The sequence below is a fragment of the Protopterus annectens genome, chromosome 17.part0, assembly GCF_019279795.1.
Source record: "Protopterus annectens isolate FY-2018-M chromosome 17.part0, PAN1.0, whole genome shotgun sequence".
Lineage (NCBI taxonomy): Eukaryota > Metazoa > Chordata > Ceratodontiformes > Protopteridae > Protopterus > Protopterus annectens.
Genome location: NC_056751.1, coordinates 121,335,813 through 121,479,991, shown reverse-complemented (window position 1 = coordinate 121,479,991; position 144,179 = coordinate 121,335,813). Strand labels below are relative to the sequence as shown.

Here is a 144,179-nt window from a genome sequence, read left to right as displayed (position 1 = left end):
TTGTCATACTGGATAGATGCAGGTGAAGGATTCAACATTATGGTAAATACATAACTGACTTATCTGATTCATGTCATCCATCTGATCAAACTGATGGAGCAGAATCTCCATTTACATCACAACAGGAGACCTTTCAGAATAATAGCTCTGAAGTAAGCACTAGATGGTAAGATGGCATCTAATTTGCAATGTTTAACAAAGGATCTGCCATGCAGACCATGCTGCTGCTGCACAAATCTCATCAACTGAAGAATTTCTAAAGAAGGCTGTTGAAGTAGCAACAGACCTTGTGGAATGAAAAAGAAGTTATGTACTCACCATAACTTTCCATCTGTGCGGTCCATTTTCATTCTTCCTCAACATATGGGTTTGGATCCAATCCTTGGATCAGACTTGGCCGCTGTTTCACAGCTCATGGATACTACAAGCCCTCAAGCTCCTCCCTTACCCACAATGAAGCAGTCCCCCTCATTCTCCAGATTTTGTTTGCATCTTCTTATGTATGAAGGAATACATTTACAGCTTTAAGATGGAAAGCCACTATCTGGAGCTCAAATAGAAGGAAATTTGGTTCCTCTAATGTTCGGTTCCTCTAATGTTCTCCCGTCCTTCCAGAAGTCCTCAAGAAGAAAGGGCAGGAGGTTGGAGGGAAGGGAGTTGAGGAAGAAAGAAAATGGACAACAAAGATTGAACATTATGGTGAGTACATAACTTCTTTATCTGATGTTGTCAGTTTTCATTCATTCCTCAACATATGGGACAGAGTCGCCAACTACTTGAATCCTGGGTGGACTAGAGTACTGTAGTGCTGAAGGCCGCTCCTCCCCTCGAGACCAGATCCAATGTGTAATGGGTAATAATGGTATGAGGACTGATCCAAGTCGCAGCCAAACAAATAATGTCCAAATAAGTCCTGGATAGAAAAACTGATGAAGTTGCCATGGACCTGGTTGAATGGGCTCTTAATGACTTTGGCAATACCAGATCACACTTTTTACAAACAAAATACAATCTGTCACTCATTTTGATAAAGTTACTTTCAAAACTGGTTGACCCAATCTAGTTTCTGAGAAGGACACAAATAATTGATCTGATTTTATAAATTTCTCTGATCTGTGAAGATAAAAATGTAATTGTCTGAACATCTAATAAGTACAAAACGTATTCACCTTTGTTTGCAAAATTTGGAAAAATACAGGAAGGTTACTAGTTTGATTAATGTTAGATCCTGATACCACTTTGTGAAGGAAGGATTGGTTCTTCAAGGCACCCTATCATTGTGAAAAAATTAAACAAGGAGGCTTAGAGGATAAAGATTGAAGCTCTGAAATTCTAGTAGATGTTATAGCTGCCAAAAATAGTTTTTCAAGTCAAATATTTCAAATCATATTATACAGCCGGTTCAAATTTTCTGAGTTAAGCCCTGTAACATCAAGTTCAGATCCCAAGGTGGAATAGGGTCCTTTAAGGGTGGTTTGAGTAGAAAGACTTATTTTATGAAAGCTTTACAAAGACGTGAAGGCACCAGAGTAGAATTATCAATTCCTATATGAAAACTGGAAATGGCAGTCAAATGAACCTTGACTGTAGAGGGACTAGCCCCTTCATTAAAGACAGAAACCAGGAATTCAAGAACTTTATATATAGCTGCTGAAAAAGGGCCCATGTTTTGCTGTTGTGCCCAAAGTGCAAATCTTTTCCATTTGCTCTTGTACATCTTCCTAATGGAAGGTTTGTGGGAAGATAAAAGAATGTGGCATAATGGAGAAGAGAGCCTAGGTTGTCTGACTATCAACAGAATTGGAATAACCATGCAGTCAGTTTTAGGCCCAAAATGTCTGGGTGAGTCATGTCTGTTAGGTGAGAGAGTAGGTCAGGAACTGGATCCAGAATCCAAAGTGGGTAGACTAGATGAGGCCAAAGAAAGGGGAACCAAATCTGTAAAGGCCAATAAGGAGCAATGAGGATGACTTTGCTCTTCAATCAGGATGCTTTTTGAAAAATTTGGGGATTAAGGGGGTTGGGGATAAGCATAGAGGAGACCTAGGGGCCAACTGTAAAGGAGAGCATCTCTCGGTGACTCCCCCAGTAGAGGGATTAGGGCAAAGAACCTGCTGCACTTGTTAATCAGGGGAAAATGCAAATAGGTTGTAGCATGGCCGTCCCCACTGGTGGAATATCATTTCTGTCACTTTTGTGTTGAGAGACCACCCATGAGGTAATAAAATGGACATGCTCAACTTGTCTATCACGCTGGATTTCCCTGGTATGCATTGCTATCAAAAATCGATTTGAAGATATCGCCCATTGCCACACTCTCATAGCTTCTCAACACAAAGGGTAAGATCTGATTCCACCTTGTTTGCTGATGTACCATACTACAGACATGTCCGTTTGGATAGCAATAGTCCCAGAAGGGAGAGAGTCTGGAAATGCATGCAACACCAGGAATACTGCTCTCATTTCCAGCACACTGATATGCAGGTTGGCCTCTTCGGGGGACCACATGCCTTACAACAGTCTTTCCCAAGATATGCCCACTCACCCAATCTTTGAAGCGAACATGGTCACTATGGTCTTGGGCTGAGGGAGGATGAATGGATGACCCTGTGATTATTTGACCTGAACAAATCCACCACCACAGGTATTTTTTGCAGACTTGAATTATGCTGATTTTGGTGGACATAGGTTGATGTAAAATGAACCACCAGGTTGCCAACATCTACTGAAAAATCCTCATATGGTATCTTGCAAGAGGAAGGAGTACAGTTGCTGTGGGCATTGATCCCAGGGTCTGTAATATCTTTTGGGCTCGCAATACTGTGTTCCTTAGAATTCTTCTGACTTAGGAATGAATTGTTTGAATCCTTGGTAATGGGAGTGATGCTGTCATAGAAGTTGTGTTGAAAATGGCCCCTATGAATTCTAATATATGAGACAGCTGAAGTTGAGATTTGTTTGGTTGATTGTGATGCCTATGTTGGAACAAATATGGAGCACATAGTTTTGAGCTGCTATCAGCAGATGGCTGTTCGAGGTGATTGGGAGCCAGTCATCTAGATAACAAATACTCAGAATCACTGCAGTCTGAAGTAAGCTGCTACTACTGCCATGCATTTGGTGAAAACCTTGGGGGTTTTGGTGAGACCAAAGGGTAGTACTCTGGACTGGTAATGACTGGCCCCCAGGCAGAAGTATAGATATCTCCTGGACCATCTGTTCATCTTTATATGATAGTACGCCTCCTGAAAATCTATTGAGCACATCCAGTCATCCCTGTGCATGAAAGGCAAAATGGACTGAACCGTGACCATCCAAAACTTGGTACACTGAACTGACTTGTTCAGAATGCAGAGATCCAAAATTGGTCTCCAGTCCCGTTTTCTTTGGCACTAAAAAAAGCTTTAGTAAGTTCTGGATGCTCTCTGGTCTGGGGGAACCTCTTGAATGACTTTATAACAGTTTTTGAATTTCCAAAGTTGCGGCTTTCCTCTGACTAGGTGGAATGTTGGGCATTTTGTTTTGTAGCAGTGGCGGTAGGGAAAAGGGAATTATATAGCCTTTGGAAATAATCCTCTGCACCCAAGTATATTTTATTATATCTAGCTAGGCTCTCTGGTGCAGGATTATCTATCCCCGACTGCCTCCATAGGAGGGCAATCAGGCCTCCTTTCAGGAGTGCTGATAGGGTCTCTCTGAGAAAGAATGTCTAGATCTCTGGTTTTGCAGGCCTCCTCTGCCACGTGGGCAGCATCTACCATTTCAGTTCCCCCCTGCCCCTGGGGGAACTATCCACGTGGATGGAAAGGACCCTGGGATTTCCTGAACCACATCTTTCAACCACCTCTTTGATTTCTGGAAAAGTTTCTTTGAGAGGTCAAAAAAAAGTACTCCCACAGCAGACAAGATCTTACCATTTTCTCGCACCTGGAAAGTGTGTCCTTCACTTTAGTACCGAACAATGAGCTTCCTTCAAAGGGAACACTGACAAAGGATGACTTGAAGTTTATGCAAAGTCATACAGCTTCATCCAGGCATGCCTCCTGATGGAAATGCCTGAACTCACCACTCTTAAGAATTCTCCAGATGCATGTGAAATAAGCCTCATACAGGAATTTTGAGAAGGACTGAAGGGTCGCTAACTGTGTAATAACAGAAGACTCTGCTTCGGCAGTACTAGTCCCAGAGAGGAATTTTGAAAGTTCCTTGATCAAATCCCCCTGCAATCTGGTAAAATGCTCCAAGTAATTCAGGAACCTAAGAGCAACAGTCGCTGATGCATGCACTTGCTTCCCAAACCTATCCATCGCCCTAGATTCCCTGTTAGGAGGATGAACAGAAGAACTCTGTTCAGAAAGTTCCTTCTTGTTGGCTGCTGCCACAATCACAGCATCCACTGGTACTCCTTTGTTCCAAAATTCCCTTCCTTTGGGTGGTGCCAGGATCCTATCTCGACTCTATGGGTCAGCTGTACAGAAACTGGTTCCCTCCATGCCTGCTGAGAGATCAAATCAATAAGCTCATCAGTGGGCAGAGTCATCTAGAAAGTAGATGGGTCAAATGCCTCCAGGAATACAGATTCCTGTTGAGTAGGGTTGGCAGTAGACCATTCACCCCTCTGTTTCAGGATCTATAGAATGTCTTCAAATAAGATGTCAGGTGGTGATCTTGGGGACCATTCTCCCTCATCAAAAATCTGTATCTTCTGTGACGGACTCCTGAGGGAAGTCAAAGTGCCCTGTGGGGCCACCTGGAGACTTTGGGTTGGCTGTATCTGAAGAGGAGAATGCTGAGGGTCATGACACAAAGACATCTGAGAAACAGAAGAACATCTGAGGGGGAGGAGCCATCTGATATCTAGAAGAGAACACACTTTCTACCACCTCAAAGGCAGACTGTCCCAGGGAGAAGGAAATCATTCGTGCCAAGAAGGCATGCTTTTGGACTGATGGTTTCTTCTGATCCAAAGTCACGACATCTAAGGCAGGAGTCACAGCCAAGCTATCAATTGCTGAGGCTTGGAGGGGCAGTGATGGGTCCGACAACTCTGGGAGTCTACTCTAACCCTTGAGATCTGACAATGAAGCTTTGGGTCAGAGAGCCATATGGCTCCAAAATGGTTACAGTTGGCAAGCTCAGAGAAGACACTGGATCCAAAGAAAGAAGCATCTTCAGATCAGAAACAGATGGCTCCAGGAGTCTCAGATCCAAGGGCTTTGAAACCAAAAGACTGATCGGAGAAGGAGCCAAAATTGGTGGGGTTGTATGAATAGAGGTCTCCAGACCCAGTGGGGTAGGAGTCGGGAAACTTCCTCATCATTCTGTCCACATCTGCTTCAGTGAGACTTCCGGATGAACTGGAAGAGGCAATGGACGGAGACCTGCATCTTTTCAGGAAGGGCAATGGGAGAAGAGAGGGAACTGGATCTATGGAGGACACATGCTTTGCTCTTGGTAGACATCTGGATTCTGAATGCATCAGATCTGAAAAGATGGATCTGGTGTTTGAAGTCATTGGATCTGAGGGTTTTTATGTTGGGTCTGAAGTTTTTTTGAGTCTTCTTATGAGGCTCCAGTGTTGGATCCAAAGAAAACTGAGAAGATCCAAAGAAAACTGAGAAGAGCTAAGATGCTCTGAGGCTCCGATGTTGGATCCGAAGAAGATTGAGAAGAGCCAAGATGCTCCAAAGACCTCTTTCTTGCCTCCTTTTTCTCATGACTGGAGGACTGACCTGCAGTTAGTGGCTCTCCAAAGTCTGACAGAAGAGGGCCTTTGAGGATCAATTTATTCTTTCTGTAATCTGAAATCTCCTGTAATCACAACTACGCAGGCAAATGCTGCACTCTCTAAAGCCAAAAACACAGCATCCATGGGACCGGACAATATCCCAGGCTGCGTTTTACACGAACTTCAGAATGAACTGACTCCCCACTTAAGCACCATGTTCAATAATAGCCTTGCATCAGGCTTTGTGCCCACTGAATGGTGCACAGCAACAGTTATCCCACTCCACAAAGGGGGAGCCACCACTGATCCTGGGAACTATCGACCTATTAGCCTGACGAGCCTGGTCTGCAAAGCCATGGAACGTATCATCATGGAACTCATAAACAAAGACATTGGTAACCTCCAAACGTTGGATCTCACCCAGTTCGGGTTTGTGAAAGGCAGATCATGCCTCCTGAACCTGATCGACTTCTTTGAGGCAGTCACCAAAGCCGTAGATGACAGTAAGGTGGTTCAAACAGCCTATCTTGACCTCGCCAAGGCTTTCGACACCATCCCCCATTCTGGAATTATACCTAAACTCACTAAACTAGGTATAAATCCATATGTCACAAGCTGGGTTGCCAACTGGCTCAGTGACAGAACCCACACTATAAAAGTTGCAGACTCTAAATCTGACCTCAAAGCAGTGACAAGTGGAGTACCACAGGGTTCCATCCTGGGACCTCTCCTGTTTGTTATCTACTTCTCTGAAGTACAGGCTAACACAGAAGGCCTCTGGCTAAAGAAGTTTGCAGATGACTGCAAACTAGAAGCCATAGTCAAGTCCCCAAATGATGTGGACATCCTACAGACGGGCCTCAGAGACAGATGCCTGGTGTCAGAGCCATGGCCTCAAGCTGAATGCCAAAAAGTGTAGTGTCATCTCCTTTGGTAAAAACTCTGTACCCATGAACTACCACATAGGCAGCAATCTACTTAACACCGAATGTGTGATGGGACCCAGGTGGACAGTAGTTTCTCCTTTGATAGTCACATCGCCACAGTAGTCAGGAAGTCCTTCTAAATGGCATACCTCATCATAAAAGGGTTCTCATCCAAGAAAAAAAAAAGTCATTGTAACCCTCTACTCGACACTCATTAGACCCATTATAGAGTACAATGCCACTTTTGGAATGTACCTCACAAGACATCTGCAGCAGCTGGAAAGGCCACAGAAGTACCTCACAAAGGGGATTACTGGCCTCAAACAAAATGCCCTACACTGACCGCCTCAAAAAACTCCAGCTGTACTCTGTAGCATATCGCCTACTCCGAGGTGATCTCTGCCTAACATATAAAGCTATGTCAAACCCAGAGCTGTTGGACATGCTACACCTAAAGAAATCCCAATCCCTCTGAGCTACACGCTCTAGTGACCTAAACCTTGTCACCACAATAAACAGGACATGCTGGAGGGATGGATTCCTGTCCCAGAGACTTCCCATACTCTGCTTGACATAGATGGGTAGCCTGTTCCAAAATTCTTCATTAGCACTCCAAGAAAAATCTTGAGGAGTGGATGGGAAATAGGAAATACACCCCGGGGATCACTTCTGTGTCTCTGCTCGACAGTGGCACAGGAAAATAACTTTCTTGGGTGGCATAAGCCAGGGAACCTTGTTGGCTAGGCTTACGTAGGCCCTTGGGCCGATAGGTTCATAGGTAGGTACTAGGCTATGTCTATAAAAGCCCTTGGATTAAAGTATTTGCATATGGAGCATGAAGCTTGTAAATGCTCTGGTCCCAAGCAATAAACACAATGACAATGACTATCAGAGTCATACAAGAGAATCTTATGTCCTCAATTGCTGCATTTTTTTAACTCTTGATGATTTATCTGCCATGAGAATACCCAAGTACAGTACTACATAAAAAAGATAAAATTAAAAATTAAGCAGAGAGAAGCAGTACTACCGATTATAAAAATTTTTAACTGTATTTTTTTTTTGTAATCGAATCAGACAAAAAATACAATACAAATACCAGCAACGGTATTTGGAATATACTGAAAAATGGTAAGAGAAAAAAAGAGAAGTTACCAATTATGGTAATAAGATATACTCATAACGTGTAAAAAAAGGCACTTACAAAAAAACACCAAAAAATTATCGTAGAAGAGAAAGAGGTAAAATATCGATAAACGGTGGGCAGAAAAAAGTTGTACAATTACCAGCGATGGTAATTAAGAAAGTACAACGGTAAAGGGGGAAAACTACACAACAGAAAAAAAGAAAATGAATAACAACGTATTCAGACAATAAACACACTCGAGGGCTGTACACCTCATCTGTTCATAATGGTGGCAAGAGAGATCTGGGGAATGAGGGTGACTGCTGCATTGTGGGCAAGCGAGGAGCTCGAGAGCTTGCAGTATTCGCAAGCTGTGAGACAGCAGCAGAGTCGGGTCTGAGGATCAGATTCAAAACCATATGTTGAGGAATAAATGAAAATTGACATCAGATCTTCTGGTATGCACAATAGGCAATGTTTATCCTGTAACTGTATGAAATGCAATTAGAAAGCAAACTAGAAAGGGTGACCTTAGACACTTTTGATCCAATGCTATTAACTGCAAAGAAAACAGAACTGAGTGACTTTCCTGAAGGATTTTGTGCTGTGCAGATGGAATCTAAGTTGCCCACATATATTCAGGGTATGCTAAGATATTTTCAACTTTATTTGAATGAATCAGAAATAAAAGAATCAGCTAATTTATGTTTGCATCAGAAGCCACCTTGGGAAGAAAGGAGGGGTAAATACATAGAGACACTCTGTCCTTGTAAAAAAGTAAGGAACAAAAGAAGATGACCTCTAACTACAACGCCTTTCTTGGAGAAGTAATAGTAACCAAGAACAATGTTTTCCCAAAGAAAAACTTCAAGGCTGCAGGGGTGTTTGTTCAAACGTGACTTAAACACTTCCAGAATGAAACTAAGATCACATGGAGGCACTGGTTCTCTAACAGGAGGTCCAGAGCAGGAAGACTCCCTTGAGAAAGGCTTTGCAAAGTTTATCAGAAGCCCAAGGAATATTTTTTTTAGCCCACATTAAATTTTGAAATAGTTGTCAATTGCACCTTTAACTGTAGAAAAGACAGGAAACCATAACATATCTGGGAAAAGATCCAATGTTTTGGGACGATGGCCAAATTATAAAGCGGACCCACCTACTAGTTAATTCCTTCTGGGATCTTCATAGAACTCCTACAATATTATTGGCTAAAGTTGGGTTATTTGCCATTGCTGGCAGTTAATCTAAAGTTGTGCAGAACAGGATGAGGTTTCTCAGACTGGTGGGGCAGTAGATCCCGTCTGGGATGCAAGATCAAGGGGGTGGTCTTTGCCTGGGCTAGCAGAGGGGAATGAAGATTACAGTGATGTTACATCTGATTGCTTTCTTCAGAAACTTGGGGAATAGGGGCAAATGGGGATAAGCATAAAGCATCCTGGGAGGCCCTTGCTTGAGCAGCACATCTCTCAGGGACTGCCTTTTTAAGACGTGGGGAATCATGGCAAAAAATTTACTTCACTTGGTGTTGGCTGGGAAAACAAATAGAATGACTGCAGCAAGGTTGGCCCTGGTGGCTGAAAATTTGTTGTGCCACAGTTGGGTTGAGAGATCACTCAAAGCATTAGGATGGACCTGCTAAGTCTGTCGGCAAGGCAACACGTCTTCCTGGGAATCTGCTTTGCAATTAGAAAGCAATATGAAGCAATCACTTAATGCCACACCCTCACAGCTTCTCAGTGTAAGTGTTAAGACCCACTACGCCTTTACTTGTTGATAGGCCAAATGACTGCAATGTTGCCCAGTTTTTTAGAAATTATCCCTGGAATCTTGTAGCTCCTGCAACATGAGGAAGATTACTTGTACTTCCAATACACTGATGTGAAGACTAGCCTCCCGAAAACGCAGCAATCATTGGACCATCATCCTCCTGCAATGCCCCACCAGTCCCAAGGAGGAGGTGTCCATGGACACTACTGATGCACATAGCTGAAGAACAATGGGCCTTCCTGAATGAATGCAGGAAGAAGTTAGCCACCATCATAACTGCTCCTTGCAAAGGTTGGTTATGATAATGGAGAGCTGAAAACGGTCGAGGTTGAGTCTTCAGAAGCCACTGCAGAATCCTTGTATAAAAAATGAGTGAACTGCATCATAAGAATAGACAATGCCATCAGTCCCACAACTCTGAGAAATACTGCAGGTATAGGATGATCACAATGGAGAATTTGGATGGAGTCCCTTAACATTTTAATTCTGTCTTGATGTATGGAGCGTATGGAGGTCACTGTATCTAGCTGGCATCCAAAAAACTGAACAGTCTGCATCAGTTGACGAACCAGTTTCTCGTGGTTTATAGAAGTACCCAAGAAAAGACAGAGCTGGAGCAAGTAGTCTCTGGCTTTGAACAAAGGTTCCTTTGTTGAGGCAGCTAGAAGCCAGTCATCTACATATGGAAATGTTTGGATCCCTTGTAGCCAAAGGGTGTATTACTGGCCATGGTAAACACTTGGGGGATTGTGGTGAGACTGAAGGCAGAGTCCAGAACTGGAGGTGACTTGTTCCCACGCAAAAGTGAAGGAATCTCTAGAATGCTTTGGTTAATTTATGTGGAGATTGATAGAGGACATCCAACTGTTTTGCCTGGAAACAAGAGAAAATTGACAGCACTGACCATCCTGACTTGGGTCTTCCTTAGGTAATCATTAGGATGACTGAAGTCCAGAATGGGCCTGATGTCCATGTTTTTCTTTCAAACCAAAAAAGAATCAAGAGCAAAATCCCAACCTTGTCCGACCTGGTGGGACCTACTGGATGGCTCTTCTGAATCAAAGAGCATTCAGTTGGTGGGGTGGTACACCTGGAGGCAGATGTCTTAATTGGGGGGTACTGGGAAAAGGAAATTGTACAACCACTAGATATTATCCTTACGGATTCATCCTGTGTGATGGCCATCCATGCAGGACAGTAGAGGGATAAATGACCCGCCTGACTAACTCCACAGAGCAGAAATTGGGCAGCACTTCAGGACAGAGGGGTTGCCTATCAGAAAGTGTCCCATGATATCCCTGGTTCTACAGATCCCTTGGCTTCTAAGCATGTGTTAATTTAAGGGGTCATTCTCTGCATTCAAAGGTTGATGCTAGTCTTTCCTAAACCACAGAGATTTGGGACCCATTTGGTTCCTGTTGTACAATCTTTGCTGAGTCTCAAATTTAACTCCCACTGTAAAAAGCACTTTCCCCATCTTCACACTTCTGCATCTTCTCTTTCATGGAAAAACCAAACAAAGATGATCAGCCATTGAAAGCATCAGCAAAATATATCTTAAAGTTGTTCAGAAAGTCACAAAGGTACAGCCAAGGCTTGATGCCTTATTATAATTCATGTTCCAACAGCACGTGCCTCTCATTTTGCAGCATTATACATGAGCCACATGAACAGGTTAGCAGTATTACAGACAGTTTTCTGGGAGTCATAAGTACTTGCTGCGTTAACTCTCTCTGGAAGCGATTCATACAACAGGCATAACTTACAGCCCTAAGCACGAATGTCCTTGAAGCACACTGTGGCTTCCCTATTATTTCTATGACCATGAACTCCTTATTGGGCAGATGACCAATAGATGTGCTCTCTGTCAGCTCTTTTTTAGTAGCTGCTGCCACAATAATAAAAAATTGACAATGGGACTCTTGACCCAATGCTGCCATTGGGGGATGGGCATAAGAATTCTACCTGGATTGCAAGGTACAGATTCGCATGCGTACAAGCTCCAGTTAGGACTTCCTGACAGCCAAATTAATTAGGCTGTCCATAGGAAGAACCACCAAATATGTAGAGGGGGATGAGCTGTATGCCTCAAAAAGAGCCTCCCTATTCTGAAAGGTTGGGTCAGTGGGCCAAGATCACCTCTGCTGTACCAATTCAAGGATCTTGCCAAAAGTGGTATTTTCTGGTGGGAATTGTGAGGAACCCTGTTGATCTTCCAAGTTGTGTGCCCAAAGTGACACATTCTGAAGGAGAGTCAATGTCTCTCTCTGTCTTTTATATGTCCTCTTCCTTGATGTGTCGGGGGGGGGTGATAAGCTACCTTCAGAGGACACATTCTGCATGCGAGTGATGTTTTTAAGGCAAGTCCCTCAGCTTTGCCCCATAAATGCATCACAGGGCTGAGACAGAGAAAAGAATTAATCACCGGTGGAGCCAACTTCAAAGAAATCTTGGTTTACACTTGCAGTGGAGATGAAATGATCAGCCCCATGACGTGGAAAACTGTACCAACCTCAGTTTGACTAGAGCAACCTGCCTCAGTAGCTGAATCCACCCTTAACTAAGGAAAAGTAGGTAGTGTTGAGGGCAGCATTCCCAAAACTGAGAAGATGGAAGGCTTTGAGGAGGGGATTAGCACAGATGACTCAAAGGCCAATGTCTCAGTTAGACAAGGGAGCCTTGCAAGACAACTCTGAAAATGGCACCAAAGACATGGCATTGGGGCGATAGTCCCAGAGACAAATTAGGCTCCAAAGAGTCTCAGGGACAAATGTTTCAGATAAAATCCCTCAGGTGACCAAGCTAGAAAAGCTGGTTGGTACCAATGGACCATACTTCAAGTTCAGAATTAGCTCAGAGATCACTGGAGCGGAGACATATTACTGGCGAAGGAGCTAAGATGGGAGATGCTGGTCCAGCCCTATATAACTTTACAGACTAAGTGGATGGGAGAATCCTCATCTCTTAAGTCTTCAGGAATGTCTACAACATATGATCAAAATCTGCTTCAGAAGTACTTCTGTAAGACCTGTAGGATCTAAAGGAAGAGGCAGAAGGAGGTCAAGAGGGTAATGCATGACAGCTCCCTCGGCAATGAAGTCCTACTTAAAAATCTCACAGCTGATTTATCTGGGATAACAATTGGCACCAACATTCAACAATACATGACAAAGTGAAGTGAGTGCATATCTTGCATCATAATGACTCAAAGTACATCAGAAACTGTTTCTGCATTGCCCCTCTGTATCACTATGTAGAGGATTTGGCCCCCAACACCACCTCTACTTGAATTCAACAACTCAAATACTGTACAGAGTTCAGAGTGACAGCATTGCACATATTCTTTCTTTCTCACAGTTTTTTTTTTTAATCTCAGAGTTACACCCTGTCATTTTATTGTTCATGTTAAAATCATTTAGATTAATTTATTGTTATACTGCTTCAGTTAGACAGTGAAGTCAGACTTTAGTCAAACATGGTTTTAGGAATATACTTTTGAGCAAACAGCCCTCAGCCAAATAAAGTAAAGTAGATATGAACATTTCAATGATGTATACCAAGAGGAAATTTCAAATGCTTGCATAGGTAGGGGAAACATGGGGAGTTTGGGGCTCACTCCACTTACCTCTAATACAGAACATGGTGCGAGGGTCACGGAGATATGGCACAATCCAATAATTGGCACTCAACATTTTAAGAAAAGTCATCTGCGAGGCAAAAAGAATTAACTCAAGTGTGCCACCTACTGCAGGAGCACCTAAAATAAATATCTGCTATGCAGGCTCTTGAGAAGCACTGTTTGGCTGTCACATTACATTACTAGTTCAACACAGTATCATATTCAGATAATTTCTAATTTATAACTAGATATTTAAACCAACTACATTAGAAGAGAACTGTTCTCTAAAACAACAGTACACAAACACATGAGAAGATTAAAACATATATCTTATATACTTTAAAGAAAATACTCAGCACAACATTAAACACAGAAAACCACAGGTAATTACTTAAGTTTTTACTTCAAAAAGCTCCTGCTGTATTTCAACGTGGATCTTTTTTCAAATAAAAAAGTTAAATGTTTTGAGCAAAAAGTTTAGAGACTTGCATTCTCAGCAAGAAAGAGACAGAATTTAAATATAATGGAACAAAGTGTAACCTACAGAATATTATTGCTCTGATGAAGGCCAAAGTAACCACACCATTTAATTTTCTAAAAAAGTTAACAAATCTGAACAAAAATGCTGCCCAAAGAAGAGCAAGACAAGCAGTTCATAAGTCAACACAGGACTAATCAATGAAATATTGCCAACACATGTTCAAATATAAGAGAGTTTGGTTTGGATAACACTGTCAGAAACCTACAAATCTGAGGGCTATCAGAAGTAAACTAAATATCAGTCATGCCTCTCATCCTCTAAGCACAAGAAATCTGGACAAAAGTAATGGAGGGACAAAGGCCCAAAAATGGAGCCAAGTTTTAGGTATTGCTCTTATCAGAAAGTTGTTAGAATAAAAGGTTTTGTGTTACCATGCATTTAAAGTCTGAAACTCAAATATCTGACATTATTTAGAAACTTCAGTACTCACTGATTTGCCAGAAAACCACACAGCTTATGAAGAACACACCAAAAATATGAGGGAAAAATATGGAGATTCTGCAAAAATCTGGAGAGTTGAGAGGTAGGACACTAGTTCATATTCAGTTACTAAGTTATGCATTTATATGTATCAGTCAAATGCTGTTTCTCCCTCTGACTTTTAGCAAATGCAGTCTCTCTCTCTCTCTATATATATATATATATATATATATATATATATATATATATATATATATATATATATAAAATTAGACTGCTGTAACAGTAATATTATGACCCTTTGTCTGATAGGTAAGTATTCTAAGGGCAAAAAATAACAAACCATCTGAGAAAGACCTAACATATTGGTGCAGGAGGCTGATGCACTGATACAACAAATGCTACTTTAAACACAAGGGATACCAGCAAAACTGTGGTTAGCTTTGATATACATAGACTAAAATGACTGCATTTACAATGCAACAAATGTTCAATCTGAAGATTAACTGCTGCCTGTGTTTAGACGTGACCCAGAAGAACATTTAGGGACTGTAAGATGGACTATGTATTCCAAAGCAGCATAACTAACCTTAGAACCCAAATACAAAGTTGGTCAGTGCAGAAGGCACCTATTTCACAAGCAGAAATATAAACACTTACTTACACACACACACTATAGCTATATAAAGCCCTCATGAAAATGCACATGAGCACACAAGTCCAAACAGAACACTATGTAAATCGTGTACAACAAAGGTCTAAAGGTCTGAAAGCTAAACAAAGATCTAAGCATACAGGGTTGTTCCAACAAAATGACAAAAAAAAAAGGGGGGGGGAGTGTGAAGTTGTTTAAGATATGACAGTAGTAAAGAATAATAAAATCCCAGTGCGACTACCACGGCTTAAAAACAAAATTTAATAAGAAACTAATAAGGTAAGCCCTTTTGCCTCTTCTTCAGACCAAAAAACATGTAAAGTCAAAATACAAACCACAGGACTTTAAATCACAAAGTAAAACCAATCAAATGCTTGCAAAAACATCATATGTAACACACCCACTATCTTAACAGGTGATAGAAATCATTCACAAAAACATTCATAAGAACTAGGCTGATAAAAAAAGACTGTGCTATATCAAGGGGCTTCAAAGGCAATGAAGGAAGAGAATAAGAAGGGGTCTTTGGCGATGGGTGATCACCTCCCAAGGAAGGATAGGCACTAGGGGGGCGGGATACCTCTGGCCAGAAACACAATCCACAAGACGCAACACACTGTGTTCAGAAAGGCTTCTAGTGGACCTCACGGACACAGCTGAGGGAGAAACAGGTCTATCCACAGAAGAGACGAGCTCGGTGCCCACCTCACCAGTCTGCACTAAGAACGGTGCCGAGAGAGACTGGACTATGGGTGTCTGCACCGAGGAAATCATTGGTGCCGAGGTCACGGTCTGCATTGACAAAAAGATCGGTGCTGAAGTGGTTGCCGGTACCGAAGCTGGAACCAAATAAATTGGTGTCAATAACTGAGGCGTCGGTTCTGGATAAGATGTCGGAGACGATGTGGTTAGAGTCTGCGCCAACTGAACAGTCGGTGCCGATGTAGCAGTCTGAACTGAGGAGCCCCTCGGTACCGATACAGTAAAGGCTACAGAGACAGAGCCGAAATCACAGATTGGGCCGAAGGCCTTAGTGCCGAAGGTCTAGACACCAAAAGCGCTGGGACCGACAGAGTGAGCTCCGAAGCAGAAAGCTTAGCCTTCTTGGGTCTTGGTTGGCGGGAGTCCCCAGCCGGGGATGAAGGCAGAGACTTGGCCTTTGTAGGATCATCCGATTTTTTCTTATGGGCTCTAGGAGGGGTTGAGGCCTCCGACCCAGAAATAACCTCTGAAGAGAGAGATTTAAGAAGTCCCTTCAGTAACAACTTACTTTTCCTCTCAAAGTTCTGTTGGAAAAGTTCTTACAATTACCACAGGGTGGGTCAACAGATAAGTGAGACACACCCAAGCAATAGACACACAGAGAGTGTGCATCTGATGTAGGTAATTTGTGTCCACAATCTGAACACCTTTTAAATCCCGGACTACCTTTATCTGCCATGATAGAAAAGGAGAAAGAAGAAAGGGTACCAGCAATGGTACGAAAGAATACCCGAAGGTAATGAAGAAAGGAAGGGTTTACCAATGATGGTAAAGGAGAAAATACCTTGCGGCAAAAACTGCAGAGTAAAGACAAGGAAACTCAAGGAAATATAGTTGCTAAATGCGATAAGGTAAGAGAAAACAAATTAGAAACTTTTCTGACAGAACAAGTTATATTAGACTAGTCTGACAACAAATACCTATACTTAGCTCAAGAGAAGTAGCTTGACACGACTGAATGGCGATGCGGCAAATGAAATCTGAGGTAACAGGGAGAGGGGAATTCTAGGTAAGAGTTTAGCTTGAGAGTTTGTAGCCGAAGCGAGCTTGGAAGATGGCCGGCTCGGTTCCTAGGTCGGAACCGATACCCATATGTAAGGAATGAACGAGGATTAACAATATCAGATCTAAGCTTTAAATCAGACAAGAGTTGTGACAGTTCTTAAATCATCATGGTGGAGTCATTCTGTGCTTCTGCAGAGGACACACAGTGACATATGGTCAATGTTGTGAAAAAGGCCAAATCTTCACACTGTCATGTGCAATACCCAGGGATTCAAGGACAGTTTTATTTACTTTAAGCTCAGCAAATAGCTGTTTAAGAAAATAAATCTTTAAATTACGCATTTTATTTCCTCTCTGTGTGCTGCAGCTACGCAACAGAAATAAGTGCTGCTGTCCATAGTTTATAGTTGCTTTAATTCAATTATACAACCACACAATACCACACATTACTAATACATAACATAGAAAAAACACTAGACACTTCCTCACCAAGCAGATGTATCATCTCTTATGTGTTCATTAAGCTACACATATAGGCAGTAAGGCATGTGTTTAACTGCAACAAAATCATGTAGAAGATATACAACAACTACAACATTACGTTCACTCAGGGATGAACTAACAGCAGACATACAAAAGAAGAAGACAGATTATACATATGCAAGTCAAAACCATTTATATTCTATGATTCTGAGTGGACTGCTACAGTTGATGTTCTATGAAGCCTAGTCTAATCAAGTATACATGGTTTCCCTTAAATGCATTCGTTTATCCAAAAACATCATAATAAAATGTCTGCCACCATAACTGGTAATCAGAAACATTTAATGTGTTTATATATCTGAAAAGGCAGAAGTGAAAATATACCAGGAATTAATGTACAAAACATAGAACTTACAGGGGAAACAAAGGCTTGCAGGTTAAACAGTGATCCAGTTTTAAGAAAAAAAAAATAAACATTTTTTTTCCAAGCCAGTAAAATTAACTGTAGTTCCTTACTGAAACTTTATCATAAATCCATTTATTTTAATAGATATATAAATGTTTATTTTGTTTGTGTATTTTGCTTATGATTTACTCTCAGCCAACTGGTATATAATGTAAATGATTTATTATTTTTTTATTGAAATTTATATGGTTATATTCAATTTACAAAATGTTTTATTTATACTGTTACATTCTATTTCAATTTAAATAAATTAAAAATGAATAGAAAAAATTAACTGTTGTCATCATCATGACATGAATTTGTCATCCAGTCTCATTAAACAGGAAGTCAGCTAGCACTATCAGAATAAAGTGGCAATGGCTTAACTGAAAAGACCAAGCTAAAGCCTAAAGCAATGGTAGAGAGTGGGACAAACAGTCCTAATCTGCTGTTGTGGCTTTCATGGTGTTAATCTGCTGTCAAAATCATGACATTCTATGAAATGATGCAAAAATCACACTACAAAATGTAAAACTGATTCAGCACAGCTCCAGTGGCCACAACACAGAACACAGCTGCAAAAGATGATTACAAATAATGTTACTGGCTTGAAATACAATTTTTACTACTTAAGTATCCCTACATAAAAAATGAACACCAAGAAAATGTTTAATTGAAACAAGAGTTTTATCAATGTATACATAATGTCATTCACCTTGGACTAATATAAAGCTGTAAAACAGTACTTTGTTTTTTAACACAAGTGTTCACAAGCACAAGGAATCACAACAGTATAGGCAACATAGATATTATGACAGTTTTAAGTATTTAGTTAGACTGAAAATGAGTACTATAAACATTACAAAAGATGTTACTAATTTGAAAATTAGCTTACTATAAACATTTATAAAATATGTTTTCAGTTTTAGCTACTAATGATTGTCAACGCAAACAAAACTCAAGAAAGGTACACTTCAGTACTTTTTAAAACTTGCAACACAAATAAACTAACAGTTACACCAACACCACAAATAGGTTTTAGTTATTTGGCAACTAAATCCCACAAAATCCTGTCCATAATTTGAAGTGTCCCATATTCCGGTTATGCACAGAAGTTGTAGCATGCCAACCGCATTATAAGTTACTAAGTTTAAAATGGAAGCGTGACTCTTGAGTGTAACACACACACAGTCAGCAGTACCCAAGTAGGAGTCTTACAGTGAAGGACCAGGTAAAGTAGTTGTAAAGGCTGTCCACACTTAACTCTAATAAATTCTGTTTCAATATGTCCTTCAACATTCATGTTGAGCTTCTCTGTTCAAGAGTATCTTAATTTGCAAGTTTGTGTCAGAGAAAGTCAAAGCACCTTTAGTTCGGGGGTAATGGTTCACATTGTACAATACTTTTTTTTATTTAGTTAGTTTTTACTTGAGCATATTTACTAGAATATAAGGCATATTCTTTGCAGGGTTGGAACAGCAAGAAACTAAATAAAAAATATATACAGGTCTCAGAAATACTAACTCTCACTTCAAACTTAAAACACTGTCAATGCCTACAAATGCAACATTGTTTCAGTGTTCTAGTTAAAAAGGGACCAATACCGTACCACGGTTGCGTAGAGCAGACTGCAAAACAAAAATGGAATTCACAACTGTAGTAAAAATTCTGCAAAACTGTGGAAATTCAATCATACTTTACTTATTCTGAAAAAGTCTACAGATCACATGGAATGCTGTGGAATTACTCCCATGTGAAAAATCATGACTGCAACTGCCTGATTAAAGTAGTAAGATACATCAGTATGCAAGTAGTAACAAAACATAAATCTACAAACATTTCTAGAGTTGGGACTACAAAGGAACAGTGTTACTGTTACCAGAAGGAATCCAATTCCTGACTAAAAATAAAATTTACTTGTTTTAATGGAAATAGCAGCTGCTGACAGCATAACTTTTACTTACTAATCAGGTAAGAAGTGATTCAGACTGCAAACTTTTAGTTATGTACTCACCATAACTTCAGATGTTTGGGATCCATCTCGCCTACATTCCTAATGATGGGTTCGATCCATGCCAAAAAGTCTCTTATTGGCTGAGCTTACTATATCCCAGGATGCACCACTACCAGTCCCCAGATCTAGTTTGTCCGCATACATGCACACATGCACGCCCTGCTTATATAACCAGATGAAACAAGATAAAACAGTAGAACTCAAAACCGTTCAATCTCTTCTGATCTCCAAGGCAGGGGAAGGAGAGATGGATCCCAAACATCTGAAGTTATGGTGAGTACATAACTAAAAGATGTTATGTGATCCTATCACATTCTGAATGATGGGACAGCGTCCCTAGCACCTGAATCCTGGGTGGCTCACTGGAAAACACTCCTGAGTACCGTGGTACCAAAAGATGCTCGCCCTTTAGATGCCACATCTAACTTGTAGTGGGAAATGGAAGAGTGCGGGTGGGAGCAAGTAGCCGCAGCACAGATTTCGATATAGCGAGCTTGGAATGAAAGGCTATAGAAGTAGCCATAGCTCTGGTAGAATGAGCTTTGATAGATGTTGTAAGTTGCTTATTCAAGAAGAATAGGCCTGAGTTATGCAATCTCTGATCCATTTTGAGATAGTAGCTTTTGTGATGGTTTGGCCCAATTTATTATCTGAGAAGGACACAAACAACTGGTCTGACTGTTGCTGAGTCCTGTCTAAATAGAAGCGTAATTGCCTGTGAACATCCAATTTATGGAGAGTGTATTCTGCTTCATTGGAGAATTTTGGAAAGAAAACTGGTAGCTCTAGAGATTGTTGAAGACAGAAACTAGAACAGACCTTTGGGACAAAGGATGGATTAGTCCTAAGTGATACTCTATCCTTGTGGAAAATCAAGTACGGTGGTTTAATAGACAGGGCTTGAAGCTCTGAAACTCTTCTTGCAGAAGTAATAGCCACTAAGAATGCCAAGACAGATATTTTAACTCGCATGTAGCAGCCGGTTCGAAAGGGGAAGATGTTCACCAAATCAAGATCCGGATGAAAAACTGGTGGTCTTAATAGACTCGCACCTTTAATGAACGTTTTGCATAGTCTGCTGCTCATCAAAGGAGGATCCGTGGATTCGTGGAATTTAGAGATAGCCGCTAGTTGGACTTTAATAGTTGAGACAGAAGATCCCTGATTAAACAGGGATGTTAAGAATTTCAAAACCTCTGGGACAGGAGCAGTGATAGGGTCTAAGCCCTTGAGTTGAGCCCAGATAGCAAACCTCTTCCACTTACTGAGGTACAATTTGTTAGTGGTGGGTTTAAGATAAAATGTGAACAACTTCCGGGTCTAGTGTGTGCCTTCTAACTAAGGTCGGAAGTGGAGGAGCCAAGCTGTCAATTTCAAAGATTGAAGGGACTGATGCCAATGTCCCGACTGATGGATCAGCAAGTCCGAATCAGGTCTAAGGTCCACGGATCGTCCACTGCATGCTTCTTCAGGTAAGGAAACCATATCTGACGAGGCCAGTATGGGGCAATCAGAATCATTAAAGACCCCAGTTGAGAAGCTTTTGAATAACTTTGGGAAGAAGTGGAATTGGAGGAAAGGCATAAAGTAGCCCTGTTGGCCAAGGTTGTGCTAGAGCATCCATGGCTGGTACTTCCTGATGTGGGATCAAGGAGAAGAACCTTTGGCACTTGGCGTTTTGTGGAGTTGCACCCCATCTCTTGAAAACCTGGGCTGCTACTGTGCGGTTTAGAGACCATTCGTGAGGAGAGAGAATTGTCCTGCTTAATTTGTCCGCCAATACATTTGACTTTCCGGGATGTGGGTCGCTACCAAGAAGCGGTTGGTAGCTACAGCCCATTCCCAAACTCTCATGGCCTCTCTGCAAATCTGGTCCCTCCTTGTTTGTTCAGATACCAGACCACCGACATGTTGTCTGTGTGGATGGCGATGATGCCCTGAGGAAGAAACTTGTGTAAGGCCTGTAGGGATAGAAGTACAGCCCTCATCTCCAACACGTTGATGTGGAGAAGAGCAGCCAGGAGCCCTGAACTAGCCTGCCCAGACAATGCCCACCCGACCCTATGTGGCAGGCATCTGTCGACATGGTAACCACTGGAGGGAGAACAAAGGGTTTTCCTTGATCCAAGTTGGATGTCTGAAGCCACCAGCGAAGGTCCCTTTTGCATATTTCCGTAATCATGATGTGATGATTGAGGGGAAGATCCTGAAAGGACCATTGAGTTGACAAGAGCCACTGAAGAATCCTCATGTGTAATCTTGCTAGAGGAACTAAAAGAACCGTGGCAGACATTGAGCCTAAAACCTGTAGAACCATCCTGGCTGGGGCTTTGGATCTCGAGATCAGAGCTTGAACTTGGCCCTGTAAAGTTCGGATCCTTTCGGCAGGAAGAAAGACGCATCAATCTTGAGTCGATCTCTGCTCCTATAAACTTTATGCGTTGAGAGGGCAGCAAGACAGACTTTGACCAATTGAATGTAATCCCCAGGGAAACACCCAGGAGATGGTGGCTTTGAGGTTGTCCATTAGTAGATGCCTGGTGGTGGCAGTCAGGAGCCAGTCGTCGAGATAGGGAAACACTTGGAATCCAAGACTTCTCAGGTGAGCCGTCACTACTGCCAAACACTTGGTGAACACCCTGGGGGCTGTGGTGAGACCAAAGGGTTGGTAATGACTGACTCCCAGGCTGAAGCGCAGATACCTTCTGGACGCCTGATGTATCGGTATGTGATAATAGGCGTCCTTGAGGTCTATGGAGCACATCCAAACATCCTTCTCCAATAATGGGAGAATGGATTGTAACGTGACCATTCGGAATTTGGATTTCGTGACGGATTGGTTCAGTTTGCTGAGATCCAATATTGGCCTCAGGTCCCCTGTCTTTTTTGGCACTAAAAGAACCTGGAGTAATTTCCTGATCCGATCTGGTCTGTGGGGACCGTTGGATGACTCCTTTTTCTAGCAGCTTTAAAGCTTCTGCGGCTGCTATTTCCCTTTGACTGGGTGGTGGGTCCGGGATTCTCTTGGACGGTGGGGGTGAGTATGTGAATGGGATGGTGTAACCTCCGGCAATGATCGCACCCATCTGTCCTGAGTGATTGACTCCCAGGCTTTTAGGTGCTTGGCAACGACACCCGACTGGCTCCGAGCAGCACAGCCGGGCAATCCCTCATGACGTGTGGGAGGCTGAAGAGCCACGAAAGGACTCGCGGTCTCCAGAATTGCGGGCGCTTCTGGGACGGCGTCTCCCTGAAAAATTTCCCGTCCTCTGCCTCTGGACGGGAATCTTCCTGCTGTTGGGAGAAAGAACCACATTTTCCCTCCTTTAGCCTTGGGGTAAGGCCGAAGGGAGTGGAATAACGGGCACCTACGGCAGATAAAGTTTTTCCCTCTTGCTCACAGCGGGTAAGGGTGTCTTTCACCTTGGGTCCAAACAATGAGGACCCATCAAAGAAGGAAGACTTGAAGGCCTCCGAACTGACACAAGCGGAGCCAGGCTTGTCACACGAGAGCCACGCCTGTGCGGAAATGAGCCTCATGGACGAGTTAGAAATTGGGATAGCCAACTGAGAGCTAACCGACTGGGCTAGCTGCTCAGGTAGGTTACCGAGAGGAATCTGACAACTCCTTGACCAGATCCCTCTGAAGCCTGGTAAAATGTGCCAAATAATTCAGAGACCTTAAGGTAAAGGCCGCTGAAGTCAGGTGTCCATACTCTCGACTCCTTATTAGGAGGATGAGCCTCTGCCACGCCCTGTTGTGTAGCAGATGCCACCACCATGGCATCTACAGCCACGCCTTTAGTAAGGAACTCCTTCGGGGGCAGACAAAAATTTATTTGGACGAGAAGGGACTGGTTCCACGGTATCTGGATGGACAAACTAAATCCAGAAGCAGACACCCAGGAGGCGGAGGGCTGAGCTCCAAAGGCCTTGAGGAGCACTGACAGAGGGGTTTGGATATCCTGTTTGAGGATCTCTAAGATGTCTGCAAATGAGACATCATCCGAGGGGACCCCTCTGCATCATCCATATCAGTGTCTGATGTAATAGACTCGGGGAGTCCACGTGCTTCCTCTTGCACGATCTCTTCCTTGGGGTTCCTCTGAAGACAACCCGAAGAACCCTCAGGAGGAGGGAACCCCACTGGGGTAACCTCAGGCCTCGGGGCTCCGCTGGCTACGGACAGGGGAACTGCCAAAGACCCAGTCTCCACGCCCAGGGAAGGTGCCGGTAAAGCCGGAGAGATGGCAAGAGGACTTGGCCAAGGCACTCCTCATGGCCCTGAAAGCCGGACCCCAGAATCCTGGGAGAGTCCGATAGCCGACGGAAGTCCCGCAGCTGAAGCACCGAGGGGAGGCTGCATAGGTCCCAAACATCACCCCGGGTCCAGCGGAGCCGACCCTGAGATCTCCACCGGCTCCAACAGCACCTGCTCCACGGAGCGAAGCAGTCGGAGGAGGAATGGCAATGGGTGGGCCAAGGTCATCGGCTGCCAACTGGGTCGGAACGAAACAAATTTTGGAAGACTGGGGACTGGAACAGTCTTTGGAGCACCCTGTCTATATCAGAATCCGACATTCTCAAGACCGAGAGGAAACAGAACGTCCATCGGCCCCAAAGGGCTAGGGATGAGTATCGGAATACTCACACCAGATTCCATCGGTGCAGGAGGAAGTGTCTGAGCGACCCTTGTCGGCTCCGAGCAGCGGAGCGCCAGAGGAGTCGATACTGGAGGCATCGAGGCTGACCTCGGCAAGTCTTTGGAAGGAGAGGCCTGCCTAGGTCTCTTGGCAGTCGGATCCGACGGACTGGTCGGAACGAAGCCCTTTTCTTTGGCGGAGCAGGAGAGGATGCCAAGGCTTCTTCAAAGGAAGGTTTAATTAACCCCTTAAGAATCAATTTATTTTTCCTCTCCTGGAGGACCCTTGAGGAAAAAGCGTGACATACGCTGCATGACTCCTGCAAGTGCTTTGCCCTAGACAATATACACAGAGCGAATGATCGTCTGTGATAGACATTTTGAAACCACATTTGAACATTTTAAAGCCAAGGCCTAGGAGTTTGAGACATGATGTTAAACAATTCTAGTAACTTTGACAGGAAAATAAACAACTATCAATTTACTGATGATAAATTTAAGCTCACAGTTATAGCTTAACGCAAACACTTCCTGAAAATGACAGGGAACTCTAAACAATTAAGATTTACTTGAGACCCTGTAAAGTTTTAACAGGTTGACAGTCCGGGAAGGCCCTGATGGAGGGGAAAACAAACTCAACCCAATCACACACAAAAATTTCACAATCCAAACGCATACAAAAGAGATAAGCCGTTAAAACAGCTTTTGTGACCAAAAAACAGCAAAAACTGACAGAAAAGTTAGTTAATAAAAACTACTCAGCCCAGCCAGCTCGAGACCACGTCTTCGCAGGGAAGCGGCAAACGAGATCTGGGGGACTGGTAGTGGTGCATCCTGGGATATAGTAAGCTCAGCCAATAAGAGACTTCGCTCTTTGGCATAAGCGTGTCAGTGGGGCGAGGGATCGGCTCCGAACCCATCATTCAGAATGTAGGCGAGATAGGATCACATAACATCCTTTTTTAATCATAATGTGGGCCACAAGGGCAAGGGAAATGCAACATAAAGGGCTAGTTTAGGTAACCAATTAGCATATTTTTAGAAGGTGGGAGGAATTGGCAGTACTGCAAACTCTACAGACAATAATTGAAGGTTATGACTGACTCTCATAGCCTACAGCTGTGAAATAGAGATAGTAACTACAGAGTCACCAATCTTCTCATGACTTTCAGATAACATAAAAATGGACAGCTACTGGGTACCATCTATAGGCTACTGTAAACAGAGCTATAAATAATGTGCCCTTCCTATCAGCCTCTGTTAAGCTTATCAGTTAAATGGTACTGACTTTAACAAATATGTAAAATAAAGTGCATTTTACATCAGGCTTGGTCCAGAGACTATTTCTGCTACTCACTTAGCTACTCCTCAGCAAAACGAGCAAAATCCTATTTAGTTTTCAACTGCAAGCTCAAGCTTCCAGGAACACACAAACATTTGTGTATGAAACGGACAGTCAGACTTTCCAGTTACAAAATTAAACAGGTTTGCTGCTCACTTTTTACACAGAAAAAAACATGAATTAATGAGTTTGGAGAGAAGAAAAGGGAACATAACTAATGATAATAAATGCTGCCACTCCGCCAAAAAGAGTGCTCATCATGCTGACACATACAGATTTATTCTTAAAGACCCAATTCCAAAACCGTAGCAGAAACTGCCAGCTCAAAACTTAAAAGCATGCTGCTTGTGGCTACCACAGCCTTAAAAATAAACACTCTTACTTTAACCTTTGTGCAACAAAATACAGCTTCTCAGTGAAAGCTGTGTGTTGATTCAATACAATACATTTCAAAATCACCAGAACTATCAATGTTGCCAGTGTGGTTTAAATACACTGTATAGTAGAACACATGGTTATGCTTTCTGCATTAATTACCCTAATTAAAAATTGTTCAGATTACTGTAGCTGCTCATTTGCCTGCAGTCTACAATGCCTGTCGTCTTGGCATATATTTTTATATACATGTCACCTGCCACACTTAGCCTCTTTCCACAAACCTATATGAACTTCTGGACACCTGCAAATTTGTTTTGTACATCAGGGAGGCTTGGAAAAACATGGCAAATGTTCACTGTCGGATGTAGTAGTATTGCCAACACTCAAAGCAAGACAGCTTCTTATTACAATAATAAAGTACTACAATGAAACCACCATCCTGTAATCTGCTAACACACTCAAAACAAAGCCTGACATTTGGTTTAAAAAAGTTAGCCATCCTAACAAATGACATACATGGCTTGGTCCTGGGATACAAGGCATTCAGTCATAAGGCCAATAAATCCAAAGCAATCAATGCATTTCTCCCCAGTTTTGTCCAAAGATTCCAGTAATTTAAGTGTAATTGCTACAGGTAAACACATTTTTATATTTACCTTCACAAGACTTGTAGGGGGTCAGAAACAACATATATGTGACAAAACTTTGAACCATTTTGTGCATGTCTAGTTCATTAAATTTAGTAAGCAAATATGACTATATCTTAAAGATGCTCCTGAGTTCCAAAAACTAAAAAAAATATATTTTAAAGGTCAAAGGCACAGAAAATCACTGTGGTTAATACAAAGGCAGTTACTACCACTACTTTTGTGCATAAGGAATACAGAAGGACCTTCCCTCAAAATAATTTTGGGTTTGTTACTCACACTGTGTCACTTTAGCTTTTCAAAAGCAAATTAACATGTAAGAAACATTAATGACAGTTACACCCGCAAGACTATACAAATAGTACTGTGGAAACATCTCAAATGTATACAAGTAACATACTTTATTTGCCCACTCATTTTAAAATATCAGAGTTCCTAACAGATGTATAAAGACCAGAAACAGTGCATTTCATGTTTGCATACATTTTGAGAGACTACGGCACTCTACCCTGACAAAAAGTCAGGCTTACTACACATTTTACCATATTGCACAAGATCATGGTACAAAGGCTGTTACTCAAAAAAAAAAAAAAAAAAAATTCTGTAAAATGAGTTTTAACAACAGTCACCACTCAAACCTGGGAGTTACAAAAAGTCTAATTTTGACAGTTTGCATTTAAACAGAGGGCGTCTTTGGATGGTGCGTGGGAGGGCACAGCCTTCCTCACTGTTTACGTGACTACCACAAGACTGACGCAACACTGGGTTAACAAAAGTTATACACTTACTGTAATGACAGACCCGAGGTAGCAGCAGTTAACCCAGCCACACACCTAAAATCTTCCCAGGCTACCTTAGCTCCTCCCCTTACCCACAAAGTTGGGGATCTTAGGATTTCTACTAGTTCCCATAAGTTCAAGCATAAATAAAATGAACCTTGCTCCACTCCTAAACTGCCCCTACCAAATGAGGGCTCTTGTCAAGCCGACAATCTGAGGACCCATTTCCAGATCTGTTAGTCTCCATGAGTTAAAGCATAAATTAAATTAAACTTGCTGTACTCCGAAACTGCCTACTAAAGGATGGCACTTGTCAAGCTTGAGGCAAAAGGAGGTTGATATGGTGATACAGATGAAACTACTAAGGATGATCTATCTTTACGGAAATTATGCAACTTTAATGTCTTGATGTTGGGAGTTCTACCTCTATCACCAGTATAGCAGAGTCCAAGCCTGACCCCTTGGGTGGCCTTCATGAAAGAATGCCCTAAATAATGGCCCTCTAGAATGACCTTGACCTAGAGATCACATCCAGCTTGTGGTGTATTGCAAAAATAATCAGCGATGCCCATGTAGAAAATGCACAAATGTCCTCCACTAAAGTATTTTTAAAGAACGCTTTCAAAAGTGGCACTGCCTTAGAGTGACCAACTGTGAATTCAGGTAAAGGCTTGACATATTTCTAATAAAACATTATGTACTGGGAAAGCTAAAATGACCTAGACACTTCAGAACCAAATGTTTTTATTAGAAAATGAAATAAAATGCTGTAAATCTCTCATGATGGATTTTGCTCTATTCAAAGAAAATTGTCAATGGACATCCATGCAATTAAGCAGAGTTAGTGTTAAGTATGAAACAATACTGGGAGATCATTCAAATGAAATTAGTTTCCATGCTACTTCTTGCATAAAGGAAGGATCCATTCTCATAGACACTTTGTTTTTGGTTAAAAGCAACATAAGGGGATTGGCACACAAAGCTTGAAGCTCAAAATTCTTCTGGCAGAGGTATTAATAAATAAGAATAATATTCTCCATTAAAGACCATTTATCTCCTAAAAGCAGTTAGGCTTGAAAACAGGCAAGATAAGCTCCTCCAATGTTTCAAGGATGGAACACAGACTTAATGGGTGGTATGCCAGAAAAACAGGAAGCTGCCCTTAAAGAACATTTTCCGATTATAAGAGATGCTAACAAGAAAGAATCAGCACATTTGAGGAAAAAATGGACCTCAACAAAAGAGATGCAAAGTCCTGAATCAAAATCTTTGCGAAATACTCCAAAACACTTGGAAAATAAACCATAAAGGGGTATAGAGCCCTAGCTGTGGTCCACATGGAAAAACAAGTCAATTTGCTTTAATACTTCCTCCTAGTGGCAAGTCTCTGAGCAGAAGTAAAAATATGGAACACCATGGCCAAGGGCATGAAGTTTCTCTGGTAACCACAGGAAACAGAGAAACAAAGCAGTTAATCTGAGGGAATAAAGGTCTGGGTAAGACTTGCAAGATGGAAGAGACAGGAGATTGCTGGATGGCTTCAGACAGAAAGGCCTGTCCAGGAGGAGAGGCCAAAGAGGGGGAAACTCACTTACTGGGGCCACAAAGAGGATATTAGAATCATTTTGGCTTTTGCCAGAAATTTAAGAATAAGGGTAAATAGGGGGAGGCATAAATAAGTCATGAATGTCATTTCTGGATGACTTCCATCTCTGTGGCATCCTCTTGAAGGAGGAATAGTGTAAGAGAAGCTGTTGTACTTGAAGTTGGTTGGGTACACAAAAAGGTCACAGCAAGGCTTCCCCCAACAACAGGATAGAGTCTGTCATACTGCCTGAAAGACCACTTGTAGGGCATTAGCAGACAGCGACTGATCCAATTTACTAGAGAACAGGCTTGTGCCAGAATGTGACAGGCAACGAGAAGGTGACTGGAAACAAAGACCCGGTCCCATGCTTTCATGGCCTTTCAACAAAGAAGGGGGGGTAATTTATTACAGTCTCATTTATACAAGGAATGAGAAGAGCCTTTGGATGTGGGTGACAATGTGACACATGAGGATGAAGGTCAGGAAAACCTGCAAGGAAGGATGTCTCTCACACCCAGAATGCTGATCTACAGATTGGTCAAGTGGATCAAACATATGTCCTGGACTGTCTTCCCCAAATAATGCCCCCAACCCAAAAGCAGAGGCATCTGTATTCATGGTCACCATAGGAACAGGAGCTTGGAAGTGTCTGCTCAAAGAGAGGTTGGACTCATGAGTCTACCGTGAAGGGTGCCCTCTGCACTTCCTGGACTTTTGATCAGAGTCTTAAGATCTCTTAAAATAGAGAAATATGACTACTACCTATTGGTGATATGTTGGACTGAATGGCTCAAGGTGCTCCACCCAGAGGGACAAGCAGACAAACATAACGGAACTTACTATATATGTATAAATGTATTAGAGTCAGGAAAGATGCTGGCCATGAGTAGCACATTGCCTTCACCAAGAATAACACCTAGCTACCAATACAGGATAAGTGGAACTATCTCAGTAGTTGGTGTCACTCTAAGGGGATCCAGTATGTGTAGCCCTAGGTAGAGATAAGATAAGACTTCCTTGTATTGCCAGAATAGCTTACATCTCTCTTACCAGGCTTCTGCATACCAGCTATATCATGCAGGCCCAGCAGTGCCTTTTTAGGTGAAGTCTCCCTTGCTGGGCATTACAACATAGCAAGCTCAAACTGGGATAATATCATGGTAGCACTACTCAATACTATGAGTCTACACAGGAAGATGCCAGAACCTGAGGCTCACCTGCAACTTGAGCACATTCACATTTGTGCAGTTACTAAGGCATGGTTGCAGTTGAATGAGAGCATTCCCTCTATAATTAGGTTGAGTACCTAACATGAATTGAGGCCCTTAGGTAATTGTAACGGAGTATCTGTCTTAACCATCATTATCCAACATTAAAATTACCACAACCCTAACTTGGATCTCCTAGAGAGTCCAAATCACCCTTAAATTCAGCTACTACTTTGCTGCTAGCTATAAAGACCATGAAAATTACCTGAACTCCACTGAGGAGTTGAACATCAAATCAAGTACATTCTTGCTAGGGGATTCCAATTAATCAAGCATTAAATGGCATACAAACTTCTAAAAATGGATATACAGGTTTTCCAGACTCTTATTTTACCAATATGCTGGAGCAAACTGTAAAACAACCCACCAGAGGTTACCGACTTAGATCCTCCATTTCCTCACCCCTGTTTAAATCTCATCACAAATCAGTCATCTTCTTTGAGAGGCCTAGCAGTACACCCCCAACAAATGAGACTGTCTTTAGGGACTTCTGAAGGAGAATTCTACTTCAGCTTATGGAAGACCTCAGCAAAATTCTCAACAATCCCCCACAAATGGACTCAACTAAGATGGCGGATGTACTTTTATTTTAGACTTTTACCAGCACCCAAACAACCTCACAGAAAAGTCAGTAGCTGCATCCCCTAAATATAATAGTGACTTCTGGAATAAACCTCTCCCTTGTAGAATTACTGCAGTAATAGACTAACAAAAGAAGGAAAATAATGAAAAGGTGCAAGAAATTCCCATCACCCTACCTCAAGAGTTCAGTGAGGCATACAAGCAAGGAACACAAGAGCCCTATTTGAAAATGTAAAGCAAAGTATGACCTTAAGATCATGACAGCTACCAAAGGAAGCTACAAATCCTTCTTCAGTTATATCAGGAAATTAGAGAATAAAATCCAAAACTGCAAAGAACTCATCCATAACATTACACTTTCCAATTCCAAGGATATAGTCAACATACTGGCAGACAAATTTAGTGCAACTTTACCCTACCTATCCAAACTGTTGTGACCACTAACCCTGATAATTCTGTTTCTCCTCAAACCACTTTAAAACAAACAGCAGATTCCCTGTCAAAGGCTAAAAACAATACTTCCATGAGACCAACAAACATACCAGACTGCATTCTCATTGGTGCCAAGTATGCACTATCTGAGCATCTACTTAAACTCTGTATGTAGGCTGAGGTTGGGTAATTTGTTGCTGATGCCTGCAGAACTGCTACTGTGACTTTCATACACAGGGACAGCTCATCTGCGGGTTTGGGTAATTACAGTTCCATCCGCCTCACCAACCATATATACAACAGCATGGAAGTTGTCATAGCAGAACTCATTTATGCAGCCACAATTGAATAAGACCTCAACCAGTTCAGTTTTGTGAAATATACGTCCGGTCTCCTGAACCTTGTAAGCTTTAAAGGTTACAGAAGCTGTGGAGAGTGGCTGCTCAGTGCATGCTGCTTATCTTGGCCTGCCAATGCATCTGACACTACTCCCCATACTATTAGCACTGTAAAATTAGACAAAAAATATAATCTATGTTATTTGCTGGACTGCAAATTGCTAACAGATCCCTCTTTGTGAAAGTTGCTGATACAGTGTCTAAATTTAAAATTGTGACTAGTGAGGTACCATAGGGATCAGTCTGGGTCCTCTCCTCTTTGGCATTTATATTTGCAAACATCCAAGCCAATATCTCAGAAGTGTAATGGTCTAGTGGATTCCGTAGCTCATAGTCTGTTGTCCATAGCTCACATATCCTTTGGAACACCAGCTTGCTGATTACTGCAAGCCAAGCACCATTACCACTCATCCACTAATACTACGTTTGGAATATGCATAAACCTGGTGTACTAAAAACCGTCTCAAACTAAATGCAAAAATGCAGTATGGCATTCAGCGAAGAAAAAAAATAAATAAAAGGCACATTTTAAGTTATAAATGGCACAGGCATGGTCATAACAGACCTAGTATTTATGTGGATAACTCTCATTCTATTACCATGTTTCGACAGGGTCTGAGGGAACCCTTTCTGACAGAGGTAAATTCCATAGGAATAACCTAAAGATCCAAAAAACTCAACCTATATCTCTACTCTTCCCTTAACTTACCCATCACTGAATCCATTGCCCTGTTTGGTATGTACAAATCTATATTTTTCACTTGAAAGGTTACAAAGATTTCTAAACAAGAAAATAAAAGGTCTTAAAATTTTCAATTATCCCAGTAGAGCAGCGCAACACTCCTTATACTCTGCAGTCTACTGAATGCACTGAGGTGACCTATGTTTTGCTTTTCTAGCCATGAAAGACCTAGTCCTATATGACCTCAGACTTCTTCACAAAAACCAATGGCTCTACAAACACCTGCACTGGGGACTTAAATCTACACCAACAAATAAACAATGCTCTCTGAAAGGACAGCTTTCTAACTCGTTCTTTACAGCTAGTTTGGGTGATTGGATGCAGATATCAATTTACACCAGGCTTATTATGCATGTCCTTCAGTTTTAGAGGTGAGCACTTTTAAGTGTTTGAAACAGAACTTTTAAGTGCATCAATTTAAAGATGTGTCTAGCTAAGCATCTTATGGTCATTGTGATTGCTTGCCAAGTACTGTTCCCATGATCCAAAAGATATGGGTTACAGAATTACAGACTACGAACTATGGGCTCCATGAGACTCAAGTCATCCAAGATTGAAAGCTACAGTAAATTACTTTTGGATTAACTTAACTGTGGACTGGATGGACTTTGTCCATCAAAAGAAAGGATTGGCAAGCTGGAGTAACCACAGTGCAGCCTATAAGGGTGACCTACTTCATGGGTGTCATCTGGGACTCTGCAGTATTTACAGTTATTCTCAACCACTGTGAAAACCTGAGAAGCAAATCCTTGGGAGGCAATCAGACTGGTCACAATGGGACTGCTGGAAGCCAGTGGCCTAGGTAATGTAAAACCTACGACCCTGCAGGCTGAGCACCCAGACTGGCACTGCTGACATACTTTTGGTGAAATCCATAAGGCTCTGGAGAAAGCATAGCCCCTATCTGGAAGTGCAAGAGCTTCTGGCACCCCCTGGCAATCTATGGACAAGTCTGCATCTTACAGGTCCAAACAACTCATCCAGTCTCCTTCAGATGAGGGAGGGACAAGAATGCACTGCTTCATACAAATGCAAAAGGGCTCTTTGGAAATGTATTGATTTAGGCTTCTGTATTGATTTAGGCTTCTTATGTGAAGAACAGGCCAGTGTTCTGCATTTTTTTCTGGTATGAATAAGGGCCCTTTTTGGTCTAATGCAACTTTTTGGACAGCTCTTAAGCTCTAGGCATCTAGTTTGGCCACAGCTTTGTGACAGTATGGGACATCTATGAAAGGATGCATCTTGGAGACAGTCATGAAGGGAATAGAATAGTGTCTGGATACTGTGTTCCAGACCTGACTTTCACAAGTGATGGCATTCAATGTGGATTTACTGTGTACAAAGGGAAGCAGCCAAGCAGGGGTTTTGGAAGTAGACTGCTATTGTCCTGAAGGAGAACCACGACTACCCCCACTACTTTGCCAAAAAAAAAATTATTCTGGGAGTGCAGCCATTCTGTAAATTACCGCAAACCCTATGGCCCTCACCAGAACTCTGCATATTATTTTGCTGGTAGTGCTGAAACCACAGCTGACATGAGCTCTGCACAGTCTGATCAAATGGATGCTGAGGAGCCTGGAAATTCAGTCAAAGCTTGGAGAAAGTATGACCCTTGCTATCATATTTCTCTAACTTGGCTTTTTTCATTTTATCAGCTGGAGGAACTGCCCAAGGAGACAACCAAGGTGGATGAGAAGGTCTGAACAAGAATGTGCTTGGACTCGTAAAGGATGTGTGGTGACCATTTCACCTTGACTCTGCTGAGTTCCAGTATTTATCCAAAACTGCTTGATACTCGCAACAGAAAGAGAATCAACCTACTTGTCACTGTCTATGTCTGGAGTGGGGCACTTATTGGAAGAGTCCCCAGCAATCAAGCAGATATGTTGATGTCGACCCTTAATGTCATAAAACAATCTGTGGACAGGTTGTGGTCACTGGCCTCAACACTGACAGTCCAAATGCTGAACCTAGGAATACTCTGACCATAAAGGGGTGGGGTGGAAAATAGTCCTAGGAGATCTACCGTGATGTCGAGATGCACTGGCCTAAAACAGTCAAGGGCAGGAACTCTGCTGTCCACAGTAATGTCAACAACACAGGAGCTGAAGTTGAGGATATTGATTCAGTCCATCTACACGGATGTCAATGACAATAGGCAACAAATGGCACTGATCCAACTGAGACTCAAAATTACCCCAGCAAGGAAGCATCAGGACTACAGTTAGAAAAGTCAGGCAGTGAACTTGCCATCAAGCCCCTAATATTAGAGACATAATACCTGAACCACATCTGCTGCACTCAGAAGAATGCCTGCCACATCATCTTATAGCTCAAATGGACCGACACAGACCTATGGGATATGGTCCACTTGATACAGAGAAAGAAAAGGAAAAGGAACGTTTCTCCTAACAGGGATACAACAAGCTTAAGTTTATAAGCAGCAGTTCCAGAAGCACAACATCTTTAATAACAATAGGTTTGGGCACAGCAGATACAAGTTATAAGAACCAGACACAGTACCCTTATCAATTGCTAACTACTTCAATTGTTCTGGGGAAAGAGATGTGGCGGTAAAAGGGGAAGCTCTGGACAGAAAGTGAAAGGCAGGAGTTGAACTGACCTTCACCAATTGTAGCTCATTTTTCTCTCTTTCTTAAGCTAAATAGCTTAAAGGTAGACAAATTTCACATTCCTCTACGAAAAAAAAGTAGGCTCTCCATGACATTCCGTACATTTGGCGCGTTTATACTGAGGAAGGATTTCGGCCCCAAATTTACACTTTTTAAAAAACTGAGAATCTTGTTTTTTTCACCACACTGACAAGGAAAAGTACAACAGAGAAACTAACAAAACGGTGACATAGGCCTGGGTGGGTGAGGTTGGGGGTGCTAAATTACATAAGCTCACCAGTTGAAAAACAGAGAGCAAACTGACCCAAATTCAATGGCAGAAAAGTCACAGCGTAAAACCTGGCCAAAATCAAGGAAAACAACAAGCACTAAAACTAACAAATAGTACGCTGGGGCTGTTTCACAGTATGACATACTTTAACTCATGGCTAAAAAGAGATCTGGAGATGGGCTCTTAGTTTCTTAGTGCTTTGGATAAAGGGGAAGAGCGAAGGTGGTCTAAGAAAGTTTTAGGTGCCAGGCTAAGCCCTTCTGGTTTTAATTCTCCTGGTGACACTAAGGAAGAGCCAGTGCATTCAGCCATAAATTATCAAACATTCCCTACTTGTTATAAAATGCCAGCTATGAGAAAGGACAGCTAATGAAACCTACGCAAAACTGAACATCAGGCTCCAACAAAGCATAACATACAGAGCTGATGAAAACATAAAAATAACGTATTTTAGGCTGTGCTATTTATAGAGTAAAATATTTCAAATCTTTTACCCAGTCTTGCATATGTATGCATTTAAATGCTACGTGCTTAGAACTGAAAAATTATCTACAATTCTAAGTCTTCATCTTGGTAATTCATCCCAGATGTCTGGAGTGCTTTGAAGGGATTTCCTCAAAAGGTTACATAAGCATGTTCACCTTGCCTTTCCACGCACCATGCATTCGGTAAAATTTATTAAGGTCCTTTTGTAGGAATGGCTTCTATTGAAATCCCAATTAAAAATTGTGGTAGTATGAGTATTTCTAAAACTATTCACAAGTTAAGGTTTAAAATTGGGAAAGTTTGTATCTAGTGTAAATACAGTTTTCTTAAATTGTGTACTTTAAGTATGCATCCATTGTATACAAAAGGCAGTAGTGTTCTACTCACTAAAACACTGACTACAAAGACTCTGGACAGTCTCATTCCCACAAATACTGTACTTAACAAGGGACAAAGTAACAAACCTTGAAATAAATCATACACGAAACAAGACAGTAAAACAAAAAGAAACATGTATATATTCATTTGCTCTAATGAATTGCATAGATAATACAACACGAAGTGTGCAATACAAGGAGCCTTTAAAGCACCATAAAAAGAGGTTTCTGCTTAGTTATCAAAATAGCAATAACAAAAATAAAATTAGGGTTATTATACATCTCTGCAGTAGCGTGCATTTTTTTAATGAATGGCCTTCAAACGGGGAAGCAGCTTTTGAAAAGAGGGAAAAGAATTTCAAATCCCTACAATTATGAACCTTAAGATTCTAAGCATTCTGAATTTTCCTTTCAAACCATGATTGCTTTTTAATTTTATAGTTCCTTTTAAGCCCTCACTTCAAAGCTTATCCTGAACCGAAACCTTGATGGTTTACAAAGTGCCCACTCCATACAATACATTTTTCCCTACATACATAAAAACTGAACACCTTTAATACAGAAAAAAAAATACGGTAAATACACAATTAGCTAAATGTTGTATATGAAACCACGTAAAAGAAAAAAACAAAATAAGCATTGCCTGAAATGCAACTCACATGCAAACAACCATCTACAAAGTGGCACAAAATTCAAATTTAACAAAACAAGTATCTTTTTGATTTCAACAAAATATAAATCACTTACACAAAGCAATATATAAATTACAAATTTATAAAGTAACAGACTATTGACCAAAGCATAAATTCAGGATGAAGCTCATATCCAAGCTTACGGTTTCTGTAACTGAAAAACATATTTTGCCTACACTCTGCAGTGCAGGTAGCCATACTGCATACTGTAATGGCATTTAATATCACAACAAAATTGAGATTCCAAGAACAGACAAATCACTAAATAAAGCATACAATCCATACAGAGGGACACTATTCAATGTGAATGGAATATTCTGCAGACACAGAACCATCTGCTTTCAAGTCTTAGTTCTTGACCTTATACTAAGTCACTCTTGTCCGTTTGCTGCCTTTTTAAGATAATATACATTAACCAAATGGCGATTAAGGTGCTTGCTGTATTCTTCTTCCAGGGTAAATGCACGGTCACAAAAAATACATGTATAACTACTGTCTTGTATTACCCTTACTTTGTCAGTACTGTGTTTTACTTTACCTATTACACTTTCTGGCACAGCATGTGCTCCATTTAACCCAGAGTCATCACTTCCTTCAGAAAGGTTGTCACTAATGTCACTGCTTTCATGGCTGTGGATGCCTTCATCTTCATCCAGTTCTGCTTCATCCACAACTTTAGCACCTGAATACAGCAAATGTGATTCAGTAGGCTTTTCCTGCAAAGAGTTAGCATTATTATCTATACATTCATTAGAAATCTCTGATGCACATGTTATACTGTCAACACTGTCAACCTGAACACCTTTCTCAGCTGACCGAGGCAAGCTGGGTTCTTCTGCTGAAGTCTTTGAATGAATCTCTATTTGTGATACCTCAGCTAGCTCAAACTGCTGGTCTAAATGTGTGGACTTAGCCAGGGTAAGTTCTTCTACTGAAATCCTGGAGTGAGTCTCTACTTTAGCTGCTTTGGCAGGCTCAAACTGCTGGTCTAGATGTGTAGACTTGGACAGATCTATTGAGTCAACAGGTTCTACATACATCTGCACAGAGTTTAGTGGAGGAACTTCTTCCTGTGAATTGCCAGACTGAAAGTTCCTCTGTTCTGACTGCTGTAGATCTGAGTATTCAGGTAAATTATAAGTATGACTGCCTGCATTCATTGGACAATGGTGATCTGATGCAATGTTAGAACGAATGCCACTCCAAGATAAATCCAGTGGCTCACAGTTATCAACTAAACTTGCAAAAGGAATATTCTGAAAAGCAGTCAGGGGCACAGCCTCATCAGGTAAAATGTCTCCTGGAATGTCCATCTGATTTTGATCCATATGTCTAATCTCACCTGGCAAAATGAAAGGATCCACTGATGTGGTTTTATCCACTAATGTGTCTAATGGTATGCCCTGAACAGAATCTAGGGACCCTGAATCGTCTACTAAGTTGTCTGAGAGAGTAGTTTCATGAACTGAATCTAATGGCTTAGATTCACCCAGTAAATTGCCTGAATGAAAGCCATCATAAGTGGAGTACTGTGTTTTAAATTCTTCTTGTAAACTACAGGACTGGGTTTCCAGAGTATTCATGGGCAGATCTGATTTTTTGCAGAATTCATTAGACTGATGCATTTCCACAGATGAATGTGATAAAGGGCTATGATGTTGCAATATACTTTCTGACTGCACAACAGGGTTTACAGACTCTTCTACAGGAGCATTTCTTTTAGCAAAAACATCTGGCTGAATATCCATTTGTACTGGCTCCTCTAACTGGACCAAATCCTCTGAAACTTTAGCTTGAGTGTCAAACTTCACTGGGTGCTCCTGATGTAGTGAAGAATCAAGTAAGCTGACAGAGGTAATGTTTTCCTCAACTAACCCCTCAGCAAAAGGAGTGTCTGTGGTGTTTTGTCCTTCAGATGAAATTTCCATCAGAGCACTCTGACATGCCAGCTCTGCTACATTTTCCTTGGGGTTCTCTACAAATTTGCAGCACTCAACTGAAATTTCTGTTTCAGAAAGTGCCATAGGTTTATTTTGTTCTGTTTCACCATTTTCTTGCTCAGCTATCACATCACAGTTTTGCTCAGTTTGTTCTCCGTATTCACTGACAGTTTCTAAGAGAGCTGGGCTAACTTCGTTTGCCTTTTCAACATTAATCTGAAAACCATTACTGCTGCTAGTGTCAAGATCAGTGTTTAAGCTGCAGCGGCCATTTTCCATCACATTATTAGATGTGCTACACACTTCAGGCATCTCTTCAGAAGCTGAAGGCTGACATTCTTGTACAAATTGTTTCTTATTCTCTTTTTTCTTTTTCTTTTTATGTTTTTCAGTATTACTTCCTTTTTTTGCCTTTTTGTCATTGAAGATCTTCCTTTTCTGCTTTTCCCTTTGTCTACTCAACATTTTTTTCGAGGCTTTCCCTTTAGCTTTACATTTCTGTACTTCTTTACTAACTTTACGAAGACTTTCCCGTTTCTTTTTCTTTCTTGGGGTTTCACTTTCAAGGACTTCTTTCTCAAGACTTGAATCAACCTGCTCAGACTTTCTTTTAGTGCTCTTTACCTTGCCTGATTTTTCAGTTGCTTTATTTTGCATTGAGCATGATGTCACAATGCTTTCACAAGATGTTTTTTGACTTCCTGTTGCCACCTGACCTGTGATACCACACCGATTTTTCATACGTTCTGACGTTTCTTTTTTCTCTGGTTTGAGAGTTTTGTCATTTTTCTTTTCCTCAATATCTCCTTTACATTTCTTTTGATCCACCTCTACATGTTCAGAATTGTTAGGAGCACAACTTTCTGGTTCATTTTTTTTGGTACGCAGTTTCACTTTCGAAACATCCATTGTAATAAGAGAACAGTCACTGTGCCTTGACTTAATGTGGTATTGAAGATTACACTTTTTGGAAGCTGCATAGTCACAAACAGGACACAGGAACTGACGAGGATTGACATGAAGCTCCACATGCTTCTTAAAGTTGCTACGATCAGCAGTTTTATAATCACAATGTGGGCAAGTCAGTGGTTTAGGTCCATTATGAACTTGCCTTGCATGTCTCGTCACTTCATGCTGGTTAGATGCCACATAGCTACACTGGTCACATTTAAATGGCTTCTCACCTACAAACATTAAATAATATCAGTTAACATGAGAAAAAACATACAGTCTCCATACATTAAATAGAACTATGGACACTTACACAAATTTCAAGATTTCAGCAAATTTCAAGATTTCAGCAGAAACGTTACCAAATACGACTTGTATACATTGGGTTCAGTTTTCAAAGAAATCTAGATATGATGGAGGTGTGCACTGCAATAAAAATACTGCAGAATGACAGACTGTAGAAGCTTAGTGGCAGCAAACCAGGAGGCTTGCAAAACTCAACTGCAATGTCCCTTTTATAGGATAGTAAGAGGCAGTGGGATCTGCAAAGACTTACGATTACCTAAAAAAACTGATTACAAATGAAGGGAAGAGAATACTGGGTGGAAGAAAGCCTGACCTTGAGTAAAAACAAGTTAACAGTTTTATGGCAGGCAAAGGAATGTTACACCCTATGCCAATCTTGGCCACTGTCAAGTATACACGATGCACAGAATCGCATGCCACAAACTGCATCCTTTTGGTACTGAAGACCACAAGGTTTCAGATGAGATGGAGTAACCTGTGCTCATCTTTGACAGTCAAACCCACTGTATGTACAGTTAATTAACTCTAGGACATTCCAATTGACCATTTTTTGTACTATAATCATGCAACAGTAAACCTTATTAAGAGCTGTACCACAAACAGCAACACTTAAAAACACATGACAAAAATACCACTGCACTATGCAAACCAATACATACCAGTACTGTTCAGCTTTCAGTTTTATAAGCAAATGGAATCCATACCACACTGGTCCATTGAATGCAGTTCAGAAAAATGGAAATTCATAATAAATAAACAGTGGAAAAGTAAGCCTATACAAAAACAGGTTAGTTACATGCACAAAAACACCTATATGCTTTTGTACATACATAAACATGCACACAGACACACAAACAACCAAACATGCTTAAGAACAGCTCAGTTACATTTTCATAAAAACAAAACATTTTTGAAATACAACACTACATTTTTATACACATTTCAGGAAATAAATTCATCACAGTCACATTGCCACTGAACAAAGCACATCTCCAGTAAGAAGAAATTGAATTCAATTTGTAAACTGCTGAAAATTCACTTGCGTGAACACAGTGGAAATATTTTTACTACAAAAGTGCCTGCTTAACTGTCCAAAAGAGCCCTGCTAACTGCTGGTCTCACGGCGCCTCAAATTGGGTTTTATGTGAAGGAGGCTGGATTTTCTATGGCTACTAGATATTCTACAATTGAAAGAAATTTTTCAGCTACCATATTTTTCTCTACTGAATGCAACGAATTTTCCGTGAACTGTAACCCCCTTTTTAATAGCTGATACTGACTGTGGTTAAAATGATTCCAGTCTAAATTCTGAGATCAAAAGCAAGTTAAACATGGAAAGTGTAATTTGCTATACAAGTGATGCTTGTGAAAACCTAAACTTTTATTCTTTCAAAATGTTTGCTGCACAGTTACAGTGAGACTATAAACAGTCACCAAGTTGTGCTTTTGATGAGTTTTTAAAAAAGGAACCTACCTATAAGCAATCTAACTGTAAAGTTTATATACATTTATTGTACTGTCACTAAAAAAAAGGATATGCACATTATATTTTGGTGAATGTTAAAGATGGCAAAAGATAAACGAAATCCAGACTTTCACTATATTGGGATATAAAGATATGAAGAAAGCTAATTACCTGAAAATGAGGAAGGAAAAAGAAACCACTCAAAATAAAGGTCTACAGTCACCTGTAATTCACAGCCAGACACGACATGACACAGCAGTTTCAAGACAGAATAAGAAACAGTTGAAGAACCTGTGAATGTCAAAGGCTGATTTGGTCACTCAGATTGCAAATTAAAGCACTTGTTTCTTTCCATTTTATGCTTTCTTGGTTCTTTTTAGGTAACTGCCAACTCATTGCAACCGAGTGACGTCTCCAGGCGTTTCTGCAGTTACCTCCTACTCCACCTCTAGGCGTCAAATACTGCCTGTTCATATTTGCATTAATAATTCCAAAACCATGCCACATACAAGGTATCTGAATATTTTATCTTGAAGCATACATGATGGCAAACACAACTGTACTGATATATGACCTCTGTCAATTAGTATTTGTTAAGCCACACTCACTGGGTGTTAAAGGTACCCACTCAAAAGAGCTCTACTGGAGGGAATGATAACTCATCAAATGCACTTTTTTCACTGTACTCGTTTGTTCTTAAATGCAAATTAATATTCTCTTACTACATACTGCTGTTTTAGGGAAAATAATTACACATAGATATAATGAAAATTAGACTGAATAACCCTTCCAATTTTCTCACATATTCTAAAGCTGTTCAAAGATATGCCTGGGATCTTACAACAAAGAATATTAAGCCTGTCAAATGTAATGGCTAAGTAAGGGTGGGAAACAGGGACACATGACAAGCAACGGAGTATAGTGGTACTTGACAACTAAGTCACTGTGGTAGGACAGGATGGAACATGGAAGATGTGAGCTGCTTGAACTGCTGTAAGATAAAGGCAGTCAGTCAGACATTACAGACAGATGCTTGTTTCAGTGATTATTCAGGTTAAAAAATGCACTCCCTTACAAGAAATCAAGAAAGAGGGATCACCTTGCAATGCAAATTAGTACAACTGTTTCAGAGATGCTCATGGTTTGTTAGATCTGCCTCAGCACTAACAAATGCATTACTATACAGCTAATGGGAGAACCAATGCTACTTGTATCAACTTCTAGCGGAATGCTCAAGATGACAGTGACACTAAACAGAGAAACGGACATAATTTAGAACATGTGGCCTATTTAAGTTTTCCCATACTCCTATCTAGACACCAAGTTCCTGTTAACCAGCATCCATCTTCCCACAGTCTGCTATAGTTGTAAAAGTGTCATGGGTAGCTCTTCTCCCTTAGGATGGATAAATTATGCCTCACTGCATGATAGAACTTAGTAAAAAGCAGGACAATAAAATCTTTCAAATAATGCATTTGACATTAATGCATGTTAAGAAATAGAGAGTTAGTACTAGGGAAGGGATGGCCATGGACAGATGAAGGAAAGAACCAATAGATAAACAGAATGGTTAAAAGAAAATTCTTAAAGAATCTAAATGAATTAATGAATGAAAACAAACAAAAACATGAACAGACAACAGTAAGGAGCAGAAGTTACTAAAACTGAAAATGAGCAAAACTAGAGCCTAGAGAAATTAACATACAGTTCTAAAGTAGTTCTCTATAGAGCCAGTAACATAACTGTTAATCTTCTACAACAAATTAGAGGAGAACAAAAATTAAAGAATGAAAATGGGTGTGTACTTTTTCTCAATGTGAAATTAAAATGATCAGGAAGCTACATACCAGCATGTAGGATAAAATGAAAAACTTGCCTATGAAATAAAGAACTGTATAGTTCTTGGAGTTGGTATAAGACAGGACTACAGACAGCATAGTTCTGAGGCAGAATGCTGACACTAACACTAAGGAAGTAGACCACAGAAAGAGGACAAAAAACAGTTCACCTTGGCTTATAGCAAGGCAACAAACACAGCTCTAAGCAAAAATTAACCAGACCTGAGAAACATAAGGGGGAGGGTGGATACAGGAAATTAATTCTCTGTTAGATGCAAATGACGCAGACTTCCAGAATGACTTATGAACCCAGAGTCAGTGTGGCAACTGAATAAAAGATGAAGAACCAAATGAATGGTTAATTAGGACCTTCAGTTCAGTAAAAGTGTGGAACAGAGAAGGCAAGGTGGGTCAAACAAAATGGTCCTTTTTAAATTTAAAAACTTGATTTTGCATTTCTAATATACAACTGACAAAGTCACAAACTTCAACCACTCACTTGAAGAGAACCCGCTGGAAAGCCTCAAAAGCTGAAGTGGAAATTTGAGTCAAGGAAATCTCTGTAATGGGGAAACAGACAACTCCAGAGACCCCGACCCACTCTGGCTCTAACATCAGAGCTGAGCTGTCTAGAGACATCCCCTCTGGCACTGGTCCCAATGCTTCGGCTCAGATTCTCATCGTGATCTGACAATGTTGGAGTTGAGAGATACTGGGGAATGGTCAGGGCTGAAGTGAAAAGACACTACTGGTGTCAACATAGGTGTTCTGGGAATGCTCAGATTAGAGGGCTTCAGTTCTAAAGAGTGGAACTGCAAAGGAGTCATCAGTTGAGGGGTCACTAGCATTGTTCTTGACTTGTGGGGATGGAGCTAAGTGGACCCCCAGCTGTATCTGCATTCATAGGAACCACTGCATCATTCTGTTGATGTCGGTAAGGATCCTTGAACAAACAGACCTACAGGAGCTTGAGGTATCTCTGCACCAATGCTGGAGTATCAGCAAATGGAGTTGGGGACTAACTGGCTCCAGGGGAAAAAAAGTAATGGGGGTGAAAGAGAATGGATATGTGTAGACTCATGATCTGAAGATTTTGCTATTTTCAACACTGCACTCACTGAAACTGCTGGTTAGGGGGACTGTTTTTTGGCTTTCTTGAGCCCTTTCTCTGGAGTCTTGCACTCTGACATAGACTCTATTTAGAGAGTTCTTTTTACCTTTTCTTTATATGTTGACGAAGAAGGGAAATCACGGTTTTACTCAAGACCCCCTGTGCTGGAAGAAGGCCCTTTAAAGCATGGGCACTGCAGTCTCCATCCAGATGTGCTGCGCCCAGAAAACACAAAGGGAAATGGGCCTTGCGGAGGAATTTTGTGGCCACATTTTGAATGTTTTTTTTTTTCTTTTTAACTCTTTTCAACCATACTGAAGAGTAAATGGTTAAAAGAAGTCACTCACAGCACACTAATCTTTAACGGTACTAATTTTAACATTGAAGAAAGAAGTTGAAAGGGAAAAAAATAATCTAAAAACGGTTCGGTTAAGATTAAATTTTAATATCTAGCACTTTGAAGATATCAATATGTAAATATGTAACTATATAAATCTACATTTTTTTAAATATTACTAAAAGTTGTCAAAAAGACAACAGGTAGGGGAGGAAAGGTGGAAAGCACCAGCTAAACTGCTAAGAAAATAAGAATCTGAAAATTATTACTTTGAGGACAAACTTATCGTAAAGCAGACAGAGCCCTTGTGATCATTTTGCTCAAGCTGTAACCGAGAGCTGGGGTATTTTGATGAAGGAAAGGGAATAGAGAGGGGAGAAGTCAGAGCCCAGGATCCAAAGGTTTAAAGGTGCCGAAATTGGATCAGAGTCCCAGCATCTGAATCAGATGAAAATGGACATCAGATCCTTTGGTTTACATTTACTGGACTGTGCTATCCTTATTTGAAAGAAACTAATACTTACTATACCTAAGCTAGATTCAAGAGGCATGAGTATGCACATCAGACTAGCATCAGTTTCGGTGTTTTGACAATAACTGTGTAAGCAGCAATATGATAAACTCTCCAATGTGTCAATACAATGTCAAAATGCACAGTTGCAAACAACTGAGTAACACCTGCCACAGCTTCAACTATACCCCTGGGAAAAGCTGGTTCGTGCACTGATGCCTTGTTCTCTACCAGGTAGCCAGGTAGAAGTTAAAAGGCTAAAAAACAAACTTTCACTCCAGGGGAAAAGAATCTGGCTGTGGGATGTTCAGTTTTCACCTCCTCTACGGAGTCACATGTTCCTTCAGAAACATGGTATCCACACTGCTGACATGTAGTCCAAACTTCTTCTGCAAACAAATTAGCCCTGCTTTCTACAGTGTATACTATGCCTTAAGAGAATCAGTGGATGGCATAGTTTGAGTGTACAATTCTGTAATAAATATCTGCAGAAGCATTCTGTTACGACACTGGTAATAAGCATCTTCTAAGTGGAAGCAAAATAATCTTCTGTAGTGCTTGGAGCTGTTTTGTGGTAAGCATCCTGAAGATCCAAAGAGACACAATCTCCTCTGAAAAGGCAGAGAGGAGTGACTAAAGTGTGACCATGTGGAAGGACACTTTAGGCTACTTAAATCCAAGATGGATGCAAGGTCCTCCCACCTGTCTGGAATCAAAATGTATCTTGATTAAAATCAGAGCTGGTAATGGTCTAATAAGATCTAATGGCCAACTCTCCTGTTAAAGAGCTTTTGCTCTTCTTTCCTTGACTAACATTTCTGAAATAGTGGGGCATCTGATAAAAAGAGAAGATAAAAAAAAAAAAATAAAGTAATGGTGTAGCATTCGGTTACAATCTCCCCGATTCATTCCTTCTTGACTACTTGTGTCAAGATGGGAGTGCAGTGGGAGAGCAACCTCACTGTGAACGACCAACTCCCAAAGAGAAGCAGTTGAGGAAGGAGTCGGGAGTTGTGTGATCTGCCCTGAGTCTGAAACGAGCCTCTTATGAAAACTGTTTGGTCTCAGATAAGGACGACTATTGAATCTCAGACCCTACTTGGCTGTGACCATGGTTTTGCTAGAAACAGGCTCACAAGTGCCTCCTTGGTGTTCTGGCAAACCAGGGCCACAGCCTCCTTGTATTCTGGCAAAAGAATGATATGGAGAATAGAAACAGATCCCTGCAACCACAAGGATTTGCCCCTTTTCTTCAGGTGCTCTTTGAAATCTGACTGAAAAGCAACCGACCTCAAAACAGGAAGTAAAGGAACACCCCTTTGGCATGTTCATTTGAATGTACAGCACAAACAGCAGTGCTGGCAAATGTCTATAATGGGTCTATATTATTATCTCCAAGTTAGAGAACATCGAATACAATATGGTCGACACCATATTATCGAAGTTCCGTAACTTCGAAAATAAAAAAAAAAAACTGAAACATCAAATACTTACCCTGACGGGTTTAAGCAGGGGGGCAAGACCCCCTGCACTCCCCACGTGCACACCCCCTGCTACTTAAATATACCAACTCCGAGATCTCGCTACAGTGCAGGAAAGGGAAATCCTCCCTTTCCGCACCATACTCCGTTAAAGTGCAATCTCGGAGTTGGTATATTTAAGTAGCGGGGGGTGTGGGGGGTGCAGGGGAGCTTGCCCCCCTGCCTAAACAGCCTTTACTTGTTTTTTGTTTTTGTCAGGGTCTTGTAGAATTTTGATGGTTTAATGGGTCGATCACTAAAGTTCGATCTTTAGTGATTCGAAGCATTAAACTTTCGAGATTCTAATATAGACCCATCTATAATGGCTAATGCTGCACAACAGGTTATGTGAACTATGTGGTTGCTCAAGACAAATTTAGGAACAGCCCAGAGACCTCCACTGTACAATGCAAATGAATTTAGTCTGGCAGTTAGTGCAAAGGATTAGGTTTATGAGAGGTTTCCTGTAGTCCGGGGATGATTCCCTCAGCCTCCACTTGTCTACTGTGCGACTTTGAGCAATTCACTTAACTAGATGGTGCTCTGGGCTAGGTTTCTCTATGGTGTCCTTAGCCCCATGCCCAAAACCTACCTATGAACCTAGTATGTTTCATCCATCAGATCACACAAAATACACCATCAGTAACATAAACACTCTCAAGTATAGAGTGCACAGTGTGACTATAACCTTCCTTATGTGCCCATCTCCAATGCCTCATCTGGGGAGACAGGCAACAGTAGATTTTACATCAAGACTGCAGCAGAAATCTGTTGGGTCTCTGCCCATAAGGAAAACTTCCTGGATGGGAGAGGGGGAATCAACCTTCTGAGGAACCACGGCCAAAGCACCTGCATTCTCCTTAGCAATATATACACTGTACAATGCATCAACAAAGGGATCATCTAGGAGGGTGGCTGTACAGATGGACAGGCTTCCTGAAGCCTCAGTTTGTGGAAAAGACACTAATTCTGTGGGTCATCTACCCTTCAGATGAATCATTTACAGAATTTCCCCAAAATAAAGGCCTCAACAAAGGTGACCTGACTGGAGAGGGTGGCAACACGGTAACAGCAGGACAAATATTTGCTTCCAAACTGACAGATGAGGTCTCATTTATCATTAGGCACTTCTGCAACTAATAAATGCTACAGGATACAGATAACCAGCTTTGCTGATGACTGCCGAATATGTAGCACAAACACTAAAAAAAAAAAAAAAAACTAAAATTATTCAAGATGTTCTGCAAAAATTCCCCTTGGGATGCAACAGTAATGACCTTACATTTAATACCAGTACATGTAGCACAACCAGACTTGGCAAAAAGGACGAATTATGCTGACAAAATAAATAGTCAAACCATAAAAAAACATCTCTGTACAATTAAAGATCTAAGGACAAATTTAAACTCTGACTACAGTGTATGTGCTACAGTTAGAAAAACACTTTCTGTAGCGATCAAATGCTAAAGGGCATGCCTAGTCACTTGATCTTTGTACTGTTTTACGTTTTCCCGATCCAGCACATAACTGAACACAATGCTGTGTTTTGTAGCAGTCTAACAAGCCAAAAACAAACAAATAAAAGCCTGAACAGGTACAATGATCATTTGCAACAAAAATCATGGAGTTGGAAAAATCTGACTATAGTCGGTTTCTTACAGGTTATTAAGAGTTGACCTCTTGACTGGTGTATAATGGAATATCTGATATGGTTCTACTTTAAAATCTACACCTGCAAAGTAGTGCTGGGGAAGTTAACACCAGATTAAGGAACAAAACTGTTAAACTTCTGTTTCCTTATTGACAGACTGTAAGCTGTCAAAAAGTTTTTTAAAGGTCCTAAAGTGAGTAGGGGGAGGATTAGTATGTTGCCCAATGCACTAAAGTCCCATGCTATAGCTCAATTATAAGGACACCTACTTTAATTCCCTGTGTATTTACCTGAACAAGAAGCAATATATTTTTGATGTAGATGGGCAGAACAAAATTACCCACAAAAATATCCAACTGTGTCAACTGCCTTTCTACTGAAGTATAAGTTTTCACTGACTTTTCTACAATTCAAAGTTGTCGAGGCAAAGGTGTACCCCAGCAAACAACAAGAGCATGGCAGGAACAGGCCCAGATAGGCAAAGTCTACTTTGAAGTACATAGTTCAGACAACTGCATTCACACGTGCACCCTGACCAATTCACCATCTTCAATCCACACACTAGACACACTGTCATGTCTTTGGAATGTGGAGCAAAACTGGGACCCCAGTGAAAATCTATGCTAATAGGAAGAATACCCACACTCTGCACAGAATGTTATACCAGCCAAGAACTGAAATGGAAGAATCAAGTACTGCGGTACAGCAATGTTAAAAATGCAATCCCGCAATCTTACTACCGACCTATGAAGATCTTCCTTCAAAAATGACTGGCATTAATTCTGCAATATGTCAGTGGAGAACACCCATTTGGGTGCCATGACCACTTACGGCACCGAGCTAGCATGACGAAAACACAGTAGTGCCTTTAGATGTATACAAAAGCTCTGAGGAACTACAGAACTCTTCAAATTCTCAAACATTTTGGTGTCAATGTTAAGATTGCACACAACTATAAACAGATAAAACAAGTTAATACTACAGAATGAATATGGGATTATGTAACATTGGGCCACAACATACATAAAGACCTTCATCTATATAGGCCAACATTTTCCAAAAAACATGACAACTGCTTCTAAACAAGGGCATCAACTGCAAAAATATTACTATCTTGTAAAGAGATAAGCTTTTACAGACTTAAGTGTTTCCCTAACACTAGCAAGATAAGGAAAATGCTGAAACTGATCATTTTACTCACCTGAATGAGTTCGCATGTGCCTGGTTAAGTGGGTTTTTTGAGAACTTGAATACGGACACATTGAGCATTGATATGGGCGTTCACCTAAAAAGACAGGGACTGAATTAATCAGTAAGACTGCTGAAAAGGCTCTTGCATATTTTCTTGAACTCACACACACAGTTTAACAATGCCATGCTTGTTTACCAAAAGTATAAACAATTTAAATTATATCACACAGTGCAGTATCTTAACAAAATACATTTGCTTTGTAAAACATTAAATTACATTATGCTGGCAAAAGTCATTCCACCCAATTAACTACTCTGTACTCAGTCATCACAGTAGCTGGCAGGTAGGTTACTCTCCTATGGATTGCTCTGTAACAGAATTTTCAAGCAACAGACAGATACAAGACATTCACTGACACAAATAATGAAGGTAGATTTTAAAACCACACTATAAGGTTTCTGCACATTTTAAAATCTTGTCTGAAAGTTTCACTACAATTTAATTTACATTTTTCCTCACGTGACTATGTCCAAGGAGGGCTACAACTGTACAAAAATACTTCTTTCACTAGAACTCTGTAATAAACAAATCCTGTAACACAGAGGACTAAAACCCAGAGTGTCACCAATCAATAGTTCAGGTTACGGAGAAGCCAGCCAAGGAGGGAAGGAATGAGTGCCTGACGCAGGCTAGACCATCCTGGCGTACAACAGCCTGATCCACACTGCCAACTACACGAGTGACAGTCAGTAGTGGAGGCAGATGGTTCAGTATTAAGCAGACATGTTTACTAAAAACATCCAAAAACTAATAGGCACAAGACAAGACGAGCGTGCACTGCAAAGTCCAACACGGTTTAATAGCGGAGTAAAACAAGCTTACAGCAATCAGTAGTCCGGTGCACACTCCGGTAACTGCCAAGCAATAAAAAGTTAAAAACGATCTGGCTGCATTAACGTTTAAAAGTTAAAAACGATCAGGAATGTCTGAAGAAGTTAGGAGAAGTGTTTCCTAACGAAAAGCGCTTTACACTTTGTGACTTGGATTCTGCGCAGCCAGATCGTTTTTAACTTTTTATTGCTTGGCAGTTACCAGTGTGTGCACCGGACTACTGATTGCTGTAAGCTTGTTTTACTCAGCTATTAAACCTTGTTGGACTTTGCAGTGTACGCTCGTCTTGTCTTGTGCCTATCAGTATTAAGCAGTACAGAATGGGACACATGTATCCATCAAGCTGTGGTTGCACAGTGGCAGCAACAGAAGCCATAATTTGATCCCAAAAAATCATCCGCACTTATGGCAACTTGATTCTTCTTCTAGTTGCCTTTTAACCCCAATACTGGGGAATGAATGGGAGATGACATATGGAGGAGGATGGCAATCAGAAGATGTGGAGGGAGAGCATGCAATAGCTAGAGAGCAAACTTAATGACTACAGTGTTCTGCTTCAGGTTCATGCGGCAGACCGCAAACTATAGGTTTTACGTTACCAAATTAAGACAAGTTTGGCTTTACACAAATAGTAAGTCAGACAGCAATTATATATTCTGTATTCAAATATTCATTTGCACCAATTAAATGCTGAATTTGTAAAACAGTGTCAAATAAAAACATCCTTGAACTGCTCTTACTATTTACCTTTTTTTCATATGTTATATGGGGCACTCAACACAACAGATTTTTAAGATATACTTCTGTCAGCAGACTCATTTGCTGTAAATGGGAGCAAAATTATATAAAATATTTTTTGTCCCTTGAATGGGAACATCACCTCCCACAGTTCTCCTTAAAGTTACTAACTCCATGGCTGTACAACACTGGAGAATGAAAAAAGAAAGAAAAAGCAGATAAATAATTGCCTCGCAAAACCATGATTTTGTAAGTGAGGAAACCATTCAGCGAGCAGAAATGTGTAAACTTTGCTTCTAGCAATATTTTCTTAGATGATTACATATTGACTATATGTACATATTCTCCTTTGAAACTCAAGGAAGAGCAGGACTGTAGGGAAGAGACTACCCAGAATTTCTACAATGGCACATGTATGGAGTTCCGAGGAGAAGATTAAAAACGCATACCCCTGTGGGTGGGAAAGGATATGGAATTTCTACTATGACGTTTTCATTTATCACTACAAAAATGTATCCAAATACAGCTTCTGGACTTGGGTTCCTTAAAAAGAATTAAAGAAGTTAAAGGCGAACACAAGCTTAGTATGTGTCTCTTGAATGCAAGGCTGTATGTCATCAGTTTGCAAATGGCGGTTAACAATTAGAACTGTTGCACCATTATCGACAATGTTTTACTGTTAAACATCTGTCCATATGAAAGCTGTAGCTCAAAACAGAGTTTCTATATCTTAACTAAATGACATGATTTTGGTACATACATAACAATGTAACTGGAATAGTGTAACACAGCAAGACATCTGTTCATAAGAAAAGTTAACTACCAGAATTGAAGATTGTGAGTAAAAAGGTCATACAGACAAACCAATCGGTAAAAACTCCAAGAAAAATCTAGCCAAGCTGTATTTTCCACTGTGTGATTCCTTAAAACCTCTTGCATTAGAGGTAACATGGGATATATGCAAATGACCCTTAAGGACATAAGTATTTCAGTCTTCTTTAATTTCTCCAAATCTTTTGGGTTTCTAATACCAAGATGGGAATAGACTGCTTTCCTAAGTCAAAGTATGATTAAATTTCATGAAATTAGTATTGTTTCAATCTTTGATGTCAGCCAGAAGTGCTCTTTGCAGCACCCGCAACATGCCCAGTAATGACTCCTCCTGCAATTTGTATGGAGTTACATGTACTGGTAACATATCTAAATACAACTGTAGATTCTTTTTTATAAGACCCGTTGCTCCTACCACTATTGGAACTGTCTGGGTATCTTTTGTCCACATTGCTCTTGTTGCTGCCTGGAAATCCTGATATTTGAATGACAGTGTCTCTCTGTATGCAACACATTGATATCCCTACACCCAGTGACTACAATGATTAATGCTACTTTTGTCTTCTTTTCATGAACCACATTATCTGGTTTTCTCGCATCTATCTTTTGAACTGTTGGTAATGGGTAATCCCATGTGATGTAGACTTCATTTTCTATGATGCTTTGCAGCTCATGTTTCCAGTGTTTTTCAGCTACTTCAATATTATAATGTTTGCACAATCCCCAGTGCAACAGTCTCGCCTCATTATTATGCCTTTCAGTATGCTGTCCTTCTGCCATTAGTATATCACAACCAGCAATAAGGTGCGCAACTGTGTGCAATTCTGTTTTACAAAACTTACATTTGTCTGTTTCTCCCACATGTTCAATGGACTTTGTAAACCAATGTGTATGTAGCCCACAATCTTGGGCCACCAATATTAATCTTTCATCTTTTGGTTTGAATTTGCCTCTCCTTAACCATTCCTGCATTCGATCCAGATCAACAGGAGGTTCTTCCAGGAGTTTATTTTCCACATTTCTTGCCTTCTCATCCGATCCTTCACCGTACTGTATATTCTCTCTCTTGTTTTTTGGCACATTCAATTATGCCTGATTTTATCTACTTCTGGTATTATTTCCATCCCCACTTGACGCCGATATGCTTCTGCTAAACTAAGAAGGAAAGTCATCTTAGATTTACTCTCCTCATGTTTCAAAACTTTCACTATGTTTGGGTCTTGCGAGGTCAGCAGATATGTATGCAGTCCCACGATTGCAGACCTATACATATAATCAATTACAAGGAGGCCCATACCTCCTTTGGAAGGAAAATCAGGACACGAAGAGCAAATTTGTTTATAGCATGAATTTTGTTCCTAGAGGTCAATGCTGTTTTCATGACTACTTTAAAAGTCATCTAAAATATTCCTTACTAAATTCTATTCACATTTGTTTGTGTTTTACTGTTGATCCTTCATCAATTCCCAAATATCTGTACACTCCCTCTTGCTCAAGTTCTTTTATATCACACTCTTGCCCCAAACTGATGTTTTCTTGGTGCTGCAGCTTTCCTGCATTAAAGGTTGCTTTTGCACATTTATCAAGACCAAATGACATTCTTATATCTTGAAAAGGTTTTGGCTACTTGCAGCTGTACTTTCAGTTCCTCATCTGATGAGCTATACAGTTTTAAATCATTGACAAAGAGAAGAGGAGAAGACTTTAGACTTCGTTGCTTTCTGGGAGCCAAATTATAGCCATGACCTAATCTGTTAGGCAGACAGCTTAATGGGTTAAGAGCAAGGTAAAAGAGCAATGGTGACAGGGAGTCACCTTGGAATATCCCCCTTTGAATTTTTATCCCTGGAATAATAATTTGTCCTTTATCATGGCTTAACTGCAAAGTGGTTTGCCACCGTTTCATGGTCTTTGTGATGTAGTTTAATTGGGGTAGGGGTTGTTATCATACATTTTTAAGCACTCTTGACCATGAATGTGGGATGCTGTCAAATTCTTTTTTGTAGTCAGTCCATGCTATACTTACATTCTTCCCCTTTTTACAGTTCTCCACTATGACTTTAACACCAAATAATCCTTTGTTTCACATTACTTTCTTTTACTGCCCCTTTGTTCTATTGTCATAATTGAGTTTTCTAAATGACGATAAACTCGGTCTGCATCAATTCAATTCCAGTGTATAGTTTATAGGTCATCGAAAGGCAAGTTATTGGTCTATAATTCTTAGGGTAGCTTGCAGGTTCACTCCTAAGTAGGTGCCTTGTTTTCCCTGCTGTTAACCTGGTTGGGTGTCTGTTCAGGATGCGCATATAAATAGTTCTTACTTGTGGCTAAATCTTCATGCAAAGATGTTAATACTTTTAACCAGAAGTTAGGTACTGCATCTGGGCCTGGGGTTTTCCAGTTAGAGGTTTTCTTAACTTTGTTTCAATCTCTCTGGCTGTTACTTCATCCAATTTCATATCCTGTATCTTTGAACTTCTTATTCTTTCTTTTACTTCTTCTAACCAGCATCTTTGTTATGTTCAATAGGATCTTCATAAATATTTCTCCAAAATGTATCTATTTCTTCTTTTTTTGGTGGTCTTCCAATTCCTTTTATCTTGTTTCCCAATTCTCTATGAAACTTTTTTGGGTCATCAGTAAATTGCTTATTTTGTACTTTTCCTTTGTATTTATCTATGTATCTTCTAAGTTTTTTCTGCCTGTGCTGATATTTTTAATTTATTATTTGTGACAGTGCATGAAAAACCCTGATCCATTATAATAATGCGCATTGCTTTTATGTCTACCGTTCTGAGCATTTTTGTTGATCTGTTCCCTCTTCTATACTCTTAACAGTGACACCTCTTGTCTTAATTGCATTATAGTTTTCTCTATTAGATACTTCCATGATGGTATTTGACGACTTCCCTTCTTTTCCCTTACCATCCTGTGTTCTTGTGGTAGAATTTTACCTGTTATTAATTTAGCTGCACAGTAATATATCCTGTTTACTTCTGTTATATTGCATGGATTTCTAAAGACAGTCCTAATTACTGTGTGCATTTGTTTTATCAAACTTCTGGCGTTTTGGGTTTTTATTGACCTTCTGCAGTCTATTTCTTTCATTGATCTTAATATGTCTATCCATCATTTTGTACATCAAATCCTTCACTTCGCAGGCATTCCACAACTTCAACTTTTTTTTTTTTTTTTTTTTTTTTACAGTCCCTCTTTGTGATATTTTTTTTTTTACTGTGAAATTTCCCATTTCTGGAGGCCTGTATTTCTCTCTGAATAACTTTGAGGCTGCCTATTTTGTACTGATTAATTTGTCTTTAGACTCTGCATAAATATTGCACCATATCAAATCTCTTTCTTTCACGTGTCTATATTTCTTTTTTGTACTTTTCAAAAATCTCTAGGGTTTTGTTTAAATTTTCATACTTTCTCAGATGCTTCTTTTTCCAAACAGATCAAAGTTTCTTGGTCTATACAATGTTTTTTCACAAATCCGGTGCATTAATGAACACAAATGTTTCAGCTATATAGCAGTTCTGAATACCCATGACTTTTGTTCTTTTTAAGTCTGTTATGGACAAATTCAGTCCACTTATGTTGTGCTGACGATGCCATAAAAAGGCTGAAATATGCATGTCCACAACCAGTGGGGTTTGGCTTTATTGGCCTGAATTTGTCCATAGGTAGGTACTAGGCTATCGGCCCTAGGGCCCATACAAGCCTAGCCAAAAAATGTACCCTGGCTTTCGCTACCCAAGAAAATTATTTTCCTGTGCCCCTGTCGAGCAGAGCCACAGAAGTGATCCCCGGGGTGAATTTCCCATTTCCCATCCAATCATCAAGATTTTTCCTGACGAGTGCTAAGGAGGAGCTCTGTTTGACATAGATAGGTAGTCTGTTCCAGAGTATGGGAAGTCTCTGGGGCAGGAATCTATCCCTCCAGCATGTTCTGTTTATTGTGGTGACAAGGTTAAGGTCCCTAGAGCATGTAGCTCGGAGGGATTGGGATTTCTTTAAGTGGAGCATGTCCAACAGCTCTGGGTTTGACATAGCTTTGTATGTTAGGCAGAGATCGCCCCTGAGTAGGCGATATGCGATGGAGTAAAGCTGTAGCTTTTTGAGACTGTCTGCATAGGGCATCTGTTTGAGGCCAGTAATCGTCTTTGTGAGGTATTTCTGTGGTCTTTCCAGTTGTTGTAGATGTCCTCTGAGGTACATACCAAAAGGGGCGTTGTACTCTATAATGGGTCTAATGAGTGAGTAGAGGGGAACAAATGACCTCTTTTTCTGGATGAGAATCTTTTAGTGATGAGATGAGCCACGTAGAAGGATTTCCTGACCACTGTGGCGATGTGATTATCAAAGGAGAGACTACTGTCCACCTGTGTCCCAATGTCTCATCATATTTTCAGCATTAAGTAGACTACCAGCTATGTGGTAGTTCATGGGTACAGAGTTTTTACCAAAGGGGATGACAATACACTTTTTGGCATTGAGCTTCAGGCCATGGCTTTGACACCAGGTATCTGTCTCAGTGAGGCCCTTGTGTAGTTTGTCCACATCGTTAGGAGTTTCGATTATGGCTCCTAGTTTGCAGTCATCTGCAAACTTTGTTAGCCAAAGACCTTCTGTGTTGGCCTGCACTTCAGAGAAGTAGATACTAAACAGGAGAGGACCCAGGACTGAACCCTGTGGGACTCCACTTGTCACTGGTCTGATGTCGGATTTGGAATCCGCTACTTTCACAGTGTGGGTTCTGTCCGTGAGCCAGTTGGCAACCCATCTTGTGACATAGGGATTTATACCTAGTTTAGTAAGCTTATCTATAATTCCAGAGTGGGGGATGGTGTCGAAAGCCTTGGCGAGATCTAGATAAGCTGTGCGAACCATTTTACCCTCATCTATGGCTTTGGTGACTGCTTCAAAGAAGTCAATCATGTTTAGGAGACATGATCTGCCTTTTACAAATCCAAACTGAGTAGGGTCCAGAGTTTGGAGATTACCAATGTCTTTGTTTATGAGTTCCATGATGATACGTTCCATGGCCTTGCAGACCAGGCTCGTCAGGCTAATGGGGTGGTAGTTCCCGGGGTCCGTCGTGGCTCCCCCTTTGTGGAGTGGGATACCTGTCGCAGTGCGCCATTCAGTGGGTACAAAGCCTGAGGTGAGGCTATGATTGAACATGGTGCTTAGGTAGGGTGCCAGTTCATTCTGTAGTTCGTGTAGAACGAAGCCTGGGATATTGTCAGGTCCCATGGATGCTGTGTTCTTGGCTTTGGAGAGTGTGTTTTTTACCTGTGCAGCCGTGATTATAGGAACTTTGCATTCTTCCGGTATAGAGATGGGCCCTCTACGGGTGCGGGGGGGTAAAGTTAGCACTGAACCTATCTGCTAGGATGTTGGCAATATCAGTTGGTTCTGTATATTTAGTGCCATTATGCTGTAACTCAGAGCAGATCTGAGTGTTCCCATTTAGATTCTTGACATACCTATAGAATGCTTTGTGGTTGTCTTTAGAGTCAGTGGCAATTTTGTTTTCGTAAATAGCTTTGGAGGATTTTATGAGGGATCTCAGCTTCTTACTGAGATTGACCAGGGAGTTCCTCCAGTCATGGGATTTTACTCTTTTTTGCAACAGTTTCTTTCTTCTGTTGTAGAGTTTGTTTATGGCAGTGGACCACCAGATTGGCTTTAAGTCTTCCATGTCCTTTCAAATACAAGTAAGGCTCCAACCACAGGCTGAAAATTTTGACTTCTAAACAGTGACTGTGTTTGTGTTTGTGTGTATGGGGGTTGTCAGTTGCTAAGACTATAAATTCTCAGCTTAAGAGAAACAAATGCACTTATAAGATATGTTTACCTGACCTCTCTCTCTCTGGACAATGGAGCAATAGGATTAGTGATCTTGATGCCTCTACCACTAGCAATGAATTACCTAGAAAGCCTGAGCTACTCCCCTCCCCCACAACTTCCTGCCCTGAGGTGGTACTCCAGACTGTCTGATAAGGCCAGCAAACAGAGAAACAATAATTGCATAAAGAGCAAGAATAGTTGTGTAAAATCTTATCATAACTATAGATGACCTTCTATATGTTGCAGTATTCATAACACGAGGATGTCCCACACGTCTGGCCAGTATACAGAAGTTTAAAGCTAATGTTAGGTACGTGCAACATCGCACATAGGACTCTGTCCAACGTCGGCCATAAAGTGATACCACCCTCAGAAAGGAATGTCCCAGGAAGAGCATAAGTTTGAGATAAACCGAGAAAAACACATATCGAGAAATTAAGCACGCATCGGGGGGGGGGGGGGGTAGAATATTGCAACATACAGAAGAGAAGGACATCTATGGTTATGGTAAGATTTTACAGACCTAGTCTATGTCCTTTTATTCATATGTTGCAATATTCAAAACATGAGGGAGAATACCAAAACTCATGCAGAAGAAAGAGAGTGGGAAAAGGGGCAGTAGCACTCATTACAATCCCCTGAAGAATAGCCCTGGCAAAACCAGCTCTAGATCTAGATATACCATTCAATTTGTAATGTTTTATGAAAATATGGACAGAAGACCCAGTAGCTGCTTCTAGGATACATGAAGTATCCAGACCCATGAAAAAAGCACCTGAAGAAGACACGGCTCTAGGAGAATGAGCCTACCTGGAGATGCAAGGGTTTCACCATGAAAAACATAAAAGAAAATGGACTTAAGAGATCCAAGAGGAGACCGTCTGTTTGGAAACAGGCCTGCCCAGAGCCCTGAGATGATAAGAAATGAAGAGGCGATCTGATAGACTTCGTTTTATCCAAATAAAAACCTGAGTTGTCTATGCACATACAAGTGTGTAAAATCCTCTCACTAGAAGACTGGAGAGGGAAATAAGGTAGGCAAATTAAGGGATTGGTTAAGTGACAACTCATTCATCACCTTGGGCATAAAGGAGGGTTTAGTGCGTATGGAAACCCTATCCTTATGGAAAACAGTGAAGGGAGAGGAAGCCATAAGGGCCTGGAGTTCTGAAACTCTTCGGGCTGAAGTGATAGTCAAAAGAAGCACAGTCTTCCAAGTGCAATGTTGGAGAAAAGAGGAAACTGCTGGTTCAAAAGGAGGCAATGTAAGATTTGATGCTGTCAATCTTAATTTTATCCTTGACATACATTATCTTTGTTGATGGTTCTTCCCCCTCCTTTCCTGTACACTTTGGTGTAGCTGTAACTACCATCGTTGACAAGTCCTTTCCTTCCCCCCTTTTTTCTCTTTTTACAAGAAGAAAGATTTTATATTTTTTTCTCACTGTTCTGCTTTTTTTCTGTCATAGTGTATACTGTAGTATTTGTTTCTGGTTTCTTCACTCAGTATGGCTGACAAACTTAAACGGCCTGACGGTTTTAAAGTGTCAAAAGTGTGGCCACATAATCCTACTTTTGGACACTCATCTTTTATGTGTTTATTGCTTAAGGGCCATTCATCTTCAAGAGGACTGCAGCATTTGCCACGGCTTTAGTCAGAGCTCTCGTTGAGAGAAAAAATAAATTAAACTCAAAGGGCTTAATTCCATCTGCCTTTGGGGAGTCACATCAGCTGCTAAGAGTAAATCTGATATTTCTTCCCATTCCTCTGCTTCACCCTTAGGGAAACCAAAAAAAGAGAAGGTTGTCACAGTTCCATCTTCCCCTTTGGAACCAACTCACAAAAAGCACAGATCGGCTTCACAAAGCACCTCGGATCCAATGGAAGGTCTATCCAAGTTTTCGGTGCCGGAGAAGATTTTATCAGTACCGAAAACTGTTACAGATCCTAAAAATGCTGACCAGAACTTCTACACAACATGAAAGTCAGTTTTCAACTCGGGACACTATCTTCGACGCCGACTATGTTGGCACAAACAACTCAAATATCTAATTTGCCAAGGGTGGTCTATCTACCTTCTGCTGATCCCTTTGCTGGTGAATTGACCGAGATCATCTTACAGAGACAGAAACCTTCTAAAACCTCTGTCCATTTCACCAAAAGGCTCACAGAGTTTAATGTGGAGAGGCTAGTGAATATGATTTTATTGGCGAGAGGACTTGCAGGACTCCCCTCGGCTCTGACCCCTTTGGGTCTGTGAACTGATTCAGCATCTACCCCAGTGGTTACTCCTCCTCTGAGGTTTTAGAATTGTCAGCTCTGAGCTTTCCGGGAGGTTTTAGAGTCATCAGCTCTGAACCTTCCGATGCAGACTTTTGGTTCTGGAGATATCTTCCCCCCTCAGAGACGATTATTTCCCTTAGTTCTTTTGCCCTGTCGGATCAGGAGATCTCCCACAGCCGCATCTGCCCTGTTGCTTCCAAGGAGCAGAATTCGACTCTAGTTTTTTCGGATCAGTCTCTGCACCTTGGAGCTTCGACACAGTGCAGCTCGGCACCAGCTTCTGCTTTGGGGGCTATCTCAGAGCAGGGATTGACCACAGTTCTGAGGCAGTCTTTCTCAGTAACGGGCTTCCTTCTTTCGGGGGGGGCAGCCTTCGAGAGAATGGAGAGGGCTTTGTCCACAATGGTCACTCAGTCAGTCCCATCCTCCTCCTCTAAGCACATTCTGTTCTCACGCTCTCTTATTCAACCCATTTCTCCATTGGGGCAGCAAATACCTAATCTGCAGGACCCACAGATTCATGTTCTGTCCTCTTCCGATACCCCCCCAAACCATTCCCCTGAGGAGGTTCCTCAGAAGAGAAATTGCAAGAGGAAGCACTTAGATTCCCCTAAGGAACTGGTCACAGAGAACACAGATTTTGATGATGGGGAAGGGTCCCCAAGGTCACACCCTGATGATGTCTCCTTTGGAGACATCCTGGAAATTTTAAAGCACAGAAGTGACTGAAGTTCCCAAAATCTTCCCTTGAAGGAGTTGGTGTACCTGCAGGCTTTTGGTACTCATCCATCTACCTCTTGGGTGACTCCACCTGCTGACGAGCTCATCCAGTTGATCTCACAGCGGGCGTGGAAGGCGCCAGACACCAATGAACCTATTCCTAAGAAACCAGACAAGCAATTTTGGGTTAAAGGTCTACTGGTAGATGCCACAGTTGTGGCGTCTGCCACCAAAAAGGAACTGGCTGATGAAAGTTCCTCTAGCCATCCTCCCAACAGAGAGTCCCAGGCGATGGATAGGTTTGGGAAGCAAGTTTATACTCTATCAACCTTCTCCCTAAGGTATTTGAATTTCCTGGCACATTTTACTACAAGACTCCAGAGGGACCTGTCAGATACCCTTGCAGGAGCTGTTACTGAGGGAGTCCAGGATAAGGTTGATTTCCAGTTGGCCACCCTGAAGTCTGTGTCTAATTTGTCCACAAGGCTCACTGTGCATGCAGAAGGGACTACCCCAGCAGCGGGTTCATGTGTAGCCATAAAGAGAAACACCTGGATGCATCTTTGTGACTTTGTGGAACCATTTAAGTCTTCATTTGTCAATGTTCCCTTTGACGGAGCATCTCTTTTTGAACCAAAAGTTAGAGAGACTTTATCCAGGTGTGAAAAAGATGACAAGACTCTCTGCAGTGGGCGTACATTTTTACACTGTCTAGAGATCCTTTTCCAAGAATCACAGGGGCAGTGGAAAAAATGTGGTTCAGGAAATCCCAGGGTCCTTTTCAGGATGCACGTGGTGCTAGTTCTCACAGGGGCAGGGGGGGACAAGAACAGAAGATGCTGTCCACACAGCAAAGGTGGTCCACAGACTCAGGGCTTTAGTGACTCCTTTCCAGATTAGCCCTTTCAGTGTTCCTGAAGGGAAGCCCGATCGTCTTCCTCTGGAGGCAGTCAGAGGATGCTTATCCTTGCACCAAAATGCCTGGCAAAATATTACAACAGATTCTTGGGTGCAACAGATCAAATCCTTAGGTTATGCCATACCCTTTTCCAATCCTCCCCCAACTTGCAAGAAATTCCCTGATGTTCCACCCAATCAGAGGGAGCCAGCAGCTCTGGAAATTCAAAAGCTGCTAGACAAAAAAGAGTTATCCAAGCAGTCCCACAGGACCAGACAGGATATGGAATTCACTCAAGATTCTTTTTAGTGCCAAAAAAGACCGGGGACTGGAGACCAATTTTGAATCTCAGTGTGCTGAACAAATCTCTTCACCAAACAAAATTCCAGATGGTCACAGTACAGTCCATTCTTCCATTTTGAGAATGGACAATTGGATGTGCTCAACAGATTTTCAGGATGCACATTACCATATAAAAATGGACAAATGCTCCCGAACGTTCCTCCGCTTCCAGATGGGAGCCAGTCATTACCAATTCAAAGCACTGCCCTTTGGTTTTCATCACAGCCCCCCAGGGTGTTCACCAAATGTATGGCAGTAGTAGCAGCTCACTTGAGACTGCAGGGATTCCGGGTGTTTTCGTACTTGGACAACTGGCTCATTACCACTCTGACCAGGCATCAATTGTAGAGGCAAGGGATTCCATTCTCAAGACTAATCTAGGGTTGATGGCAGCAAAAATAACTGTGGTTCCCCTAGCCAGATTTCATATGAGAATTCTACAATGGCTATTAGCATCTCAATGGTCCTAGCTATAACAGCTCATGTTGGACAAGATTCTAATTACCAAGCTTTGTAGGAAGGATCAAGCTTGGTGGATTAATTCCAAAGAAATTCTCCTGGGCCGTCCCTTCGTCCTCCCGGAGCCCAAGGCCACAGTAACCATGGATGCCTCCCAGATGGGGTGGGGTGGGGTATTATCTGTGCATAAATTTCTAAGGCACTTATTCGCCCTTAGAGGCCAATCTGCATATCAATGTTCTGGAACGAACAGTGGTGCTTTTAGCATTGCAAGCTTTTCAGTCAGCTCTTCCAATGGGAACAACTGCAATCCAGATAGACAATGTCGGTAGTTTTGTGCATCAACAAACAGAGAGGAACCAAGTCTTAACCCCTCTGTCAAGAAGATGTCAGAGTGTGGCAGTGGGCGATCTATTCCAACCATTTTCTGATAGTGACGCACATTCCGGGGAGTTCCAATGTCATAGCAGACAAACTGGGTAGATGCATACTTAAGCCTCTCAATCCAACAGTGGTGGAAAGGATTTTCCATCAATGGGGCCAGCCTTACTGCAACCTGTTTGCCTCTCTTCTAACCCCCCCCCCCCCCGGAAAGTCACCAAGAGAGGCTCTTCTCCACACTTGGACCCCTGGACCACTACATGCCTTTCCCCCAATACCTCTAATTCCAAAATTCATACAGAAAGCACTCAGGCTGAGCAGCAAAGTAATCCTCATTGCCTTGGTAGATATGGTGCCCCTTTCTTTGGCCTTATCTGATTCAACGACTTTGGACTCTGGACCTGGCTCCAGACCTTCTGTCACATCCAGACGGACTAGTCCATCTAGACATTCTGAACTTCACGCTGACGGCATGGTTCTTCCAGGTCCACAAGTTGCCAGGTATTCTTTCTTCAACAGTTGTAAAATTCTCTGAGCAACACAAAAACCTTCCACCCAGAGACTGTAAGCTAGTAAATGGAACAGACTTACCTTTTGGGCATGTGAAAGAGATACTGACCCACTCTCTTCTATTAAAGATATTTTAGACTTCTTAGCCAGTCTTTTCGATGCAGGATCTTCCCCTTCTACCATCAAGATGCATCTGGCAGCAATTTCAAACTTCCATGATGGTTTAGGAGAATGTTCCTTGGCTTCCCATAAGCTTTGTAAGGCCTTTTTAAGAGGGACACTACTGTTAAAATCCCCTTTCAAAGACCCTAGTCCCCCTTAGGACCTAAGCCTAAACCATCATACATCCTCCCTTTGAACAATCTGCAGACTGTGATTTAAAGCTTTTGTTCCAAAACACATTGTCTTTGTGAAAAATCAAGTAAGGTGGTTTGCAAGACAGTGCTTGAATTTTTAAAATTCTAGCCGAGGTTATAGCCACCAAAAACAGTGCTTCTTTATGAATAAATCCCACCTTTCTACCTAAAGTGGTGCCTAATATCAATTGATTTGCCAGTATTCTTTTCAAACTTTTCAAACAGAGGTAAATACTTCTTGCATTTACTAGATGTTCACAGGAAGTATGTCTTTATCTTCACAGAACTAAAAATATCAGAAAATCTCACCAGCTTTTTGTATCTTTTTCCAAGTACTAACCTTGGTAAACCTGTTAGCAAAGTGACATTAGCCAGACGGCTCAAGGATTGCATTTCCTTTATTTATGACAAAAATAACATTGCCTTGCCAAACCCTATGAAGACGCATTCTACAAGATCTGTTGCTACCTCAGCAGTGATTCACTCTAAAGCTTCAATGGGTAATATATGTGCAGCTACTTGGGCTTCTCCCCATACCTTTATTACTCATAACAAATTGGATCTGGCCTCTAGGGGAAGAGCATCCTTTGGTTCGATTGTGCTCAGGAATATCCTTCTACGAATCCACCCAAAGTCTAAGGTAGCCGGGGAATCTGTCCCATATGTTAAGGATAAAATGTAGTGTGACAACATCAGGTGAAGAAGTTAAAGTATTTACTACAATGTTCCATCTGTGCTGTCCATCTTCATTTATCCTTGACTACCCTCCCTCCATCCCCCGGCCTTTAGTGATTTTTTTTTTTTTGGTGGAATGGACACCTTCATAGTGATTATGGCATGTATTGAAGCATGGTTTCCATTAAAGTTTTATTTTATTCCGCATTGTTTCTAATCTGCAAACTCGATCGGAGGTAAATACTACAGAAGGATTGTGGGCAAGGATGAAGCAGGAGAATTTTTGGCTTGAGCAAGCTCTAGTAACTGCTGAGTCAGTTCCAATATCGGAACCGAACCCATATGTCAAGGATAAATTAAGATGGACAACACAGATGGAACATTATGGTAAGTACACAGCTTCTTTTTTTCCTAAAACAAAATTTAGATCCCAAGGAGGAGGAAAGTACAGTTGTGTACCTACCATAAATGTAGATGTTAGAGTGTATTCACTGTTGCAGTCATTACACTTGGGTTATCCTGTTGGCAGGCTACCCGCAGTCAGCCTGAATTCCAAAGTCCTGGTCCGACGTCGGTTGCTGTCTCCTCTTCTCTGACGTCAGTGCACCAGGGGTATATAAGATGCAGCCGACGCCATTTTCTTCAGTTTTTCTTGCCCCAGATGTCAGGTGCCCCCAAAAGGGTAGGCTAAAAATGTTGCAAATAAAAATGCATGCACTAACATAAGCAATACCTTCATCTACAAGCAAATACACCACATAGGTTGTATAGGATAGAGAAGTACAGATAAGTCCCAGCAATGTAAGGGGGCTGGAGGGTAACCTGGACTGCAACAGTGAATACACTCGAACATCTACATTTATGGTAGGTACACAACTGTACTATGTTCATCGTGTTTCACTGTTGCAGTCATTACACTTGGGTTGAATCCCAAAGCGGAGGTAGGGCGGCTGGGTCTAAATAGGATTAGGAGTGGCTATGAGGCCCTGCAGAACTGCAGTGGCAAAGCCTGCTCTGGATTTAGAGTAAAGAGGTAAGTGATAATGCTTGGTAAAAGTGTGCACTGAACTCCAAGTTGCAGCCTCCAAAATTTCCTTGGTTGGTACTCCTCTGACAAAAGGCTGCTGAAGTGGCTGCTGCTCTGGTAGAATGTGCCTAATATTCTTAGGCACTGACTTGCCATGCTGTGCATAGCAGAAACAAATGCAGTGTCCTATCCATTTTGAAATAGTCTGCTTTGAGATAGCCTTTCCTTGTGATCCTGCAGCATATGCTACTAACAGTTGCTCAGTTTTTTCTGAAAACTTTTGTTTTGTCCAAGTAGAAGCGTAGCTGCCTGTGTATGTCCAAAGAGTGCAGGAGTCTTTCCCCTTTATTCTGGGGATTTGGATAAAATGTTGGCAAATGAATGGTTTGGTTAAGAGCCACACTGAATACTACCTTTGGCATAAATGTTGGGTTTGTCCTTAGAGAAACCCTGTCCAGATGAAAAATGATAAAAGGTTCCACTGCCATTAATGCCTGTAACTCGGAGACTCTTCTTGCTGAAGTCATTGCTAGGAGCAGAGCAGTTTTCCATGATAAAAAATTTTATATCAGCTGCATTGGCTGGCTCAAAAGGAGGCAGTGTGAGCTTTTCCAAGACAAAGTTGAGGTCCCATGGAGGAATCGGTGCTCTCCTTGGGGGTCTTATGTTTTTTGCCTCTCTGAGGTACTGTCTTAGCAGTGGATGTGAGAAAATAGGAGGTTCCGTATTGTAATGAGCTGAAATGGCAGAGGCATGGATCTTAATTGATGAGAAAGATAGGCCTTTGTCCAGCATCTCAGTTAGGTATTGTAAACTCTGAGAAATATTTGGAACAAGTAGTTCAAGTCCTTGTGCCTGGTTCCAAGCACAGAATCTCTTCCATTTTTCTGCATAAGATTTCCTGGTGCTGGGCCTCCTGGCTTCCAAAATGACATCCATAACAGCTTTAGAGAGTGGCGTGTTCTGAGTGGCTATATCATTTGCCATGCAGCCAGATTTAAGGTCCTGAGTTGGCTGTGCAGGATCTGATTGTTTTGTTGAGTCAGAAGATGAGGAATTTGAGGTAAAGTCCAGGCTGGGCCTTGAGACAAGCTCTTTAGGATTGGGTACCAGTGCTGGCATGGCCAGTCTGGGGCAATCAGAATCATTTTTGGCTTCTCTTGTCTGACTTTTAGGAGTACCTTGGGAAAGAGAGGTAGTGGTGGAAAGGCATAAACTGTCAGGGTTTTCCAGCTGAATGATAGAGCATCCACTTTCCATGCTTGTGAATGATAAGTCCTTGTGCAGAATCTCTGTAGTTGGCAGTTGTGAGGGGAGGCAAATGGATCTATGTCTGGGCATCCCCATTTCCTTGTTATGCTGAAGACCTGTAGATCTAGTTTCCACTTGTGAGGGTCCATGAGGTTTCTGCTTAGTTCATCTGCCAGAGTATTTTTCTTTCCTGGCAGGAATTGTGCCTGCAGATGTACTTGGTAGGTCAGTGCTGTGTTCCACAAGGTCATGGCTTGCCTGCAGAGGGGGTAGAATGAGTGCCCCCTTGCTTGTTTATGTACCACATAACTGTAGTATTGTCCGTCTTTAGCAATAGTTGTCCTGGATGTAATAAATCCTTGAAGGCTATCAGGGCATTCTGTACAGCTAGCATCTCTTTCTGATTGATATGAAGATGCATTTGGTCCGTGGGCCATGTGCCCTGAATACATTTTCCTGCCATGTGTGCCCCCCAGGCATAATCCGATGCATCTGTTGCTAGTGTCTGCCTAGTTGTGAGTGAAGTGAAAGGCCGTCCCTTGTTGTGGTGACAGGCCAGTGCCCACCATTGAAACTCCTGTTGCAGGCAGGGAATAAGAGATATTATTGTTTCCAGGCTGTGGCAATGTTGAGTCCAAACACTTTTTAGATACCATTGTAATTTCCTCATATGCAGTCTTGCATATGGAATTAGTAGGATGCAGGATGCCACGAAGCCCAAAGCCTGCAAAATTTTTCTTGCCGGTAGCTGGGTCTTTGTTGCCATCATTTGAAAGTAATGAGTCATTTGCCTTTGCTTGTCTGGTGTGAGATAAGCCATCTGGGCAGTTGTATTTAAGCTTGCACCCAGGAATATTATCTCTTGAGAGGGCACTAATTTTGATTTATTTTTGTTTACTGTGTACCCTAGGCAACAAATTAGTAATCTTTTTACAAACGCCACATGCTTTAGAAGAATGTCCTTTCTCTCTGCTTGAATAAGGCAGTTGTCCAAGTAGAGATATATTTGGATTCCTTTTTGTCTGCAAAAAGCAATTACTGGTGCCAGGCATTTTGTGAAGACCCTGGGCGCAGTAGAGAAGCCAAAGGGCAGTGCAGAGAATTGGTAATGCATTGAACCAGCTATAAATCTGAGGTATCTTCTGCAAGTTTGTCTGATTGGGACATGCAGGTATGCCTCTTTGAGGTCCAAGGTAACTAATCAAGCCTTCTTGCCCAGCATGGGTAGAAGTTGCTGTAGTGTCAACATTTTGAATTTTGGAACGTCCAGGAAAGTATTTAAAGTAGACAGGTCCAGTATTGGTCTCCAAGCGTTGTCCTTTCTGGGTACCAAGAAAAGTCTTGAGTAAAATCCTTGCCCCTGCTCTTCCTGTGCTACTTTTTGAATAGCCCTCATGTCCATGAGAGCAGAAATTTGTCTTTGTGCCTCTGCCCATTGATTGTGTGGCAGGTCTGGCATACATTTTGGTCTTGGTAGGGTGTGAAAGTGGAACCTGTAATCCTGAGAAACAATATTTAGTACCCATTTGTCCTGGGTTATCGTGTGCCAATTTTGTAAGAAAAGTGCTAGTTTTCCCCCTAAGGGTGCTTCCAAAAGGTAAGTGCTTGGCATAGGTAGAGGAGAGTCATTGGGACTGTTTCCTGTAAGGTTGTGATTTGCCTTCTCCGCCTTTGGGGGCTGAAGCACCCCACTGTTTAGGTCTGTATGAGCCTTGGGGCTGAAATCTGCCTCTTGGGTGTCTGTATCTGCCTCTGTGGCCTGTCTGACACTGGAAAGGACCAATTTTTTGAAGGCCAGTTCCTGCTAAATCTGGGTGGCTGAACCTGTAAGAAATCCTTTACTGTCTGCATTGATTTTGCTTCAGCCTCCATTTTCTTTAACACCTCTTCTGCCTTAACACCAAACAAAGTATCATGCTGTAATGGACCATCCAATAATTTTGCTTTAACATGGTCAGGTAAACTTTGTTCTTTTAAACAAGCATGTCTTCGAATGACAGAAACTGTAACTGCGGCTCTGCAAGAAGCCTCTAATGAATCAAAACCACATTGCAAAGTATGCTTTCCCACTTGTTCAGCTGCATGCAATAAATCCTGCTTTTCCTTATTTTCAGGACATTCTGAGCTTGTAAGCATTTTCTGTTTTAGCAAAGACATCAGATATTTTAGCACGTGAAACTGCCAGTTTAAAGCCCTTACAGCTAAAGTAGCAGAGGTGTAAACTTTCCCCCCCCCCATCTGTCCAGTGCTCTAGAATCCCTATCAGAGGGAACAGGGTTTTTTGCAGTGGAAGCCTTGACCCCTTTGGGACCCTGAGAAATTGTTTCTGGGTCAGCAGCAGGGTTTTTATAAAGAAATTTATGAGAATCAGGGACCCTGTAGTACCTATCTGGTTTGACTGGTGCAGGGGGTAAAGAATCAGGAGACAAACTGGATTCAGAAAAAACATCAACAATATCTAGTACGGGGGATAGCAAAGGGTCTGTGCTGAGGCAGTAAAAGAAAGTCTCAGAGACTTTTTTTGGATTCTGAATAATCCTGGCTCTCCCAATGGAAATGCTCCCTCATGGTGTGCAAGGTTTCCCCAAAAAAAGAGTAATCCTCAGGAGGAGAGACTGAAGGGATAGATTCTTCAGCGTCAGAGTCCTCATAGGGAGGAAGAGAATATCCCCGTTCTGAAGAGGAATCAGAGGAAATAGAAACCTGGTCAGAGGAGTCATAGTCAGTGTCTTGCCTAGGCCTTTTATCAGGAGGGGGATGGGAACCCCTGATCAAAGTAATAATGTCTTCGGCCATTTTAAGCATCTATTTCTTTGGCATGGATGACTGTACTGGAGAATGCCGTACTTGTTTCTTTGTCTTTAATGGTGTTTTAGACTTTGCCTTGGCTGCTGAAGTGGTCTTGATAGTAAGCTGTGTAGGTCTGAACATCCTCAGAAGCCGATGCCTGCTCAGCGGCTCTGGACCCATCTGAGGGAATAGTCTCCATAGGCCCAATACCTTGAGTATCCAGAGGCCTAGTTGTCTCCACGTGGGAGTCGGAGGCGGCCTGTGGCTCTGAGGTAGCGGGTGTCAGGGGCTGCGAAAGCGCCTCACTGAGAACCGGCGACCGGCCTAGAAGAGGCGTTGTCGTCGGTTTTGGACCTCGGATGCATGTTCTTTTCTTTGTCTTTGTGCTTTTTATGAACTCTGGTCGTCGGTTGTTCCAACGGCATTATATAGTTAAACCTTTGGCTAAAGTAATGTAAAGCAAAAGCAAACCGATGCTTAATAGTGCGTTGGTTGAATCAAGCACAAAACCGACAACTAGCAACGTTGTGGTCAGGGCCTAGGCAAGGAATACAGTAAGAGTGAAAATCCTTGAGGTATTTGCTTCCCACAAGAAATACAATTGTTAACTTTTACTGACATCGGTCTGGAGCAAGAAAAAGTTTCCCCAATGGGGTACTTAGCTTTATTGAAGACTTCGGATCTGAAATTCAAATGCGAAAATCTCAGGAGTCGGCCGACCGGCACTTGTGAACTGCTTTTGCTTCGGGAACCGCGCGGCAAGAAAGACTGAAGAAAATGGTGTCGGCTTTATCTTATATACCCCCTGGCGCACTGACATCAAGGAAGAGGCGACAGCAACCGATGCCGGACCAGGACTTTGGAATTCAGGCCGACTGCAGGTAGCCTGCCAGCAGGATAACCCAAGTGTAATGACTGCAACAGTGAAACACGAACATATGCTTTCCTCAGTGGTCTGATATGCAGGACACCTTTCAAGAAAGGTTCGACTTCCAATCTTGAAGCCAAAGGAGGGGTCACAGGCAGACAGACAGAAACGGCTGACAGATGAGCTTTTGCAGAGTATGATAATCCATTCTTCAGTAATTCACACAGATAAGACAAAGCCACCGGAATTATCCACAAACAATGGTTGCAAGTTTTGAGAAAGACCAGATGGGAAACCTATTCCATTTGGAAATGTAGGATTTCTTAGTATTGGGTTTTCTGGCCTCCTGCAGAACTTGCAGCAGAGCACATCCTCAGAAAAGAGGAGTCTGAAAGGATCAAAACCCTATCACCCACAGTATCAGATGAAGGGTTGACATTTGTGGATGTATTAGGGATCCCTTGTCCTGTGTTAGTGGATCCACCCTGTGAGGTAACTTGTGATGATTGCCCTTGCCTAAATGCAGAAGGGGGAACCAGTGCTATCTTGGCCAAAAGGGAGTCACCAGCAAGAGTTCTAGTTGGTCCTGTTGTATCTTTAACAGAACTTTCTGTAGAAAGGGGAAGGGAGGATGCATGGAGAAACATCCCCTTCCAAAAGAAGGACAGGGTGTCCACCTTCCATGCCAGAGAAGTGGGCACTCTGGCACAAAACTTTGGAAGTTGTCTTTTCATAGGGGAGGTAGAGAGATCTACTTGAGGAGTACCCCACCAGTGGATAATGTCCAAAAACACATCTCCATGCAATAACCATTCGTGGTACTGAGTCATGGACCTGCTCAGTGTGTCTGTCACAACATTCTGACTGGAAAGAATGTAAAGTGCCTGAATGGTTAGTTGATATTGAGTTGCCAACTCCCAAGCCTTGAGAGCAAACTTGCACAGGAGATACGACATGCCCCCCCCCCCCCCCCCGGGTGTTGACATGCCAAATAACTGTGGTGGTGTCTGTGAAACACTTTAGGGGACCTGGAAGAAAAAAAAAAAAAAAGAGGTTGAAAGGTTTGCAGGGTGAAAATGAGAGCTCTCATCTCCTTTAGGTTTGTGTGTTCCTTCATCTGGGAAGGACACCACGTATTTGGAACCTTCCAAGAGGCAAAATTTTCCTCCCATCCCATATCAGAGGTGTCTGTGAATAATTCCTGAGACAAAAGGGGAGGATGGAGGGGAAGCCCTGGTTTCAAGGTAACCTGTTGCATCCACCACTGCTAATTCTTTTTTTCAAGCAGGGAAAAAGAGGAATCCCAAAATCTAGTGGATGAGAATGTTGCATCTAGACTGACCAGAGATACCTCTGCAATTTGCTCATGTGAAGTTTGACTAGAGGTAACATGGGAATAGTGGACGCCATGAAGCCTAGCAAGCAGAGGAACTCCCTGGCTGTCAGGGACTGAAGTGGAATGACAGCCTGAAAGAAAGTGGTTGGAGAGATGACTTTCTGTGAAGGTAAGGAAGCCAGCATCTTATCTGTCTATATTCTGCATCCTAGGAAAACATGGTCTTATGAAGGAATGAGAAAGGATTTTTCAAAATTTACAGTGAATCCTAATAATTTCAGAAGAGAGACTGTGAAATGAAGGTTCCCTAAAAGAATGTCTGGAGAATGAGCCTGGAGAAGGCGGTCACCCAGGTATGGAAAAATCTGAATACCCCTGAGTTTGCAAAAGCCAATAACACGAGCTAAGCATTTTGTGAAGACCCTTGGTGCTGTAGACAGACCAAAAGGAAAGGCAGAAATTTGAAAATGTGAGGAAGCAACAGCAAAGTGCAGAAATTTCCTGTAAAGAGGATGAACGAAGACGTGAAGATAGGCATTGTTGATGTCCAGCCACATCATAAAGGCCTATGGAAGAATCAGAGTAAGCAGTGTGTTTAAGGAAACCATGCAAAAGGTGGGGACATTTAAAAAGGTGTTTAGATGCGACAGATCTAGAATAGGTCTACAATGACCATCTTTTCTGCAGACTAGGAACATTCTTGAATAAATTACCTTCCCTATTTGGGAAGGTGGAACTTCTTGAATGGTTCCCTGAGAAATCATGGTGTGAATCACCAGAGAAAAGATTGCCAACTGGTCTTTTGGGGGTTGAGGAACACCCCTGAAAGAAGGAAGAGTTTTCCATATCATGACGTATCCTCTGAGGATAACAGAAAGGACCCAGGAGTCTTGGGTGATGTCCTATTCATATGCTGCAGTACTCATAAGATGACAGAGTCCGCTACTGGCTAACTCCTACTTCCGGACAGTAGATATATATATATATACAAAAATCTATAGCTACTGTGAGGCATGTGCACCGCCACACATCAGCAAATGTACGTCGGCTGTAAAGAGACGTCTAGTATAAAAGTAGACGTCAGCACGTACCAACCTCAGAACTTTTCTTCCGCCTATCCAATCGCCTCCTCCAGTCATTGCTTGTCAGTCAAGTTGCAAACACTGGTTCGGATAAGTACCCATTAGGGTTTTTTTCTTTAATATTTTGGCTACTGTATCTTGCTGTGATTACATGTCAACTAAGGAGGGCAAGTGTCAGGGTAAAAGGCAGATTCCACACAAGGACTCTCACATTTCTTGTTTTGCCCAGGCCCAGACCATGACCATACCACCTGTGCTATGCCTCTGCAAGGCCTTCGTAGCCATTTACCTTCCCTGAAGTTATAGAGAATCAGTGCCTTAAGCACCTCACGTGTGACATGAAGGCTGCATTGGGCCCTTCAGATGAACCACAACCAAAATAGGCCAAGAAGACATGGCCTGATCTACTCGCTTCTGCCTCTGATTTTGACATCTCTCCAGAGGCTGATGTGGGCCTGGAGGTCGTCCTGAAGTCGAGAGACATTCCTTTGATGGGTACCGGAGTCGAGGCTGTGAAGGACCCTACCAGCACATCCTCGATGGAATTGCAGGCAGACTTTGGCGTGTGGGGGGAACCACGACATATTAAATTACTGAAGGCACATGTGGTGTCACCCAGATCACTGTGCAGGAGGATGTTCCTATTAACATTACGGAGTCTGACATCTGGCCCATCCACCTTCCACCACATGGAGGTTCCAAAAAAGAAAAAGCATAAGACTAAACATGTTTCTCCTGCCCCCAGGAACAACCACCGGATTGGCAGGCCTTTTCCCAAGACCTATTCAATGCCTTTATAGCCCTACGTCAGACCTCAGCTCCCTCTCTCCCTTCTCCTGCATTTCCTCCCTCTACTCCTTTAAAGAGGACTTCTGAGGAGGTTTCCTCAGACGACGAGGAATCGTCGGGAGAAGAATCTTTGGCTTATTCCGCCCAGATTTCTTCCCCTTTGGATTATGCCTCACCAGATGAGGAATCTAATGGCACAAAATCCTCTGGGGAGGATATCTTCTTTGGGGAAATTATTCTGAAGATGACAGAGTACTTCAAGTGGGACTTCTACCAGGCATCCAACATCCAAAAACGGTATTATGACCTCCTACAGATGGATACCCCCTCTCCATCTGCCATATCCCCTGTTCTGCAGGCCTTCTTAGATGCGTTTCCAGCTGCTTGAAAGTGCCCTAATTCACAGCCTCCACCAGCCCCAGATGGATTTTATAAAGTGCCCGAGGATTCCAAATCCCTCTTCAAATGTCACTCGGCAGACCCTACTACCATATCAGTCTCTGTAGACAAGGCATCCAAAATGTTGCTGGTACCTCCTTGCTTCCATCAGATTAAGGAGAGCAAAGTCATGGAGAGACTAGGGAAAAAGGTATACACCTCTGCTACTCTGGCCTTCAGGGCAGTTATCAAACTCATATGGTAAATATTCATTGGCCCCTCTATCAGATGCAGGAAAGCTACTGTCCGAGTTCCCCGATTCTTCCACCAAGGCAAAGCTCTCCTCCATTCTTAATTCCTCAGCCCAGGTTACAAGGCACTCCACTGAGTGCAGTTATGATGCCATGGATGCCATATGGATCAGTCCTGAGGAGGTATTAATGTCCCCCCCCGCTTGAAAAGGGAGTTAAACTGGTGGATACTTCAGGCTGCAAGGAGCCCAGGTCTACCCTTACAACCACCTCTCCCCACTCAGGAGCTGTACATAGATGCTTCAGACTTAGGACTGGAAGCAGTACTGGAATCCAGGAAGGTCAGAAATTTCTGGTCTCCAGGCCAAAAAAGGGAGCACATCAATATAAAGGAGATGAGGGCCTTGATATTCGCTCTCCAAATCTTCAAGCCTATGCTTTCCCCAGGGGGTCCTAAAGTGGTTCACAGACAATACAACTGTCCTCCGGTATGTCAACAAACAGGGAGGGACAAAGTCTTAATTCCTGTGCAAACTGGTTTACAGGCCTGGGAGTTAGCCTTGCAGAATCAACTCTCCCTTCAGGCTACCTACATTCCCTCGACTCAGAATGTTGTGCTAGACACACTGAAGTCCAAGACTCAATCCCACGAATGGATGTTTTACAGGGATGCGTTTCTGGACATGGTCCATTGACGGGGTATACCTCAGGTAGATCTCTTCGACTCCCACATTAACAGACAACTTCCCAAGTTTTGTGCCAGGATCCCACATCTCTTGGCATGGAAGGTGAATGCCCCATCTTTCTCTTAGAAGGGGATGTTTCTCTGTGCATTCCCTCCTTCCCACTTCTACAAAGGGTCTTGCTAAAATCCAGCAGGAGAGACCAAAAATCTTGCCGGTGACCCTCTTTTGGCCAAGACCCCCCCCTTCTCCTGCAATTAGCCAAGGGCAATCACCACAAGTTACCCCACAGAATGGACCCATGCAAACAGGACAAAGGAACTCTAGTAAATCCGCAGATGTCAACTGTAAAGCTGACTCTGTGGGTGATATTTTGATTCCCTTCAGATTTTTTTTTTTTTTTTTGAGGACATGCTCCAGGTTCTGCAGGAGGCCAGAAAATCCACACCTCGGAAATCCTATGTTTCCAGATGGAAGAGGTTTTCCATCTTATGTCTCAAAAAGGATTTACAACCACTGTTAGTGGATGTCCCAGTGGTCCTGTCCTGTGTGAGTTAATGACGAGTGAGCTGTCTTACACCTCAGTTAAAGCCATTCTTTCTGCTATCTCTACATGTGTGCCTATGTCTACCCCTTTAGCTTCCAGGTTGGAAGTTAAACTTAAAAGTGTGCTTCACATCAGACTACCAAGGCAACCATTCCCTCCTCCTTGGGATCTCAATTTTGTCTTGGAGAATCTTACCCTGGTCACCTTTGAGCCAGAAAGTTCTTCTCTGTAACACTGCACTTGGAAAACGGTCCTTCTTGTGGCCATTACTTCTGCCAGAAGGGTACCTGAGTTACAAGCTCTGATGTCTTCCTCCCCTTCACAGTCTTCCACAAAATCTTCTTACACATTAATCCCACATTTACACTTAAGGTAGTTAACAAATTATCTCTCAATCTATCCAACCTTTTTTCCTTCTCATCAATCCTCCAGTGACAGGATTTTGCACACTTTAGACATGCATAGGCAACTTGGACAAAACCAAACCAATCCCCAAGTCTGAATGCCCGTTTGTTGACCATCACCCAAGGGCCCTGGGTCAACCTGTTTCCAAACAGACCATCTCCTCCTGGAGTTCAAAGCTATTTTTCTGTTATACAGCCAATGGAAATAAACTCTTCTCTCCTCTTAGGGAACATTCCACTAGGGCAGTGTCTTCCTCTTGAGCTTTCTTTAAAGGGGTGGACACTTGCTTTATCCTGGAGACAGCTATCTTGTCTTCTGTTCATACTTTCACTAAACGCTATAAATTAGATGTCATTTCCAGGTCCAGGGCTGGTTTTGTCAAGGCTATTTTGCATGGCTTTGCAGAGAATGCTTCTGCTCCTCCACCCAATTCTTCCTCTGCATGAGCTTTGGTACCCTCTCTCATGTTATGAATACTGCAGCATATAAACAGAAGGACATAGGGTAGTTGTGTAAAATCTTACCATAACCAATGTCCTTCTCTTCTATATTCTGCAGTATTAGGAGAAAATGGAGAAGGGAGAGAGACCCCTGTAGATTGCCTAATGGCCATAAAAGCATTAAAAAGCCCTTGTGAAAAGGCTTGATAATCAGCAGAATGTTTCTGACAAGAAGGAGAAGCATGCTTACTTTCTACTTTTTTTAAGTGGAACATCCATACAGTGGAAAGACGAAGGAGCTGACGTAGGCCTACATTCATTAATGGTGCTAGGGATGTCTTCATGAACAAGGATTTGTAGAATTCTGCTTGGACCTTCAGAGACTACGGGCCTGGGTTCCCCCCTAAGTCTGCTCCAGACATCTGCATTTCTCCAGAGGACATGGTAGCAGGATCCTTTGCTGCCTCCACAATGGTACCAGTGGAAGAATTACCGGCTACCTCTGAACAGGTCTCACGGCCAACATCAGCCTCAGCAGAGATGCCCAGAATTGGAGGAGCAACAGAGACTTCAGGCCTAGACTTCTTGGGCTTTTTAGAAACAGGCTCACCTGAAGGGGTCAATGTACCTTCCATGGCATCGCATGCTAAACCCTTAAGGTGTTGGTTCTCAAAACATAAACTGAGAGAAGCGAGCCGACTGCGCAGTGTCTTTGGAACAAAGGCTTTGCAAACAGCACAGGAGGTATGATCATGGTTAGGGCTTAGGCAAAAAAAGGCACAGATCGAGGGAATCCTTATGTGAAATTTGCCTTCCACACTGACGTTGCCCTTCCTAGGTGACACAATTCAGCAAAACAACAGTAGCACAAAAAAAATTTAGGAAAAACGACAACAGGGCACTTATCTGACTTGGAATCCGCAACTTCCATGTCGAGCAAATGACCGGAGATGGCATACAGACTGGCAGCAGAAAAGTTACGAGCATGGTACATACAGTCTACTTTATACCAGACGTCAGACAGGGTCCTATGTGTGACGCTGCACATACCTAACAGTAGCTTTAGATTTTTGTACACTGGCCGGACGTTTGGGACAGCCTGCAGCAGACTCCCTCATGTTATGAACACTGCAACACATGAACAGGAGGACATCACAAGTTCAAATATCAAGTCCAGAAGGAAAAGACTGCAGAGGAACACAACACCGGAATCCTACAGGTTCCTTGGAAGGTAGGTGTTTGGAGACCAGTTTGGAGGAGGAAGGTAGAAGGGATTGTTCCGGTTTCTGGACAGAGACCGCACAACTTCACAGGTTCATAATTACTAGACTAGCTGCAGCTGTGGGGTATTTTAAGCTTAGCCAATTTTCCTTTCAGTGGCAAGAATCAAACCCTATACCTTGTGCCTGTGAGGTAAGCATCATAACTATTATGCTAGCCCCCAACTCCTGAGACTCTAGCATTCTGGTAAGTATATAACTTACACATTTGCTCTGATTCTGATGGACACTTAACAGGACAGAATCCGTAACTAACCTTGGGTGGTCCACCTCAGCAGCACCAAGAGAGGCATAAACATACACAAGGTAGACTACGTAGCTGCTGCTGTAATACCTTGTAAAAGTACATTCAAAAGAAAGTCTACTAAAATAGCCAGGACTGTGACAGAATTCGCTCTTGAGTTAAAGGTCTTCTCCTCTGAGGAGAAACAGTGCAATCACATACTGACCTGCTACAGTAGGCTTAGATGCATTGTAACATTTTCTGATTGGAGAGAAGGAGACAGGCGATCATCATGTTCAAAGTTCTTAGTGCAGTGCAAGCAAAAAAAGAAGTTGCCTGTGGCTTCAAGACACCGCAATCAGTACTCCCTTGTATTGGAATGTGCAAGGAAGAAAACTGGTAGATTGATGGTTAGGCATAAAACTTGGATAAGTATTAAGGGGGACTATCTGGATGAGAAACTAAATATAAAAACTAGGAAGGATAAGGCACGGATTTCTGACACTTGTCAGGCCGAAGTGATTGCCATAAGAAACAATATACTGCGTTAGTTTGCTCAAAGGGAGACTTTTCACATTTCTAGAGCAAATTTCAAGTCCCACTGAGGGACCAGTGGAACACTCCCTTTATGAATGCCCTGCATGACTAATGTGACAAAAGTGACAATGAGGAAGATCCCAAAAGAAGAGAGAAAATAGCTGCCAAATGGTCCAGTACTATTTTGACAGAATGAAGTCCTTTACAAAAAACAATATTTATTTATTTTGGTGGGAACAAAGAAAAGGCAACCTGTGTCAAAACAGACTATTTTGAGATGGTTGTCATTTATTGCTTTTGTTACACCCATCATGGTAAAGCAGTTTCAGGCAGTATCAAAGCACACTCTAGTAGAACTTTAGCTTTTTCAATGGCATATTGGAAAGGGGTGGATTCAAAGTATTACAGAGGCATCTACATGGTCTTCTGCATCTACTTTTACAAAGCATTACAAACTAGATTTCTTTTCTAGCATCAGGGCAGGCTTTGCTAGGACTTTTCTCCAGGGGCTCCTGGATCCTTATTCCTTCCTCTCCTCAGGTTGGATAGGCTTTAGTAATCAACCCATAGAGCCTAAAGGGTACTGCTGCAGTGAGAATGATAAACATGGTGCAGTTGTGTAATTTACACTTACCTATAACAGTAGCTGTTTGAATTCTTCCCTGTTGCAGTAGCCACACCTACCCTCCACCCCCCTTCTTGTGTATACAACACTGGTTGGTATAAACTTTATCATTTAAAATTATGAGCAAAGCATTTGTGAAAAAATCTTCACTTCAACAGCCAATTTCCTATACAAGGCTGACCAATCAGCAGTCACAGTGAAAGTTATGGGAGGGAGACAAGAGTTTTTTGAAGCTGGAGAGGAGTTGTGTCCTGGGCAAGACATAGCCCATACAGCCTAAAGGCTACTGCACCTGTGAGAATGATGAACATCTAGTCAAGCTGCTGAGGGACAGGTCTTGTAGGCCTCTTGCAAAATTTCTTCTTCTGGGAAGTTGGGGGTTCAATGGACAAAATGCCCTCCACTTCATCATTTATAAAACTGTGGCAAATATGGAGTCCTCTGAAGAGGATTGAGGGGAAGCTCCCATTTGTCAAAAACTGGAGCCGAGGAGGGATACTCCATACAGGAGTAGAGGTGCTTCCTGTTGCACCACCTTTTCCTGGGGGGACTTGGAGGAAAGTAATTTGAACTCTCTGGGGAAGAGGGTACCACAGAGCTCTGCACCCATAGACCTACAAGAACCTCTACCCACTAGGGGAATCAATGAAGTCTGCTCAAAGGTACCATCTTCACTGGCATCTGCATCAGCAAAGAAACAGGTCTTCCCTGCACCTATAAGTTGCCTGTAACCTCCTGGCCCAAAGCACTCCACACAGAGTGCAATGGGGCAGCTGCAGTGACACTGAGGATGGATGGCCCTTTGGCCGAAGTTATGGATTAGAAGTTGGACTTAACATGGGAACACCACAATCTTATGGCTTATAACAACATTCTGCTAAATTATGCTGAACTGCCTGGTGCAGCAAGGGAAAACTAGAGTTATGTACTCACCATAATGACAGATCAGTATTGTCTATTTCTGTCTGGTTCAACTTGTGGGTTACTGTATCGGACATAGATATAATGCCAGCCAACTTCCAAAGACTTCAGCTCACCAAGCTCCACCACCTCTACCCATAATCCCCTGTTCCATCAGAGCTACGTCAAATCGAGTTTGCTCCCTCTATCTACTCAAACTTTTGGACCTAGTCCCCAAATGGAGAAAAACAAGAAATTAAAGACCCTAAGAACTGAGGAGAGGCAGTCTCCCTGGCTCAGTCATCTCTTGAATAAAAGGGTATCCAAGAAGGTGAGGGCAGGTAAGGTGGGCTGAACCAGAAGGAAACAGACAACACGGATCTGTCGTTATGGTCAGTACACAATTGTAGAGTCCGATGTTGTCTTTTCCGTCTGGGTTCAACCTGTGGGACAAAGCCCTAGGCCACTTAACACCTTAGGGACGTCTCATGAAAGGATAGTGTGCAATATGGTGGAACAAATGTCAAAGACGCTTTAGAGGAAAAAAAAAATGTAGAAGTAGCCATAGCGCTGGCAGAATGACCTTTGGGTTTGTGAAGCAAAGACTGTTCCTTCAAACCGTAGCCAAAGGAAATACAATCAGAAAGCTATACAGACAGAGAGTAACCTTAGACACAGCTGCACCCAACCAAAACCTAGACTCCTGGACTGCCTCGAAATTTTTACATGATGGTAAGAATCCTCGACATTGATCAAGCGCATCCAGTCATCCTTCATCAACAAAGGCAGAATGGAATGCACTGTGACCATCCAGAACTTGGTCTACTTCATAAACTGATTTAACTTGCACAAATCCAGGACAGGCCTGAGGTCCTTGTTCTTTGGAAATAAAAAGTAGACCCTGGATCCTGAATGGTCTGATGGGACCTCTTGCATGACATAATATGCTAGCAACTTCTGAGTTTTGATGGCTGTCGCTATTCTCTGACGGGGTGGAATGTCTGGAAGCTGCTTGGGAGTTATACTGCAAACCTGTAAAAATGAAATTGAACAGCCTCTGGATATGACTCTTTACACCTATCCAAGGTGATGGACTCGGAAGCTTTTGGGAGCTATGTAAGGACATCAACCCCTGATGGCCTCCAGAGCAGGCCAGTCAGGCAACACTTCAGGGTCGCTGAAAAGGCCTCCTGTAGAAACATACATAGAAACCCTTATTCTGCACAGCACCCCTGCCTCAAAGGCAACATCCATGGTTGCACCTCCCCCCCCCAATGCTGCAAGGGGAACCCTCAGAAAGAGCATCTTGCAAGGGCTGCTGCGATTTCCTCAAAGAGAGATGTTTTCCTTCCTTCTGGTTCTCAGAAAGGGACCACTGAGGGGTAGCAAAACAAACTACAATGGCAGACCGTGAATTTCTGGCTTGCTCACTCCAGGTCAAAGTATCCTTAAACATTTGGCAAAAAGAGGCCAGCCATCAAATGGGACATTGCTAAAGGATGCCTTAAAGCAGTCCACAAAGTCACACAACCTCATCCAAGTGTGGCAACTCACATCTATGCCACTGCCAGCTGCCCAGGATGTACCATCAGCTGTGTTGGAAAGCAGATGCATGGACACATTAGATATGGATTGGAGGGTGTACATTTGACTCTCCAGATTCTCCCTCCTGAGAGTCCGGAGTCCATTGTGTCTTCACTGCTCTTCAGACTTCTCACACTGAAGCCTGGTCAAATGAGCTATACAATTTAAACTCCCTAAGTGCGAATGTGGATGAAATGCAGATGCGCTTACCCTAGTGGTCCAAGGCCAGAGACCCCCTAGTCAGGGGATGGACTGAGGAATGCTTCTCTGAAATGCCCTTTTTAGTGGTCACCGCAGGCAGGACCCTTACTCCAGTGTTGCAGATTCCTGGGGGTGGGGGAAGAGGCAGCTGGTGGGGATCCTGTTCAGCACTGAGTGTTTCACCACACTGGGCTCCTTCTATGCCCTCTGGAACATCAGGTCAATAAGTGCATCTGGAGGGGGGAAGCACCCCAGGATGTGGAGGGACCCAACCAAAAGGCTTTCAAAAACACTGACTCCTCTGGTGAAGGAGCTTCTGCAGTCCAACCCACAAACTGGTGAAAGAGCTCCAAAAAAATCACCAAAAAGAGGCACCTTTGTGGGGGATTTGGGGACCCCTCTCCTTCCTGAAGGTCTGTGTCCTCAATGAGGGGCTTCTTGGGCAAGCCCAGGTGCTTCCTCTTGCACCGTCTTTTACCAGACACTTCCCACGCTGGAGACTGAGGGGGAAATGGAAGAACTTGGGGGCCCTACTGGGGAGGCAGACTGGAGAACACCCGGGGTGAGCTGTCCCGGAGCAAGCTGAGAAGCAGCCACAGGCACAAATGTGGAAGATGGGGGGAGGGGTATCAGTCAAGCTACACCATTCCCTTTTCTGACAGCTTTCAATATTGTAGAAAGTATAGCCTGAGACAGAAGCGGGCCAACTGGACCCAGCAGATCTAGGTTCCAAAGACCACACAACACACTGGAATCCGAAGCTGTTCCATCCTGTCCCAGGGCCGAACTATAGATCGCAGAGGCCCCAAGCAGGAGGGATGACCCTAAAACTGGGATTGTCGAACTTGACCTGCAGACCCCTGTCTTGCCTAATCTGCCCAGAGGTCCACCCTACTCTATCTTGGACACTGCCTGAGCTGAAGGAACCAAGGTAGGGATTGGAGTCAAGAGTCAAGACTGTCCAGACCGTCAGATCCAATCCTAAGCAAATCGAAGACAACCAGTTCCTAAGACCTCGGATCCATAGGACCCGGGAAAGGACACCAAGATACAGGAGCAGAAGCTTCAGGGGCGAGGACCTGGGGTCATGGAATGAGGATTAACGCCATCTGTAAGAAGAGCTGCATCAACTGCTCCAATTCCAAAGTCTTCAAGCTCCAAGGGACAGAGATGACTGAAAAGTAAGCCACTGAGAGGAGCTTGGAGGATTGCAGACAAGGCAACTGATGTAACCTACAGTTTTGAGCTGAGGAAGTTCAGATCTGAGGTGGAGACAGGGAGGATTCAGGTGAAAACTCCAGTGGGGTACAGGAAGAAAAAAAAAAAAAAGAGAGAAAATGTCTGCCCTGAAGAAACCCTCATGCCAGGAAAGGGCTTGGCATACTAATAATGTCAGAGAAAGGTGCCTTGCAAGCAACTGGAGCCAAAAGAGACAGACTCAGAGGTAGTGGAGCCAAAGGAGATTGCAGTGCAGGCAAAAGAGATAGACTCTGAGACACTGACCCTGAAGGTAATCATCTCTGAGGTGTCGGTGCCAAGGCCGCTGGCAGAACCGATGGTCTTGAGATTTTCGGATTCAACTCGCCAGGTTGGGCTGACCGCTTATGGCCCCCCTTGAAACTTTTGGGTCCTTTCCCCATTTCTGACCTGACATGTCCCTTTGCTAGAGGAGGCTGAAGAGTCACCCAAAGGCAGAAGACCCTTCAGCATAAGTTTAGTACTCATCTCATTAATGGTAGAAGAGTCAAAGTCCTCACAAATAGCACAAGGGGACTCAAGATGAGCAGCCCCGAGGCAAAAGATGCACTGCTCATGTGCATACTGAAACGGAAACTTATGCCCACAAGAAAAGCACTTCTTAAAACCCTTACCCATTACCCTAATCTAACCAGCACCTACCTAAACTAACCCTAGCACACACAGTAAATACCACAAGAAAAGCCCTAAAGGGGGGGGATTCTACACAACCTACCTCTAACAATCTACCAATAACAAACCATAAAACCTACTGCTATCACAACACACACATTACTCTAACAAACCACTTAAACCCAAAGCAAAAAAAGCAGGTAGGGGCAAACAGTCTCACAAACTACTACCCACAAAAAATACATTGAATGGAGCACCAAGATGCTGTCTGGAATGTCAGCAAACTAGATCTGGGGAAGCTGTGGTGGAGTGGGGGTTATGGGTACAAGAGATGAAGCTTGGTGAGCTGAAGTCTTTGGAAGCAGTTCAGAAAGGGATCCGTGTCAAATCCAATGCACAGTCAGAAGATGGGGGGGGGGGGGGGGACGAAAAAGTAAGGATGTGTACACTAAGTGCAGATGTTCAAATGTATTCACTGTTGCAGTCCTAACTGATGGGATTTCCTGCCACAGAAGCCCTTGGCTAGCCCGACTACCAGAGAATTTCCTCCTCCTCTTAAAGCCGGACAGACATCCTGAGTGATGTCAAGATGTCCAGGTATAAAAGGGAGTCAGCCAGCACCTTAAACTAAGTACTTTCGTGCCCCCAAGATTAAGGAATCCCTAGCTAGTCCCTAGGGCCTTAGCCCAGGAAACTCCAGTGTATAGACAAGAATGTAGTCTGAACAGAGGAGGAAGGAACAACCTGGATCTAGAGGGAATGCCCACATGAACCTCATGAAGCAAAGGGAGAGGATGGAGGGGAAAGACTACTGCACCAGTGAACACACTTGAACATCTACATTTACGGTAAGTGTACAACTGTACTATGTTCTTTGAGTTCCACTTTCTGCACCACAGAGTAATCCTCTTCAATTTGGTGGAGTAAGATTTTCTTGTGCTAGGTCCTCTGGCTTCTTTTAGAATGTCTAGGACCTATTTGTTGAGAAAGATCCTCCAGCAGAGGGTGAAAATATCATCCAAGCTGGTCATGAGTGCAATTGGGGGTGTATGATTTTGCCCTTGTTCTGTGTTAACAGGGCCACTAGTTGGGGCATTAACCTTGGTTCTTTCCTGCTGAGACTGAGCATTATGGGATATCAGTGCTGGCTTTGTCAATCTAGGGCTACAAGAATTACCCTTGGCACTTCTTTGTCTTCAGTAGTAACCTGGAGAGAAACGGTACTGGAAAGAAGGCATAGAGGAAAAGGCTTGTCCAGGGGAAGGTGAAGACACCAATCTTCCAGGCTGACTTCATTTTGTTCCTTGAGAAAAACTTTTCCAAGGGAGTGTTTTCTTTGATAACAAAAGGTCTCCATCTGTCATACCCCATTCTCTGGCTTTGGTGAGGAAAACCTCCTGATGAAATTGCCACTCATGAGGGTTTAACAGGTTCCTGCTTAGGTGATCTGCCAGTCTACTTGATTCTCTTGGTAGGTACTGAGCCATTAGGTGCAGGCCTAGGGAGTTTGCAATTTTCCAAAGATCCATGGCTAAGCAACTAAAAAATGAGAGAGCGAGCCCCCGCCACGCTTGTTTATGTACCACATAACTGTGGTACTGTGTCTTTACTAAAAGTACTCCTGGTTTCCACTGGTCTTTGAAAGCAAATCAGACCTTTTTAGACTTTATCAGTTCTTTTTGGTTGATGCGTTTGTTTTTGAACTAGGGGGCTCCATATGCTCAGAGTCTGTGGGCTGTTGTAGTGAGCCCCCCAAGCTATGTTTGAGGCATCTGTAGTCAGGGGAACAATCCTGAAGGATTGAGGCAAACAGGCTCAAGCCCAGCAGGCAAACTCTTTCCTGAGACAAGGAAGAAACTTTACCCTGAAGATGAGGGATTATGAGTGCTGGTACCACACATTTTTGAGGTATCATTGTAGTTGTGGGATCACAAGGAGGCAAGAGGCTATGTAACCCACAGTTCTGAGGAAGTGTCTGGTAGTGAGGTAGTTTCGGAGAAGGAGCTTAGGAAGTACAGAGTTAGAAAGGCTTCCTGAAGGGAGGAGTCCAACAAACCCCCAGAAACACAATCTTGTTTGTGGGGATGGTCTGAAACTTTTGTATATACGTGGTGAACCCCAGTGATGCTAGGATCTCTTGGGTGTAAAGCAGACTAGCTTTGAGTTTTTCTAGACTTGTTGCTTGAATGAGGCAATCGTCTAGGTAGGGATAAACTGGAATGCCATTTGACCTACAGAAGGCTATCACTAGGGTTAGGCATTTTGTGAATACCCTGGGTGCAGAAGACAAGCCAAAGGGCAGAGCACAAAACTGATAATGCTTCACATCTATTCTGAAGAACCTCCTGTGAGTTTATGCTACAGGAATGTGCAGATATACATCCTTTTGACCTATGGCTACAATGTAGGCATTGGGGGAAATTATGGGCAGTAATTTCTGAAGGGTTGGCATTTTGACTTCTGGTATCTGCAAGAATCTGTCGAGTCTTGACAGGTCCAGAATAGGCATAGAGGTATCCTCTTTTCTTGGGACAAGGAAGAGTCTGGAGTAAAATCCTTTTCCCTGTAACGTGTTTGGTACTACTTACACCAGAATGTTGGATGCACAGGAGCTGTATTTGCTTTGTAGCCTATGCTTTTGGTTTGGTGGAATATCTGGGAAACCTGATCAAGTTGTTGGTTGTTTGAACTGAAGTTTGTAACCTCTTTTTATAATTCTCAGTACCCACTGATTGCTAGTAAAGAAAGTCCAATTTTTTTTAAGAAGAGGGACAGCCATCCTCTTAATCGGGAGGAGGGAATAGGGGAAAAGGAGTCTCTTGGAACAGTCATGACTGTTCTCTGCTGGGACCCCGCTAACAGGGTTTCACTGGCCATCTGGAATCTGCTTGCCACTATTTTAGGTCACTGGTGCTGCCTTTGACTTTTCCATTCGAAGTTTCATATGTCTATAGCTTATACTGGAATGCCAGAAAGGACCAGCGTTTGGTAGGATGATATGACTGAAGTGAACTGGTTAAACCTGAGGATAGTCCTTGACAGTTTGCATGGCACTGGCCTTATCCTCTATCTTTTAAGCACTGCTTCAGCCTTTGGGTTAAAAGCAACATCCAAAAGATTGGATTTCACACATTTTGGGAGGGACTGCTAACTCAGCCAGGCATGTCTTCTAACAGACCTTGTACTTGCTGTCCTGCTGGAAGCTTCCAGGGCATCATATGGTAAAAGGAATGCTTAACTACTTGAAAAGAGGAATTGCACAAATCTAAGAAGTTCAATTTTTGCTTCATCTAGGGATGATATTTCACTATATGAAACTGGCAATTTAAAGCCCTCTTGACCAGGGTAGCACAGGAGAACACTTACTTTCGAACCTGTCCATGGCTCTGCTTCGTCAGTTGGCAGGACATTTCTGAAAGTGCTAGCTTTTGCTCCCTTAGAACCCGGAGTCCCCATGTCTAGGTCTGGTGCAGGGTTCTTGAAAAGGTGCCTGTGGGAATCCAGAACTCTGTAGAATCTGTCTGGGTTCTGAGGGGGGAAATCTGGCTACAAGGAAGAATCCAGCAAAACATCGTCGACCACCTCTAAGACTCCAAAGGAAATGTCCAGTAGGGGGGGGGGGGGGCTGAGGCAAATGAATCAGAGGACTCCTGGGGGGGGGGTCCCTTTTCCTTTTAACAGGAGAAGACTCTGGCAGAACCTGGGAGGGAAACCATCTGGATCTGACTATGGTGATCAAATCCTCATCCAACCTAACGAAGTCCTATTGACAGGCCTGAGTTTGGGAGTGGTAGCTGGTAGGCCTTGGCTTGAGCAAGCTAGATGCAGCCTTTTTATGCGAGGCCATAGGCTTGGGTTTAAGGGCAATGTCCACAGTAGGACCAGGATGCAAATGGACAGCCAAATCCTGAGAATGGTGAACCAAGGCAATCTGACAACAAGAGACTCTGGAGGCCTCTTCCGCAGCTTGTGAGCGGTTGTCAGAATCCAAAACCTGTGAAGCGGCTCCAGACCCAACCAAAGAGCTAAATGTTTCAGCCTGTCCAGAAGTAGTGGGACCCGGTGGTGCATCAGATTCTCTGAATGGGTCTTTACAGAGGCCTGTGTAATAACCACAGTTATAGGAGGGGACTTCAAAAGCATCTTGCCATCTTTTAGGATAACAAGCCTAGGTGGACTGGCAAGTGTTGAACGAACATCGCCTGGAACTCTGTGTTTTGGACAATTTTCTTTCTTACGCCAAGGGAGATCAACCTTGGTCCAGCTGATGGACAACATCGTACAAGCAGACCCTAATGACCTACTAAAGTGCTTAGCTAAAATTTCAGCCCTACACTAGATCATCCTACTGTTAAAGCAAGCACAGAACCAACAGTTAGGTACGTCACGTTCTGGGCCTAAACAAGTTATACACAAGTGAAAGTCCCAGTGTGGTAGCCGATTGCCACACTGAAGATGGTTATTAACATTCTCTGACATTAGTCAAGAAATATATGAAAAGCTCTCCATGGGATAATTAGCTTTAGACGTCTTCTCTCTCTTTCTCTGCTGCGGACAGACCGATGCACTAACTAGCACTCTGCTCCCATAGCTACTCAATTCTCCTGATGAAAAAATTCTCTTTCAAAATGAATGTAGTTTCCTTTTAATACTATATCCATACACTGGAGAGTAAACAACTTGATTTAAGAAGAGTTCAGTCACCACCTTGAGCATGAAGCAAGGGTTAGTGTGCAATGTGACTCTGCCCTTACAAAATAAATAAGGGAGGAAGGCAGGTTCTCTACACTCAACATTTGCTTGGGTATTCTCTAATGTATTTGGGTGGAGGGAACTGAAAATATTTTTTGACAAACTGCATAGTTTTTCCCTCCTCCTCCAGAGTTGTGCACACCTTTTTGGCAGGAGATCCAACTAGGATGTCCTTATCCAATAAGGCATCGAGGAATTACACCTTAACGTGAGGTGGAAGAGGCTTTCCCCATCAGGTAGGTATGTCTCCTAACTACATACCCTTCAGCAGGTGCCTTGCATGATGATGCATTTACTGAACCACTGCCACACTTCATGGAGTGCTTAGACTTATTCTGCAACTCCTCTGGCTTTTGCCTCAGTTGCTCACCGACAGACTCCTAGAATACGAGTATATTTAACTGGCAGTTAAGAATCCTAATGGACAGAATAACAGATATGTAAATTTTTTCCCCAAACCAGACAAAGACCCTACTATCCCTTTCATTTGGTATAAGACTCTTGGATACAGCACCACCAGATCTCTTACTAGAAACCAGAGACACCACTGCGGGATTCACTAATGGGTTCGTTTTTATGGCTTGGGTTTTATCTCTGGTGTGTATTTGGGTTTGAAGGCATCAGACTGCGGACAGGTAGTTGTGATTTGATTTGAGTTCCTTTTGACTTCTTCTCTGACACAAATGTAAGGAATGCCCCTCCCTCACCCTTGGTTACCAAACACTTGCACTTTGGAAGCCAGTGACTGCAAAGGAGTTCCTGGCCTGACCATTGACAAAATGGCTTTGGCTCATGATGACATGAATATGACCAATGATGTGGTGGTCTCCAGACAGGTCACACCAGAGGAAGATGCACTAAATGTTGGATATGGGGGTTGTGAAAGCACCTCACTGATATCAGCAACTTTGAGCCAAAGACAGGCTGATGGGACACCAAAATTGTGTCACCGGCCTCTTAAGCACCCTTTGCCCTCGTACACTTCTCTTTCTTTGGGAGGTCTAAAAGAGGACCAAGGATATGCCATGGTCAACCACTGGATTTCTGCTACATATACATTTCTAAGTACTTTGCCTTACATTTGATAGGCCTAGAGTTAATGTATACACCCCCCCCCACACACACACACACCCCACACACACACACACACACACCCACACACACACCCACACACACACACACACACACACACACACACACACACACACACACACACACACACACACACACACACACACACACACACACACACACCCACACACACACACCCACACACACACACACACACACCCCACACACACACACACACACCCCACACACACACACACACCACACACACACACACACACACACACACACACACACACACACACACACACACACACACACCCCACACACAGCACATGGGCACGTCATTCTCAAAATCAGGTTAAAAAAGTATGAAGATTTCTGCATGGAATGGGTTTCCTACACCCAAGACAGTTAATGACCTGCTCTGGCATCTATAATAAAAGGCTCTAAAGAATGGATTAGAAAATTCCGCAGTGGGGAATCTCTGGCTTTGCAGCAACCCAACGGACCGACGACCCTACAGTTTTGAACAAGTCATTCATAGAACAGAGGAAAGACATAACTGAAGATGGTACTGGCCGACTACTTTTTATACCAAAGACATCCTGTCATCAGGAGGAGATGCAATGCCAGGCCTAAAAGGGGAAGGTGAAGAGCTCTGTAATTCTGGCTGGCCTCAAGGCTTCTGCAGGCATAAAATTACAAGAGTTAGTACTGCGACAGTGAACAGTGAAAGCTATGCACTTATCCTAATCACAAATCTGTATGGTTGGTATCCATCTTATTTAAAACCATCAGGAGTTGGACTGCAGGTCTTTGTCAGCTTGGCATATAAAACTTCCCACACTCAAACTCCTCCCCTTTAATCATAATACAGCTCACTCCTCTCAATTTCATTCATATTACCAATGTGCACAGCTCACAAGCAACTCAGAAAGGAACAATGTACACTCTCAAAGTAAGACAACCAAAAACTAGCCTCTTCCAGACCTTGTCTGCCTAAGGACAAAGGGATGAAATGTGGGCTTGCTGAAGATGGACCACAACCACACAGACTTTACTGTTATGTAAATACAAAATATTTATATCTGACACAGTCTGGTCCATCTATTTTCAAATCCACCTATACTTATCCCAAAGCAGGGGCAGCTTCCTAGAGACTAAAAAGGGTCTACCCTTCCCTCAGCAGTGCTTTATATCACTGTTAATGAGAAATTTCACTCTGTGGTCCCAAACAAAGACACTTCTTTTGCCTGTCAAAAGGAAGGATTTGCCATTTTCAGCCACATTTATAACCAAACGTTATCACAAGAAAAAAAAAAAAAAAAGACAGGCCAATGCCCAGCAAAAATAGAGGGGAAGGAAAGTGACAAGGAAAAAAAAAAGAGAGGATACATCCTAACAAGATAATGACAGTGAAAAAAGAAAAGAAAAAAGGGAAGAAAAAACTGATTACTTAATAAACATCACAGTTTGGTGCCCACATATTAGGGATTTGTTTGGGTGTGTCAACTTTAAACATATTATACAATAAACCCAGTCTGTGCTTATCTTACCTGAAAAATAAATTTATAAACTATTTGGTCAACTGGCGGCCCCTGCCCCACAGTAGCTTATTTTATTCCAACACCCCTTAAAATGAAAGAACACAAATGGTCAAAAACGGTCATAAAATTACACCCTACATAAAATAAGTCACTAGTAAACATGCTAAAGCGTGTTTCTTTATGTTTTATAAGCATGCATTTATGTCACTTAAAACTTGCATAGAATCACATAATTCCCATGAACAATATATTCGAATTCTAAAACAACCACATCATTTAAATTTCTCATATAATTAAATTAATATGTAGAATGAAAATGAACCATTAATAACAGGGAAAAACTTGGACATACAGCTTCAAACTTTGTAGTTACTGTCTCACTGATGTGACTAGGGATATTTTCACCTCTTCTCACACCTTTTGTTTGATTTTTTCATCAATGAAAAAGTCTCTGTTTTAATTATGTGTTCGTGTTCGGTTTGGTCATGATTACAAAAATCCTAAGCCTGAATGATGAAACCAGGCACAGAATAAATCACCTAAAAAAATGGATGTGTCCTGGCTCACATCCTGCTACATTTTGTTAAACTTTTGCTATCCTTTCTTAGATTTACTTGAATATGTAAACAGCATTTTATTCAAAAGTAAAGTGTCATAAATTATTTTAAAAATGTAAACTCTGTGCAAAGAGAAAGATGAAGATCGTGGAAATTCAAAAAAAAAAATTCAGTGGCCCTGCCTCAACATTTCAGGGCAGATAAGAACTGGAGAGAGAGAGAGAGAGAGAGAGAGAGAGAGAGAGATGACACCAAGGTACATTAAATCAGAGAGAAAGGAGGGGCTGGAAGCCAAAGAAAGTTTTACCTGCTGAGTAACCCAAACTACTGTGGTTCAAGTCCACTGGGTTACAGATGATAGACTAATCTGCATCATATCTTAAGACACTTGGGTAAGCCACCAGAGAAATGCTCTTCGAACAAAGCCCAGTTAAAAGGACAATTATGCGAGTTACACAGTCTTATTCCCCAACTGCACTTCCGTCTACAAAATTATTCTGACATGGCCACATGTAAAAAAAAAAAAAAAAAAAAAAAAGCAGTACTTACTTGCTTATTTCTTTCCTTTTGTGCCATTTCAATGCTAATCAGCTTTGTCACTGCTTACCAAGCTCGTTTGTCTCTCTGACTTTTAAAAATCTTCTTATATATTACATTCAAAGGTATCTAACCGGAGAAATGACCAAGTACTTTTGTAGTGCTTTACTCTTACCAACCTGTCCCTCCAAGGTCTTGAGCTTATCTCTGTGTAATATAATTCACAGCTGCTACTTCCCCCTCACCTCTAGGCACAAAAAATGTATGTACAGAAACACATTTGAACAACTACATACTGCAAAACTTATCTTAATTTCTGAGAGAGAATCTCAGATCTTAATAAAATGACACAATTCACTATGTAGAAATACAAGTGCGACATCTGTTTATAAAATGGGACTATAAATAAAAACCTTTCTAATTAGCAATGCATACAGCTAAACATTCTGCTTCACAGTCTTCACTTAATTTCACTTTCATACATCACAGTGCTCTCAAAACTGCAAAACTTGACAGTGACAAATAACAGTGCCCAACATTTCCAAAAATCAAAGAAAGGCAATGCAGGCACTGCAAAATCCACTTCACCATCTTCTGACTTCATGTTCAAATATGTTCTATATTCAAAATAGAAGTCAGAAGCCTCCATAATCATTGGATTCCACACAAAAACAAAGTTATTTCCTTACAGAAGCACTTATTTTCTAAATAATGTCATCAAGCTGGCATTATTATTTTTGTTAATAATAATAACAACAACAGCAACAATAATAATATTAAGGAGCTCTGGCAGGACCTGTGAATTTAAGTGCAAGTGGCAACTTTTGTTTTAAAACAAACAGTAAATAAAACAATTTTGGGAAATAAAGTGCTGCAGTATACTTCCAACACTTTGAACACTGTTGCTTTTAATTTCTTCCATGTAACTGAAACTCAAAGTCTCATTTCAAGCAATCTTGGAGTCTGCCTCTGCTACAGTGTCAACCAGAAAACTAAAATACATTAATGTGATCACTACAGCAACAAGGGTGTGTGTCTGAATTACAGTAGCAAAAGTGAAACTGAGATGCATTACTATGGTCATTATAGCAACTGGGGTATGCCTCTGTGAAATTTCTCAGCTTACACATGGATACATATGGTATTTTTTAAACTAAAATGAACAGGACCAAACAACTGAACAGCATAACTTAGGGGGGAAATCTTGAGTCCATTAAGCACAGTATGACATCTACAATGCAACACCGTTGAAACATACTCCATAAGAGAAGGCAGTGATGGCTGGGAAAGATATGAAGGACCTGACCTCCCCAGGTACTTTAGCAGCACTTATTAAATCTCTGAAGCACCACCTACTGAGGGTGCCACTCTGCAAGACTCCAGACTGGCCCTACTTAACTTGAGAGACTCTGCTGGTGATAGTACTACTGGAGCCAGTGCACAATGCAAGGAGACTATACTGCTGGCACACTATTAGAAATGTTATATACACATATTACTTCATAGGAAAGCTTAGAACAAACTTTATACTAAGATGGTGTTGTTCCTCTGCACAGAAGTGTGGGGGACAGGGCAAACTTCTTCTCATACACTTAGGCCCCATCCTGCATTACATGACCGAATCCTTTGTCAATAAGAAGAGCAATATACCTTATGAAACTACCATAGGAACAGCAGCCCACATAGCTGCCCCTTCTCCAAACGGGATTTGTGTCTGATGAATAGGTAGGTAAACTGAACTACCCACACGTACATGCTTTCATGACTACATTACTAGATGAAACCTAAAGGTATAACAACTGACACTACCCTTCAGGAGATCCTGTTAATAACCTTCTCAATGATACCCGCCTTATGTTATGGACAGAATGAATGCCAATGGTGCTGATGACTATGCCCAAATGAATGGTGAAGCTCAAACTACTGCAATTTTCCCTGCGAATTTCCTCTGTTAATTCCATATTCTGTTCTACGTGGTGGTTAATTTAAGCAAGTGTTTGCTAACAGGAGGCAAGTTGCAAGGTTAATGCATTCTGAGGTGGGAAATGTATCTAACCCACTCTGATAACTTCAGCAAGGGGTATCCAGTATGAACTGGAAGCCAAATAAGAAACCATTTACTGATTTTAAGTGTAAAGCCTAAGACAAGGCATTTTAATATTCTAAATAAAACAAAATAAAATTATGTTGCACAATAAATTAAACAGAATGTCCTCTGGATAGTCATTATTCTGGAGGGCTATTTACATAGTTATTTGCTAATCTAGTTCTAGAAACATTTTAACTGTCAAGAGACTCAGGGAGAAAAGCTTCAAACAGACCGCATTACACTAACTTGCAGTCAACACCACCACCAACAACAAAGTTTTAAGCACATCATGACTTAAGTCTTCTTAGAACACACCCAAATAAACACAAAGTTTCTGAGAACTACAAATAAAATATCAGGATAAAGTGAAAAAAGTTACAAAGCAGCACATCTTACTAGAAATAAATATTTCAAAATGAAAAATAACCATTGTTATGGATTCAATTCAGCAGGCATGAGTATCTTGCTAGTATAACAACATTTCAATTGTTCAGAATGACATTTCCGTTTTTTTTTTCCAGATATGCATTCTGTTCATGTCTTTCTTCAAGAAAGGATACTAACTCCGGGTATAACAATCCAGGGGAATTCATAAAGGTTACTACAAGATGCACAAGATGTGTACAGGTCAAGTGACCTTTCGGAAAGCACAGACAGTAAAAGCACATTGTGTACACCTCGTGGCTACCTTTATGAAATCACCACTCACAGAGTTTCTGAACAGAGCATCACCTCAAGCGTTTACACATTTAGTCTCCATTACCAATAGCTTCCCAACCATCCTTAGATTTCCAGTAGGGACATACCATTCTTCGAAACATGAGGCAGTGAAAACCACAAAGAGGATAAGAACTGGTAAATCACAGTTTTGAGGGCAACCTGGAGTCCATTAAGCCCAGTCTGCCATCAATAATGTAAAACCTTCTGCCAGGACATACTTCATAATAGAGGTAGCGATGTCCAGGAAAGAGCTGAAGAATGTGACATTCATGCACTTTTAACAGTTTTGGTCCAGTTCAGTTCAAACAAGTAAATAAAAAAGCATGCCTGGTACCCATGCTAGTTTTATGCCAAAGTATGTACAAATGAAAGTATGTGCAAGTGAACTGCGAGCGTACACACACACACAAACACAACTCTGCAAAATTCAGGAAGAGCACGGGCAAGGGAACCAGTTTTCTCATTAAAGTAAATATTTACTAGAACACAAACATGAGGATTTACTTTGCATAGCAATGCAGAAGCTACATTACAACAGTCTCCCCTTTGTCAACAGAAGATTTATGTTGAGTTGACTACATGTAGTCAAGAGACTGATGGATTGGTGATGCAACAAACTTAACTCCCCGCTGACTGTTAGTTTTTCTTTTATCATTCAATCACTGTTTTGGGTTGAGCTTGTAATCTGTTACTCCCCCTATTGTTATGGTAATATTCTGAAGGCCTCTTTGCTATGTGGAGCTTAGAACAATACACATCAAGGCTGTCGTGGCTTCACAGGTACTTATTAGTCTGTTGATCTGTGAGGATCTTGGAAGCCAAGCCGTGCATTCCCTTTATAATTATTCTCCCTTGTATATTTTACAATGTTCTTTTGTAGCTTTTTCTTTTACCCACAGCAATTTTAAAAAGTTATTAAACATATGGTAATAAGTTTCTGCACCCTGCTTAATGCCCTGTTCTCATACATTCTTTCTCCTGTTTCTTCAATGGAAGGAAGTGCCCATCGCTCTGGTTAGCAAGTACTGAGCTAATACTGTTTAGTACCAAGTGTAACTGGAGTTTATTGTCACAGTGGGGGAAGGTACTCAAGTATCACGCAACCAAACAAATAATAACAGACAGCGAGTACCTTTTGGGGGAGGGGGTTTCCACAATGAAAATGGTAGGACAAGAATTAACAATAAAATGGATATTGCTGCTACAAGGGAAGAACATGCAGACATGTATATGATATTCCAGAATGAGTGACTGCTGTGGCATGGCATTTTGCTCACATATCCCACAGTATAAAAGAAGGGGCAATCAGATATACCCACGTCTCTCACAATCTAGTATTGTTGCCTCTCTCCAGCTTAATCCTGGTAATGCCAGTTTTCAGGCCTTACTTTTAACTTAAGGACTACAGCCCCTGCCTGGAGAAAAAATACAGTTAAAATTTTACAATGCCACCTACATGCAAAACTATAAACAGCAAACTCCTCACTTACAACCTCAGGAGGACAAAGTCACTCAAGACTAATTCTACAAATTCCCAATGCAAATTTACAAATCACATACAGCACATTCCTCAGTTCTGGCACCAAAACTGTGGGACTGACCCTCCCCACAATTGACAGACTTTAATCTCCTACAACCCAGTACAAAGCACTCCTGTAGAAACAAACCCAATGTTCATGTTTACCCTCAGCCATATCACTTAATTTCTTCCAACAACCCCTCTAGCCCCACTTATGGCTCTAGTCCATTACCCACTTCTTACACATACTGTTGCTCAATACGTATTCTCCCATTTTTTTTTTATTTTAATTTATACCAGAACAGTGTAAACACACTGACATTGACTATTGAACATCAGAACTGCCAATACTGTAACTAGCACTTGCATGACCATGCTATATCTATAAACAATTACAGTCCAAGGTGTACAGCTTTTATTACACCATACTGTTATTTTTCAAAACTATGCTCAACTGTTTTCTTTTTCTCAGATGTCTGTATCTGTACTTTGCTATTCATCAACTGCAATCACAGCTCTACCCAAATAAATATAAACAAACACAGTAAGTAAATAAACACAAACATCCAGCATGTAAATTATTTAAATACACCAGACATGACACCTTACCCTTAGAATTAACCTGACAAAATTAGCAATGTAACAGATTTAAAGGTAAAACACAGTATCCAGAAATAACAAGAAACTCATGGGGCAAAAAGGACCACGGAAACTATAGCATTTCTGTTTTTACAAAGATGAGAAGTTAAACGAAGATTAGTTGGCTCCCCCAGGTTAGGAGGAGTTTCTGGTTTCCATGTTTCTGGTCCAAATGTAGAGAAAGTGTAGTTGCATAAGTAAGCTTACAATAGCAGCAGATGTTGTAGTTGATCACTACTGCAGTAGCCTAAGGTATATGGGACATGCCCTGCCAAGGACTGGACTTCTGGCCAGTATCCAAAACTTTAGGATGCCATCCATTGGTCTACAAGTCTAAGAAGGCAAAAAAGACACACAGACACCAAAATTCACAGCTTTCCTGCCTCTCAGGAAATGGAGGCTATATGCTACAAGAAAGGAGGAAAAGAGGAACCCCACCCTGGCAGACATAAGGCAAAATAACAAAAAGCATACAAAAAAAGAGAAGAGGGATAGGACGGAGGGTGTTAATATTGCAAAAATAATCTGTTTGAACATCCACTGTTATGGTAAGTTTACTTATACAACTATCCTACGTTCAACATCAAATCACTGTTGCAGTAGCCTAAGCGATATGAAACAATTACCAAATCTTAGACAGTCAGGAAAGGAAGGGTCAGAGTTCATTATTAGCAAAACCAGCTCTTGATCTGGAGAATGAATCAATTTTATGATTACTACTGAAAGTGTGCTCCAATGACCAGGCTGCCACCTCTGGAATACTTACAGTCTGCTTTGATACTAGTCTTCCCCTTTCTAAACCATCATAGGAAATGAACAGTTGATAGCATACCTTCAGAACAAAAGACTTCCGCAATTCCTATCAGAGTGGTCTGTTCTAGAGTATGCACGGTTTTCTCTTCCTTATTTTTTGTTTCAGGAAAGAACCAAAGGTGCTTCCACGTTTAAAGCCTCTTGGCCGTGTTTAAGACACCAACCACTTCGAAGTCTGAGGCAACCATAGTTACAGACTGGGAAGTGACAGATGGGGAAAATGGAAGACCTATATTCAAAGTTAACTGTTCTATCCAACAGTGAAGTTTCTGACAAAGTTCAGTACAGGGATTTGGAAAAACAAAGGGTGCTGGGTTCAAACCATTAAATCTTAGTGCGTTACCTGGCTAGAGGAATCATGACGGTTGGGGAAGCTATGCACACTAGTATCACAAGGATTCCTTTGCTGTTGTCAGAGTTTGGACAGGTTGCTTTCATATGAAGCAAGAATACCACAATTTGAAAAACAGTACAGACTCCTGACAGCTTTGAAGAGAATCTGTAAAAACATGGCAATTGTCCAACAGGGGAAAAATACGATGTTCTATAACCTGCAAAAAGCAATCACTGGTGCCAAACACTTTGTTTCATAGTTTCATAGTACAGTACTAGGCTATCTGCCCTGGGGCATTTGTAAGCCTAGCCATAGTGATGTGGCTTTTGCCACCCCATGAAATGGTACAAAAATGTACAGAATAAATCTAGAATACTGTGCCTCTGTCTAGTAGTGACACAATGAAGGTCCCCTTATATAATAGGATTAGTTTACTGTGCCCCTGTCTAGCAGTGACACAGATGTGACCCCTGGGGCAAACTTTCGATCTCCCATCCACTCATCAAGATTTCTCTTGAAGAGAGTCAGTGAGGGGCTCTGCCTAATACAAACTGGGATCCTGTTCCAAAGCATGGGAAGCCTCTGGGTTATGAATCTATCCCTCCAGCATGTCCTATTCATACTTGTGCCGAGGTTTAAGTCTTTAGCTCTCGTGGTCCTGATGGATTTGGATTTTTTGAGGTGGAGCATGTCCATCAGATCCTGATTGGACATGGCCTTGTACGTCAGGCAGAGATCACCTCTGAGCAGGTGGTATGCTACCGAGTAGAGCTGAAGTTTCTTTAGTCTGACGGAATAAGACATATGTTGGAGACCCTTGATCCTTTTGGTGAGGTACTTTTGTGGTCTCTCCAGCTGTTGCAAGTGCCGGGTGAGGTACATACCAAATGGGGCATTGTACTCAATCATGGGTCTGATGAGGGAGGAATATAGGGGTACAATGACTTCCTTGGATCTGGATGTGAATCCCTTCATGATGAGGTGTGCAAGGTAGAATGTTTTTCTAACCACTTTGGCAACGTGGGTGTCAAATGAGAGGTCGCTGTCTACTTGGGTTCCTAGGTCTCTGATTACTTTTTCCGTACTCAGTGGGTTGCTGTCTATGTGATAATTTGTGGGTACTTTGTTTTTTCCAAAGGGATGACTATACATTTTTGGCATTTAGTTTAAGGCCGTGACTACGGCACCAGTTGTCCGTTTCAGTGAGGCCTTTTGTAGGATGTGTCGTCTGCTGGTGTATCGACTATGGCACCTAGTTTGCAGTCATCTGCGAACTTTGTCAGCCACAGCCCTCCCATGTTTGCTTTAACATCTGAGAAATAAATGCCGAACAAGAGGGGTCCCAGGACAGATCCCTGTGGGACACCACTTGTGACTGGCTTTGAGTCTGACATTGCTCCAGCGATTTTAACTTTATGGGTGCTGTCCTTTAGCCAGTTTGCAACCCATCTAGTGACATAAGGGTTTACTTTTAAGCTGTTTAGCTTATCTATGATGCCTGAGTGGGGTATTGTGTCGAAGGCCTTAGCCAAGTCCAGGTATGCTGTATGGACTGCTTTGCCTTCATCAATGGCTCTAGTGACTGTTTCGAAAAAGTCAACCAGGTTTAAAAGGCAGGATCTGCCCTTTACAAAGCCGAACGGGGTGGGGTCAACTGTCTGTAGGTCCCCTATGTCTCTGTTTATGAGTTCCATAATGATTCTTTCCATAGCTTTGCAGACCAGGCTAGTTAAGCTTATGGGGCGGTAGTTTCCAGGGTCTGTAGAGGCACCCCCCTTGTGGCGTGGGACCACTGTTGCTGTACGCCAGTGTTCAGGTACATATCCCGAAGTAAAGCTAAGGTTAAATAGCATTTTTATGTGTGGGTTTAGCTCCTCTTGGAGTTCACGTAACACGCACCCCGGGATACCGCCAGGTCCCATTGATGCTGTGTTTTTTGCTTTGTTTAGGGCGGTTCTCAATTGGACATCTGAGATGACAGGGAGATTACATTCAGCTGGGATAAGTATTTCTTCTTTTGGGGGTGAAGGAGGCGAGAAATTTGCACTGAACCTGTCAGCCAGAATGATAGCAATATCTGTAGGTTCAGTGTATTTTTTGTTGTTGTGAACCAACTCTGAGCATATCTGAGGGTTTCCACCCAGGTTTCCAACATAGCTGAAGAAGGCTTTGTGGTTATCTTTAGTGTCCTTAGCGATTTTTCTCTCAAAGTTTGCCTTGGATGTTTTTATGAGAGAACGTAGTTTTCTGCTAATGTTGATCAGAGATGTCTTCTCTTCATGGGATTTCGCTCTGACGTGCAGTAGCTTCCTTCTTTTGTTATACAATTTGTTTATGGCTGAGGTCCACCAGACAGGACGCTTACATTTGGTGGAGAGGGACTTGGATTTGTTTGGGATTGCATGATCCATGCATTCTTGGAGATGTCCATAGAAAGCATTTGTGAAGGATTCGGCATTGTGGGATGTGGTATCCACTGGCACAGTGGGCTTAAAGGATACCATCTCAGTCTTAAGAAGAGTGAAGTCTGCATTTGAGAAGTTATTCACTGTGGTCTTTTGTGCTGGGGGTGGAGGTGGGATATGTATATCCAGGGTGATTAGTTTGTGGTCAGATCTCACTAGTGAGGGGTATACTTCCGGTGTGGAGCATTTTGTTCCCATGTTTGTGATGATCAGGTCTAGTATATTATCTCCCCTAGAGGGAGAGGTGACAAGTTGTTCCAGTGCATTTGAATTTATGAATTCCAGGAACCTTTGGGCTAGGGTATTAGGGCTAGAATAATGTACCCAATCTATGTTTGGGTAGTTGAAGTCTCCCAGTATGATGGTATTTTGTGATACATTCATATCCTCCAATATCTTCAGGAAGGCTGAGTGGAGTTCTTGAGATTGGGAGGGTGGTCTGTAACATGCTACCAGTTGTATAGCAGTTTTGCCTATGGTTAGTTGCACCTGTATGGTCTCTGATGCTTCATGTGTTGCTACTAACCCAGAGGTGTGGGTGTCCTTTATGAATATGGACACTCCCCCTCCCTTTGTGGTTCGGCCCGGGTTTTGGGGCCGAAAAGCATGATACGAGGTATAGCCTGGTAGCGCTGGGGTGCTCTCAGGAGCCTTGAACCAGGTTTCAGTTACTGCACAGACGTTGATGTTCTCCATGCTGAGGAGTGCATCAAGTGCCTGCATCTTGAGATTTAGACTTCTGGCGTTGAGCAGCATTACCCTTAGTTTTTTTCCATTTTTGTTTTCTAAGGAGGTGGGTTTGTCCTTTGAGCCTTGCCTAAAAAAGGCACTATGGGGGTGGCAAGAGCCTTAGCCAATATCCGGAAGCAAGTGGTGACAGGTGTAAGCCATCCCTTGCGAGCAGCGTGGCTTGTCCAACATATCATCCCAGGCAGACAGACATTGGATCCCCTTAGAATGACACCAGTACTCGAGCCAATTGTTAAAGCTGAACATCTTGTCTTTGTATTGTGGTATCATTCTTGGTGAGGGCAAGATGCTGCTCAGGGTCAGGGTCATACCAGCCTGGGCTACATAATCGGAGAGCTCCTCTATGTCTCTTTTCATGTAGTCCAGGGAGGTACGTCTCAGGTCATTCACACCAGCATGGACAATGACGGAGTCATATTTGTACTTGCTTTGGAGTGACCTGAGTGCGTGTGTTATGTGGCGGATCCTAGCCCCCAGACAGCTCACAGTCACCTTCTCCTTGTTCAGCCTGGTCAGTGGGACATCAGTGTGTCTGACTATGGAGTCACCTATTACTAGTGTATCAGGCAAGGTGTTTGGCCTTAAGGGCTGCGATTGGTCGACACACTGATTTATTGAAGTATGTGTTGCATGTGTTTTGTTTTGAGGTGGTGGATTTTTGGATGTCTGCTTTGGGAGCCTCTGTTGTTTTGGTAAGTTTTTTATTTGAGCCTCCGAGTATGTCTTTGTGTTTTGTTTGCAGTTGTGGTAGGTCTATGTGGGACTGGGATTGTTGTGTGTGTGGTTGCCATCTCCTCCTGTCTGGTCATGTCAGCCCTGGGTTGAGAGAGTTCAGCCTCCAGTTTGGCTATATAGTTGCATCTCTCACATGTATTTGTGTTTGTTGGGAGGAGGAGAGTGTTGTCTGTGTACATGAGACAATTGTAGCATTGTCTCAAGATGCCCAGATTGAACAGCTGAACTGGAGACGATGCCAGTAATCTACCACTCGACATGCTAGAACAGTATAAGGGAGTGGCATACCTTTAAGGGAAGTGGGTATTCACAGGGGTGGTAAGTAGATGTAGTGCTTTACTTAGTACGAGAGTGCTTACTTAGTAGAGAAGTATTGAGAACAAGTGCTAGGCTTATAATACAGTGAGTAGTCTGGTTATACTAAGAGTAGAGCTTCCTTAAGGGAAAATTTGAAGAGCAGACTTGGCGGAGCCAGAAAAAGTTTAACCGGCACTGCGCTATGCGCACAACCGCGCAAAGCCGTGCAAACGCGGATTTTAAACAGTGAACTACAAAAGAGCTAGAAATGGTCCCAAACAAACAATTACTACAGCTTCTTGTGCTGAGGTCACTTCCCCCAAGGACAGGTAGGCTGCTCAAGGCTCCCCACTCCCACTGGTGAGCAAAGAAACTTCCTTCTATCCAAGTAAGGTAATGGACAACACAGGAACTACACCACAGCCCAGAATACAGCAATGCCTGTAAACTGGTCTAAACTAGTTGAGGAAGGCGGGAAAACAAGGATTATTTTTTTTTTTTGGTAGAAACACACAGAAAATGCAGAGACAGTGATAAATTAGTTACACAGGCTAGCACACTTTGTCAGTACCTTTGGTGCTGCAAACAAACCAAAGGGATAACGACAACTGAAAAGAGGGACCAAAAAAAAAAAGGCTGAAGTTTCTGTAAATGGGTATATGATGGTAAAGATTTTATCTTTTAGATACAAAAAAAGAAAGCCTAGAGGATGCAGGGGTAGGGAGACTGAAAATGTGTTTCACTTTCAGAGTCTTTTCCCTACGAGACTCAGAAGAAAACATTTGTTCAGATCTCTTTTCTTCTCCCTAGGTGCCATGTACCTCAGTTCTGCAGGAAATCTGCAGTCCTCCCAAACTGATCAAGTGCAGCTCTCCTTTGTCCATAATGGATATATGTTTAACCCTGGAGGATGTGCCAGACTCCTCTGACCATTAGGGACTTGAACAAATATAGAGGGGTCAGTAAGAACAGATGAATGTTCTGAGGGCTCCAATGCTGCCAGTGCAGGGTCAACCATCAAAGACCAGGGAAGACAGGATTTCAAAGATGGCACTGAAGAACTTTCTCTAACGACTCCATATTGGGCAGAGTAAGGGATTATAAAGAGCTTGAAGGAACCAAGCCTGCTTCTAAGGGTCTCATGTTCGACAGATAAATAAATGGAGCACAACTGGGTCTAGTGTTTCTCAGCTAAGCAGTAAAGACAGGTTGTGTAGAAATCTCTATAAGGAATTTGACACTTCACAAACACTTCCTCTTTCTCTTAAATACAAGCCAAAAACAGCTATACTTTTCACAGAAAATAGGAAGGAAAAGTCCCCAGCACACCCTTCTGGCAAAACAGTTCTACAGACTGCAAGGGCACAAAAACCTCTGCACTATGATAAAGTTGCAATCCCACAAAAGGTCATGTTCATGACTGAGGGCAGTGGGAAGAGGAAGTATGACCAGCAGACGGATGCAGTGGTGGTAATACCGCTGCTGGAATACTGAACTTTGGTGGTGAAGCTAGAACCAATTCACATGATTAAACAATCAATTTACTGGTTTAGTGTTTAGTTTATGTTCCTATCCTCACCTATATTAAGCCTCGGATAGTAACAAAACCATTGTGAACACAAGCAGGAGAAATAAAGCTACTTCACACAGTGGCTGGGCCCAATCTCCAGGACAGAATGAGGAGCTCAGTTATATGAGAAATATTCAGAGTTCAGACACTGTTTTTCCATGTTGTGAGGAGCCAGTTTACGATGGCATGAGCACAATGTACAGATGTCCCACAAACAACCATGGGAAGTGTTTAAAGCATTCTTCACCGAGAAAAGGCCCAACAGCAGGACCAAGACCTTGCAGAAGGACTATTTCTTAGCTTTCCTGGGAATGCCTGGGATCCCACATCATGTGCGAGCCAGAAAATGCTGCAGAAGAAAAGGATATCTGATCTATCCTTCTCGACTTGTTATCACTGCAACCCTCAGCAGAACAAACAGTCCAGAAAATGGATAGATGATTTTTATTTCCAGGTTTTTCAATAACTTTTCTTTTCCAGTCAGATCATACTTCACACAGGCCCTCAACTTTCAGCATTCAAAACCTTACTAAACTGATGGCTCCATGAAGACCCCCCCCCCCCAACACACAGACACGTAAACTAATGAATCTGTCTAGGTGTTCTCATGAAACCCAAAACTGTGCATTCAAGCACAGACTAGATCAGGGATCCTGTACTGCTTCTTCCAAACCTTCTCAACCTAAAATCTTCTACAAAACAGGTCCTTCTCAGACCTCTTGTTAGCTCACTGAAAAACATCACAGGCTAATATGCCTTTAACTAATATGCTTGGAAAATTAAACAAGATAGCAGCAGAAGGTACCCTCTAAAACTAAGCTCCCCAAACTTTCTGTGTTCAAGCTGCTTGCCCAGAATTCAGAGGTCCAAGGTGGATTTCAGCAAGGGTCTCTCTCTCTCCCTGATTTGGCACCACATTCTTACTGCCCACACGGACTTTTCCTTCTCCTACACATAAGGCCCATGACCTTTTAAAAACTGACCAATAGGCTGAAAGTGGCCATAAAGACATACTGGTACAAATACTCAAGGCTCTGTCCTTAAAAGAAAGTTATGTACCATAATGGTAGATACATGTCTGATTTCCTCTGGTTCAATATATGCGATGTTGGATCTGACCTTAGCACTGAATGTGAAGCTTCCTTGGTTCCCGGGTCTCGGACTCCTCCCCTACACAGAATTCCCTGTACTACACTCCAATACCTCAGAACAAGTTTGCTCTACAGAAAAATGTGTATACCTACTAAAACAAAAATGGTAGTCTCTAAATGTAGAAGATAGAAATGGACCAGGAAATAAACGTTAACACAGGGTCATAGCATTGGTCACAGACAGGGTGCAGAGGGGAAACGTTAACACAGGGTCATAGCATTGGTCACAGACAGAGTGCAGAGGGGGATGGACAGAAGAACTCTCCTCAGGCAATTCCTTTTTGTGGCTGCTGCTACAACCATAGCATCCACCAAGGGACCTTTAGTCTAATGCTTCATGTTGTTGTGAGCTGGCAAAATTCTGTCTTTTTTTTTTTTTGGGAATGGGCTCCACCACATTAGTGTCCTTCCAAGCCTGTTGCACAGGATCAACGAGTGGAAGCCACCCAAGATAAAGCTGAGACAGAACCAAAGGCTTCCAGAAATACAGATTCATCTGGAGAAGGATCTTCAGTGGACCACCCCCTATCTAGGATCTTCAGTGTACCACCCCCTATCTGTTTCATAATTTCAAGAATTTCATAAAATGTGACATCCTCCAAGGAGACCTAGGTGAACACAAGCCTTCATCCACATCTGCATTCTCCGTGGCAGAATCTGTGGAGGAGTCTATGTGCTTTCACTTGCACATCTGTGTCGTGTGAACGGATTCTTTTGTGGAAACAGAAGGTTCAGAATCAGAATGGGAGATGACGTAGCAACTAGTTCCAAAGGCCTGTGGTGCAGACCGTCTCTGTCTGGCAGGATGAGAGGAAAAAGGAGTCATAGGATCCAGCTGGGATTCTGGTGGACCCAAGCTCTGAGAAATTGTCTTCCGTTTGGGAAATCCCAACACCCTTTCAACTACATTGAAGGCCAAAGCTGCCACTGGAGTTGAGAATCTCTGTGGATCAGAGAAAGGGAGTGAATCCTTGACTCCTGCCATCCCCAGTCCAGAGCTGCCTAGTGCAGAGGCACCCAAGGGAAGAGATAGCTCACAGAATTGTACCAACACTGGAGTTCCTAGTCCCAACTAGAGGTTCCAAATATTGGATCTGGGTCTCTCCAACACTGCTACCCTATACTCAACACCTACAGTTACCACATCATTGGTAAAATCATCGTTTTATAGCATTCACTAGGAGAGTAAAACCTGACTTACCACAAAACCCTTCTGGCTTTAGACACTACTCCAAGGCAAACCTAATCCAGCAAACAGATGGCCCGATGAATTTAAGCACCCTACTTACCCTGATGATCCTACCTGGCATGCTGCCCCATTAGTGGATAATTTCTAAGTCCACATCAAAGCATCTGTCCCCTGAAGATAAATGTATACAATAAAAAAGGAAGAAACAGATAAAAAACAAACTTAATATCTCATCATCTAGAAATGAATTCTAAAAGATCAACAAAGAACTCAAACAAAATCAAGTCTTCTAATAATAATTATGAATTCAGAATATACCTGCCTACACATATAGCCCAGCTTGAGAGGCTGCAGAATTTTCTCACTAAGACACACAATGTCATTACTTCCTTGAGTTACCCAGACCATCTCAAAGTGCCTTCTCTATTTTCCATTTTCTACGGGCAAGAGAGGCGGCCTCTATCTAGCTTACAAAGCTTCAAAGGATCCAGTCCTGTGTGATCCCCTGCACACCCACAACACTAACACACATCACCAGTTCAAGAGATCTTAACCTCCACATGAACATAAACAGGATCTGTTGTTGAGATAAATATACATCCCAGAGAATCCCTCTTTTATGGCACTGCCTTCCTTTGGATGTAAAGCAAAGTAGTTCCCTGACCCTCTTTAAGCATAACCCAGACGAATACATGGGCAATCATAAACGCACCCCATGTCTGGCCCCTCAAGACCTCACCGAAAGCAGCCATAACTAGATATAAATTAGTCATGACAATGGGTACCTTCAACTTAGGGTATTGTGGCTAGACAACTAATGGTCCTCAGCCTAGTATTGACCCATGATTGAAAAAAGTACAACATTCCTCAGTTTTCTCCAAAACTACAGCTGGAAGGCATCGATTTTCTGATACACAGCCTTACTTATAGTACAAGCCTGACAGTGTTATTACTGGAAATATCACAGATTTGATTACACATACCTTTTCTGACAATGTGATATCTTTGTGCTTAAAATCTTATTCAGATTTGCTGTAGCTTTCCTTTTCAGAAGTTACAGAGATAAATCTGTACCTCTACTTCTTTCCATCCATCTCAAAAAGAATTGCTAGGGATATTATTTGGAGTTTGTACTGTATCTACTGTCACGTTCAACAAGAGGCTTTCCAATTCTCTCTCATTTCCAGTCTTGTATCTACTCTCACGTTCAACAAGAGGCTTTCCAGTTCTCTCTCATTCCAGTCACCAGTATGGTATCATCTGCATGTCCCGCGGTGGTGGTGCTGCGGTAGCTGTGTCGCCTCACAGTAAGACGCTGTCCGGTTCGATTCTCAGCTAGAGCATCTTCTGCGTGGAGACATGCGTGAATGGGCATACCTTCGTTGAAGGTTGTGCGTCAGGGCTTGTAACTCGGCACTTAAAAATCAACTACCAATCATTAGCGGATCAGAGTTCCGCTGTGGCGACCCCTAACCGGGAAAAGCCGAAAGACACAACAAGTATGGTATCATCTGCATAACGGAGGATGTTCACATTTCTCCCTGCAAGTTTGATTCCAGTATCTAGTTAATCTAACCTAACATTTTGCATGACGTATTCAGCATACAAGTTAAATAAGTAAGGTGAAAATATACAGCACTGTCAAGTCTTTCCCAGTCTTGAACCAGTCAGTTATTACACATTCAGTTCTGTTCATTATTCCTCATGAGGCAAATTATGTAATTCTGTATCCCCACTTATCATAAAACTTGATTCAGTAAGTTACAGTCCACACAAAGGCATTAGAGTAGTCAATAAAGCAGAATTAAATATTTGGCACTCCCTTGCTTTCTCGACTGTCCAGCAGATGTTTGTCCCTGGTACCTCAGCCACCTATTAAACCAGCCAGTACATTGGCCATCTCTCTGTCCACACATTCCTGGAGTTTGGCTTACACAATCTTGTCAGCACGTGAAACAATTGTACTGATAATTAGAGTACGCTAGCAAACTACATTGGGAGCATGTCTCACTAAATCAACATGTACAGCAGGCTTTAACACAACACAGTGGAAAAGACTAAAAATGAAGTAAAATCACGAGGAGGAATGTTTAGGTACTGGTAATAGTAACAAGCATGAAGGAAACGATGAAAATAGTGTACAGAAGTACAGATTACAAGGTAGACTGAAAATGTGCAGGAACCAAACAGAGGGCATGAAATAGAATAGTAAGTCAACAATTGTATAATGAGATAAATGAAATGCCATTACAACTAATGTAATGTATGCAAACCTAACAGAAACAAAGAGAAAGCCTGAAAAAAAAAACTGCAAACTAGACAAGGAAATGTGAGAATTGTGCATTAAATAAAACATTTGGACTAGATTTTGCAGGAAGCACAAAGAAACATAAGAATATTGAAGCCACCTGGCCTTTTTGGATAATGAGGATAAGACAAAAATGCTCTCTGATGGGATACAAAGAGGGAAAATAAACAGATTCATTTAGTAAACCAGTACTAAAGTAGTTCAGTAAAATACAGCCAAACAGAATAAAATACATTTCTGAATATACACAAACATTGCTAACAGAAGATGTTGATCCTTACAAGGCACAGTATGTAAAAATACAGACTAAACAAAAAATGATATATATAAATATATATTAGAAACAGTAAATAAAGCTGAACATCAGAAGCACTAAATGAGTTTATACAAAGCTAAATATACAAGTATTCACACAAGACACTAACACAAGCACCAAACTCAGATCATGCCAGAAAAGTAAAATAACTGAAGGAGAATCTCTTGCTGTGAGACAACGCTAACCACTGCACCAAGTAATAAGAATGTGATAAAAACTGTCTTATAAAACACTATATGTGTGCGCAGCATGTACTTAATGAATATGTACATGCACACACACACCTGAATCACAATTTTTTAATTCTTACTTCTAATCAGTTTTTAGACTGCGTATATTTTCACAAAAAGAAAGGCTGGATACATAGTTTACTACCTGGTTTCTGAAAGTTGCCTGACCTCTACATATTAATTCTGACTGCTCTTTGCTGGCAAAAGACGGATTTATTTTTCTCTGCCTCACCTGTTTATTCAGGCTCCTCTGTTTCAACTCCTGCATCATAATTATATTTGCATATTCCTTCTAAAGAGCTCATCCACATACCCAGTCTCTTAGGAGAACTTGTGGCATTTCTAGTATCAATATTTCTTGAATTCTTTAATGTGTGTGTGTGTGTATATGTGTGTTTCCTTTTTAATTATTCCTATCTCCCTGTCAAAACACTTACAGGAACAGAGGTTTTCAGTTTGGATTTTTGCCAGATACACGGACCTATTCTCTGGTAGTTCAGCATCTTTCAGAGCTTTTTGATGCCAACCTCAGATATTTTCGGTCAAAGTCCACTTATCGGCTATTTCTAACTTTCACGTATCACGTAGATCAAAACCTACTATTCAAATGTGGTAAGGCCCTTCTTTATGGAACTTTTCTCTGCAGGTGTCTGATTAGAGATGTAGCCTTCTCTAGGATGTAGAACTCATGCTCCCTCTCTCTCCGCCCACAGAAGTTTAAATTACTTGTCTTGGAAAGCAATTCTAGTGGCAGGCACCTCAACTAAGCACATTTCAAAGCTACAAGTCCCCTCCATATCCAGTATATCAAAGAGTTTCTCTGTGTATGCCACATAGATTTTTGAACAACGGGTCTTAATCGATGACCCACCCTGCTATAAATTGTTTTATAAACTAAGTTATTCTCTGCATATTAATTCATACTTTGTGTATATGGCAGCAACAAAGTCAGTCAGTACTGGACTAAACAGGGTATACTTAACACTGTATTGCAGACTAAAGGATGTGGTCACTTATGATGGTGGTCTAATCAAAGACATCACTTCAACATACACAGACAGCTTAGGTAATCTGTATACAGGACAGAGCCCATAAGAAAAGACAAACTCTTTTGTTTGGTGGTACAAGGGTAAAGGGGGATGCTGTGAATGAAAACACAGGGCAGTAACATGATTGTGGTTGAATGGTAACTGACAAAAACAAGCTAAAATATGTTACTGTAGCAATTATGCTTTTCATTTCCTCTCAAACCTCAAAAAGGTGTATAGAATGTGGCTATCTTTTTTAAGGCAGAGAGACTAAACATGAAAAGAAAGGTCATCTCCATGATCACTACTGAATATCACTGGCATGCTTTCAAGCAACTGACACAGGTTACATTCAGAGTTGAGCTGCAATTAATTTCTTCAGGGTAGTACAGTTGTACATGTCTTTTGCTAAAACACACACAAAATGTTTCACAATGAGGGCGACCGATATGGGAACTTTTATATACAAGTTCCAGATGCTCTAATTCACATGCCTTCAATACCTCAGTATAACTTTTTGCAATATATTTGGTTTCCATTGTAGGTTCTGAACTTCTGCTAATTTCATACCTTTCACCAGAAATGCTTTCAATTATAGTACGCCCTGGTTGTGATACATGCTTTCAAGCAGCTAAAGTGGGGCAGTCGGGCATAATGGTTAAGATGGTTAACTTACAGACACAGGGTACAGGGTTTGATTACCACCTTTCAGGAAAACTGGCTAGGCTTAAAATGGCCTGCAAGGGCAGACTGCCTAGTACTTACCCAGGAACCTGGGTCAAATCCAGCATTACAATACACTAAAATCCCTAAGTGTGGAATATCAAACATAGATGCATTTTGCAGCTAAACAGTCTGTTATTACTACCTAAATATTTCAGAATGAAATCTCAAAGGGGGGTACTGTATTTAAGAGAGTCCATGTGGAGTCAGTGTCACAGCCTAACATTTTACATTATTCTTAATTGCCACTGAGGGCACTGTATTAAACTCAGTTTGAAATTATGGCCTAGAAAACTTCTGAACTGAATATCAGAAGCAAAAAAACAGAACATCAGCAGGAAAAAGTTTCAGTTGCAACATCCCACGGCTAAAATGCTACAGTCTGGAGCAATTAAAGCATTGAAATTAACTGCAGAATAGCATGTATGTATGAATTCTGTAACTGAACAATTTCATAATAAAACTTCAAATGAAGGTTGGCATACAGCATTTTGCAAACAGGTTCCTGTTGCCAGTACCAAGATGCTTTCATTGTCACAGTCTGGTATTTGCACATTAGTCTTGTTTTGAATTAGAAGTGTAGTACTGGCCCTCTACCAAGTATGCAGGAATGGCTTACAATGCTTACTTGCTGAACTGTCATTACGTAAGAAGCAACAATCATGTTTAATTAAACAAAATGTAGTTACAGTATACTTAGAATACAATACTTTTGACAAATTAAAGGTCTGGGGTCAAATTCAGCATTACATTGCAATGAAACCAGAGAAAGACATTACAGTGTTGTGGAACATTTTGAGACAGTTTCTGATCTTTTCTGGACACATAAGTTAATGAAGCTAAAACAAATGCAATAACGGTAAATTATGTACCCACATATGAGCTAGTTCAGCAATACCCATATTTATGATGGCATAATAAAATTAAATGTAGGAGTTTGGATTAAAAATGATTCTAGTGTGGCAGCTAAGGATATGTGGGAAGAGACTAAACAACAGATAAAAATTGAGAAAAGATAAGCTTTGTTATATGAATATGGATAGCAAGATACAAGCAGTTAAAATGTTTTTAGTTCCCTTAGTCTTATACACAGGTCAGAGGGTGGCCGCGGTGGTGCAGCGGTTAGCGTTGCTGCCTCACAGCAAGAAGTTCTCCGGTTCGATCCTCGGCTGGGGTGCCTTCTGTGCAGAGTCTGCATATCCTCAAGTGGTTGTGTGGGTTTCCTCTGGGTACTCCGATTTCCTTCCACATCCCAAAGACATGCTGTAGGTGAACTGGGCACTCTAAATTGGCCCTAGGCATGAGTGTGTGCGCGTGTGTGTGCCTCTGTGGAAGGCTGTGCGCATGTGTGTGCCTCTGTGGAAGGCTGGGCGCTGAGGTGGCAACTCGACACCGTAAAACTCCACTGCCAGTCATGAGCGGACAAGTGATCCGCTGTGGCAATCCCTAACCGGGAAAAAGCTGAAAGAAGAAGAAGACTGCAATGAAACCTCTAAGGGCAGAATCAATCTTATGAGCATTTTGCAGTTGAACATTGTGTTACTACTGCCTGAAAGTTCCACAATGAAATCTTAAAGGGGAACTGAAATTTGGCCTTTTACACATACTTTCCAGACACAGGTATCACATGCCTTCATGGATATAATGTAACATCTTGTAGTATTCATGGCGTCCACTGTGAGATGCTAATACTGTTCAACAAGCACAATAAATAACAGCATAAAAACACACTACTTTGTACAGCTATCATTACACTGGAAGTAAAAATGTTATTTTTCCTAAGGAAGCTTTCCATCACCGGAGTTATGATACATGCCCAAACTAGATGTGACTGCAGTTAAGTACCTTGCATGAAGACAAAACAGTTTTGTGCATATTTATATCAGAGATCACTAGCTAAGTATGTATGTGCATTCCATCTTTAATGGTCTCAACATATTAACCTGAGAAGTTTGTTAAAATATGTTGTTTACTTAAAAAAGATAGTATTTTACTGTTAGGTATCACTAGTACTCTACTTTTTTGCCATTTAGTTCCAAAAACATATGCAGTTTTCCTTTGTCATGCTGACAAACATGGTATGTATCAGAAATATCATTGGTGTATAAAAAAGAACCAAAACATACAGCTGTCTCATAAAGGTAATTTTTTTTTTGTCATATGCTAAAACAAAATATGACCACCGGTCTGACAAAAGTGCATATTTGAGAGTATGTTCCATACTGCACAATAAAAAGAGAAAGCATGTGGACAATGGCATCAAGAGTTGGTATGTAAAAGGCCTTATGTTTTAGCCTCTAAGGTTCATTATGAAACTTTCAGGCAGTAATGACACTTTCTTAAATGCTTTCAGGTTGCAGAATACACAATAAAAAATGAGGCTATCCTGAGGTCTTGTCCAAAAAATTTCATAAGAATATTCGAAACACATATATTAACATTTGAGGGTGGGACAGAGTGGCCTTTTGAAATTCACAGACATCAGTATATACATACCAGCCAGTTGAAAATTAAAGTGGAGCTCGCTGTTCTTTTCAGAATCAGGAAAAAAACAAAAACACACCACCACCTAACAGAAACAAACATATGCAATGATGGCAGACAATGACTGATATTTGTTCACGTACTGACACCACATGGGCTGTGACTTGTTTTCTTCTACTTGAAAAAATCCATTTGCCAAATCAATTACCATTTTCTACTAGTTTTTGAAGATTTTTGGTGTGTGTGTGTGTGTGTGTGTGGGGGGGGGGGTGTAATTAGCCAGTTCATTACCATTTCATAACTTTTTCAGTGGTGACTTGCTCAGAGTCAAAGCACACAGTTGTAACTTATGAGAATCAGCATGGAGAACACAAACGATTGTCATTTTAAATGCTACACTACACTGCAAACCAGATGTACATGTCCTCTTGCAGCACTAAAATGTTTTATCCCCTCTATCTTTTTTACCTCTCTAGGATACTTGAATTCGGAAAGTACTTAAAAAAATTATTTTTCTGTCTACCGTAGAGACCAGTTGCTTATTAGACTCTTGCCTGTCTCAGAAGCGATCCACCTCCAGTCATCTGCCTTCACACCCAACATTTCCTTTAGCCCCCTCCTCCAACATTTCTTAATGTGCACCACAGGAGCTCTGTTTTACTATGATTAGGTTTTTACATTCTGAGTTTACAGACCCCTAAAAACCGAAAGACACAACAACAACAGTAAGAGCCAGTTGGCAGTCAGACAGAGTCCTACTCCAATAGTGATAGCAATGCACTTGACATGACAGCACTGGTTCAAGCAACACAGAAAGAGAAACAAAAAAAAATATGACAGATGATTAAGACTGAATGGTCTGTCTAGTCTGCCCACTTAATGAACACATTACAGTTCACATATTTAATAGCTCCAAGCCCCCATAAAGACAGTGTTATTCCGGTCCCACATATTTTCAAATTCTATCACAACTATTCACTCTACATTCTCACCTTACAAAGAAAGCTGTTGCAGTCAATCACAATCCTTCCCATGACAAAAATACCCCCTCACATACATCCTCTGATATACCAAACATGTATTCTGAAAACAGTGACCTATTGTTCCTATACAGCTCTCTTGCTCCTCCCTTTTTAAAGTCATTGCATCTTCTCTTCCATTAAAAATTTTAATTGTGGCTACTTTTCCCAACTGCCACAGTCTGCATTCATGTAGTAATGAAGACTACAGACCGCACGCAGGACTCAAGACAAGGTTATAACTTCTTGTGTTCCACATTTGGGGTGCATTTCTATGCATCCATGGAATATGTCAGTCTTTCTTGCTACTTTGCACACTAAAGATATAGATTTTCAGTCATCTGACAGGAGCACAACAGGCTCCTTTCCTCTTTTGCTGCTGTTGTAACTTCCTCTCCAAATTTTCCTGAGTTTTTGCCTCACAGATGCAATTTTCTCTATTCCTTTTGCTTTTTACTTGAGTTACCATAATTTACACCATCTACCCAAACTTACCATGCTTCCTTTTACTTATATATAAATTACATACATACACACACATGTATAAGTTTTCTACATCTAAATACAGCATATGCATTAACACTACACTTTTTTTCCTACGCCATGCAGTGCTAGCTCAACTCCCCATCTAACTTCAGGTGCATAACAAGTATTCTGCTTTTGGCTGATTCTGACAAGTGCTATGAAAATCATTAATGGTTTGTAACACACAACCTTCCTTGGCACAACATATGCTGTTTATGCCCTTGAACAGAGTTGTAATTAAATAGGATCCAGTTTGGATCACCTCACTTAGCTGGTTTGCAAACAAAATGACAAATAAAACATTGTTGAATAATTGTATCACAATCAATAAGGTAAAACTAAAAGCCTTCTGCAGAGCCACATAAAAACATTTACAAAGGAACAGACCAACCAGATATTCTAATCTAATTGCCACACTCACTTCATTTGTGTGAATTCCATTTACTATACCACTCCATACCCAACTTAACTCATGCTACCACACCAGGACACAGTCAGAAATCTAAAGTAATCTAAAATTTAATGCAGTACTCTTTCAAATGCCTTTGCAAAAATCTTACCAGATCAAGGCCACCGCCACTTTCTGAGCTAATGCACTGGTTATCCAACAACAGAACTCTTAACTGGGCAAAGTATTCCTGTTGTGAATTCACATAACCTTGCATACTGTGCATCAAGCTTTAACATATTCTACAATACCAGTTTGAGAATTCCTCTGCATATGCCAAGCCAACAATTTCCAGTCACTCCACTATTCCCACTCCTAAGAATCTGTCCGCCTGTAAAGCTACAAGACTAATATCTTACCTCATCGCTTCTATGGGCCGGTCTTTCCAAAGCTTACTTTACTTCTGCTCAGAATTTACAAAAGATTGATTTAGCAGTCTCATCTTTTAGCAATTACCATGTGCCTAATTGCTAATTATTTAGCATTCTTTCCTAGAAGGAATATGTTTTCCCTTCATTTTTTCCCTCCCTAACTGCCTTACCTCCTTGCATTTATTCTTCTGGTATACTTCTATACCTCAGCTTTTTCATCCTTTGTTCTTCCACATCTTTTGAAGCCACATTAAGAACCTCAGCATTGTTTTCATCAACAATATTTGTACTATAGAGTCAAACAGTATGTGCTTTTCTGATGAAACGTTCTAGCAATCCATATTTAAGTTGACACTGGTCACATGCTCCAAAAAGGTGCAAGTCCACTTACTGGTCTACGCCTTCCTCCTCAACCCAGTTCTAACTTACTACTTCTCACACAGGATCTCCTGCTAACCTTATAAAGCCCACCCCTTCCAGAGTTCCGCTTTCATAATGGTTAAGATATTTGCCTTACAGCCACAAGGTGCAGAGTTTGATTCTCATATGGGTTAACTGAATAGGCTGTAAATGGCCCACAAGGGCAGTTAGCCTAGAATCTAAGAGCTTGAAGTAAAGTTTCATCTAGCATATTCCAGCTCTCATCAGTAATCTACACCACCTGTATTCCACTTGATGAGATACCGTCTTTTTTTAAACAACCCTATAACAAAGGATTCTGTTTGCATCCCCATATGAACTGCAGCATGCCTAACCCAAAATGTATCCTCCTTGTTATGTTCTTACAGGTTCCACTGCTTTGATCCCTTCAGTTATGCAAGGGCTACACTCCCTGTTATTTTAATGCAACTGTCTTTCATACAAACTCTGCACCCACATTTGCAGCTGGCACCCAGTGTTGGTTCTCAGACTACCATGATTTTGTTATTGCCATAATAATGAAACTCACATGACTCTTCCATCAATGTTGCCAATGTAAATGGTACTCATTAATGTTACATTTTCGATTAACCCATTCCTTTTGTCTCATCCCCCCATGCATTATTTCTGTCTTTAGTCAAATTGTTTGTCTATATATACTTGAAACTACTTTTGGAGTTTGCTTCTATCATATATCGTCAATCTATAGCATTACCCATGAAACAGACAAACAACATTTCTGAGAATATTACTGCTTGTGTGTTACTTGCCCAAGACATTCATTGGCCAACATGTTAATGATGACTGGTTCAGATCAGCTGACTGCCATCATGCAAACAGAAGCTTGCAAGACACACAAAATGGCCAGGACTGGGAATGGGTGGTGGTCTTGGCCATCTCAAGAGGTGATGGTAACCCTTTTAGTTTGTGAAAGGAAGCATGCACAAGCAAGGGTGGGTGTAAGGCACCCTGTGGTGATGCACCAGGGGGGTTAAGTGCAAAGAATACACCCATGTCAGCCTGAACGATAATACAGGAGTGAGAGATGCCCAGTGTGGTTGAGGACATCCAAGACAAGTTAACAAATGGCTCAACACATGATGCGGGAAGCTTGATGGTAATTCGGTATGCAGGCATAGGAAATACAAGAAGAGAAGAAAAAAAACCCCGAAAACTCTCAACCTACTATATAATCTAAAACAACTTATGACAAGGATACTTGGGGGTAATGGTTGTCAAATGGAATCCCATCCACAACTAGAAAAGTGTTTGAGGAGGCAGACAGTAAAATAAATACAAACCAGTTTTCCCATGGTGACTAAATAATTGGTTGTTCTCAGAAAACACACATCTACCCCAATACAAAGACATGAAATTAATACCATGTTGCATACATAAAGAATATTCTATAAAATGGACACGATCCAGCAAACACTTCCTACCTGACAGGAAACATGAAGGTGGAATACAACTGAGAAAAGTAACTGCTGGAATATGCTGAACACGTGGTAGGACATACATCACTAACAGCTAAAACATGCAGGGAGCAGAAGAAGCAAGGTTATTCAAAGTCTGAAATATTAGTAAGGCCTAAAAAGTAGAACAAGTCTTAACTACTGATCTAGCCCAGTAAATGCTTTAATCCAACAAAATATTAACCTCCCAGTATAGCTCACAAAAATCATAGCAATGAAAGGTTACAAATGAACTTCTTCTGAATTTCAAGCAAGAGCACAGAAACATAATACTACGTTTTTCTCAAGTTACTCAGCACTAGCACGCACACACACACACACACACACACACACACACACACACACAAAAAAACAGATATCGAAATGTATTTCTGTCTTTATCAGCACCAGTAACTTTCACCAAGATGAACATGACAACCTGAAAATATTTATTCACAAAATACACTGCTTAACTTTCTCTAGTGCAGCCTTGGGTTCTATTTCCCATCATCACAGATCTGAAGGTCAGGGCTGTCTGCTACTTAAACTCTTGATACCGTGTTAGAAACGAGCTTATAAACTTGAAATACAAACACTTTAAAAATAGGCAGAACACAATTATAAGTAACATGCACATAAAAGAAATGAACAATCCAAACACAAATTGCCTGTCCATAGGGAACTAGGTATGTTACTCTTTGGAAAATATGTATTTCCTTCAATGTAAGATCAGGAGCTCAGAATACAAACATAAACATGCGCTTACCAGTATGAGTGCGTATGTGCTGTATGTAGTTGTTTTTTCTATCAGAAAAGTAGGAGCACTGTGAGCATGAGTACACTTTTCTTGGGAAGTGATTGCGAAGGTGTTTTTTCCAGTGGTATTCACTAACCGTAGTATAGGTGCATATGATACACTTGTACACACTCTCGTTGTCTCCAGCCTTATTGTGATGCTTCAGATGGGCCAAATAATGATCATATCTATTGGTGTTGTAACCGCATCGATTACAACGGATGGGGCCTTTGGAGAAATCTCCCTCTTCTGCAGGTGGCTCAGGATCAGAAGTGGACTGGGCTTGCTTCTCTGCATTTTCTTTTGCAATAAACTTTTTGGCACTATGAACCCTGATATGGTGAACAAATTCTTTCTCTGACTCCGCTTCATATTGACAAGGCTTACATCGAAATGGTTTTGATTTAGTCTTACTTTTTTCATCTGAATTGTCTGTTTCTACTTCTGCAGAATCTTTGCTTGCATTAGAACAGTCATCAGGCAGCACTGGATCATCTTCAAGGTGTTCCTGATGAATATTCACAGTTTCTGGTACTACAGTCCCAGACAATGCATCAATCTGTTCTGCAATCATTTCATCTGCCCCTTCCTCTTCTTCTTCCTCACTTTCGGAAAAAGAATTGCCAACTGTTTTCAGTTCAGTCATCTGTTTGTCTTCCCCCAAACAGTCACAGGTACCCACTTCTCCAGTCAATGCAACATTGGCCAACATTATGAGCTGGGGTGCACACAGTTCTGGCTTTGACAAGTCATTAAGGTCATATACATCTACATTTAGTGGAACACCAATACCAGTCTGAGAAAACATACTGCATCCAGTAGACTGGCCCAGGACCTGAGTGGCCATATCTAACACACTGCAAAACAAAAAACACAAATGCATTTGTTGAAATCCAAACATATGCCAAAAAGCATCATTATTCAGAACAGAATGTTTAATCAAAGCAACATGAAGGAAACTGCCACCATATTGAACAAGCTTTAGAAACAAATATCAAACACGCTATTTCAGCATTACCCCTCCTCTTTGACAACACATCACATTATTGCACATACACACACACACACACACACACAAAATCTGATCATCTAGACTTGGCAACATCAACTTTTTGTTCACAGTGAACCTCATAAAATCAGCAACTGTGCTTTTCTCTGAAGTTACCTTGCAATCCTGAAATACAAACTTTGCCCTAATGAAGCTTCTACCCATACTCACTCAGGAGCTTAATAGGGAAACACTTACACAGTGTTACTCTCTGACATGAGCTTTTCAGTGTATACACTAATTTCTCAACAACCAGTACCTGTATGAAAATGTAACTCTAGACATATTCTGGAGTCTTACAAGGAAATGCAAGGGCACTTTTTCTTCAAACTAATCTTGGTTCATCACGGAGAGACACCACCCATTCAGTTTCAAAATAAATTTTTCTATTGAGTGTTACAGTGGTAGCAAGTTACACAGGGAAGACCACACTTTCCTATCTTCAGCAACACTGCCCTCCTCATCCTCTAGGAACCACACCTATTTTTTTAGCAAAAGAATCTCTCCAGCATACCCTGGGTCTATTCAGGGATTTCCTCCCCATGGCCACGCCTAGTATCTCTACAACAGGACGTGCACAGGATCATACTCACCAGATGGCTAAGCCAATGCAACTGACACTTCTCAATCCAGAAGTGTACTGACCCTACTTAGAGATACTCCCAGACTGCAGAGTTCTTCATTCAGTCATGAAAGTAAGCCTAGCAAACTTGAAAAGAAACCTCCTTTCTGCTGCTACCTCTATCCATTTTTAAATACATCTGTTAACCAGGAAATCCCTTGCTCAGTCATACAATAGATTATTCTTTTGGTTGACATATAAAGCTTCTGGGCACAACCGAAGGAGGAAAAAAAAACTGACTGATCCAGCCTCTACCTTCACCACCACACAATGGCTACAATACTCCTGCCACCAAACATGCTCTGTGGTCAATCTGCTGATCCCCTCCACTCCTACTTGTGAACAAGATTCCAACATATTTAAACTCCTCCACCTGGGACAGCTGCTCCCCTCTCACTAGCAAACAGAGATTATTTTCCAGAAAAAGTACAACATTTGATTTGGATGTGTTCTCATTATACAAGTTCCTCCACACTAGTGGCATACCCGCTCCCCTCTCATTTGCAGAAAATTAATTACCTCATTTCCAAAGGAGGGAAAAAAACATTTCTGACTTTTGAGGTGCCAGTATTCAATCCGTTTCGCAATCAGTAGAGAGTAGCTTAAATGTATGTTGATAGTCACCGGACACTAAAATGGATTACCATCATTTGCAAACAAGAAAGATGCCAACACTCATGTCCACAGTATGGTCACTCATCCAAATCTCAACAGTGCCTGTAACATCTTTGCAGATATTCTGTATATAGCTGCACCTATAGGTTTGATAAGAGAAACTGTAAAATATTTGTATATATTTCTGAATATAAACTGTATTCTTCATAGGTTTGAAATGTTGAGACTAACTTGTAGGTTAATACAATATGTTTGTGCATATACTGTAACTTGCTTGTCTTTATCTGTTTGTAAGTTTGGAGCTTTTCTCCCCGGGCCTCCGCTGAAAATGGACATGTATCAAGTCAGACTATCCTCGTCAACAAATGTAAAATAAAATTTCTCCCATCCATGTAAATCACAAACAAATGAGGAGACAAGATGCACCCTTGCTAGAATCATGCATCCACCTTGAGTATGTTCAACTCAGCACTGACCATGTATCTATGGAACAATAAAAGGGCAAAGTAACAAACAGAAGAAACCCTAAAACAAAGTAGTACTGCAGTACCTCCAGCAAAACAAATGATAAAATAAAAAGGGGGTCAACACACTCTCGTTACCTGCCATTTTTCACTCTGATGTGCTACTGACCACCCTAGATTATAGCTAACCAAGACAATGAAACACAAATTACTAAGTACTACTTTTATCTTACATTTAATATATATAATTTATCATAACAAAATAACACCCGTCTTTAAATACTGACAACATGTGACTACTTTAAAAATGCAGTAACGAATCATACAACTTATACCACCAATATGGCAAACGCAGAGAGGTAAAATAAGCTGCATTTACTGAAAATAAAATCAACCTGTGCTAAGCAATCCCATTTTGTACTTGTGGATCAGTTTTGTGTAGATGAAAAGTATGGTATTTAAAAAAATTACCTTTTTTTTTTTTAAATATGGCTGTGTAAAAAAGTAGAAGTCCAAAATAACTTACAAAAATGAAATAGGACTCAGCCAAAGGTAAGACAAAAGGGTCCTTTCTTTCACTCCTCTCTGAAATACAGCCTCTCGGTAATATAATAATACCCTTTACATGTAAACTACAGTGAAAATATACATATACTTGTAGCAAATGAATGGTGGGAAAATAGAACTTCAATACACTGGTCTTCCAGTACCAGACAAACGTGTAACCTAGATAGGCAAGGAGTTTTCCATTTTGCACTTTAATGGGCTCTATTTTCTTTCTAGCTTCTGATATACGCCAAGCCATGCAATTTTTCTTACAATAACAGATGTCTACGCTGGAATATTATGAAACTCACATCTAAGAATACAGATAAGAAAGGATTCTTTGGTACTGAACAATGACATTCCCATAGATTCAGAACATGTTTGGTACTGAGCAGTGACATTAATGTCTAATATAAAAAAGTCAACTACAGAAAAACAGAATTCACTTCTACAAACACACAAATGCAACAATTCCAATATCAAATGATTATATCTAAAATGTCAGTAATGAAATCTGACACTATTTTTCTATGACACATTTATGCAAACAAATATAGACAATCCACAAACAAACACCTGCAATTGGACCTTAATAAAATAACCACCATAATGAGATACTGACATACCAAATTTTGTCAGTATCTTGTTTGTGTCTTTCGGCTTTTCCCGGTTAGGGGTCGCCACAGCGGAACTCCGGTCCGCTAATGATTGGCGGTAGAGTTTTATGTGCTGGCTTGCCGGGCCTAACGCACAACCTTCAACGAAGGAACGCCCATACACGCATGTCGTCAGTATCTGATGTACCAAAATATCTACCTTGAACATCACAGTGCATAAGGTAGGTTAAGGACTGCTTCATTTTAAGACGTCTAAATATTCTGTTAGAAATCTAATTGAAAACACAAAACATATCACATATTATTCTGTCTTTAAAACTAAGACACCCCATTCAGGAGTTCAATTTTGGACACAGCTAGAATTTCTAAGAATGCATTAAATACTAGTCTTTCCCTTAGGGTCAGACAATACTTTAAGGAGACCGCTAATGCTTGCTAATTTACACCAGCAATACTTTACTAGACAAGGTGTATAATTCAAAACACATACATACACACACATCTTGTAAAAATTTTGTCTGCACTAAAACAGATAAAACATTATTATTTTGACATGGTATATGCTTACTGTATTACATAAACACATTATTGTCTATCATTCTGTGATTGTACACTATATCATATAATTATCCATATTCGATTGCTGAGCAAAATGCTTTCTTTTCTGCATCTATGTGATTTAACAATTAATAGAGAAACTGAAGCTTTTTTTCTCTAGGCTTCTTCTGAAAAGGGGCTTTTGTCTCAACCAGACTATCTTGAAAAACAAATGGAAAGAAAGAAACATAGCCTAAACAAATATAGCTTACAGCAAGAATCCACCTGTCCAGAGATGTGGGAGTAAGTGACAACCAGAATTTTCACTCATTCACATTTCACCCAGATTAATGTGATCAGGCAGCACGAGAGCTACACTATTTGCAAGTGAAGAGTGAGGGCATTAAACAAATAACATGCTACTGCACAACCTTAATCCCTGTGATACACTGCTATGAAAAAGTGATTAAATGTTCAAGAAACACAGCACTTTGTACAAGTTAGAAGACTTGGGCTGTCAACCACTTCTATACTGGTTGCCTCAGCAGACGTGTTTCTAGTGTCCCCAGAATGCACTTAGAAATATGGCACACCTCAGAGGACTTTTTTTTTCTGACAGCTCAAATTTCCCCTTTTGAAAATACTTAGAAAGAAATTGGAATAGGCTGACGATCAAATCAAAACTACAAAATACTGATACGCTTAACTGCACTAGTACAGCCAGATTTGCAGTCTGCTATTATTCTCATGTCTGAACTGTATTAACCGGTGAACCTATAGGCGACATAATTAACAATATGCAAAAACACTAATATTTTATTAAATGTGAACTAAATAAATTACAAAACGACTTTAAGACAATCGGACAAAATTAATTTTAAAGAACGGATGAAAAATCTAGACTACTTATACGCAAAAAATCGAAGCAGCACGCGTCCGTTTTTAAATAAATCGGACTTCAGTTGATGCAAATCGATTCTTGCCTACCCAAACAAATGTGTCAGGCTCGTAAAAATTAAATCTGTTTAGGTTCTCTAGCATAAACGTTCGGCCATTTTCTCATGTCAGCTGGTGCTCTTTGCAAACTCGGTGATGGTCCTCTGTATGTTGAACCCCTACGTGTCATGACTAAGAGACATTTCTGTCCTGCTCTAATCTCTCAAATCAATAATTTTCGAAACTACTTGAAACGCGACATAAAAAATGAAGACAGGCCAGGCCAACTTTTTCCAGATTAAAGTTTGTCTTTTTCCCATGTCTCCTTCTAAACAACACTTCTGACTAAGAAAGCAAGTTGTTTCCTTGGCTTCTGCTAATGGAATTTTCTGAAACCATTTTGGATTACTTATGTGCCCCCACCCCCAAGGTCATATTCCAAAGATGTAAATATGCCAACTTAAAATCAACAAACACGGCCAATTTATAAAAAGTGGTAAAAAAATAAGAACTTTGCCACTACGTTTCTGTTCTTCTTCAACAAGTAGCCCCTAAATTTTGGACATCGCGTTAGGCACGGGGGAAATCGCTGTCCAACTCCATGGGCCCCCGAAGCGCTCACCAGCCCAGTAAAGTAAACATCCCCTTCCGGAAAACGAGAAGACAAACGGCTAACTGAGAGACGGCTACCCCCTCCCCCGCGGTTTCTCATCCTGGTTGGGGTGCAGAGTACACTACTTAAAAGTGCCATTCCTACTCTGTGGCTGGACACTGCCTGCCTCCCAGCTAAACTGCTGGGGTATATGTGCAGCAGTATCTCCTAGCCTTGGTCCTGATCTGTAACTCTCGAGATCCGCTCCGACGCACAGCTACTCATATCAGCTCTGGACAGCGCCTCTCCCTCTTTTCTGATTTTTGCTATTTACACACTTTTCAAAGTTTTGCGCACGCTTCTCCCTTGTTACTTACCGATACTACCTCCCAACCTTCTCGGCTAATCCAGATCGAACAAATTCTAAAGTTTAGTTTACTGTAACTGTTGAACAGCCGCAAAGACCTCGCTCACAAGTTGCCCACATTCCTCCACACTACCCCCAGCTCAGACAAGTACCGACGGCGGTGACGTCACTACGCACGCCAGCTCAGCTTGGTTCTCTAGCTTGCGCTGTTTGGAGCGTAGCACTGATAATTAACATATTAGGGGGACAGAGTATGTATTGGAATTTGGTTCATTACGGTAAATTGAGCTGTCTGATTGATGGGCCATTCGCCTACTTTTATTTTGCTGGTAGGGTACTTTGCAGATCGGAATAATTTGGAGGCTTGGAGCTACCAACCGTACGTTTTATATAGCTAGCCACCAATCGTAATTTTTATTTGAAACTGAATTTTTTAACTGACTTATTTGTGGCAGAGTGTTTTAGAACGTTTTTGAGTGTAAATGGCATATATCTGTGAATCATATTCTTCTTTCCTTGTACTAAAAAGTTTTGGAGTTGTTTGTGTCAGTGTGACGGTCAAGAAGCACTTGAGAGATTCAACTCGAAGCCCCTATTTTTAAATGAGCAGTGTGACTGGTCCCTGCTCCGGGCCAGCAATCAAGGAGATTCAGTCCTCATCACTAACTCCGGTGAGGGATGGCCACTGAGAGTAAAAAGAAGTTATGTCTTACCATAACGTTCTATCTGTTTTGTTTCATCTTCGTTTATTCATTACCGTTTATTCATTACATATGGGATCCGGTTCTGACTTCCGAACAGAGCTGGCCTTTTTTTCAAGCTCGCGTCAGCCACAAACCTTTCGAGCTAAGACTTTACCCATCATGCACTTCTCCCTGTTACCTCAGATCTAGTTTGCAAGTTGAAAAAGTGAAGCCGAAGCTACCTCTGGTCAGACATGACCTAACAACTGGAAAGAAGGACAAATGAGATCCACCAGAAACCTCTGGAGGGGGAAGGCAGGTGGGCTGTAATGAATAAACGAAGATGAAACCGCACAGATGGAACATTATGGTACTTCTTTATCTGAAGTTAATCTTCGTTTATTCCTTACGTATGGGACAGAGTCCCCAGCTACCTCGTTCCCTGGGCTGCATTATGGAAGGACATTCCGGAGCACCATAGAGCCAAGGGAAGCTCTGCCTCTGGAGGCCAAGTCCAATTTGTAATGAGCAATGAAGGTATGAGGCCTAGCCCAGGTTGCGGCTGCACAAATGTCACTCAAAGATGTCCTAGCATGGAAGGCTGCCGAAGTTGACACTGATCTTGTGGAGTGGGCCTTTACTCTGCCCGGTAAAGGGATACCATTTTTGCCATAAATGAAGGTAATACAGTTTCTCAACCAAGTGGCTAAAGTAACTTTAGAAACTGGGCAACCCAATCTGGAATCAGAAAAGGCTAAAAACAGCTGGCCAGATTTTCTATTAGATTTAGTCCTGTCTAGGAAAAAAGAAATTTGTCTGTACATCCAAGGTATGCAGGCAATATTCCCCTCTGTTAGAATAATTAGGAAAGAACACTGGCAAATCAATAGTCTGATTGATAGATAACTCAGAAACGACCTTAGGCAAGAAGGTTGGATTGGTCCTTAATGAAATTCTGTCCTTGTGAAAGATGAGGTAGGGGGGCTTGATAGACAAGGCTTGTAATTCAGAAATATGTCTGACAGAGGTAATAGCAACTAAGAATAACGTTTTCCATGATAAATACTTTAGGTCACAGGTAGATGCAGGCTCAAAAGGAGAATTTGTCAACTCTTGAAGGACTAAGGTCAGGTCCCAAGGTTGAACAGGTTCTCTGAATGGCGGTTTTAATTGAGCTACGCCCTTCAGGAAGGTCTTACAAAGTCTGTGTGACATTAAGGAAGAGCCCTGGAAGCCATTATGAAAATTAGAAATTGCAGCCAAATGAACACGAACTGTGGAGGCTGCTACCCCTGATTTAAAAAAGGTCTGAAAGATATTCCAGTACAATAGGAACAGGAACTGAAAAAGGGTCCATTTGTTTGTCTTGTAGCCAGAGAGAAAACCTCTTCCATTTACTGCGGTAGAGTAGTCTGGTAGATGATCTATGACAGGTAATTAGAATGACATGCACAGGGGAAGATAGGTCATGCTGCCTGACAATCATTGGAAGTGGAGAAACCAAGCTGTCGGTTTCAGGCTGGATAGGTTTGGATGGACTAGGTTCTGTGGGTGAGAGATCATCTCTGGAGCTGGATTGAGAATCCATGGTCAATCTAACAAATGAGGCCACAGGAATGGAAACCAAACTTGTCGAGGCCAATAAGGGGCAATGAGGATCACTTTGCTCTTCAACCGATGTACTTTCTTGAGGAACAGGGGAATGAGGGGTATTGGAGGATAGGCATATAGTAGACCCAAGGGCCAATCGTGGACTAGAGCATCTCTCGGTAAGTGTCCCCAAGGGGGAATCAGGGTAAAGCAGTTGCACTTCTGATTGGACAGGGATGCAAATAGATCACAGCAAGGCTGGCCCCAGCTGTCGAAAATCTTCGCCGCCACAAGGGGATTGAGAGACCACTCGTGAGGCTGTAGAATGCATCTGCTCAATTTGTCCGCTATCACGTTGGAGTTCCCGGGAATATGCATCGCTATCAGAAAATGGTTGGAGGCTATTGCCCATTGCCAAATTCTCATGGCCTCTCAACAGAGCGGGTATGATCTGGTTCCCACTTGTTTGTTGATGTACCAGACTGCCATGTTGTCTGAGTGAATTGCAGTAGTCCCTGACAGAAGGAATGACTGGAATGCTTGTAACGCTAGTAACACTGCCCAGAGTTCTAGGACATTGATATGCAGATGGGCCTCCGTCTGTGACCAAATGCCTTGAACTGTCCTTCCCTGAAACAGTCCCCCCCACCCCATCAGGGAGGCATCCGTGGTCACTGTGGCGTTGGGCTGATGAGGGTTGAAGGGGTGAGACCACTGGTGAGGGTTGTTTGACATCCACCAGAGCGAGTCCTGTTTGCAAATGTTGGTTATTCGAACCGGAAAAGATAAGGGATGCTGGGATGGGTACCATTGAATAAGAAGCAGCCATTGAGGAAGCCTCATGTGTAGCCTTGCTAGGGGAACTATGGTGATGGAGGCTGCCATCGATCCCAGCAGTTGAAGAACGGATTGAGCTGAGGCTAGATTTTGTGACTGTATTGCCTGAACCTGTTGCTTGATCCTCTGAATTCTGTGATATGGTAGGGAGGTTGTACAAGTCATTGTGTCCAGAATCACTGCAATGTACTCTAATGGCTGACTCGGAGTAAGGTGTGACTTCTTCCAGTTTACCGATATTCCAAGCTGCTGAGCAGTACCAAGAGTGTAAGTCAAAGCCTGATCCAGTAGACATCTTGTTGGGGCAATAATGAGCCAGTCGTCTAGGTAAGGAAACACATGGAATCCTTTAAGCTGCAGATGAGCTGTGACTACTGCCATGCACTTTGTGAACACTCTGGGGCTGTAGAGAGTCCAAAGGGCAGTATTCGGAACTCCTAATGATTGGCTCCCACCCGGAAGCAAAGATATCTTTTTGAGTGTCTTTGCACCTTTATGTGATAGTACTCGTCTTGAAGATGTATGGAGCACATCCAGTTGTCTTTTTCCAAAAGTGGAAGAATAGACTTAACCGTGACCATCCGGAATTTTTCTGTCTTTATGAATTTGTTTAGTGTGCTGAGATCCAGAATTGGTCTTCAGTCCTCGGTCTGTTTTGGCACCAAAAAGAATCTTGAGTAGAAGCCGGATCCTGTCTGGTCTGGGGGGACCACTTGAATGAATCTTTTTTGAAACAGCTTTGAAATCTCTATAGCTGCTGCCACCTTTTGACTGGGTGGCACATCGGGTAAGCTTTTGGGTAAGGTGGGAGTGGATAATAATGGAATATGGTATCCTCTGGTGATGATCCTTTGTACCCAAGCATCTGTGGTTATGGTTTGCCAGGCGGAAGTGTACAAGGAAAAATGACCCTGACAGCTTCCAGAGGAAAGCAATCGGGCCGCTCCCTAGGAGCGCTGATAAGGCTACCCAGAGAAGGATCCTCTGGAGCCCCGGTTTCGTGAGCCTCCCCTGCCCTGAAAGGGGAATCTTCCGTTAGAGTTCCCCCCTCTGCCTCTGGGGGAAAACTCGGCCTGAGTGTCATGGAAAGGACCCTGGGACTTTTTATGCCACATTTTCCAACTCTTCTGATTCCTAGATTAAAATCGCTGAGGAGAAGATAAACGGACAGCCATGGCAGATAGGGCCTTACTGTCCTGTTCACATCTGGTCAATGTATCTTTTACTTTGGACGCAAACAAAGTAGTAGTCTCAATAGGGGCATTAAGGAAGGAAGCCTTGAAGGGTCCACAAAATCACAAATGCGCATCCAGGCATGGCGTCTCATGACTATGCCTGCACCCGCAGCTCTTGCCGCTCCTTCAGTAGCGTGGGATATCAAACGCATTGAGGAATTGGAAACCGATTCTAGGGTCGCTAACTGAGAGGCCACTTTGTCACGGACCTCATCAGAAACTACTCCTGCCAGGGTCTCAGAGAGTTCGGACACCAAGGATTCCTTATTTGGTGGGTGAACAGCCTGGCTCTCCTCTGCCAGTTCATGTTTTATAGCGGCTGCCAGTACCACGGCATCTACAGAGAGACCTTTCGACCAATGGGGGCACTCTTCTGGGGGAGAAAGGATTTTGTCTGGCCTACGAGGTATGGCTTCTACAGAGTCAGGTGCCTTCCATGCATGCTGCACGATGAACTTGACAAGCTCATCGGCAGGTGGGATAACCCAGGAGGTCGGGGGTCGGGTGCGAAAAGCCTGCAGGAACACAGACTCCTCTGAGGAAGGGTTAGAGGATTTCATTCACCTCTCTGTTTTTAAATTTCAAGGATGTCACCAAAGGCGATGAACGTGGGGACCCCTCCCCGTCATCGTAGTCTGTGTCTTCGGTCGATGACTCCTCCGTGGAGTCCATGTGTTTCCTTTTACACGTAGTCTTGCGGTGTGCTTCCTCATAGGTTAATAGGCAGAAACAAGGCTATCTGCCCGAGGGCATTTATAAGCCTAGCCAGAGTGTGTCGGCTTTCACCGCCCCATTGATTAATTAACTGATCCTCTGTCAAGCAGAGCCAATAAAGTGATCCCAGGGGTGTATTTTCTGTTACCCATCCACTCGTCAAGGTTTCTCTTGAAGAGTGTTAGTGAGGGGCTCTGCCTGATGTAGTTTGGAATTTTGTTCCAAAGCATGGGGAGTCTCTGTGACAGGAATCTATCCTCAGTGGGAGACTCTGGAGACGACTGAAAAGACAGAGTTTCCCGGGGGGGAAGGCCTGAGAATCTTGCGCCTGATGTGCGGGGGTTGTGATTTGAGACAGCTGAGGCTCAGAGGAAGTAGTAGTCCCTGACAGAGGCAGCCGAGGAGCAATGGCCAATGTCTGTAGGGTCGGTCCGCCCGAGGAGGGATGCTTTGGCATCTCCACAGAGGTCAAAGGAGAATAGATAGGAGTCTATGGAGAAGGGTGATCAACTCCAGAGGGGAGAGGCACTTTTGGAGAGGCAGGTATTCCTCTGGCCAAAAGCAGCTGGTCTATAAGACGTACCACATCATGTTCAGAAAGGCTTCTGGTAGACCTCATTGAAAACCCTGAAGGCGATTCGGGCCTGTCCAAAAAAGGGCTAGTGTGACCACTGACAAGGGATGTCTGTATAGGTAATGTCAAAAAGGAGGTTGCCTGCACCAAAACCATCGGTGCAGAAACAGCCCTCACCGAAGTATATGTCGGTGCCGAAGGGGTCTGCACCGAGAAAACTATCGGTGCCGAGGGGGTCTGCACCGAGAAAACTGTCGGCGCCAAAGGCGTCTGTGCCAAGAAAACTGTAGGCACCAAAGGCATCTGCTCCAAGAAAACTGTAGGCGCTGAAGACGTCTGTGCCAGGACTTCTGTTGGTGCCAAAGATGACTGTGCCAATATATCCATCGGTGCCGAGGAAGTCTGCACTGAACTAGTCTGTACCAAGAAGGATGACATCTGCACCGAAAGCAACGGTGTAGAAGGAACAGCAGACATAATCGGAGACAGAGTCAAGTGAGACGGAGCTGAAGCAACAGGCACTGATGACGCTGACAATTTAGCCTTTTTATGTCTCACTTCCTTAGGGTCTCCAGAGGGAGACGATGGAAGGGAATTAGACCTTTTAAGTTGATTGGAAGTAGGAGGAAAAATCCTGTGACCCAGAAATAGCCTTGCAGAAAGTAGTCTTAAGGAGACCTTTTAGTACTAGTTTATTTTTATGTTCATTCAAGGTCCTGGCAGAAAACCCTTTACAAATCTGACAGGGTGGTGTCAGTGTGAGATGAGGCACACCCAAACAGTAAACATACAAGTCATGTGTGTCAGAGTGAGGCAGTTTGTGTCTACACTCAGAACACCTCTTAAAACCTGTAGTCCCTTTCTTTTCAGGCATTATATCCACACAAAAAATAAAATTAAAAATAGATATTTAGCCACCTATACACTAGTAGTAAGAAAAGACTGCCAACTTTGGTAATAGAGATGCCACAAAGGTACAAAAGGTAGAGAATAAAAAAAAAAGACAAGTAAAAAAATTAACAAATCTTTAAGAAAATACTGAAAAAGTATCTAAAAAATACACTTAGCTGGAGAGGAATGACTGGACACGGCTGAACAGCAATGTGGCAAACTAAATCTGAGGTAACAGGGAGAAGGGCATGATGGGTAAAATCTTAGCTCGAGTGGTTTGTGGCTGATGCCAGCTTGAAAAAAGGCCGGCTCAGTTCTGAGGTTGGAACCGGATCCCATCCGTAAGGAATAAACGAAGATTAACAACATTGGATAGATGGATTAGCGCAGTGTTTTTCAGATGCAGCTCCCTGCACCAAGCACAGTTTCCTTTAAGAGCACACAGGGAGCCCACTCAAAACTCCAGACTGACCACTTTGGAGCTCTGTGTCCCTGTTCCCAGTAGCTGACACACACACACACACACACACACACACACACACACACACACACACACACACACACACACATACACTGTTAGATACATACAAAATCGGGAAAAGCTGGCACAAATTTACTAGCTGTGCCCCTTTCTAACCAGACTCTGAGGTAATCAGGCTGCCACCAGTCAGCTACCCTAAGGCTCTTACAACCCGTACCCAATTATACTGTGTAAAATTAATACAAATACAAATGATATGGTGTGACCAAAGCAGCAAGGCTTTCAGGAGTGGCCACAGTATCACCAAAAAGCATAAGAACTCTCTTAAGATGTTAAAAGTATTCTCTAAAGAACCAGACACAATGAAAAGTATTTAAATATTTAATGATAAATAATGAAACAGAAAAGAGAATTACAATAAACAACATAATTTCAACCACAGAGATATAAAAAATAATACGGTTGGACAATTTCTCACAGATGCAGAAAACAATAAAAAAATATTAATTTATTTATTATTTTATGTTTATTTACCCAGATAGTCCAACTGGGCAGTTTCCCCTTTTCAGCGGACAACAGTTACAAAGGATAAGGCAATAAACAAAACAATGAATACCCTTCCACTAATCGCAAATCAAATATATAGGCCCCATCATCCTATGCCCATACAGCAACTCAAAGGGTGAAAAACATATGGATTCCTGGCGTACCTCTCTGGATGCAAACAGCAGATGGGGCAAATATTTGTCCTACTCTCTCTTAAACTGGTCTGCAAATGCCCGTATTTTAGTGTATAGAGTTTAACCTCTCCACAAGACCATTAGCCTGGGTGTGTTTTTTAGGTGCTTCACCCCACAGCATTTCCACAGACAAGCTTGCAAGTCTGACATGAAATTGCACCTCTGTCACTAAGTATTTCTCTCAGGAAACCTACCCTGCTGAAAATCTCTAGCAAAGCATTTCATAGGCTCATAGGTGTTTACTAGGCTAATGACCACAAGGGCCTTTTTAAGCCTAGCCATGCATCCTAAATCTTTGACAAGTTCTGATACACTTGGTAAGTGTAAGCAGGGGCTTTGGGAGATGCAACATTTACAAGCTAGGACCTGGGAGATGAACTATTTGCAGACTGCCTGTGTCCATTAGAGACATAGGTGCCAAACCAGGGATGAATTTCCTGTTCCCCATCCAATTGTCCAAGTTGCACTTGAATTGGGTTAGAGAGGAACTCTGCTTCACATGGATGAGGAGCCTGTTCCAGAAATGAGGTACTCTCTGGGATACATGCCTATCTCTCCAGCAGGTCCTATTTATATCATAGGCAAGGTTCAAGTCCTTAGAACAGGTAATTCTGGTGCTGTTTGTTTTGTGGATATGCAGGAGGTTCATCAGAGTGGGGTCTGACAATGCCTTGTATGTCAGGCATAGAGCTCCCCTCAAAAGACAGAATACAAGGATAGAGCCTTGAGGCGGTCTGCATAGGACATTTTACTTAAGCCCTGTATTCTTTTAATGAGGAACCTTTGTTGACATTCCAATTGTTGGATATGCCTGTTTAGGTACATACCAAATGGGGCATTGTACTCAATGATACGTCTGATGATTGCTGAATACAGTGGAACAATGACTTCCTTGGACTTAGATGCCATACCTTTGTTTATAAGTTGCGTGACATAGAATGATTTCCTCACTACTGTAGACACATGATGGTCAAAGTCTAGATTGCTCCTTACTACTGGGTCAACTCTAAGGGGTAAATTGGCAATATGATAGTTACCAGGGGTGGATGATTTCCCAAAGGATACTATTATGCATTTCTTGGCATTTAGTTTTTGTTTATGGCTCTGACACAAGTTGTTTGTCTGTGTCAGCCCCTCCTGGAGAACATTTGTGTCAGTGTGGGATTCAATGGCAGCTCCTAATTTGCAATCATCTGCAAATTTAGTCAGCCAGAGACCACTGACATTGGCCTTGACTTCCTCAATTCTAAACTTCCTGGGTACTGTCTATGAGCCAGTTGGCTAGCCACTGGGTGACATACAAGTTTGTACCTAACATCTTGATTTTGTCAAGAATGCCCAAGTAGGGTATTGTGTTAAATACCTTTGCCAGGTCAAGGTAAGCAGTGTGAACCATTTTGCCCACATCCATTGCTTTGGTGACCTTCTCAAAGAAATCCCCCAGGTTGAGTAGGTATGATCTGCTCTTGATGAAACAAAACTAGGTTGGGTCCAGTGTCTGGAGGTTTACTGTATCACTATTGATCATTTCCATGATAATTCTTTCCAAGGCTTTACATATAAGACTAGTGAGACTTATGGGTCTGTAGTTTTCAGGGTCTGTAGATGGCCCACCTTTGTGCAGTGGGATGACTGTTGCTGTTCTCCATTCATGAGGCATAATGCCTGTTTAGAGGCTATAGTTAAATAGCAATTTCAGAGGCCCTGATAGGTCATGTTTTGTACTATTTAAACGACATCCTGGGAAATTGTCTGAGCCCATTGATGCAGTGTTCTTGGCCTTAGAGAGAGCATTAAGGACCTGTTCCCTAGTGATAGCAGGGGGAGTTATATTTGATGGTATTTCCTGAGGGAAGGTTGATGGGGAGAGAAGGGTAAAGTTGGAGTTAAATTTATCAGCCAGTAGGTTTGCTATATCTTTTTGCTAAGTATAGGTGGCTACATTTACAATGAGCTCTGTACACAATTGTGTATTGCCTTTGAGGTTGCAGACATAGCTAAAGAATTCCTCAGATTTGGCTTTGGTAGACTTTATTTGTCCTCTGAGATGTTTGTTTAGTTTGATGAGAGTGCTTTTATCCTGCTGGGTGCTGCACCTCCTAACTGTTGCCATGATTTTCCTCCTTCTGTTATATAGCCTACTGATTTTGTGATTCCACCAGGGTGGCTTGTTTTTTGAGTTAGGTCTGCTTCTTCCTGGTGGGTACAGCTGCCTCTATGCAGCTATTAACATGCTTGTACAGGGTTTCTGTGAACAGTTCTGCATAGGCAGCAATGTTCTTAGGATTTATGGGGGCTTGAAATTTAATAGGTTATCACTTAATAGCGGGAGGTTAGCCTTAGAGTAGTTCCTGAATATTCCAGATTTAGCTGGGGGTCCAGGTTTTGTTTTTACTTCAAAGGAGACCATTTTGTGGTCTGACCTTACCAAGGAACACATTAGAGTAAGGGTTGTGCAGCACTCCCCATATTAGTGAGGACCAGATCCATTATGGCTGCACCCCTGGTTGGTGTATTGACTATCTGGTTCAGGGAGTTTGTGTTTACAAAATCCAGGAATCTCTGTGCATGTACATTTGATGTCATATAGGATTCCCAATTAATAGTGAGGTAATTAAAGTCACCCATGTATATGATATTGGGCTGGATGGTTAGTGTTCTAATAAGTTTAAATACATGGTGTGGGTTTCCTGGGTCATAGAGGAGGACCTATAGCTGGCAAGTAAGGTATACTGGATTTTGCCTTTGGTGATTTGAACATGGAACAGCTCAAGTGCATTGTCCTGTTTGACCAGTCTTGAAGTATATTTATTTTTGATGTAAACAGAGACACCTCCACTTTAGTCCCTGTGTGTGTAGTAGCTGGTCTAAATATGTGGAAGGCATTATAACCTTACACTGTTGTTGTGCTCTCCATGGCTTTAAACTATGTCTCTGTCACCACACATACATCAGCATTCTCTAGGTTGAGGAGAGCTTCTTGGGAGTGGAGTTTTTTGTTTAGATTCCTAGCATTGAGCAGTAATACCTTTAGATTTTCTTGGTTTTGATTTGCTGTGTCAGAAGTACTTTCAATTTGGCATTACCTAAAAAAGGCACTATGGGAGAAGACAATGTTTTAGCTAATATTTGAAAGCCTAGCGGGGAGAGGTGTAGACCATTCCTGGCAAAGCAGCATGGTCTGTTGACCATCTCCTTCCATGCTGACAAATACTGCACTCCCTTTGAATGACACCAGAAACTAAGCCAGTTATAAAGGCAATCATCTTTTGTTCGTATTGTGACATCATCCTTGGAGAAGGTAAAATGCTGCTCAATGCTAGAGTCATACCAGCCTGAGACACATATTCTGAGAGCTCCATGATGTCTCTCTTCATATAGTCAAGGGAGATACGTTTCAGGTCATTTACTCCCACATGGGCTATGACTGATTCATACTGGTTCTTGTGGTCTAATGACATGAGTTCATGCGTAATGTGGTGGATCCTAGCCCCTGATAAGCAACTGACCATAACTTTCTCCTTACTCAGCCTGGTGAGATGGACATCAATGTGTTTCATGATGGAGTCTCCAATTACCAGAATGTTGGATTGTATATTGGCTTGCCTTATGGGCTTAGAGGTAGAGGCTTCATGACATGTGTCTCTATGTGTTGATGTGGATGTTGTTTTGAAAGAGTGCATTTGGGGCTGCTTAGGTTATTATGTGTACTTCATCTAGGAGTCTTTGTGATTTAGGCAGGTTACATGTAAGTGGCTCAGCATATATGGGTCTATATGTCTGCTTTGAATTGTATGTGATGGGTGCAGCATGTGTACTACTGACAACCTCATTGACATTAGGATTACTTTTATGTGAGAGCTTTACCTCCAGTGACATTGTGTAAATGCATCTCTCACATACCGTATCAGTTTGAGAATTAAGTGGTTGTCAGTAAACATAAGGCAATTTCTACATTGCCTCAGGATGCCCATATCCACCAAGCTGGTTACGGAGATAGTGGGAAAGGTCATATCCATGGCAACAGACCCTTTCTTATTGATTAGATAGCTGGAGTGAGAATATAAAGCAATGTTAGGAGTATTCAATATGCAACTCTGGAGACGGTGCTTGTCACTGCAAACTAGTTGTCCTGTGTGCAACTAGGTATTAGAGAAATTTCAATCATGCTTTTACAGGAAAAATGTCACTTGAGGTGTCAGCGTCTGTACAGGGCACAGCCAAACACTTGAGGAGAAACTAATACATAGACCCTGAAAATATAAGGATGCAGTATTTAGGCAGGTATTCTGAAGTTAGGAACAAATCAAGCAGTACTTACTGAAAACAAAGAATTAGCTTGTCAAGAATGATGAAAAGAAGGGAGTCGCATGAATGACTACTGCTTGGTTACTACAAGTGTTGGTATTACCATAGCTTCACTCTGCTGGGATACAATGCTCCTTTGCTTCTTCTCTCATCAGAAGTAAAATGTTAGCACCAATCCCAAGATAAGAAGAAGGCTGCAACCTGTTTGATGATCCACAGAATTGTTCCAGATGATGCAAGGGTATGTAGGCTAGTTGTAGCCTTTTTCTGGTAGATGCCTTGAATAGTAACCAGACCAATCAAGAATGTTAAGCACAGACGCCCATTGTCCAACCAGAAACAGTCAGGAATCAATGCACTCTGCTCCTTCTCTCACCAAGAGCAGAATAAAAGCACAAATTCCAAGTTGTCACCGTTTGCCACCTTCTCTGCCTTGATAAAAGACAGAGCCACCACTTCAGGGTATCTAGCAGCATAATCTACTACCACCAGGATTTACTTCTTCCCTGTGGAACTTGGGGTAGTCAGAGGCCTCACAGTATCCATATCTACCCTCTGAAATGGCTTCTCAATCACAGGCAAAGGCATCAGAGGAGCTTTGATCTTGTCTCCTGCCTTTCCTATATTTTGGCACTGCTCACAGGTCCTGCAGTACCCTGTTACACCCCTTGTAATTCCAGGCCAATACAAGTTCCGTATAATATGTCTCTTAGTATGCTTTATGCCCATATGACCTGCAAAAGGAATGTCATGGGCTGTGGCTACAACTGCCAGATGGTAGGCTGTAGGCACTATCAACTGCTGTATTACATGACCCTCTAGCCCTCCCTCAGAGGTCCACTCTGTGTACAGAAACCCTTTGTTCCAGTATACATTTTCCCCCTTTTCCTTGAGAATCAGGTGCCTCCTTAGCTACTTCCCTCAAGCCTAGTAATGTAGGGTCTGAAAGCTGTGCCTGTCTGAATTCTTCCTTTGTGACCCTTCCCAGCTGCCATTCCACTGGAAGCCTGATCTCTTCTGACAGCGGTCACTGTCAGCCTGGGTACTATCACTCATCTCTGCCCTTGCAGTCACTCTGTCCATGGGAACATCACTGCCTACTAGCTTCTGTGGCTCACTTTCAGGCTTACAGCTACAGGGTAGCTCCCTTCCTGAAATAGCCACATCATCAGCCCCAGCTTCAGGTGTGAGGTCTATCTGGGTCTCTCCCAGGCTACCTGATGCACATGCCTATCTCCAAGCCTGTCTGCATGTAATTGCATGTATACAAGGTACTGCATTATCAAAATCATTCCCTATCAAGACATCTGCAGGGATATCCTCAAACACACCTACCTGCTTGCTTCCTTTTTCACCCTCCCAGTTAAGGTGATCTATGATCAAAGGTATTTGGAATGGGATCTCTCCCAAAGCTCTGACTGGTGTGGACTGTCCAAGCAAGTACTGCTTCGCTTTAACCACTGCAGGCTTCACAATGATTATGTCAGAGATTGTGTCTTTCTTAGCAGTGGCCTGTCTTCAATCCACTAAGATAGGATACAAACTAGAGTGGTAATTTGGTACTCCTGTTCTCTCCAGACAACTTGCCACTGGCATGCTGTTATTCCCACTTGCTGGCTCCTTCATTTTTTGTTCCCCACCTTGCCTTAATAGACATTTGTATGCTACATGGCCCCTTTGGGTACATTTAAAACATCTAACCCTTGGTCCAGGCAGTGTACCTGAACTTGTGGCTTCCCCTGTTAGTGGTGTACTCTGTTGGGGTGGTTTAGGCTGGCCACCATGAGTTCCCCTATTACCATGTGCAGCACTGGGTATACCCTTCTTGTGCAGTGATGACCTGCTTGCTAAGTAGAGATCCCCTTATCCCCTTTTCTCCCTAGCTCATCTGCAGAGTTACACTATCTGTCTGCCAACCAGATTCTCATGTCTTCAGGCAAAGTGCTAAGGGCTTGTTTCCTCACCAAAAGGTCTGCCAGCCCTTCAAAAGTGGTGACCTGACACCCACTCACCCACCTATGAAAATAGGTACGTAAGTCAGCATTATAATCACATACACTTTCATCTGCCTTGTGTCTATGCTCACAAAACTTTTTCTTCTGTAAGATTCAGGTGTTAACTTAAAACATTCCAGTAAGCATTGTTTAACTTTATCATAGTTTAAATAATCAGTATCAGACAATTTAGAGACAACAGTTAAAGCTTTACCATGGACTCAGGTGGTCAGGAACCGTACTCAGAGCTTTTGGTCATGTACATAAATAAAACTATCAAAATCATCACTCTCTGTAAACTGTGGAAGAAATTTACTGACCTTTATTGCTTCTGGGGTGGTTATTCCCTTCCCCATTACCTCAATGACCCTGCTGAAGAGTCAGCATCTCCCTCTCAAGTCGGTGCTGTTTCTCATTTTCTTTTGTCTCCAAAAACTGCAGTCTCTCTTTGACCGCCAAACACCGCAGTCTCTCTTTGGCTAAGTCCTCTGAGGAAAAGGTGAACTGTCCTGCTTTTGAAGGTTGGGCATCCCCATCACCAAACTGGTTGTCTTCTGGGTTGCTGGTCTGTGCTGCAGCTGTAACCAAGGCTGAAATAATTTCCTCTTTAGTCAGGTTGGCATGCACCAGTCCTTTGGCTTCGCACACCTTGGGTGAACTGGTTCTTTGTCAGTTTGCTATAATCTTCTGCTGACATCCTTGCATGCTTTCCCTGACTAAACTAAAAATAAATAAAACTGTTGTGAAAATGAAACTGTGTATGTTTACCTTGTGGCTGCTGAGAATACACAAACCTTCAGTGACAACTGCCCAGTGGCTAATGAAATTCAATTAATATCCCACCCAGCTGCCTCCAGTATGTGATGGGTCCCTACTCCGGGCCAGCAATCAAGGAGATTCAATCCTCACCACTGACTCTGGTGAGTGATGATCACTAAGAGCAAAGATGGATTCACACTATATTTTCAGATGCAGCTCTGCACCAAGCACAATTTCCCTTAAGAGCACACAGGAAGCATGCTCCAGACCTAAGGCTGGACTCTCTTTTTTTCCTCCAGGCACACACAAAACTCCACACTGACCACTTTGGAGCTCTGTTTTCCTCTTCTGAGTAGCTGACACACACACTTGGATATTTGAGTTTCACATACACATACACCTGCAAAAAGCTGGCCAGATTTACTAGCTGTGCCTCTTTCTACCCAGACTCTGAGGTAATCATGCTGCCACCAGTCAACTACCCTAAGGCTCTTACAAAGGTTACCCAGTTATACTGTGTAAAATTAATACTAATGCAAATGTAGGGTGTGTCCAAAGCAGCACGGCTTTCAGGAGTGGCCACAGTGTCACTAAACAAGCATAAGTGCTCTCAAGATGTCAAAAGTATTCTCCAAAGGACCAATGAAAGGTATTAAAATATTTAATGATAAATAATACAACAGGAGAATACTGAATACAATAAACAGCAGAGTTTCAACCACAGAGATATAAAAAAATAATACAGTTGGATAGTTTCTCACAGATGCAGAAAACAATACTAAGTTATTCTCACTAAATGTCCCTGACTAACTAAAGAATTACTGTTCTCTGACTACTTACTAAAGCAAGGTAAGCTGATATGTGCTGAGTGTCTTACCACAGCAAAAGCTAAATGATGTCTCTCTTTGTCTGTGTGGATGTAAGAGATATATATCCTGTCAGAAATCTTTCCTGTCAGGTTCTAAAGTGCTGTTGCAAGAGTTACAAAGAAACTAGATGCTGGTTAGAGGATGACATCACCTCTGGTCACCTGACTCTGGTACAATACACACACAGAGCTTTGCTAAGATCTGTGGCAGCATCTAAAAGCTATAACACAATTTCAAACTTTCCACCCTTCCAGGGTGCTCCGATAAACATACAACAGTTGATCAGTTACAGCAATGCAACCTAATATACATGCATACATTCTTTCTGTCCAGCAGGACCTACTGTTGATGCATTTTTAACACAAGTAACTGTACAAATATATTTTTAACTCAACTCAACTCAATTCAAATAACATAAAGTTCTTTACAAAACTCCAGCTAGCTATACTGGCATATGTACCACATGTACTGGCCTACTCTCCCTGGCACAGGTGGCACTACTTTATAACATCACAGGCAGCAATAATGCTTGTTGCACAATATGTTGTTTGAGACTTTTTTAGTTTGGTAGATAACGTAAGAGTTTTTGTTGAATTATAAAGTGTATTCGTATACCCATTGTCTAGTATTTTTTTTCCTCCCCAGGCCCCCTGTTGAAATAGACTTGACTATCTGCAAAATATAAATACATTTTTTTTGAGTTGGAGTTCCCTGTAGTAACTAGATTTTCAGATTGTACGTTTTATGACATTTAGATGGCACAGTGGTGCAGCGGTAGCGTTGTCACCTCACAGCAAGAGGTTCTCCAGTTAGATTCTCGGCTACGGTTGCCTTTTGTGTGGAGTCTGCATGTCCTCCCTGCATTCGTGTGGGTTTCCTCCGGGTACTCTGGTTTCCTCCCATATTAGAAAGACATGCATCTGGAGCATTTCTCCCTGGGCCTCTGCTGAAAATTGGCTTTGTTCCAAGTCAGACTTTCCCAGTAAACAAATCTTAAATAAATACATTTAAAAAATTCCAGTATCTTTAATTGTTATAGCAGGCTGTAACAGCAAGATAAAAAGCTCAGTGAACAGAAAACATGTCAAAATAATCTGTTTTGAACAGGTTTTTAAAGCTATTACATCATTACTTTTTTGCTTTGCATCATGGTCACCATCTAGTGATGCTACATGTAAATGTGTAAGATTATACATCTCACTTTTTATGGAATAAATTCTATCAAACTATTTTTTTAGTATAGCAAACATTTGGAGATGTTGGCTTTACACATTGTTCACCGATACAGTATAATTATATATTAAAATATTTGTTTGTTAGTCTCGACATCTGAAGGCTTAGGTAGTTAACCATTCCTTCAGCAAAGCCAGGTAATAACTTTCAGTACTGTCTTTACATGTTTTATTTATTTGACATTTGTTTACCAGGAAAGTCCAACAGGGACAGAGCCCATTTTCAGTGGAGGCCCAGGGAGGAATGCTCCAGAAGCATGTCTTTGGAATGTGGGAGGAAACTAGAGTATCTGGAAGAAACTCACACAAATGCAGGGAGTTCATGCACATTCCACACAGAGAGCACCTCAGCTGAGAATCAAACCAGATAACTTCTTGCTGTGATGTGACAACGCTAACCACTGCACCACTGCTATTCCTTTTACACATGCATGTTTAAGTGGAATGACAAATCTAAAGAAAACTAAGGAAAAAAATTTCCTTTAATGAGAGGAGCAGATGTCTTTTTTCATAAGAAACGCGAGCATGATTTTATCAAATGCAGTTCATCAGGTATGTCCGATATCTCTGGTATCACTCAGTGGGAACCTTTATACTACTAAGTGCATACTTGTAATTCTGCTTTCAATGAACATCTGATAGAGCTAAAATAATAATACCCACTTGTTAAGCGGGTATGCCCACTGGACACACAATCCCTTTATAGGGCTAAGCCTGGAACAATGTCTAGTCAAGTGATATGCTCAAGGTCACACAGTGGGTAAAGACAGCTGAGAGAATCAAACCTTGTACCTCAGATACTGCAGCTCAAAGCTTTAATCCTTTAAAACAAATGCCAGATTAAACAACCCCCCCCAAAAAAAACATAACTTTTCAGGCTATTTCAAGTGTGTATTGGTTTGCTTGGTGGTAGTCTACTGCTTTCTTAACACTCATATTTATATATTGAGATGTGTGTGTGTAAATCTATCTATGTGTACACACACACACACACACATATATATATATGTATATATATATATATATATATATATATATATATATATATATTTGTATAAATATTTATATACATGTGTACATGTATTTCATTTTGCACATTATGTTTGCCAGGCAATCATATATGTAAACCGAGCCTTTCTTTCATCCTGAATGTAATAAAAACAAAAATTAACTTAGAAAGTTAAATAAACCAACAAAACAAAAAGGCGAGTCCAACGAACCACAGAAGCCAAAGTAGAATCCAAAAGTAACTTTACTGCAAACTTGTTAGCGCTTTCGTGTAGTAATATACAAACACTGTTTGTATATTACTACACGAAAGCGCTAACAAGTTTGCAGTAAAGTTACTTTTGGATTCTACTTTGGCTTCTGTGGTTCGTTGGACTCGCCTTTTTGTTTTGTTGTTTCATCCTGAATGTATTAGGAGGAGCTTGATGTACTATTTTCAGTATTCTGTAATAACATTTTGGAGAAATTATGATTCTGGATATCCAAATTACATACCCCATCTACAACACCTACATAAGCCTTGACTTAGTTAATATGACAAACCTTTAAATACATTTATTTATTGAGATTTGATTATTGGAAAAGTCTGACTAGGTAGGAGCATTTTTTCAGTGGAGAAAAGCTCCAAAGTATTCCAAAACATTTTAAGAACAATCATTTTGCATTCTTTAAAATAATACCAACAATAACTGCAGTTTAAATAATTATACCAAATTAGGCATACTATGAAAACATTGGTTAAGACTAGATACAAGTTATATGACAATGATTTAATATTTAGAGAAATTTCAGCTAGATTGTAGAGAAATTAAAGGTAAGCTAGTATGATACAAACATAAATTGCAATATGAAGTGAAGGAAAAGCTGGCTTATGGTATGTTTAAGGAATAACCCATGACTGGATGTGGGTATCACAGGATTAACCCAGGACTGGCATGGTTTAATCACAAGGGTGAAGCCAACCATGATTAATGTTGTGATATACACACCCAGTCATGGGTTACTGCTATTATACAATGACAATATTTAAGAAAGAAATTGTTTATTTTTTTTAAATAATGTTTTTGTATAACAGTTTTGCAGTGTTCTTCCACGCTTGCCGATGTAATGTGCATGCTTAAGAGAGTTACATTCCTGTGCTTGCCAGTACAGTTAGTACAGTGCAGGAGAAGCAACAGAGAAAAAGAGACTCTCCATTGCTGTTTTTGGATTCTGAAAAAAAAAAAAAACTAGAAACCTGGACCATGCCTAGCATAATAGGGAGGAGGGGGGGCAAAGGTCCAAAAATAGGGACAGATTTTAAATATTGCTCTTATAAAGTTAGATAGTTCCTTAGAATGAAAACATTGACATTCTGTTAAAATCCGGACAGTTGAGAGATACAAGAGTCTGCCGCGATTTTAGGAGGCACATAGTAGAAATCCAAGGCAAATCAGGTATGTTACTGTTTCTTTAGTTTTGCAGAATGTACCTGATTTTTATTGTA

General features: G+C 41.8%; 1 protein-coding gene across 1 annotated transcript; it reads right to left on the bottom strand.

Moving 5' to 3' along the window:
- Positions 1-27,081: 27,081 nt before the first annotated feature.
- REST (RE1 silencing transcription factor) lies at positions 27,082-124,940 on the bottom strand. The gene is made up of 4 exons (XM_044059080.1): positions 124,789-124,940; positions 118,405-119,291; positions 49,580-49,663; positions 27,082-39,872 (listed from the first exon to the last, which is right to left on the bottom strand). The coding sequence occupies exons 2-4, from the start codon at positions 119,279-119,281 to the stop codon at positions 37,120-37,122; spliced, it is 3,714 nt and encodes a 1,237-aa protein (XP_043915015.1). The 5' UTR covers positions 119,282-119,291; positions 124,789-124,940; the 3' UTR covers positions 27,082-37,119.
- Between the last annotated feature and the right edge of the window lie 19,239 nt (positions 124,941-144,179).

Excerpts from the sequence above, each read along its gene's own strand:
- REST (XM_044059080.1), bottom strand. The coding sequence starts at position 119,281 with ATGGCCACTCAGGTCCTGGGCCAGTCTACTGGATGCAGTATGTTTTCT. Across the intron at positions 49,664-118,404 it reads GCACATACGCACTCATACTG|GTGAACGCCCATATCAATGC; the intron begins GTAAGCGCATGT and ends CTGTCTTTTTAG. Across the intron at positions 39,873-49,579 it reads GCACATGCGAACTCATTCAG|GTGAGAAGCCATTTAAATGT; the intron begins GTGAGTAAAATG and ends TAATGTTTGTAG.